General features: G+C 37.5%; 2 protein-coding genes and 1 pseudogene across 3 annotated transcripts in view; 2 read left to right on the forward strand and 1 right to left on the reverse strand.

Moving 5' to 3' along the window:
• Positions 1-28,425, forward strand: part of ANO5 (anoctamin 5) — a gene marked incomplete at its 3' end in the record, with an annotated part of 64,054 nt that extends 35,629 nt beyond the window's left edge. The window contains exons 7-16 of the mRNA XM_082845004.1: positions 4,558-4,709; positions 6,849-6,923; positions 8,525-8,747; positions 11,088-11,257; positions 11,914-12,011; positions 18,814-18,944; positions 21,775-21,980; positions 23,618-23,796; positions 25,159-25,264; positions 28,204-28,425. Coding sequence (XP_082701130.1) covers positions 4,558-4,709; positions 6,849-6,923; positions 8,525-8,747; positions 11,088-11,257; positions 11,914-12,011; positions 18,814-18,944; positions 21,775-21,980; positions 23,618-23,796; positions 25,159-25,264; positions 28,204-28,425 — 1,562 coding nt within the window. The remainder of the gene's footprint in view (positions 1-4,557; positions 4,710-6,848; positions 6,924-8,524; positions 8,748-11,087; positions 11,258-11,913; positions 12,012-18,813; positions 18,945-21,774; positions 21,981-23,617; positions 23,797-25,158; positions 25,265-28,203) is intronic.
• On the reverse strand, positions 8,888-9,416 carry LOC309965114 (glycine cleavage system H protein, mitochondrial-like; annotated as a pseudogene). Its single transcript has one exon. The product of its transcript is annotated as a glycine cleavage system H protein, mitochondrial-like (transcript).
• A 25,955-nt stretch (positions 28,426-54,380) lies between the features above and the next one.
• SLC17A6 (solute carrier family 17 member 6) lies at positions 54,381-90,415 on the forward strand (the record flags this gene model as incomplete). The annotated part of the gene is made up of 12 exons (XM_082844134.1): positions 54,381-54,466; positions 57,194-57,446; positions 59,037-59,155; positions 75,830-75,944; positions 77,044-77,131; positions 77,665-77,751; positions 80,739-80,881; positions 84,599-84,748; positions 87,881-88,013; positions 88,434-88,544; positions 89,232-89,359; positions 90,080-90,415. The coding sequence occupies 12 exons, from the start codon at positions 54,381-54,383 to the stop codon at positions 90,413-90,415; spliced, it is 1,749 nt and encodes a 582-aa protein (XP_082700260.1).
• Between the last annotated feature and the right edge of the window lie 53,764 nt (positions 90,416-144,179).

Genomic DNA, 144,179 nt, shown 5'->3' on the forward strand with positions numbered 1-144,179 from the left:
ACCATTGTGGTCAGAAAAGATGCTTGATATGATTTCAAACTTTTGAAATCTATTGACTTGTTTTGTGGTGCTAATATATGACCTTTCCTGGAGAACATTCCATGTGCACTTAGAAGAATGTGTATTCTGCTGCTGTTAGATGGAAAGTGCTGTCAATGCCCCTTAAGTCCCTCTGGTCTAACATGTAGTTTAAGTCCAATGATTCCTTATTGATTTTCTGTCAGGATGATCTATCCATTGTTGAAATGGGGTGTTGAAGTTCCCTACTATTATTATGTTGCTGACAATTTCTGTCTTCAGGTCTGTTAACATTTGCTGTATATATTTTAGGTGCTCCTCTGTTGAGTGCATAAGTATTTATAAGTGTTATATCTTCTTCTTTGATGGATCTCTCTATCATTATAGAAAGATCTTCTTTTCCCCTTATTGTGATCTTTGTCTTAAAGTCTATTTTGTCTTATATAAGTATAGTTAATATTGCTTTCTTTTGGTTTCAGTTTGTATGGAATATCTTTTTCCATCCTTTCACTTTTAGTATATATGTGTCCTTACAGCTGAAGTGAGTTTCTTGTAGGCAGCACATAGTTGAGTCTTGTTTTTTTATCCATTCAACCACTCTGTGACTTTTGATTGGAGAATTTAGTTAATTACATTAAAGTAATTATTGACAGATATGGACTTACTATTGCCATTTTGTTAATTGTTTTGTAATTCATTTGTTCCTTTCTTCCTCTCTTGCCTTGTTCTTTTGGGATATGATAATTTTCTGTAATGGTATGCTTAGATTCCTTTTTCTTTATCTTTTGCATGTCTTTTATAGGTTTTTGCTCTGTGATTATAGTGAGGCTTTTATAAAACATCTTATAGTTATAACATTCTATTGCAAGCAAAACAAATTAATTCCAAATGCATACTAACGCTCTACATTTTTACTTTCCTTCCCATGTTTTATGTTTTTGATGTCACAGTTTATATCTTCTTAGCTTGTGTATCCTTTAACCAATTATTATAGTTATACAATTTTATTGTAGTTACAGTTATTTTTACTACTTTTGTCTTTTAACCTTCATAATAGATTTAGAAGTGAGTTACCTACCCCCATTATAACATGAGTATTTTAAATTTAACTATACATTTACCTATACTAATGAGATTTGTACTTTTATATGTTTTCATTTCAGTTTAAAGAGGTCCCTTTAACATTTCTTGAAAAGCCATTCTAGTTGTGATAAACCCTTTCCACTTTTACTTGTCTGGAAAACTTTCCAGGTAGAGTATTCTTGGTCCTCAAATTTTTTTCAGTACTTTGACTATATGCTACTCCCTTCTGGCCTGCAGTTTCTGCTGAAAAATCTGCTGATAGTCTTATGAGGGTTCCCTTATACATAAGTTGTTTTTCTCTTCTTGCTTATAAGATTCTCTCTTTGTCTTTAACTCTTGACCTTTTAAATATAATGTGTCTCAGTGTAGTTCTCTTTGTTTTCATCTTTTTTGGAACTCAGTGGGTTTCCTAGATATGATATTTGTTTTTTTCCCCATGTTAGAGAAGTTTTTACCCATTATTTGAATATGCTGTCTCTGTCTCTCTCTCTTCTCCTTCTGGGACCCCCTATAATGCAAATGTTGGTCTGCTTGATATTGTCCCATAACTCCCTTAAGCTGACTTCACTTTTTTTCACTCATTTTTCATTTTCATTTCATTCATTTTTTCTCCTCTGACTGAATGAATTCCACTTCCCTTTCTTGGGGTTTACTGATCCTTTCTTCATTTTATGTAGTATGTGCTGAACCCTTCTATTGAATTTTACAATAAAATTATTGTATTCTTCAGCTCTATGATCTCTGTTTATTACTTTCTTATATTTTCTGTCTCTTTGTTCAAATTCTCACTTTATTCATGAATTGTTCTCCAGACCTCAGTAAGCATCTTTATGACCATTATTTCGAACTCTTTATCAGGTAAATTGCTTGTTTTCATTTCATTAAGGTCTTTTTCTGCAGTTTATCTTGTTCTTTTATTTGGAACATATTTTCCTTTGTTTCTTCATTTACCTTGCCTCCCTGTGTTGATTTCTGTTCATTAGGTAAAACAGCTACCTCTCCCAGCCTTGAAAGTGTGGCCTGTGATTGTTCAAGTTGCCTTCTTTGTTCTTAGTGGTTCCCAGTATTTGGGGGGTGTGCCAAAACCCATCAGTATCCCAAATGGGAAGATCTCAGTCAGCACCTAAATGCAGGCTGTTTGGAAGCTGGACCCTCAGGCAGCAGCTTTTAAAGTCTGCAAGTAGACCTCTTTCAAAGAAAGATTGGAAGATGGGCATTTGTGTCTGCTGCCTCTACTTTTAGCCCTGGGGAGAAAACCAGTTAGGAACTGTTTGTTTGCTGCAGCAATCAAAACAGTATGGTACTGGCATTAAGATAGACATGCAGACCGATGGAACAGAATGGAGCCTAGAAATAAATCCACATGTATATGGTAAATTAATCTTCAACAGGATTTCCAAGAAAACAAAATGGGGAAAGGATAGTCTCTTCAACAAATGGTGCTGCGGAAATCTGGACGGCGACATGCAAAAGAATGAAATTGGATCCTTATCTTTGTCAACTGAAAAAAAATCCACAACCTGAAAGTTGAGAATTATGTTTTATTTGGCAGACTTTCTGAGGACTTCAAGCCCAGGAGGCAGCCTCTCAGATAGCTCTGAGGAACTGCTCTGAAGAGGTAAGGGAGGAGCCAGGATACATAGGAGTTTTGCAACAAAGACCAGGTAGTCAGACATCAAAAGATTACTGTTAATTAAAGAAAACCAGATACCTTAAGTTAATGAATTAGCGCTTTTCTTTGTATGGGAAGATGCAAGAATCTGGGCTAATTGAAATCATTCCTTTGATATGCACCTTAGCTATCTGGGGCCAGTATCCTGTTCTTTCCCATCTTGAGTTCCCTCAGGGCTCACCATCTGGGCTGTAGTGGCTTGATGGCTGCAACATCCTTTGTTTACCGATATGGCAGGCAACATTTTTCATTCACATCTTACACCATCACAAAAATCAATTCAAAATGGATTAAAGGCTTAAACACAAGACCTGAAACTGTAAAAATCCTAGAAGAGAGTATAAGGAAAATCTTTATGACATTGGTCTTGGCAATGATTTCATGCAGATGGCACCAAAGCCCAGGCAACAAAAACAAACAAAATAAGCTAGACTACCTCAAACTAAAATGCTCTGCACAGCAGAGACAACAATGAACAGAGTGCAAAGGCAACCAATTGAAAGGCAGAAAATATTTGCAAACCATCTATCTGATAAAGGGTTAATCTCCGAAATATATATAAGGAACACCTGTAGCTCAATAGTTTTTAAAAAATAACAAAACCTAACCTGATTAAAAATGGACAAAGGACTTGAATAGACATTTCCCCGAAGAAGTTATACAAATGGCCAACAGATATATGAAAAAATACTTAATGTCATTAGTTATCAGAGAAATGCAAATCAGACCACAATGAGATGTTATCTCACACCTGTCAGGATGGCTATTACCAAAATGATGAGGATGTGAAGAATTATAATGAACTCTTGCATACTATTGGTGGGAATGCTAAATGGTACAACCGGAAAACAGTGTGGAAGTGCCTCAAAAAATTAAAATAGAACTGTCATAATCTAGCAATCCCACTTCTGGATATTTACCCAAAATAATTGAAATCAGGATCTCAAAAAGATGTTAGCACCTTGTGTTCATTGTAACTCTCTCCACATTAACCAAGATGTGGAAACAATCTAAATGTCCATTGACAGATGAATGGGTAAAGAAACTGGTATGTGTGTGTGTGTGTTTATATATATATATATGTATATATGTGTGTGTGTGTGTGTGTGTAAACTAGTTACATCTATGCCTTAGAAGGGTTATAAGGGAAGGTTTTTCTGGGGGTGTTGGTAATGTTTTATATACTTTTCTGTAAATATGTTATTCTTTAAGGGAAAGTTTGTTTAAAAATTATATATATTGTATATTATACTATATAATATTATATATTATACGTATATATATATAGAGAGAGAGAGAGAGAGACAGAGACAGGGAGAGAGACAAAGAGAGACAGAGAGAGAGAGAGAGAGAGACATACTGTGTTATGAAATGGCTCCTATGTTTTCCTTAAATTTCCCTAAGCCTGAGAATGTGGTACAATTGCTTGAATGATTTCAGTAAAAGACATGCAAACAAAATCTAGGTGTTAGTAAAAAGTCAAGTTTAAATATTATTTCAAATTATCTGAATGAAGAGAGAGAGCATAGCGTGCCTAAAAAAAATTTTTCTTGCATGTACTGCTGTCTAAGAAACGAATTTGTATTTCTATATATGAGTTATTTCAAGACTATTACATAGTATTATGCCAAAATTTATAATTTTATCATCAAACAATGACAGAAGAACCATCATACAACCAAAATGATTTTTTAAAGTAAAGAAAAATCTAGTTATTATCTCCTTATTCACTTATTCCTCCATCTCTTTATTATATTTGTTCTTATGCATTTCTTTGCCCATAGTCACATTGTTTTTGGAGTTTTGGAAACAGCGACAAGCCAGACTGGAATATGAGTGGGACCTGGTGGACTTTGAGGAGGAGCAGCAGCAGCTCCAGCTGAGACCTGAATTTGAAGCTATGTGTACACATAGGAAAGTGAATGCAGTGACTAAGGTATATTAGGAGACTGAAATAGGCAGTATATTCCAATGGACACCAAGCTGTGGGTGGCCTCTCAAGTAATGATGTGTATTTCAATTTGCCTTTAAAATACTCTACAACATATAAATCATACAAACTTGTTTACTCGCTTCTAATATACATCTTGAACGCATGCACAAGTAGGTAGTAAAGTATAATGAGCCCCAGGATGGAATCATCACCCAGCTTCAATTATTATTATTTCATGGGCAATCTTCTTTCATTTATACACCTACCCCTCCCTGCCACTAGATTATTTTGAAGCAAATCCAAGTCATCATATCATGAAATACATAGTTTTAATACTAAGTGAAATAAAAGGAAATGGAAAATAGTGTGCATGCTGTGGGCTTTGTATATAAATATATAGACATGGAAATGATACTAAGTTAATGCGTGAAAATTAAAATAGTATTGTATTAAGGTAGTGGGCTTACGAGTGATTGCTTTATTCGACCAAAGTTTATTCCCCTAGTCCATTCTAATTAATTATAATGGGAAGATCATTGCACTGGTGTCTGGAAAGGAGAGTCTAGATTTGGGGATAACTGGCAAACTGGCTGTATGTTGTTGACTGAGTTATTTGACTTCTTGGTACCTCATTTGTGTTTCACTTGAAAATGGAAGATACTTTGCAGACTCTTGGCTGCATATTCTTAGAGTCCCCACCTTTCCATAATCTATAATCACCATGTTACCTGATGCTATTAAAGAGAGAATAGAATATGTCCCTAAAAATCTCTTCAGTAGAATTCCCTACTCTGTTCAGGACACTGTTCTTGTGTATAATACTCAACATTCTTCTCATAGTACAGGCATTCACTAAACGTTTATTAAATTGCCTTGAAACATTACAAAATATTCAGTAAATGAATGAAGAGAAAAATCACCTCAGAAAATACATTAACAATTTGGGTGGCTATTTGAAATTAATAAAAAATATATTAAAAGAGATATTTTCATAATAATGACATGATGTGTATTTGTTCATACTTAATGGGATAAAGAAGAAAATAAAAGCAGGCCTATTGGCTTTGCCAAACACCGTTGACCAAAAGCAAGATGTACTGAATGTTTACATTTGAAACAAGTTGAAAAACAATATGTATTGATTCACTGTGAATCGTCTACTTCACTTAGCTTTAATGGCTTTGGAAATGAGAGTTTTTTTTTTTTTTTTTTTTTTTTACTTCATTGCAGTGCTTCTTCAGTGGTTAAGCACAACCAGAATTCTTACATTTGAGTCTGTTGGGAACACATACATGCAGGAATGGACACACACACATGCACACACAAATATGCACACGAACACACTGACACATTGGATACACACATGCATACACATGTACATAATCAGATGTGTCCACACACATCCTGGGGTTCAATAGAGCTCTTGGGCAGCCTACCCTGACTGCTATGTTCTGTTTGCATTCAGTCCTTTCTGAAAAATCCTTGAGACTGTACAGATGTAAAATCTTATATGTTAAATAGAATTACATGATTTAGATTTCTGCTGACAACTATTTTTTACTGTATGACAGTATTTTGGCCGTAAGATCTAACTGCCTCTCGATATAGCTAAAAATATCAGCTGGTATAATTAATATCTTCCATTAATGACTTAAAAACCCATAATTGTAGAAAAGTCTGGGCCCCTGAACTGTGTGGAAGAAGACAATTAATCCTATAAATATAAAGAAGGCACCCTACTTAATATCATACAGAGCAATTACAGAGCAGTGCATTCAACTCAATTCAATTTAACTCAATTAGAAAATTTTAACATCATTAAGGCATGTCCACTTAAGCAGCAGCCCTCAGGTTTTGACTTTGTTTTTCCTGTCTCCCTCTCCCTAAATACAACTCTAATTCAACACTCAGGAAATAATGTGTATCCTTTATATCTCATATCATTTGTAAAATATTTCATCTGAGAGCCCTAAAGGTTTCTACCTAAACATAAGGAACCACTACTAGAATGTAGCATTCCATGATCTGTGGTGAACCCATTGAGGAGGTTTCTACTTTAACATGGCTTTGTGATTTTGACTACTGCTTGGATTCCCAACTTTGTAGATTTTGAATTTTGCTGTGATTTCTTCAAAATTACAGGAGGTGGAACCTTACTTGCCTTTGTGTAGTCGTATTCCATGGTACTTTTTATCGGGAGCCACAGTGACTTTATGGGTGAGCATTGTTTAAAAACTATTATCATCTATTGATGTAAGATCATACTGGGATTACCTCAATAGTTTTGTCTGCAATGGCTTGAGTCCCTCTCTTCCCTCCCACTCCACAGTATTTTTTTTTTATCTTGAATGGAGCTCTTATATAGAATAAACTGTAATTTGCATGGATGTGCCATGATTAAACCTTGCATAAAGAGTTGGGGGGAGAGAGAGGTGCTTTATCTTAAAGCCCGTCCCTCTCCCTCCCCCAGCTCTTTGTTAATTTGGTGATAACTTGAAACCAGAACAGTGAAATAAGTAATTTGATTACAGACTATTTGTTTAGTTCTTTTAAAAAAATTATTAATTTATCTTTTATCCATTTAAAATACTTATACAAAATGAAAAACTTTATACCATTAAGGTTCGTTCTCTTGCCAAGATAAATGGAAGAAAATGTTACATCTTCTACATGAAGAATTTAATTAGCATATCCCATTGTTAGGGAGTCAGATTTTTTCCATGCCTTTTACCTGATAGATTTCTCCATCATCATAATCTATTTCCTGCCCTCCCCTTTCAAAATGTATGTCCTCTTACAGTTGACCTTTAGTTTTAGGAAAACAGGCAAGGTTACCCTCTGAGAAGTTAGCCTGTTGAAGTATAAATAATTAGCAGTTGTAGACTGTATTTTAACCTCACCATTCCATATTGTCCTATAATATTTTATCTCTAACCTTTTTTGATAAAGGTATTGGTTTTTCTATTTTAAATGTGTGTTTTCCTATATGATGTAACAATCATTTTAGGAGAGATGATAGAATAAAAGGGGGTGATAATCAATTTGGGACACTCCTTGAAAAATATTCTGGAGTGTGGTTCCAGAAAGATCACTGTCATTTATTTCTAGTACTCATTCAATTTGATTCAGTTCCTCAACTTTCACAATAAAATTCTCCAATCATTGATATAAAGATCTTTGTGATTTTGTAATATGTAAAGGTATAAAATTTATACAAATATCTAAACTACCAGGCATATCAGACTACTAATGGCAGTATTCTGAGGGGAAATGAAATCGAATCTTTAAACGTATTTTTCTTGAGAAAGTAAGTGATCTTCACACTATGCATTTAACTACAACCTAGAGCAGAGGTTACCAAACATTTGCTGTAAAAGATATATTATAGGCTTTGTAGGCCACAAATCGTCTCTGACACATAATTGTCTTTATTTTTCTTTACAACCTTTAAAAATGCAAACAAACAAACAAAACATATTCTTACCTTAAGGGCCACGCAAGAACAGGTAAGGCCACAAGCAGACTCTGGCTTGCTGGTAGTTTTCCAACTCATTCTAAAGAATAGACCTAGAGGATGGTCAATGAATACTTTTCTATTTTCGATTGACTCAGCTGCTACCATACACTTATCGCTAACCCTTTTACGTTCCTAGTTTTCATTTCCTGCCATCTATGGTGAGAGGGACTGACTTGTCTTGCTTTCCATGTCAGATCTGCTAAACTTAATATATGAGTTGAAGAGAAGAGTATGTTTCAGATATATATGCATCACAGGGATTCAGAGACCAGAGTGACCAGTTTTTGTTTCCCTTCCCCAGATGTCTCTGGTCATCGCGTGTATGGTAGCTGTGATTGTATACCGCCTGTCAGTCTTTGCTACATTTGCTAGCTTCATGGAAACTGAAGCATCCTTAAAGCATGTCAGAAGTTTCCTCACTCCCCACATAACCACATCTCTCACTGGATCGTGCTTGAACTTTATTGTCATCTTGATCTTGAATTTCTTTTATGAAAGGATATCTGCCTGGATTACAAAAATGGGTAAGCCGGCCAAATCATTAGTATGACTCTGAAAAAGGGTTCCTATCAATGCTATACCTCCATTCTGGATAATCCCCAAGGGAGTTCTTTTTTTGTTTGTTTGTTTTTGTTTCAAACTAGTTTATTTAGGGGTTCCATTTTCAGTCCTCAATAGATTTTATGTATTTCTCATATGCGTCTTCACTCATTAAGTTCATCTAGTTCTGAAGGGTTACTGAGTGTCGTCTTGATCAGCCAACCATCTTCATAACAAGATTTGTTTACAAGTCCTGCATTTTCTGTTAGAGCTTCATTAATTTCAGTTACTTCTCCTGATAGAGGAGAATAGAGTTCACTAGCAGCTTTCACACTTTACAAAGCACCAAATTCCTCTTGTTTGTTCAATTTTTTCCCAACTTCAGGCAGACTACAGTAAACAACACCTCCCAAAACTTCCTGTGCAAAATTGCTGATTCCCACTGTTCCAGCACCGTTTTCTGATGTTGCCCATTCATGTTTGTGAATTTACGACCCGACAGCAGAGTGGGGCCGGTGCGCAGCGCCGGACAGCGCCCGGACGGCGCCCGCCCGCAGTCCCCAGGGCTGCAGCGGGCAGGGCACGTTGGGCGCAGAGATGGCACGCAGGCTGCAGACCGCGGCCCGCACGCTCCGCGCCACTCGCAGCGCCATGTTCGCAGGGGTGCAGAGGGTCTCCGCACGCCGGGAGTTCATTTTTTAAAGGCACACTTTAAGGCAGTTTTGCTCTACAGGTAGACCCATAGCCTGGTACTTCAGAATCCCCTAACAGCTACATTCAGGCCTATTATAGTGGAAGCAGGAAAAATAACTAAAAAGAATTAGGACTCTGTAGATCTTTCTGAGTATTCTTACCTTAATCCTTCCTTGATGGGGTTAGTTGAAGCCTAAATAAAATCCTCACACGTTTCTAAAGTCACAGATAATTTTTATTTCATGTGTATGGTATTTAGAATGTATTGGATTTTGAAAACTATTGTGAGGAAAACAGAACAATCAGGTCCTCCTGAATAAATCTAAAAGTTAGTGCTTCTCTTTTCAGTTGTCATGTGTTAGAACCTGGATTATGTTCTTTTAAAAATTTCTCCTAAAGCCATGAGGGAAGGTGAAGGGGTCACAGGTGGAGTGGTAGGTTCAGTCAGGAAGACTAGCACAGAGCACAGTTGCTCCTGGCCTTGCCCCCAGCAAGTTGGAGATGAGATCAGAGACTCAACTCCAGGCCTCAGCTTCTTCTGGGACTGCTCTCTCCAGGAGCTCATGCCCTCCTCCCCTAAATCTGTACACTGACAGTGTGCCCAGTGGTAACCAAAAAGGCAGCACAGTATTTACTCAGCACTAGAGTAAGCACTGGGAAGCAGCTGTCATTAAATCTATTTTCAAATTTGGAGTTCTTCTCTCTCAGTTTTACTTATTTTTTCTGCTTAGCAACAGCCAAAAACTAAAAAATTATAGCAATTAGCACCTACAAACAAAGCACCTAAAAAATATCTCAGCTTTCATCAATGAGAAAAATCTCTTGTATTCACATTAGAGATTTTGTAGAAATGCAGCTAAATTTCAGTAAAATGGAAGCGTTATCTGTGTCTTTAGAATATGTGCTACTGTTTCAGTGTTGCTGAAAATGTCATGGATTTGGCTGGATCAGCTTGTGCTCTTGGGAGATCATCAGTTCAGAAAAGCATGGCCCCTTACTCTTTCATGCCTCATGTTTTTTTTACTGTGGTGTGAAGAGACTCTAACATTTTCTTATCTTTGGAATTCATAAAATGATAGATCATGATCATGCATTTTAAGGAAAGGAGAGGGAAAATATGTACTATTACGGCCACCGTTTGCATGACATTGTTTTCAAAACTGATAAAGCCGTTTAATTCATGAGAGGAAAGCACAATTCAGTTTGAAATCATCCTCTGCCCTTCATAAGATTCACCTTGTTTACACCTGATTGAAAACAGAGGAGCGAGATCTGATGTGTTTACAGGGTATCATATAGTGTTACGGGGATAAGCATGAGGCTCTTCAGTCTAATAGGCACTTGAATTCCATATTTTGACTGTGTGACCCCAGGCAAGTACTTCATCCCTCTAAATGTACTAATGACGGTTTCTCAGCCTTCTCTGTTGATTAGATTAATACACAGTCTCTAATTGAAAGCCTAGTGCACATCCATAGCTACTTAATATTGGTCAGTTATGACCAGAGTGGGGAAGATTTCAACAGACTCTCAGAATAATATGACTAGATATCCACTTATCCCAGGGATTAAAAAAAATAAGGAGAAGCAGGAAGGTGCATTATTAAACCTTGGTGTTTTTTATTTACCAGAAATTCCTCGGACTCACCAGGAGTATGAGAGCAGTCTTACCTTGAAAATGTTCCTGTTTCAGTTTGTAAATTTTTACTCGTCCTGCTTCTATGTAGCTTTCTTTAAAGGGAAGTTCGTGGGCTATCCTGGAAAATACACATATTTGTTTAATGTGTGGAGAAGTGAAGAGGTAAGAATTCTCTAGAGAGGTGAGGTTTGTGGCTTCAGTAACTCAATGTTAACTAAATACCTTTAGGTGTGCCCCGCACTAACTCAGATTTTATCAAGCTGCAGGAAAAGTCAAAGACACTGACTGTCCACAGAGCATATTGGTCTTAGAATCCTGCTGTCTGATAGACTTTCCAGTTCGTTCTGGGCAAGAAGTTATATTGTACCTATTGTTTGGTATAAAATATGAACTATGAACTGGAATAAGTAAGTTCTGTATTCCTGAAGACTTCCATCAAAGGACGAATAACTTTCTAGAGGTACAGCAAAAAGGGCTCTACCACGGACAGAGTTAGAACAGTTCAGTGCTTTCCAAACCTGGCTGTGCATCCAGATCACATGGAGAAAATAACAACTTCCAGCCCTAACCCAGATATAATAAAGATTCAGAATTTTCTAAGGCCCAGAAATCTGTTTTTAACATGTTTCACAGCTGAATCTAATGTAGCTAGACTGGTGATCAAGCTTGGAACTTGGAACTAAATATCCATTTATATTTCTTTAATATCTGTTCCAATGCAAATCTTCAGATTCTCACCCTCTGGTTTGGGATTTCTTTTGTTGCAGAAGTCCATCTTTCATCCTTTACTTTATTTTTCTCCTTTTTCTTCTTACTAGTGTGATCCTGGAGGCTGTCTAGTAGAATTGACAACCCAGTTGACCATCATAATGACTGGGAAACAGATCTTCGGAAACATTAAAGAAGCCATTTATCCGTATGTATGACTTACAAGTTTTTGCTTTTTTTTAAGCAAGCATGAGAGATTTCCTCTGGAAAAAATGGAATTCTTTGATTATCATTGTGCCTTTGTTAGCTAATGTTTAAGTCAACAGCAACAAAAAAACTTCACTTTTAATCAGCAGTCAAGAATATATTGGGACTTCCCTGGTGGCACAGTGGTTAAGAATCTGCTTGCCAATGCAGGGGATACAGTTTCGATCCCTGGTCCGGGAAGATCCCACATGCCATGGAGCAACTAAGCCCATGCACCAAAACTACTGAGCTTGTGCTCTAGAGCCCACGAGCCACAACTACTGAGCCCATGTGCTGCAACTACTGAAGCCCGTGTGCCTAGAAGCCCGTGCTCCGCAATGAGAAGTCACCACAATGAGAAGTCACTGCAATGAGAAGCCCGTGCACCACAACAAAGAGTAGCTCCCACTTGCCACAACTAGAGAAAGCCCGCATGCAGCAATGAAGACCCAGTGTAGCTAAAAATAAATTAATTAGTTAATTTAAAAAGAATATATTAAGGTAATACAGACTTTTAAATATACATCTGTTGCTTGAGAAAGTTTAGGGAAAGGTAGTTATCTCTGTCTCCTGTGAAGTTTCCACTGGGAAATCTGTTATATGCTCTGTAGGTTATTCTTCGTGTTCCATTTTATTTCTCAAAATTACTAAAAGTTGAATTCTTTAAAAATATCTGTGTGTCATGGACACATCTGTTACTGAACCAAACTCGGGTCCACTCACCTGCCTGCAGTAAATCCAATCTACTGACACCGGGTTATGGTGAAGGAAATTGCAGTGTTTATTGTAACTCACCATACAAATAGTCTGGGACAGCTAGTGCCTGATGGGTTTCAGAAAAGCATTTTCAAAGTCCAGGTGAGGGAGTGGGGGGTACAGGGTATGTGATCAGCTCATGCACAAATATCTGATTGGTTGATGATGAGGTAACAGGGCTGTGTCACAGGGGTTAACATTAGGCTCTAGTAGGTCTGGGGGCTATGTGCTCATGGTCATCAAGTAGTTAACATCTTCCATTTGGTGGGGGTTTTCACATCTGTAAAACAACTCAGGAAATGTGCATCAGATAGTATTCTCTATTACTTCCTAGAGGAGCTAAAGCAGAAGATATGCGGAAGAGTCTGTCCCAGGAAGGCCCCATAGGGTCCTTCTCAGTTACACATCTAGGCACAGAAACCGTTTATGAATGAAATTCTGGCACGTGAAGGAATCACTCTCTGTCCCCAAAGCATAGCAATAATGAATACATTATGAAAAAAGAAAACCAAAATGACAGTAGATCTGAAATATAAGGTGAAAATTCCCATGTATAAAAAGAGGAAGAATTAGGGGCTTCCCTGGTGGTGCAGTGGTTGAGAGTCTGCCTGCCAATGCAGGGGACACGGGTTTGTGCCCCGGGAGGATCCCACATGCCGCGGAGCGGCTGGGCCCGTGAGCCATGGCTGCTGAGCCTGCGTGTCCGGAGCCTGTGCTCCTCAACGGAGGGGCCACAACAGTGAGAGGCCCGCGTACCGGGAAAAAAAAAAAAAAAGAGGAAGAATTATAAGCCTGTAATCTTGTGGGGCTCTGAGTTAGGAAATTATAGTGTCAGGGTGTAACACCTATAGGATGAAGTGGACCAAAAGTGCACCACTTAAGACAGGGGACTACCAGTTTAACTGTACTTAAAGCCAGGGACTGGGTGTATTCTTACTTACTCATGAAAGATGGTTGAAAACACCCTCCCCCTCTCTCACCCACTGCCACAGTTTCATAGTACTCCTGGGGTGCTATTTCATGTGCTGACAAAGGAAGAACATAGATGTATACTTTCAAATGGTATTTGATACACCACATCCCTAATATTGCCACAGAGAAATAATACCAAACTGTTATTTTAAATCCTAGCTCTAGATTGAGAACCTGGAGGCAGAATGGAGGTAACCCCTAAACCAAACACAAGAGGGAAAATAAATAAATATGCACAGAGAGGAAAAGAGACAGGACAGTAAAAGAAAAAAGAAACACGTAAATTTAAGACTACAGACCAAGATTCAAAAACTTACAAGATTTAATGCTACAAAGGCCACTAACAAAATCAATTCTTAGAAAGTGAACTTACTCTAGGTAGGAGATTCTGGCAAAGCCTAAAAACATAAAAGGAGGTGATACTGTCAATAAAAAGGATAAGGAAATAATTTAAATTAAAACAGATATAAATGAAACAAGAACAAATGAATATGGGCTTCCCTGATGGTGCAGTTGTTAAGAATCCGCCTGCCAATTCAGGGGACGCAGGTTCAAACCCTGGTCCGGGAAGATGCCACATGCTGCGAAGCAACTTAGCCCATGCACCACAACTACTGAGCCTGCGCTCTAGAGCCCATGAGCCACGACTACTGAGCCCATGTGCCACGACTACTGAAGTCAGCATGCCTAGAGCCCATGCTCCGCGACAAGAGAAGCCACCGCAATGGGAAGCCCACGCACCACAATGAAGAGTAACCCCTGCTCACCGCAACCAGAGAAAAAGCCCACGTGCAGCAACGAAGACCCAACATGGCCAAAAAAAATAAATAGAATAAAATAATAAATAAATTTTAAAAAGAGAACAAATGAATTTGAAAAAGAATTAATTATTAAATGTAAAATCATACTTTAAATAAACAGAACAATAGATGGTATCAATTACAGATCAGACACAATTGAAAAATGAATTAGTTAATTGGAAAATAGTACTGAGAAATTCCCACATTGTACAGTGCAACAGAGAGACAATGAGGTTAAAAATATTAAAGTGACAGGAGGCTATATAGTGGCTTCTACATTAATCTGCTAGTAGTTTCAGAAAAAGAAAATTGAGTAAACAGTGGAAAATTCCTTTGAATAGGTAATTGCTGAAAATTTTCCAGAAATGAAGAAAAACATGAGTTCCAGAAATGAAAATGGATCCTGAATATGAAGCAAAATAAATAAAATTAAATTCACACCCAGATATGTTATGGTCAATCTACAGAACATCAGAGATAATCTTAAAATCTTTCAGAAGAAAAAGGAATGCCATCTACATTCAATAGATTTCTCACTAATAATATTAGATGTGAAAGTATTTTCAAGATTCTTAGTGAAATAAAATGTTCACCTTAGATTTCTAGAAGCATTTTAACTATTATATAAAGTACAGGTGAAATAAAGGCATTTTTAGACCTGAAAAAACTAAGAGTTTACATTCATAGACCCTCATTGGAAGAACTACTGAAAAAAGAAATGAAAGTGTGCAATGCAAGAAACATTGGTTAGTACAGCAATTGGTAGCTCAAAGAAGAATGTAGTACTTTGGTATAAATCTTTAAAATATATGAGATTTGTATGCTGAAAACTACAAGCCCTGTTGAAAAAAAAATTACATCTATGTGAGTGGAGAGAAACGTGTTGATGGATTGGTAGACTCAACTTAATAAAGATGCCAATTATCCCCCAAATTGATAAATAGATTTGTTATTCCAATCAAAATATCAGTAGGATTTTAGTAGATATAGATAAGTAGATGCTAAAATTTATATTGAAGGCAAATGAACTAGAATAGTCAAAACAAATTTGATAAAGAAGAATAAATTTGGAGGAATTACACTATTCAATTTTACGACTTACTATAAAAACATTTAAATCAACGTGGGATTGTTGAAGGGATAGACATATAGGTCAAATGGAACAGAGATTGAAGAAGTAAATCCACACAAATATGGCCATTTTATTTTTGACAGAGGTGCAGAAATAATTCATTGAAGAAACAACAGTCTTTTCAATAGCTGGTGCTGGAACAACTGGACATCCATATGCAAAATAACAAAACTCCATGAGTTAGTTCAAAAGTTAATTCAAAATGGATCATAGATGATAAAACTGTTTTTTTTTTGCGAAAGCAAGGAAGTGATTACAAAATTCAAGATGAGGGTTACTATGTGGGGATCAAGGGGTTTGTAATTGGAATGGAACACATAGAAGTGCTTCTGTGATTCCTAGCAAAGTTCTCTTTCTTGAACTGGGTGGTCTCTTTTCCTTTGTGATTCCAGTTACATGCATGCCCATCTTTCTGATATTGTCTCAAAAATCTCAGGTGTTCTTTTCCCTTTTTAGCATTCCTTTTTTCTTTCTATTTTGGTTTTGATATAAGCAGAATATGTTTTCCTTTTAATTCACACATTTGCTGCAGTATTTCATATTGTCTTATTTGTTAATTTTTGCCAATTTGGAGAGTGTAAATGATATCTCATTTTGATCTTATTTTTCATTTCCCTGATTAAGAACATGAATGAGTCTCTTTTGACCATATGTGTTTTCTCTTCAATGAAGTGCTTATTTGTGTTGTTTAATCATCCTTCTATTTGTATGTTTATCTTTTTCTAATTGATTTGTAGAAATACTGTATAACTCTGGTTACTGTGTTTTTGTTTGTTTGCTTTTTGGTTATATGTGTTGCAAATATTTTATCCCAGCACAATTTTTGTTTTTTTATTTCTTAATAGTATCTTTTTTTTTTTTTTTTTGCGGTACGTGGTCTCACTGCTGTGGCCTCTCCCATTGCGGAGCACAGGCCCCGGACGTGCAGGCTCATCGGCCATGGCCTGCAAACCTAGCCGCTCCGCGGTATGTGGGATCCTCCCGGACCGGGGCACAAACCCGTGTCCCCTGCATCGGCAGGCGGACTCTCAACCACTGTGCCACCAGGGAAGCCCATTAATAGTATCTTTTTGGACCAGATAATTGTTTGGTGTGAGGTGCTGTCCTTTGTGTTGTAAGATGTTTTGCAGCATCCTTGAACTCTACCTGCTATATGCCAGTAGCCCACCTTCTCCCCAGTTGTGACAGCCAAAAATGCCTCCAGATACTGCAAAAGTCCCCTTGTGGGCTAAATCACTTCCATTTGGGAACCACTGCTGTAGATGGACAAAAGTAGATACTTTTAATATAGCAAAATTTTTATCAATCTTTTCTTTTATGGTTTAGTATTTTTAAAGTCTCGTTTAATACACCCTTTCCTACCTTAAAATCAAAAACCTATTCTCATATAATTACATCTAAATATTTTTAGCATTTTAACATTATTGTTGCCTTTCTCTTTTAAATTCTTAATATACATGGAAAAGCTTTTTGTGTTTGATATGAAGGTCAAATTTAATTTCTTACACACACACACACACATATATATATATACATATATATTACATATATATAATATATGTCATGTTACCATTTATTGAGAAGTCCCTCTTCCCCACTCTCCATGATCTGCAATACCATGTATGCCAAATGGCAAGTACAAGGCTATTACTAGGCCTCCATTCTGTTCCAGGATTTGTCTATCCCTACACCAATACTACACTCTCTTAATACAGCTTTATAATAACTCTTCATATCTTCTGGGACAGGTTTTACCAACTTATTCCTCATCTGTAGAATATCTTGGCTATCCTTTGTCTTTTGTCTTTCTGTGTAAATTTTAGAAACATCTTGTCAGATTTCACATGGGAAAGTATTTTGGTTTTTTGATTGAAATTACATTCCAGTTGTTTCAATAAGACAACTGACATTTTATTATGCCAGGTCTTTTTATTCATGAACATTTAGTTTGGACTTTAATGACTTCAAATAAATATTTAAACTTCAGCATACAAGTCTTATAAATCTTTGGTCAAATCCATTTCTAGGTACTTTTCATTTTAATTGTTATTGTAAATGGTATCTTTCTAAAAATTATATTTTCTACCTGTGTTTTGTGGGTATATAGGAGTGCAATATATTGATAAATCTATTATTATTTCTAATAATTTTTATCTAACTTCATTGGGGTTTTCTATGCAGATAATCCATTCACATTACTGTTAGTAATTATAGATGTCTCTCCTATTTCCAATTCTTTTGCCTTTTTCTTTTTCATTTTATTGTTCTGGCTAAGATCTCCAATAAAGTCTTGAATGTGATCATACACACCCTTATTTTGTTCTTGATTGTAAAGGGAATGCTTCTCACTTTTCCCTATTAAGAGTGATGTTAACCCCAGGATTTTGGTAGATGCTTTTGGTCAGATTGAGGTAATTATCTTCTTTTCCTACTTTTCAGTCATAAATAGGTTTTAGTAGGTGATTGAAATACATCAAATGCATTTTTCTTCATCAATCAACATGATTTTACATTTTTCTCCTTAAATTTGTTAATATGGTCTCTTACATTGATTGTGTTTCTGATAAAAATAATCTTTTTGTTCCTTAAGTAATCCAATATTATCATGATATATTTTATATAGTATAGAATTTAGTTAGGTAATATTTTATTTAGCATTATTGCATTTATTTTCATGTGTTAGATAACCTCTTCGTTCCCTAGTCATACATTTTCTATTGTAACCCACTCATTTCCCCAAGTGGCCTTCAGAGTATCATGACAACATAAAGAATAGTGAATTAAATAGATAAAAACCATCCTGTAGTGATCCTCTCCTCCACATGCTCTTTAACAGAACTGTCTCTGAGTAAATACACTTCCCTGCAGAGAGTCAGGGTTGTCTTACTTTCTCAATCACCCAAGTAAAGATCTTTTGCCTCATCAAGTACTGTGAACAGAACATAAGGTTCTGACTTGGACTTTAGCTGTAGTCTTACCTCTACATGTTCTGTGATCTAAACTTACTTACCCTCCCTTACCGCCATTTTTTAGATCTAAGACTGATTCTCTGACCCCTTTCTTTTAAACCCTATTTCATTTATTTACTTTATCACTTCCAACAGCTTGGTTCTGAATTGGTGGAGACGCCGAAAAGCTCGAACCAACTCTGAAAAGCTATACAGTCGATGGGAGCAGGACCATGACCTTGAAACTTTTGGTTCTCTCGGACTATTCTATGAGTACTTGGAAACAGGTAATTTTCAACCACTGCCTTGAAACATGGAATAGGCTGAGTAAAATAAGTATTTTTCAGCTCTTAATATTTCTTCCTACCTTGCACATAGTAGGTGTTCAGTAAATCATTGGCTAGTGGATGAAAAGATAGATGGGTGGGTATGGAAAAGATTGGTTCAGTATTTCTATTTCCCACCAAATATGAATGAAATTAATTTCAAAACACCAATCTCAGAGATATTTTTCCTATCAATTTAATGTTAATGCTGTTGAACCAAATAAAGTAAGGATCACTTTTTTTTGTGGAAACAATCAAAATATTTATTGACAGATGAATGGATAAAAAAATGTGGTATAAATATACATATAATGGATTTTTATTTTATTCAGTCTTAAAAAAACCAAATCCTGCTCTACATGACAACATGGATGAACCTTGAGGACACTATGCTAAATCAAATAAGCCAGTCAACTGTGTGATTCCACTCCTACTCACATGAAGTACTTAAAATGGCCAAACACATAGAAGCAGAGATAGAATGGAGGTTGCCAGGGGCGGGGGGGAGGGGGAAATGGAAACCCTCCCCCCCCTTCAAATAACACTTAACAAGGGCAGCTTTGTTTTAACCTAAAACAGAAGAAATGAGTGCCAGTTACAAACATTCATACAAATCTCCAATATCAATTCTTGATAAAGATCTTAATTTAATACCTTGTCCAACTAGATTATTTGGCTTAGGTTTTTGTTTTGTTTTGTTTTGTTTTGTTTTGTTTTGTGGCAGAGTCCTAACCACTGGACCACCAGGGAATTCCCCTTGGCTTCGTTTTATAAGGCAGAACACTGTCTCTCCCTCCATGTCCACAGGAGAAAGGGAATGTTGCCAAATCTTTTCTGAGTCTCTTTTTGTTAACTATGAAGACTTGCATTTTGTAAGGCTAATCTCTGGAATTCTGTTAAGTAAGGATCAGCTTTTAATACCTGTCTCAAATTAGTTTAAGTAGCTTTCTCCTTTCATTTGCCTCAGTGACTGCTCATAGAAAGAATATGTTGAAAAACATTTACAAAGCCTGACATACATTTAGTGTATGTCCCTTGTTTCAAGCTGAAAAGAAGAAGGCAAAAAGCAGTTATGCAAGGGAAACCCAGATTGAACGCAAGAAATGCATAAAATATTCTAAGGATTGAAAAGAGAAGAGAACTTGAGATGAAATTTTAGGAGAAATAATAATGGGGACTGCTTGTGGAGTTTATCCAGGGTGTTTCCTCTCAGATGTCCTTCTCTGCTTCTTTGGTGGAATTAAAGAGGACTGTTTTCCCAACTTATTCTCATGGCCCATAAAAGTCATGATAGAATAACGGAGATGACCTGAATTTGTTACCAATTCTCCACTGTAACACATACATATGATACCTGGATTAAAATAGGTACATCAGGACAAATAGGAAGAAGTCTCCAGTTATAAAATTAGGTAGTCCTTGCTTTATGGAGTGATAAGGCTATAATTTTTAATTAATTGCTTATGTTTCAAGTGAATTTGTACATAAATGTATCAGAGATTATAACTAAAATTAAAAGATGAAATCAGGGTTTCATAACAAGATTAACTACCATTTATTGAGACACCACTAAGAGTTAATTTATTCTAGATATTTTACATACTATCTCTAATCTTGAAACATTCTACAGAAATAGTCATTTTATCTTAGAGGGTACTGAAACTTGGATAGATTAAGTAATTTGCCATGGGCCACAGAGATTATAGGTAAAGATCTGGGATTTGAACCTAGAAATTCAAGCTGTTTCTACGTAATACTTTGTCTTAACTTTCTATTTCTTGGTTCAGTAGAGAAGTCAGGAAGGAGGCAGTTTGTTCCCTTGGTTTAGTAGATGACAAGACTGATTCTAATGAGAAATCTTATGAGAAGAGCTGAAATCCAGAAACACTCAAGATCTAACTAAAAATAGAGGACTAGTGGAAGATTCTTTTCTTCCTTTTTCCTTCAATGGAAAGCCATTTTTTGTATCTCTTCTTATTTTTTCTTCACTCATGTGGGAAGCCCAGTTTGCCAGCTGCGTGGATTCTTTCACCCCAAGCACTGATGGAAACAAAAGAAGAAAAGTGGAGAGAGAAGCCAGCTTACACAGGTGTTAAGCCTCAATGAGGAAAGAGAGTAAAACTTATTTAGAAAGATGTGAAGTTAGTACAGAGGATCAGGACCTTAACAAATACCTCATTCCAGGATATGTATATTTCCTTTGCCCACATATATTTCTGATGCTTTATATGATTCATTTCCTGATTTGTTGTCAGATATCTTGTTTGTTCTGCCTTTTCCTCTGTTAACATCTTCAAATCTTAAATAATGCATTCGTTCATAAGGCTTATAGTTGAGTGTCTTTATATACCCCAAACATACAAATGAGTCGGTCATTATCCCTGATCTTAAAAAGTACATAGATTAGCAAAATAGAAAACTTGATTACCCCACTGATGTGCCAATACCCATGTAAATGCTGGGGTAGCATAGACCTAAACATAGACCATAGTAAAAGACTGTGTTTTATGAATAATAACAATATCTTATCTAACAAGAATAAATGCTTTCTTCAGACAAGCAGGTCTCAAAAGAAACAGCAGGGATGAAGCTGAGCTGTACATGACCAGCTCAACAAATAAGTCACTGTGCTTCCTATAGGGAAGAGGATGTGGACAGCTGGAAAGAGACCTGGAGTGTTTTGCTGATGTAGATCCCTCCAAAATGAGGGAAGTTGCAGGAGTTAGGCAGAGTGTTCCCCGTTTTCCCCTCCACAATAATGAATTTGTGAATTTTTCTCTTATCCCTGCAGTTATCCAGTTTGGATTTGTTACATTATTTGTGGCCTCTTTTCCTTTGGCTCCTCTTCTTGCTCTCTTGAATAATATAATAGAGATTCGAGTGGATGCCTGGAAGCTTACTACTCAGTACAGGAGACCTGTAGCTGCTAAGGCTCATAGCATAGGTGTTTGGCAAGACATTCTTTATGGAATGGCTGTCCTTTCTGTTGCAACTAATGTAAGTAGACCTATTTCAGTGGAATAACTGTACTTTTTTCTTTTCTTGAGGATGGGGAGATGTGAATGATGTTTAACTCAATCTTTATTTACATTGATTTCATCATGGCCCTTAAAGGTAAAACATCCCTAAACTTTTATGTGCTAAACAACATAGGCAACTCTATGACATGCAAACTCTTAGATATACAAGGAAAATTGTAAAAACATGTTTATTAAAATACCATGATATAGTTTCATAGCATGTGACAAAGTAGACAGAAAATAAGTAATGGCATAAAGGATTTAATAATACAATTAAAGCTTGATTATACATAAAGTTGTATACTACAAACAGAATACACAACATTTACCTGTCATTTTTATGGAGCACTTATTAAAAATGATAATAAAACTGAATTCCCAAAAGCAGAAATTTTACAATGAATATTCATCTATAATGTATAAAAAATGAAGTTGATAATAAGATAGCCAAAAAAGAAAATTTAACCACTTAACATTCATGCTTCCAAGGAAGGTTATTGTACAAAGATGAAATAAAATTGAAGTTATAAGGAAAGCTTAATTAAAATGAAAGCCTATCAAAATTTTCCTAGCTGATTTTAGGAATCAGCCAGAACCATATTTATGAAAACTATATACCAATAAATGCTTTTATTATTGAAAAAGAAGAAGGCAACCATGAGCTGATCATGTAACTTGTGAAACTAAGAAAAAATGTAAAACTAATCAATAGAAAGTAGTAAGAAAGAATTAATGAAGATATAAACAGAAATAAATTAGAAAACAAACAAAAAGCAATATAATTGCTAAATAAGTCAAGTTGGTTCATTGAAAAGATAAATAAAACTGAAAATCTCAAAAAAAAAAGAATTACAGGGTACAAGTGAGAAAATTATAAGAATGGTATGTATGCATTTATTCTAATAATTTTTAAATCTATTTGAAATTGTCACTTTTTAGAAATAAAACTGCCAAAATATATTCAGTAAGTGATAATAAAACATGAAATGGACCAGTAACTATAGAAGCAATATTAAAAGATTTTAAAAATCTACCACTAAAAATGTAGATGGCAGGGCCAAATGCTTTTAAATTGACTTATCTTACCTAAAGGAAACATGACATTTATAGTATTCCAGAGCTTAGGAAAGGATGGGAAAATACCATTCCTGTGGCATCAAATACTGAAATTAATTGCACTGAACTGTGGGAAATTTACCAGTATGGTCTTCTATTTCTTCATTCTCCATTCCCTACACACACACACACACACACACACACACACACACATACACACACACAAATGTCCAGGCCAGTAAATTTGGTTAAGAAATGTAAGAAATAGCAAGCCATGATGGAAGGAGATAGACACAGGCATGGTGTTTTTGGAGACAGATACATTTAGGTTAAATTTTCAATATAGCACTTTCTAGCTATGAAATCTTGGAATACTGATTATACACTGTAAATGAGCTATTTTATGTTCTAGGTCAAAGACTCATATATTAATTTGATTAATAATAGCATTCTAATCATTTTGTATCCATAAGGCATATGGAACTGAAAGATATACAAATCAGACGTTTGTAAAACTGCATTGTTAGCTCACGATCTCCCTCTTGTTTTGTCCTTTAGGCTTTTATTGTTGCATTTACATCGGACATGATTCCCCGTTTAGTTTACTACTATGCCTACTCAAAAAATGCCATTCAGCCTATGAAAGGGTATGTCAATAACAGCCTGTCAATATTCCTGATAGCCGATTTTCCAAACCACACTGTGCCTTCGGAAAAACGAGACTTCACCACTTGCAGGTTTTCTCTTATTTTCATTTTGTTTTTAAATGTATTTCTTAAGTTCTCCATTTCCTTCATGTCTTACAAAACAAAATTTACTTGGGGCAGTAAAAATCCTGGATAAAGTGCATGAATTCTAGAATTCACACATTGTATGGTTCTGATTTGAAAAAGTAGAATGCCCAAAAGTAAGACAATATTATGGGTAAAGATAATGTCAATTTTGAATTGTTTCTTATTTTCTAAGTTTATTGGAAAAATTTTCTTCAACAAATACCTCCTTGGTCCCAAGTTGCAATATCTATAATCATACAGCATGGTCATATTTTACGTGCATTTAACCTACTTGAATTTAACTATGTGTCCTCAAAAAGAGGCAGAGTAAGGAAGAGAGAAATAATACGATTAGTTCACCAGCCATCACATTTAAAAGGTTTCTTCATGTAGGGAGTGTGAACTTGGATTTGTAAACCTGCTGCTTTCACACTCAGTGTCTCACGTACTGTGAGGATCTTTTTACTCTAGGATTTAAAGTTATGTATATTTATTTATGTATGTGTGTGTATGTATATATGTGTGTGTGTGTATATATATATATATGGTACGTCAAGTCTTTTAAACTTAAACCTTAAACCAAGTGCTTCATCTGGGATTACAACAACAACAACAAAAAAACCCAGCAAAATGTTGCAACACAGGTAGACAAAAGCATTGTTATATTCTATATTTATATAGAGAGGAATCATAACATGGGCAACTGTCAGATTTCTTGATGTCATCACTTCCTACCTGAACTAAATCTTTGAACATTAATATCTAGACACTTGCAGAAAAAAATGAACTCACAAATTGAACACCAAGAAAACCCCAGAAGGCTAATAAGGAAAACAAAAATAATGCAGTGTCATATAAGCTGAGAAAATAGAGTTTCAAGAAAATAGGAATGGTCAACAATGTCAAGTTCTGTTCTTCACAGGTCAAATAAGATCTGGATGAAAATGTTCCTTCAGTTTAATGATAGGAGACAGTTGGTGTCAGTGGAGTGATGATAGAACTAAGTGTGTTAAGGAGTAGGAAGAGAGGGAATGGAATGGAAAGAGCAAATTTTGCTATAACTCTCCAGAGAAATTTGTCTCTGAAGAACAGGAGAGCAGTTTCACTTGTGTCTCTTGCTACATATATACTATACAAAAGTAACATATGGCTCTTCTTTTTATCTGTATAGGAAAGATAAATGTTTCATAATAGCAATTATTTTCCTTTGACTTGACTTTTGTTGTCAACTGAAAGGGTCTCTTACAAGAAATAATATGAATTTATACTAGGTCTCTTTGTTTGAAGTTATAGCTTATATTTTGCATTTACTTCCATTTTTTTCAGGTACAGAGATTACAGAAATCCTCCTGATCATGAGGAGAAATATTTTCATAGTATGCAGTACTGGCACGTCCTTGCTGCTAAGATGACCTTCATCATAATTATGGAGGTGAGCCTTTATTAACTTTCATGCCAGTTACTGTCTTTTCTCCCTTTAGGCATATATTTCTAAGCATATTTGTTCCGCAGAAAATTAGCATTATCCCAATAGACTATTTTGAAGGAAGTATTTGTTCTCATAAAAAGTAAATTAGGAATATTTTAAGTACAGTGGATTGCCTATTACTCACTTACTCTTGTTGAAGATACCAAGGTAACAGAAAAGAAAAAATGAGACCTCTGTCTTTGAGGTCAGTCAGAGGGCAGAGGACCCACTTATTTTACTGAATACCTATTATTAATAAATAGTGGTTGCAGAGGCTATAATAATAACTTTGTAAGTTTGGCTTTATTATTCACCCTTGACAAATGAATCCAACAGTCAGCAAAATTAGTTAGCTGGTTTAAAGATAATCGGCTAATATTAGAGCTGGGTTTCAATGCCAGATGTCTCACTGCCAAGCCTCTGCTCTGTCCACTATATTATGTTTCCTACCTTGTGGGAAATCTAGGGTAATTATGGATATAAGACATGCAATACAAAAGAACCAATACAGAGGGGGTATTTGAGTAAGTTACAAATTGAGTGCTACACATCATAAGACATGAAGGCCGATAAGGGAGAGATAAATGTTAGGCATTTTTTCACTCGACAGTAAAGGCCAATAATAGACTAGATAAGTCTAATGCAAGAAAACACAAATTCCTGTCAGTTTTTGTTTAATTTGTTTTATTTTTATCAAGGTTATACATGTAAGTAATCTAAATCCTCACCCCTCTCAGTTCCTTATGAATTTATCACTTTCATTCCCACATTTTCCATCAGCGGTTTAGATCATCTTTCAGCCTGGTAAATTACAAAAGGAATTCTTTGGAATTTTTGTTTCTGTTTATTTTTTTTGATCATCCCAGGCTCCGACTCACCATTATTCTGGAACTTCTCTTCAACTTCTCTTATACTGAATACTATATTTTCTTCCATCTATTTTTCTCCCATTCTTGAATTACTAGCTTATTTTGATAAAGCACATCTTTCATTAATTTTCTGAGGAAAATAATGGACAATTTTTGAGAACTTGAATATTAAAATTTCTTCTTTTTCCACATAGATAATTAATTGGTATAGAATTTGATTAAAAGTCATTTTCCCTGAAAATTTTTGAACCAACTTTTTTTAGGTATTCCTGAAATTTTCCAAGACATTGCTCTATTTTCTGTCAGCTTCTACTGTTGCTATGAAGTACAATACCATTCTAATTTCCCATTCTTTGTTTATGATTTTTTTATGTATCAATAAGCTTTGAGGATTCTCTCACTAGTCCTTTTATGAAACTTCACAAGACAGTCATGTGATGTTGGACTATTAATATTAATTGTTCTGGACACTCACTAAGCCCCTTTGACCTGCAAATATAATTACCCTTTAAGTTGAGAAAATTTGCTTGTACTATTTTTTTTTTTTTTTTGCGGTATGCGGGCCTCTCACTGCTGTGGTCTCTCCCGTTGTGGAGCACAGGCTCCGGATGCGCAGGCTCGGCGGCCGTGGCTCACAGGCCCAGCCGCTCCGTGGCATGTGGGATCTTCCCGGACTGGGGCACAAACCCGTGTCCCCTGCATCGGCAGGTGGACTCTCAACCACTGTGCCACCAGGGAAGCCCTGCTTGTACTATTTCTTTGATAATTTCCTTCTTTTCTCTGTTCTATCTTTCTGGGACTTCTGTTATTCAGGTGTTACAACTGTTTTGAAATTCTGTTATATTTATCGTTTATTTTCTCTCCTATAAATAGTCAGATTCATATCTTTGTTTTTTTTATTCTACTCTTCTCTTGCTCTCATCATTATCTAGGTATCCTCTTAGTTCCCATTTGTGTGCTTCAGTCTTACCCTTTCATATTAGAGACTTTCTTACGTATCTGGTTGTTCTTGGCAATCTGCTCATATTTAAGAGCGAAGCAAGGAAAGCCGATTATAAGCTTTGTGTGCATACAGGAAGAACGTCACTTGGGTGGGCTTCACTGTAGGGTGATAAAGGGGCCTTTTCATTTGAGACCTACAAAATTTTGATATCTATAATTCTAACTTCTCTGATTAGTTATTTTTCCCAGAGAGAAATCCTCCAACCTCCTGTTTGTTGAGCTATTTCATGACTGTGTTGAGAGCCAAGAAAGGCAGGAGGGACTAGAGATCTCATGGTTCAGAATGCTGAATTGCATTGAGTTGCCTTGTTTCCAGTATGGTGCCACACCTCCATCTTTCGCCATCTCTGCTGCCTGTGAGTTCACAGCTCTCTGTCTTAATTTCTGCAGAAAATATAATTTCTGCAGAAAATAAGGTACTCAGTTGCTGCCAGGGTGGGATTGGAGAGAAGTAGTTCCTGAACATGGTTGAGAGAGAGGCTCTGAAAATTCATCTGCCCCTTATACAAATTTTTAAATAAGCCTCTTATTTTTAACTCCACCCACACTACACCTTCAAAGTCCTTAGTTGAACTTTTCTGAACTTTTCTGATGATTTGAAACAAAATTGGCTTTTGTCTTGATTTCTACCATCACTGTATCACCAACTGCAAATTTAAGTGCCAGCTTTCTTCACTGTCTCAAGTCTGTTATCACTGTTTCCTCCCTTTTTTGTGTGTCTTTGTGAACAATACAATTTTTAAATTTCTTTACAAATATTTTATTAGGTTTTCAGGAGGAAGCATAGATGAAGAGTATATTCAATAACCACGTTCAACTGGAATCTCTGTAATCACGTATTTTAGTATATATTTGTTTGCTTAATGTTGGTCTTTGTAGGAAAGTTCCAGGACAGGGACTATATCTCTTTGTTTTTCCTTCTAGCTACTGTATCGAGCACAGTTTGTTGAACGAATGAAACAATTTGTATGAACATCTGCTGAACATTTGACAACTCTAGCAGTGTGTCTGTTTTTCTTTTGTTTCCTCTAGCATGTTGTGTTTCTAATGAAATTTTTGTTGGCGTGGATGATCCCTGATGTTCCAAAAGATGTTGCGGAAAGAATCAAGCGAGAAAAGTTAATGACTGTCAAGATTCTCCATGACTTTGAGCTTAACAAACTGAAAGAGAACTTGAGAATGAATTCTAGTGATTTTGCCAAGCATCTCATTATTCAGGAAAACAAAGTACAGCTGGCTAAATCAGCAACCTAATCAACATAACAAGTAAGCGGCTGGTTGCCTGCCTGACTTCACAGTTTTCCCTGGGTTTGGGGCCAGAAGCCAGAAGCCATGTGTCAATTTTACCCTTTCTTCTTTTTTGCTTAACTCAAAGTTTTTGTACACTCATATAGAGGCCAACTTAGTGGAGACTGGAAGAATACCACTTGTCTGCTTCATTGGCTGGGCCCACCCCAGATATTGTTTTCTGGGATTCTATAAATGATTGTTAAATGGATGTGTGAAATCAGAATATTGGAAGATCATGGGATGTTGCAGTTTAGGATTAAACACTGGACGTGAGCTGTCCCATCACCTTCCAGTGCAGCCGCACATTTTCATGGTCTTCATTCTATTGGGTTGTGTTATATCTCTGTCCCATGAAGAAAAGTATTGGGACAAAAAAGAAGTGAAGAGGTCTACTGAGTCATAAATATATCCTGCCATTTTAGACTATGCAGATGAAAAACCAATATCAGATGACATAAGAAAACTTACATATTAAAAATATTGGGTAAATCTCATGGCAGGGGTTTGTTCCCAAAATCATCCTGAATAAGGTAAACTTCCATCAGAATTCCAGATAGTCCTTCCAGGTAAATACAAAATTGATTTTTCAAGAAACTGAACATTTGGGTTTAAGCAAAAGACTAACAACTAATTTCTTTAAATATAACATTTCAGAAACCGTTTTAAGACTGGATTGTGGATTGTCTTATCTGGGAAACAGCATTAAGAAAGTATTAGATTGTTTCAGGTCTTTAAGTAAATGAAAGATATAGAGAAGTGAGTGTGTCTTCTTAGTAGTTAATGAATGCAAGATAGTATATATTAATTAATTTATTGACTTCAATCTAAAAAATCATTGAATTATTTTTAAAAATAATTTTTCTTCCACAACTCCTATTTTGCATCATGAAGCCTGTTTGAGCATTAACTATTTGTATAAGTTAGGTGCAAGTTGTTTATGAAATTCTATCTCGTTTAAAGCAGTCTCAAATCTTGTAATGAGTTTACAATTTTTTCTATTGGTGCACTGCTGTACAATGCTCAGTGCCTTGCTCCTATGCCTTTGCCCCACAAGATGTGGTTGTACTGTTGATTTAATGTGATGTAACATCTCAGGTGTGAGCTTCTTTTAGAGAAATTGTTAGTTTAACATCAATCACAGAGTTTAACACCAAATGTGGATCACCCAAGTAAGAATGAGGTGATGGATTTGATAGCTAAGTAAAAAAAATATATTCATTGAATTATTTCTCTCATACTTAAGCCTATAGCACATGTACCCCAATTCTTGTTCTTCTTTCCCTTAAAAAGTACTTAATATATATTTTAAACACTATAGAGAGATGTAGTTTAATTTTATAACATTTGAATCTCTAGTTTCAAATTACAGTTCATTTTCAAAAGAATAGTGTTTTTTAATTGCACACAAAAGAAGAAACTTTATTACAAGATTTTTTAAAAAGTAGTGTTTCATTATTTGATCCTAATACGATTTTATAGAATTGCCAGTATTAAGTGTATGGCAGGTAGTATTAACTAATGATCAATATTAAGCATTTAGAACTGAGGATTATGAATTTATAAAACCATGAGACAGTTACCCCAGTATTGGCAGTAATTTATCATCCACTGGGTAGATTTTATGAACACTTTTGCATAATTTGAAATGATCTCATTATTGAAGAATGATTTCACATGTGGAGGAGTTTATTTTCTTTGAGAACCAGTTAGTGTTACTATGAAATTAGCCGCAGATGCAGTATTTTTGCTTGTCAAAGCAAACTCTGTTACTATGATGTTGTACAGCTCATACTGCTTCCTTCCTGGGAGCTAATAAAAATAAGGAAGAGCATGGAAAACGGTTTCTCAGATATAAGGTTTACTTTTTATGGCTTAACAGTGTTTATAGAGCTAGACTGTAAGATAAATAAAGACAAATTTAATTCACATGGTTATCTGTACACTGCAATCTTAAAACGAAACAACTCAAGTGTTGGGTTTCTAGGATGTACGGAGAAACTAGCAAGGGAAGAAATAGTTTTTAAGATAAGTCAATAGTTCCTATGATGGGTAGATATTTTCCTTTTAAAATGCTGACAAATACTTTATATTCACATTTCAGTTTTCTACCAAGAAGTTTCTCACATTTTAAAAGGAAATACAAGTATCTCTCACTTTCCTAAAAGCTTGATGAACCAAATCCGAAAGCCCAGTCGCTTCAGATAGATTTGTCTTGTCTAGTTAAACCCATTAGTTGTTGTAAGAGGGCTGAATTGAGCACCTGACTACCAGATGTAAGTTGATATTTATTAGCATGGCAGATGTTTTTATAATTCAATCAAATCCATAGTTATTTTTTTCAGAAATGTTCCAGAAATCATTTGAGACTTTCTTTGAAATAATATGAAGTACAAAATCCAAAGAAAAAAAAAACCTCTTTTCAAATGTCATCTCAAATTTTCACCTTCATCAGTTTTTCTTTGCACAAAAGAAGCAGAATCCACTTCAAAAGGAACCCATCAAGAAGAGGGGGGTGTCTTAATTAAATGGAATGCTATATTATTTTTGCTGCCTCTCGTGACTCCTCTTGACTCCAGCAGTCTTCTTTTAACTAAGCCATCAAGCAAATTATCAAGGAAAAGAAAAAGGAAAGAAGAAGATAAAGAAGAGGAGGGACAGAGGAAGGAGATAAGAGTTCCCTCCTTATGAACCTGTGTGTGCTCCTATGGGGAGAGAGGTGTCGTGAGGTGCATTGTGCAGCTGTGGATGCTAAGAAGAATGTCTCTTTCCTAAAACATCTAATGAGGGTGAGAGAAAAGCCAAAGAAATTTCAAGTTGAACACTATTATATGTCAAAAGTAAAACTTTGATTTCCAAGTGACTTTGTAGTGTCAGCTGCCATGTGTAGCCCTGGGTCTCTGTTGATTACAAGAGTTGAGGCTGAGGAATTTGTGCTGCTGATTCAAAAGGTGAATATATTGTTGTGAAAGAACAATATATTCTCTTTTGTTTTTAATCAGTACCAGTTATTATGTTATCAAAGAATGTTATTAAGGAAAATAGCATTGCAAGAAGTACCATTGGCCAGGCTTGGATGTCTGCTCACATGAATCCCTATTACTGTTATGTTATTTTTTTTTCTAGACAGTATTTTACTCCACTACTTTATGTGTAATAATTCAAGTATGTCAGTTATTCCAGGATTATGTAAAAATTCAGGAGAATATTAAAACGTGGTTCAATGTGTGTTAAATACATTCTTCCCTCTCCTAAAACTGTTCGACTAGGTGTGTCTTTCCTATGAAAGATTATGTGCCATGGTGTTAACCAAGAAAACAAGTGCTTTCTTTTCTTCTCTTTCTTTCTTTCTTCCATTTTTTTTTTGCAAGGAGGGTGGTATGCAGGTACACAAGAAAAGTATCTCTTAAGTTACATATACATAAATTTTATAAATCTCAAGAGATTCAAATATGCACAATGAATAAAGTAATACTTAATTTTAAACTACATTTTGACATGAGCTCAACTTATTCTTACAGTAAAATATTGATATGCTTTTTCTGAATTTGAGTGCTCTAAGAGGTTTTGAGGTCATTTTTTGTTGTCTAGAAATATTAAAATGCATTACGTATAACATGTTTAATTCACAAAATTACATGTTTGTCACATTTAGAGATGCACATTCCTTGAAGAAGGAGTCTAGATGGTCCAGAAAAAATGGAGAAGGTGGTAATTTTTTGTTGTTTTGCCTTTTTATCTTTTCTACTTTGAAAGGTGATTAAAATGAACAAAAAGGCCCAAGGAGAAAAATAGTGTGTTGAGATATTTTCCAAAATTTTTTCTAGGTCCGCCTTTCCCCAAAAGAAATCCACAACCAGCTTCTTTGGAATTGTCTGGGCCGCTTGTGAGATATGCATATCCCTTGGTTCTATCCCATATCCCTAGGAACAGAGTCTCTTGGAGAGGAGCTTTTAAAAATCTTCAGGGTTACTTTGGGGGGTGGGATATAAGACTGATGAGAATTTCATAAAAATGCCAAATTCCCTAGCCAGAAGTATTTTTTGGAATAACTCTCAAACATTTATTTATCATTCCAACCTATCAGAGAAATATGTAGACTCAGGATTTCCAAATTTGTCAAACTGTTCTAATCCTGCAGTGTGTAGAAGTAATTGAAATCTTACACCCTCAGAACCCTAAGCCTGTGTAGTTAAGAAAATAATTACATAAAATAACTATAGAAAATACTTTTTAAAAGAGAGGAGATAAGATTAAATATATTTTATTTAAAATATATTTACCAATATATTTTTATTTTAAATATATTTTACCAATATATTCAGGAAAATAAAACTGCGTACTGGTGAGAAATTAAATGCATCACATTGTAAGTTTTAAAAATGCAAATAGATTCTCAGGCAGGGTGTAATCAGGACAGCAAAAGTACTGTGAATATTGTAGAATAGAAGATTTGTTACAGAGATAGGCCTTTTGAAATTGTGGAAGGAACTGGGAAGTAATGGTCTGGGAGGGAGATTTTGGAGGGTCAGAAGAAAGGTACCATTTAGCTCTCCTGAAACACCACCATGTGTGGACACATTGGAGTGTGCACAAACATCCAGGTGCTGTAGTGAGACTAGGGAGGAAAGCTCAGGAAGGAGTCTGTGGAAAGCTGTGGCTCCTGTGTAGCTACTGCTCTGAGGTTTCAGCCAAGCTTCACTCGGGGGCCTGGCCAGAAAGATCTGGATGTGGAGTGGAAGAGAGTATGGACAAGTAGAGCCCACTGGACCCCCTTCTGTGTGTCCCTCCCCAAAACTGGCTTCAAAGACACTCAGAAAGAAATAGCTGTGGCTTCCCTTCTGTCTGCCTCTTTTGTAACTCTAACCTGATGCCATATAAGGAAGAGACTTGATGGTCTTTTGGCAAATGGTGGTAAATGCAGCTTCACCAAGTTGACAGAGTACAAACTACCATGTGGACAAAAAAATTTTAAATAAAAATAAATAAAATAAACTATTGGTCATTTGAACAACGTGATTAAAAAATAACCTTAATTTAACTTCATGAAATGTTGTACTCAATAACTGAAGAATAGGAATTTCTTTTCATGCAAATTCTAAACATTTACAAAACCTGACCAAATACCAGGCCATTAAAAACAAACAAACAAACCAAAAACCCCAGCAATTTCAGTGGGGAAAAATTGATCAGATAATTTTCTCTGTTCACAATAAAAATGAAACTAGAAAACAATAATGAAAAGATAACTAGGAAAATTATATTACAAATTTTGAAATAACTCATAGATCATAAAATGGAATTTAGAAAATAATTTCAGTTACATAGTATTGAAAATACCGTGTAGCTGAAATTTTATGGGTGCTCTAAATACTTCTTGTGGGTGGTTTTCAGGGAAAATGTATAGCTTTTAATTGGGCTACTTAAAAAGAACAAAGACAGAAAAACAGTAAGCATCAAAAGAAGAGAATAGCAATATAATTTTTTTAAGAAAAGGAAAAGGAAGAAAAAAATCAATTTAAGAGGAAAAATTAATGAAAAGCATACAGAAAACATTATTCTTAATGGGAACATGTAAGATTCATCCTGTTTTTAATCAGCAACAAGAAATTACACTTCCATAATAAAATTCTGGGTTTTATTCAGACCCCTGAACCCTGAGAACAGCTAGAAAAGCTGGATAAAATGTTTTAAAAATTAATTGAAAACTTCAGAAAATATCAAGGCAAAGGGGGACTTGCCTTACAGAACCAGTATCTAGGAAAGAAAAAAACAGCCTGAGGGAGTTAAGGCGTTTATGGTGATTATTTCCTCTTGAGGAAATTGGAGATTCCAAAAGCAAAAATAATAGCTGAAAAGAAGAGAAGTTTGAGGATATGGGGAGGGGGAAGGGTGAGCTGTGACAGGGCGAGAGAGAGTCATGGACATATATACACTAACAAATGTAAGGTAGATAGCTATTGGGAAGCAGCCGCATGGCCCAGGGATATCGGCTAGTGCTTTGTGACCGCCTGGAGGGGTGGGATAGGGAGGGTGGGAGGGAGGGAGACGCAACAGGGAAGAGATATGGGAACATATGTATATGTATAACTGATTCACTTTGTTATAAAGCAGAAACTAACACACCATTGTAAAGCAATTATACCGCAATAAACATGTTTAAAAAAAAAAAAGAGAAGTTAAGCTGAACATTCAACAGACTTTGGGCTTAGGAAAAATAGTTAAGTTAAGATTCTGCCAAGAATGAGTAGCCCTGGTAAAGTCCCAGAGCTTTCTTTTAAAACATTCCATATAAGGACACAGAAAGGCTGAAAGTAACAGAATGGACAAAAGATATGCCAGGGAAACACTAAAGTAAATGAAATAAAATAAAACAGATTTATACATATATCAGAAAAAGACTGTGAGGCAAGATGTAGCATTAGAGATTGATATATTTTACAATGAGAAAATGGTAATTTAATCCAAAAATGGGTGGAAGACCTAAATAGACATTTCTCCAAAGAAAATATACAGATTGCCAACAAACACATGAAAGGATGCTCAACATCATTAATCATTAGAGAAATGCAAATCAAAACCACAATGAGGTATCACCTCATACCCGTCAGAATGGCCATCATCAAAAAATCTAGAAACAATAAATGCTGGAGAGGGTGTGGAGAAAAGGGAACCCTCTTGCACTGTTGGTGGGAATGTAAATTGATACAGCCACTATGGAGAACAGTATGGAGGTTCCTTAAAAAACTAAAAATAGAACTACCATATGACCCAGCAATCCCACTACTGGGCATATATCCTGAGAAAACCATAATTCACAAAGAGACATGTACCACAATGTTCATTGCAGCACTATTTACAATAGCCAGGACATGGAAGCAACCTAAGTGTCCATCGACAGATGAATGGATAAAGAAGATGTGGCACCTGTATACAATGGAATATTACTCATCCATAAATAGAAATGAAATTGAGTTATTTGTAGAGAGGTGGATGGACCTAGAGTCGTGGAGTGGAGTCAGAGTGGAGTCATACAGAATGGAGTTAAGTCAGAAAGAGAAAAACAAATACCATAAGCTATGGTAACAATCTTATCTTATGGTTACCAGCGGGGAAAGGGGGGGAGGGATTAAACTGGAGGATTGGGATTGACATATACACACTACTATATATAAAATAGATAACTAATAAGGGCCTACTGTATAGCACAGGGAACTCTACTCAATACTCTGTAATGACCTTTATGGTAAAAGAATCTAAAAAAAGTGGAAAAAGGGAAAGGGAATTCTACACAATGATGGATGCAGCTCAAACACCATCTCCTCCTGAAACTTACGTCAGTGTCTAGATGGGACAGATCTTTCTCTCTTCGGTTTCCCGCTGCCTCTTCTACAGTCCTCTGCCTCAGTTCCCATAACTCATCATTGCAGAAGTTTATTTTTATGTCTCTTTCCTCTACCAGCTGGATGTTTCTTGATGGTAAAGACAGTCTTATTCCTCTTTATATTTCTAGTCATTAGCATAGCACCCAAGACACTATGATTGATTAATAATATTGGTAAATAAAGGGATGAAAAACATAGGTACAAATAAGTGTACCTTTGTTCAGATGAATCTGAGTTTAGATTCTACCTCAAACACTTCAGCACGGTGGGACCTTGGGTATTTTTACTTTTCTATCTGCAATATATTGCATTATTCTGCTATGAAATATTATATTGTATCATATGACATCACATACCTACTTCACAGGGTTGCAATAAGGATGAAATGAAATACAATTTATGAAGCATTTCAAACAATGTCTGGAGCTTGATAAATGGTCAATGGTATGTAATGCTTTTAGAAAGTAGGATGGCATATCAATGTGTTTTTATCTTTCTAACTAGAATCAAAACTCCGTTAGGATGGAAAATTGTCTTGTTCATCCCTTTATCCCCAGAGTCTGAAATAGTCTGATACATAGCATATGCTTATTAAATATTTTTTGAGCAGATGAATGAGTTGAATTTTGATGGAAATATATGGAAGGATCCAAAAATGCCTAATTTTGCCTTAACAATCATGATTTTCCTCATCTGTGAGTTCACTAAGGGGTTTTATATGTAAGGATTCCAGAGAGGAACCAAAAGACTCCTTTATGATAAGTTTTATTGTGTTTTATCATTCTTATAAGTTTTATGACAAGTATACCCCTGCAGACCTCTGAGATGGGACATGCAGCTGGAACTTGTGAACTAAGTGAGAAATTATCCTTTCCTCTCAATCTAGTTATTGGAATTGTACCAACTTTTTTTTTTTTTTTTTTGCGGTACGCGGACCTCTCACTGCTGTGGCCTCTCCCGTTGCGGAGCACAGTCTCCGGACGCGCAGGCTCAGCGGCCATGGCTCACGGGCCTAGCCGCTCCGCGGCATGCGGGATCTTCCCGGACCGGGGCACGAACCCGCGTCCCCTGCATCGGCAGGCGGACTCTCAACCACTGCGCCACCAGGGAAGCCCTGTACCAACGTTTGTACAAACACATGAAGAAAGAAAAACAGAAGAGACAAGAAGGCCAAACCTTAATATCCTCCCTCAGTTGCATTAATGAAAGAGGTATAAAAGGGACAACACAAAGAGGTGCTTGATGCTTTAACCTAGTCACCTGGCCCATTAGTACATGTGGACTAACTGATGTTTTACATTTCATCTGGGGAATCAAGTCTCTTTTGAGGGAGGAGCAAGAAGGGAGGTGGAGCAAAGGAAGTCAGGGGCGTCCTTTAAAAATAAAAAATAATTTAAAAATATATAGTGTATATTTATAAATGAAACCGTTTTTATCTATATTCACATATCCTTCCCAGTTATTAAGCACAGTTTGTTACTGAAAGAGAGAGAGAGAATCCATCTTTCCTGGGTCACCATATAAACAAAATCCAAGGTTGCACTCTTTCCTGTGGAGGATAATAGAACTGTGGACTTGAAATTCAGTGAGCAGAGGAAATAAATCTTCAACGCCCTTCTAGTCCAGGACTTGCATGATGCTGCATCTTATCCTTCAATGGAACAGCTGCCTCTAGTAGGTGAGCCAAGCATGGGGGAAAGAGATCTGATAACCTGTGGCATCAGGTATCAGTTTGAATCTAGTTTTGAATCAGGATTTAGTTTTGAATTCTGAATCCAAAATACCAAATTGCTGTGTGACCCTAGTCAAGTCACCTAATCTCTCTGCTCCTCAGTTTTATCATTTGTGAATTAAGATCTTTGAACTAAATAATCTTTAATTTCTAAAATTATGTCTCAACCAAAAAAAAAGTCATTGTTTCAGTTCCTCTATTTAAGGAAATATAAATGACTTCAGCGATCAAACTGCCAGGTCCCCCCACCCCAAAGTAAAGTTAAAACCTGTGTGATTCATGACTCATTTTCAAAAGAAAGTGGCATTTGCACCAGAGTTTCAAACCAGTTCATTCTCATTGCAAAGCTGTGTCTCTTCTGCTGTGTAGACAATGCAGAAATAAATATTGCTTGCTTTCCAATGGACATATTTATTCCAGAACACCAATTTATTCTTAGGGTAGTGAATAATTTTCTTTTAAATATTGAAGCTGCTTTTCTTAATGTCCATATAGCATTGGTTTTTTTCCCCTAGACTGTAGAGAAGCCATTAAAAGCTGCAAAGTCCTGATGACTTTCTATCCCTCCTCATACTAAAGCATTGTTGCCTCCAGACACACTTCACCTGCTAAGGACCCACACTTGCCTTAGCTGATCTTTTTCGCTGCCCTCCCAGAAGTATTTGTCCATCTCTAAAAGACCACCCTAGGGCTAGAAACAAATTGGATTCTATGGACCTTTTATGTTTTAAATTCTGGTTTTAATGGGATTGTAAAAGTTATAATAGAGGAAATTATTTGGGTCAGAGGTGTTAGGCACCTCTTCCATTGGGCTCTCTAGCTCCTTTGGTTAGAGAAAATCTCTAATGAGGACAAGGTCATAGGAGCATATTAAATTGCCACACTATTCTGCTGCACAGGTTGTATTCCTAGATTTGGCCAAAAACTTGGCTCATTCATTCAGTATTAATTCACTCACTTCCTCAACTAGATGCCAGAAACTGAAAAAAAATATTAATACTAAATAGCCATTTTTAAGCACTTGGATGTACCAGGCACTGTGAGCTCTATGTTTTACATACAGGATCTCATTTGATTCGTACAATTGCTTGATGTAAGTAATGTTATTACAGCCATTTCATATGAGGAAACTGAGACTTGAGCAGATTAAGGAACTCACCCAAGGAGGAAGAGGGAAGGAGCCAGGATTCAATCCCAGGCAATCTGAGTCCTTATCAAACTAAAGAGAGTTCTCCACGGGGAGTCAGACACTAAAGGTTAATTAGCTAAAGTGTATTCAATTACTATTTGATCATAATCATTAACCAGCCATTACACAATTGTGATGAGGAATGAGAAAAGGGGTTGAGGACTGTTAGATTCTATTGAGACGTCAGAGAATGCCTCCCTGAAGAAATGACACTTAAGCCGAGACACGAATATTTCGAAGGAGTTAGTCAAGTAAAAAGTGGGAGGGGAAGTGAGCTTTCCAGGTGGACAGACCTACCCAATAAAAATAAATAAATAAATAAAAGAAGAAACCAAGACTTATTGACTGATTAATAACAACCGGGCTATACTAAGTCCTTTATAAGGCTTATCTCTTTTAATCTACATAGAAACTCTTTAAGGTAGATATTATTATTTATCCTTATTTCACTCATGCAGAAACTGAAACTGGGTATAGTTAAGTAATGTAACCAAAGCCACAATCCAGTAACGGTGGGACAGGGCCTGGACTTAGGCAGTCAGGCTAGAATTTATGTTCTTGGTTACAATTTGTTGTAAATGGGAAGGAGCCTTGTACATACTTGTCGTGTGTTGAACAGTGTTTCCACAAAACCCGTCTACCCAAACTTTGGAAGGTGACCTGATTTGGGCCTTGAGATGAAATCATTCTGGATTTGGGGTGAACCCTAAATCCAATGACTGAATTTTTTGTAATAAGAGAGGACACGGAGACACAGAGAAGAAAGCAATGTAAAGATGCAGGCAGAGATTTGAGGGACACATCTACACACTAAGGAACTATAAAAATTGCCACCAAACACTAGAAACTAGGAGAGATATGGGACAGTTTCCCCCTCACAGAAGGAAGCAATCCTGCTGACACCTTGAGTTTGGACTGCTAGCCTCCTCCACTGTGAGAGGGTCAGTTGCTGTTACTTTAAGCCACCCAATACGTGGTAACCTGTTATGGCAGCCCTAGGGAAATAATACAGTATACTTTGACACAGGGGAGCCTAGTAATAAAGTTTAGGAGGATTTATTTACTTATTCAACCTTATTCACTGTTTATACTGTTTGTCAGATATTTTGACAAGAGTTATGAAAAATGCACATGATGCAAATATGGAATCCGCCTTCAAAGACTGCAAGGCAGAAACTGATAAGTGTCATATAAAAGTATAGATTAATAATAATAATCACTCTCTCGTATTAAATACTTATATGACAGGCACTGCGAGTGATGGCTTACACACACTAATTTAATATGCAAAAGGTAGATATAACTTATTACATTTAACAGATAAAGAAACTGAAGCATGATGAAGTCTAATTACCTTCTTCAAGGTTGTACATTTCTGCCAGTGTCAAGGCTGGATCTCAAGTTCCAGTGAGATGATAAAGGAAGGAACTCAGTTAAAGAGAATACGTTTGATCTGGGTCTTGAATGATGAATAATGTTGGGCATTGATGAGCGAAAGGCAAGGAAAAAGGATGTTATGGGTGAGAGTAACAGTGAACATAAAGGCAGAAAAACAGAGAATGGGGCTTTTGTTAGCGATAGAGCGCTCCAATTTGTTGAAATGTGTAGTACACTAAAAAACATGGGAAACTGATTTGGAATGGTAGATTCAGACCAGTTGTTGACCCTTGAACAACTGTCAGGAAGAACTGGGAAATTATTCTTTGAAGAGATTGAAGTTCAGAAAGATTGTGCTAAAGCAAGTAGAACAATCCGATTGTTGCTTCAGGGAGATGAATCCCACCAGAGTGTGAAAAATGGACTGGAGACTGGCACAGACTGGTAAGCAAAGGTCCATTTAGGAGCCAAATGTCATAAGAGACAGGGGCAAAAGCCATTCACATTCCTCGGAAAACAAATCGTAGTCCAAACCCCACCTGCTCGGTGCTTTGTGACCACCTAGAGGGGTGGGATAGGGAGCGTGGGAGGGAGACGCAAGAGTGAGGAGATATGGGGATATATGTTTATGTATAGCTGATTCACTTTGTTATAAAACAGAAACTAACCATTGTAAAGCAATTATACTCCAATAAAGATGTTAAAACAAAACAAAACAAAACCTGTTGAGCCTTTCTGTGCTACCCAAGCAGGGATTCATATGAAAATGTCTTGGTTTTACATCATAACTTAAAGGAAAACTTTCACAATGTCTGGAGCCCTTGCTATCCTGCAAATGAAGGAGGAGGATGTCCTCAAATTTCTTGCATCAGGAATGTACTTAGGTGGCACCAGTGTTGACTTCCATATAAATATACATCTACAAAGGAAATAGGTGATGACATCTACATCATAAATCTGAAGAGGACCTGGGGGAAGCTTTTTCTGATGGCTTGTACCATTGTTGCCATTGAAAATCTGGCTGATACCAGTGTCATATCCTCCAGGAACACTAGCCACAGGGCTGGGCTGAAGTTTGCTGCTGCTACCAGAGCCATTTTTATTGCTGGCCACTTTGCTTCTGGAACCTTCTTTAATCAGATCCAAGGAGCCTTCCAGGAACCACGTCTTCTGGTGGTTATTGACCCCAGGGCTGATCACTAGCCTCTTACAGGACTGTCTTATGCTAACCTGTCTGCCATGGCTCTGTGTAACATATTCTCTGCACTATGTGGACATGCCATCCTCTGCAACGACAGTGGGTTGGACGTGGTGGACACTGGCGCAGGAAGTTCTGTGCATGTGTGGTACCACGTGAGCACCCATGAGAGGTCATGCCTTACCTCTATTTGTACAGAATGCTGAAGAGATTGAAAAGGAAGTGTAGGCTGCTGCTGGAAAGGATGTGACCCAGGAGGAATTTCAGGGTGAGAGTAACAGTGAAAGTAAAGGCAGAAAAACAGAGAATGGGGCTTTTGTTAGCAATAGAGTGCTCCAATTTGTTGGAATGTGTAGTACACTAAAAAAGAAACACTCTGTTTATAAGCGTGTTTATAACACTCCAGCCCCTGAATTTACTGCCACTCCATCTGAGGTTACAGACCCTGCATCTGAAGGCACAGGCGCCCTCTGTGCGTATTCACCAGTTCCCTAGGGAAGACTGCAGGGCTCAGCCTGCCACTGGGGACTGGTCTGCAGCTCCCACTGGTCAGGACACTGAATTGGTAGGAGGAATGACCACTAAGTGGTCTTAAGCTGTTCATCCACGGGCTCCTCCACAGAAAAATGGAATACGATTGACTGAAAATAAACATCAGTTTCTTTAAAATAAACATACAACAACAAAAAACTAGGACCAGATTCTCCCCTAGAGCATCTAGAAGAATGCAGCCCTGCTGGCATCTTGATTTTAGCTTCATGAGAACTGTGTCCAACTTCTAACCTACAGAACTCAAAGAAAATATATTTGTGTTGTTTTAAGCCACTAAGCTTGTGTTCATTTGTTACCACAGCAACAGGAAACTAAAACAGATAAGCAGGAGAAAAGATATTTTTAGGTAGTATTAAGATCTAGAACAAAGAAAAAAATTTTAAAGGATAGTATGATAGTGAGCCAGTGAAAAGTCCCTCACACTTGGCCTGTGTTCTTGGTGTGTATAGAGCAAGAATGAGAACCATTAAGATGGAGATGGAGGGCTTCCCTGGTGGCGCAGTGGTTGAGAGTCTGCCTGCCAATGCAGGGACACAGGTTCGTGCCCTGGTCCGGGAAGATCCCACATGCCGCGGAGCGGCTGGGCCCATGAGCCATGGCCGCTGAGCCTGCGCGTCTGGAGCCTGTGCTCCGCAACGGGAGAGGCCACAGCAGTGAGAGGCCCGCGTACAGCACAAAAAAAAAAAAAAAAAAAAGATGGAGATGGAGAAATAGGCTTCATTAGAGAGGAGATACTTTAACATTCTGCGTGAGGTCATCTAACTCTGATCTCAATGAGGAAATTTAAAACTGGTGTAGGCTCAGACATTAGAATTTTTTCGTGATGAATGTTATGTTTTATCTATGCCTAAAAGAGAGAAACATGGGCCCTCTTTCGAGTTTTACACAGTAAAGTTAGGGATTTCTTTTTTTAAAAAATTAAGGCATTTTGTAAGAGTTTAAGGTTCACAGCAAAATTGAGGAGAATTATATAGATTTCCCATGTACCCCCTGCCTCCACACATGCACAGCCTCCTCCATCATCCACATCCCCCGCCAGAGTGGTACATTTGTTACAATTGATGAACCTACATTGGCACATCATAATCACCCAAAGTCTGTGGTCTACTTTAGGGTTCATTCTTGGTCTTATATATTCTATAGGTTTGGACAAATATATAATTATATGTATCCAACAATATGATATATTTTCACTGTCCTAAAAATCCTCTGTGCTTTAGTTATTCATCCCTCCCCCACAAACCCACCCCTACCCATAACCCATGGCAACCACTGATGTTTTCACTGTCTCATAATTTTGCCTGTTCCAGAATGTCATATAGTTTCACATAATTGGAATCATACAGTATGTAGCCTTTTCAGACTGACTTCTTTCACTTAGTAAGATTCATTTAATATTCCTCCATGTCTTTACATGGCTTGATAGATCATGTTTTTTTAGCGCTAAATAATATTCCATTGTATGTAAATAATATTCCACAGTTTATTCATTCACCTACTGAAGGACATCTTGATCACTTCCAAGTTTTGGTAATTATGAATAAAGCTGCTAAAAACATTCAAGTGTAGGTTTTTGTGTGGACATAAGTTTTCAGCTGAGTTTTGTTTTAAATATAAAATGGACACAGATTTCCAGTTAAATTTGGATAATTGAACATACAGTTTGTGTTCATTTTCTCCAAATGTTTTCACTAAAATGATGGTGAAAAAGTTTTTTAAAAAGCTATAAACCCCCAAGAAAAAAAAAAGTGGAACACCAGGCAACAATATTTAGAAGATGTTACCCAGCTTTTAGACGATGGAAAGCTGATAGAAAAATGAAAAGTGACCTAGAGAGTGGGGAAGGGTGATTTCTAAACGCCTTTCAGTGGAAACCAAAAGGAACTCATCTAATTCATGCATTAACTGTAGAAAAGCTTGGAAATTAAAATGACCAGGTAACTCTGAAAGCAGGATGGTTGACTGAGGGTTAAAAAATGATGATTTGCTGCAATTGTATATGAAGAGGAGTTAGACCCATCCCAGCCTACACAGACCAGCAGACAAGCAAATGGACCTCACCTATCATGGAAGAATATGGAAATATATCTCTGCAGGGTGATCATATAGTCCCAGACCTCAAGGACAGAGGTGTAGCTGAGGTCTGGGGTGAGATGAGATGCCTTACTGAAGTCAGGAGGAAAAATGAAAGTTTTCATACTGAATAGTAAGACTCTACCCCCAGCTCCTTTCTCAGTTCAGCTCCTAGAATGCTGGTTACCAGATGTTTAATCTTCTTCAGGAAAAAGCTTGGAGAACTCCTGTAGACAGGAAGAGGGGAAATTATCAGGAAGATTAAATAAGAATGTTTCTTGATTTGAAGGACTTACAAGGCTCTGCCTCTTAGTGACAAGCACAAAGACAACAAAAAGTCCCTTATTAAATTTTCAGAACACTAGAGATAGAGTACCATAATGATTCCAGAGAAGGATTTTTAAAAAAAAACATACACAATGCTTCAGGAATCAGAATGGTATTAGTCTTCCCAATAGCAACATTAGAAGATGGAAAACATGAGATAATACCATCAAAAAATATTGTATCAATACTTAGAATTCATAGAAGCAAACTATCAATCAAGTGTGAAGGTAGAAAAAATCAGTCTTCACATTTGCAGGGTTTCAAATAACAAGATTTGTTATAAATAAATAAATAGCAGGCCCCTGTTTATATACATAAACAGGCTCCTGGTTTAGGAAACTGTGGGAGTATGTAATCCAGGAAGGATATAGGATCCAGAAAGCAAGGAGGTGACACAGAAGAGAGATGGAAAGCCCCCCAGAGGGATGGTGACTGAGAACTCCAGGTTGGCATGTATATGACAGAACTAGAAAGCATCTAGTGTAGACTGAAGGGCAGAAAGCTCCAGGAGAAGTGTTTCCAGGGGAAAAAAAGAAACTAATAGATTACCTGATGAGCTTGATTATATCAAGAGGAATTAGTTCTCTTGGTATGTTTTGAGACGGATTAATGACAGGAATATAGAAACATAATAAAACAACATCAACACATAGCAGGATACAGTTATGGACTCTAGGGAAAAGAAAATGGTATATAAGAAAGGAAATGAGGGGCTTCCCTGGTGGCGCAGTGGTTGAGAGTTCGCCTGCCGATGCTAGGGGACGCGGGTTCGTGCCCTGGTCCAGGAGGATCCCACATGCCACGGAGTGGCTGGGCCCGTGAGCCATGGCCGCTGGGCCTGGGTGTCCGGAGCCTGTGCTCCGCAACGGGAGAGGCCACAACAGTGAGAGGCACGCGTATCGCAAAAAAAAAAAAAAAGAAGAAAGGAAATGAAAGCAAAGTAGCCCTATAGTTTGGCTGTGAGCAGGGAGAGGTGGATGGCTTGAGGTGGAATTCTAACTCTGCCACTAAACTGTGTGATCCTGTGAGAGTTGCTTGTCATTATTATTTTGATTGGTATATTAACATTACAGTTTTATTTAAATAAAATTAGTGAGAGAATGGGGGATAGCAAGTGTGTGTGTGTGTGTGTGTGTGAGAGAGAGAGAGAGAGAGAGAAAGAGAGAGAAGTGTAAAGCAGAATTAAAATTAATTCCTCATCTTTCAAAGGAGGATGTCAATAGATGTCAAAAATTGAACATCAGACAAGAGCAGTGTAATGATTATAATAGCTGACACATACAGTGCTTACTTATTCTATGCCAGGAACTCCCTTATCCTTTAACACACACATGCACATACACACACACACACACACACACACACACACTCATTTAATCTTCTCCACAAAAGTGGTACCTCTTAGTAGCAAGAATTGTCAGTAGGTTAAATGAGTCAAAGGACTGCTGCTGTTAAAAAAAAAGTTTGACTTCTAAATCTAGTTTCATATATCACTTTGATAAAATATAAGTTAAACTAAATGTAAAATGTATAATGCATTAGAGATATGTTTGTATTGTCTTACTTGCTATGGTAGAAAAGTTCTTTAATTTCTGTTATTACCAAAATTTTGCCTCCCTAGAATATGAAGTCATGAACTATTGAAAATTACTCTCCTCTCCCCATCTACCCTCTTCTGATCTTATAGCCTCCGGGATAGGAAGCACTATAAGAAAGCTGAGATCCATGCAAATATTGGGGTTGATTTGCACACAATTTGCACGTCCTGATATTGTTTCAAGACTCATTTCAACCTTGAGGACTATCCCTAGAAGGAAAATACAAGTGGCCAAAGAGTGGGGGTTTCATTTGCTCCTGAGTCATCTCAGTCTAAAAGGAGTCAGTTCCATCAGATCCATTGTTTGCTGCATCTGTCCCGAGGAGGAATTTTTAGATTGTGAAGGGCCCAAGGGTAGAAGAGTAAGGGCTGTTGATTGATGCCATTTGCCATTGACATTTTCCTTTTCTCCACTCACTAAATAAATGTGCTAATTTTTCTCTTTGGATGTCTGGGGTCATGCCAGTGATGAAACAGGAGAGTGGGCTAGGGAGAAATAAAATACACTTATTAGAAATTAAGTTATCTCACAGAAGCAATCTCCCAATGTCATTTGAGTCCATAATTTTCAAACTGATCTAAACAAGTGTTCTAGTGATGGCTCTTTTGTGCTATCTACATGTCTGTGGATAATTTTTCCCCAATTCCTGAATGACTTAAAAGTCTGATGATCATAGGGGAAAGGAGACTATTTTTTTTTTAGGAGACTATTTTTTTAAAATATTTTATTGGCTCACACACAGACTGTTACAGTAACTAGTTTCTGAATTGAGACCCCTTTGCCTTCATCTTCTCTCCACACAGTTTATCATACTGCTGCCTGATAAACTTCTAAGAACATTACTGTGCTTTGATAAAATCATTTCTTTGCTCATGATTAAATTTTTTTTCCAATTATCCATAAGAAAAAAATCTAAATTTCTTAATTAAAATCTGAGGCCTCTAAGAACAAGATACGTGTCTTATTTATTTCTTCTTCCCTGGTATCCAGTAAAAGCATGTAATTATGACTTAGCAATGTTAATAAACATTTAATTGAATTAACTTGAAATTTAAGGCTACCTTTTGTCTTACCCTGTTCTGCCTTTCTAATATTTTGATCTATAATTATTCTTACATGACCCTTCCCTCTTTCCAGTACTTTTAATTTATATTCTAAACCTTGGATTTGTCTATCCATCCTTTTTCCATTCATCCATTTATCCATTCATAAAATACTTTTAAGGTGATAAATCAAAATACTCTGAGTCGTAAGTAATGGAAACTCCAACTCCAATTGGCTTAAGTGTTAATTAAATGGGGTTCATTGACTCAAAAATTTGGAAGATCAGTCTAGTTAGAGGGCAGGTTTCAGGTATGGTTTGATAAGAGCTCTGACTCTGCTTCTCCACAATGAATGACCGAACATATTGGCACTCTGTATCCAGAGTCTCAGTGAATGACCACAGCCTCTCCATTTTACACAATAAAACCTACCCACTGTGGTTCTCACCACGGTATAATGGTGTATTTACTGTTATTATAATCCCACCGACAGGCACAAAAAATTGTGTAAATTGCACAGTTATTCAATCCTGATTTATCAGTGCCCCTTTATTCTTTGTATTAGGAAAAAAGCCATACATATAATATAAATGTTATTTGAAGCATGTTTTCCTGCTGACTTTCAAAAAATTAAAATCAACTAGCTGTAGATTAGCCTTTTTAGGTCAAAGAAAATTTTCTATTTGATCACTAGAGGGCAGCAGTTCAAAAACATTTATAGCTGCCATTGCATTTCATTACATTTTTGTTGTTCCTTCTCCAAAATTTTGATTAGAGTATGCTTATAGCAGTTAAATATTCTGTATTTTAAATATTCTATCCTATTATCAAACCATGTATTCAGATATTTACTCTGGAAAGGGTAACTTTAAATATTCTAGAAATGAAATCTTTTTACCTTCTGCCTCTCACAGTATGACTTAGAAAACAGTGTGAAGAAGTTAAACAGACAATCTCTAGGTGTTTGCAGCCAAGTGGGTGATTTCAATAATGTTATATGCTTTCTTCCAAGGAATACCATATTCCACAATCTGGAATGATAAGCATAATGGTACCCAAAGGGAATCAGTAACCCAGGATGATGAAAGCAAAATAGCATCCCTATAGGACTCAAAGAGAGAGAGAGAGAGAGAGAGAGAGAGAGAGAGAGAGAGAGAGAGAGAGAGAGAGAGAGAGAGAAAGAGATTTCAATTAGGTAATATTTCATCAGACCCGAAGAACATTACATATTACTTGTCATTTAATCTATTTATTAGTCTGTAAAATACCTTAAGTCAGGGTGATCTCTGTTTTAGACTCCTTCATGTTGAAGTATGTATTTCTTTAATTCTCTTTACAAGTTGCATCTCTTTTCTATTAATTGTTTTCCAATATTCTCTTATACAATCACAGCTTTTACTTTAAGAAAAAAATTTTTTGAGAGTTTAAAGAGGCTAATACTTTCAAAGTCCTTTTGTAATTTATCACATTGCTCTATGTATATAGTGTGGGATTCAAAACTAGGAATACTTTTCTGGCATTAGAAGAGAAATAGTTGGTCTTCATTCACTTTCACACTTGGGTTTTTCCAAGGGACAATGTTGTGTAAGTGAATGAGAATTTTTTCCCCTTGGGTACACAAAGAAAGAAATGGAATAAAATGTATACATCTTTCTAATGGTAAATTATAAAGAGTAAGATGCACACAAAAAGGACACATTACGTATATGACTATATACATGTATTTTGGTAATTAATTATATATATTTAAGATTACAGTTTATTTAGAACTCCCTACTTCCAAATTTTAAATCAGACAGATCACAGGTAAATCAAAAGATAATTTATATTAGGCCATTAAATATAGCAGTGCAAAGTACTGAGTTATGTACACAGATGTGGGTAAGACAAACTAAATTTTTTCTTCTATCTCTGTTTCTCTAGAAATTGTATAATCATAATTTCTTGGAAATGTCTCTGAAGCTAACACTGCAAAGTCAAATAAAGCTGAACTAAAATCCATCCACTTAAAAACCCTTGGTAAGAAAAAAGTCACAGATGAATCCTAGAGCTTATTTGTATAGCCTCAACCTGAAAGAAGGGTGTAATTAGAATGAACATTGGTTTAAGTATTCAAAGTCAAATAAAGCCATACTATAAAAAAACTTTCCAAAGCAGTTTTCTCTTTAGGAATGTGCACGCTGTACAACTGCTATGAAAAGCTATAAAACTGTGCTGAGTCAACTGGTTTACTACATCCTAGAGAGAACCTAGCCCACAGTGAGTGCAAATATCTGTTGAGTGAATATTTGTTGATAAATATTTTTTGAAATAAATTTGCCTTAAAAACACCTTACCAGTGATTTATAAATAGCCCTAATTATAATGCCTTTAAGTATATATAGTATATATATATATATATATATATATGCATATTTGGTGATGAGAAAGGAAGCTTATCAAACTTATATAACTATTTCAAAATACTTATAAAATTATCACAATTTATTCTGTTGGGACTGAAAACATTAACCCATTTTTACCCCATGATTACCATGTCATTTCTAAATCTTAACAGAGTGAAGTTTCTTTATAATGACTCTTTCATTAACTGAGGGACTCCCAGACAACCAAGTTATTTCTAAGGACATTTAGTATTTTGTCAGGTAATTGCAAACATATTGCCCACAGAGGATGTTCATATTTTTAGGTGTAGATTTTAATTTAACAAGTGCCAAGAAAGAAGGAGAAGGAGGAGGGAGAGGAAGAGAAGAAAAGAAGAAGAGGAGGAAGAGGAAGAGGAAGAAGAAGGAGGAGGAGAAGGAGAGAAAGAAGGAAGGAAGGAAGGAAGATAGGAAGGAAGGAAGGAAGGAAGGAAGGGAAGGGCAAGGAAGAAAGAAAGAAAAAGAAAGAAAGAAAGGAAAGAAAGAAAGGAAGGAAGGAAGGGGGAAGAAAGAAAGGAAGGGAAGGGAAGGGAAAGGAAGAAAGAAAGAAAAGAAAGAAAGAAAGAAAAGAAAGAAAGGAAAGAAAGAGGGGGAAGGAAGGAAGGAAGGGAAGGGAAGAGAAAGGAAGAAAGAAAGAAAAGAAAGAAAGAAAGAAAAGAGAGAAAGAGAAAGAAAGAAAGGAAGGAAGGGAGGAAGGAAGGAAGGAAGGAAGGAAAACAGTTTTAATTACATAATTCAAGACAATTGCTTCTAAAATAATAACATATCCTTCCACCAGAGGGCAACATTTGCAAGACATTTAAATGATCTCTCAAAGGTATTTCCTACCACAAAGATATAAACAAATGCAAACGTAACATTGCTATTGGGTAATATCGTATGTAAATTTCAAAGACTACTATGATGACAATTATTTAAACAATTGCTTATAAAACTTAAAAATACTCAGTAAAACACAAACAATAAATTGACTTCTTTAAATATGTAAGAAAATAGAACTTTCAGAAAGGAACATATTTCTCTATATCATTGGCATTTTTTTTTCAGTTCATTATTAGCTGTTTAGTTCAAATACAATAAAAAAAATCTTAGGGTGGAAGAAATGAAGAAAATATTGTTCTACATCGATGAATAAATTAATGAAAAAGTCAGAGACTTTTATAAGTGGAAGGGTTGATAGAGATCACTTACTGCAAGCCTTCATTTGTACAAATAAGGAAACCAAAGTTTATTAAAGTTAAGTAATTGATTCAAAGTTGCAGGGATGCTAATCAGCAGAGCCAGGACCCAAACTCAGGTTAGCTGATTTCACATTTCATAATCTACACCACTGATATTCAAATCGTGATCCACAGGTGCAGCCCTGAACTTGTTAGAATTGCTGAATCTTGGGCTCCACTGTAGAGCTATTGAATCAGAATCTGTATTTTAACAAAATCTTAAATGGTGAAAAACTACTCTAACCCATACTGCTTCTTCATCACTGGTTGCATGACTTCAGGCAATTCATTAAATCTCATTTCCCTCCTCAATAAACTGGGAATAAAAAAAAACTGGGAATGAAATTAGTTATTTTGAAGAATCATTCCAAAGAATAAATGAGATAATGTAAATGAAAGTCATTCATAAATTGTAACACTACACACGTTAGTTATAGTCAATGAAACCTTCTCCTTTTATTGCTAAGAGTGCTTGGATAAAGGGGACAACTCTACCAGAGAAAGAATTGCCTAATAATGTAATTTAAGGCTAAAATTGCACGGAAAATATTAACAGGGAAGGTGTCCAGAGAATGAAAGACTTTTTCAATGTCCCTAAATGAATGCCATATGTATAACTACTAATATTTCCTTGCATAAAGATAAATCTGGTGAAAGTAAGGTCACAAAAGTACATGTTCAGTGTTTGGATTTGGGGACCATGCATGAAGAATATATGTTGGATTAGTAAGTAATATGTAAGTATGTGTCTCTAATATTGGGTGTAGCTGTTAAGAATAGCCTAAATTGTAGCCTAGCAACAATTCTTGTAATTTTTCACATACAACATTTTCCCCTTGTTTATGACTTTGCTCAAGATGTCTCTCCTCTGGCTGGGATCTCCCCAAGTGCCACCATTATTCCCCACCCAATTTCCTGGGCTGTCATCATTTTTACAGGACTAAGTTTCTCTTCAAGTCTTAAGACAGACAAGGAAACATCACTTCCTGAAATCTTTTCTGTACACTTTATACTCCCAGGCTGGGTTACTTAACTTGTCCAATTTCACCCAGAAGTATCTGTCATTGTATTTATGTGTCTATTTCCCATGCAGCTTGTGAGATCTTTCGGGGAACAGCCTCAGAACCTAGTGAAATTTTTAGCACTAAATAAATATTTTTAGTATGAATAGATTAATATTAGCAGTAATTCTGATTTAAACACTCACACTTTTATCAGGAGAATGGAGGAGAGAGCCAAATGACATTGATTTCAATAAGATGAATGTAATTATTTTACTCTACAAACAATGCTTTTGTGTTGGATTTGTATCATTCATATATATGGTATATATGAATATATATACACACACACACACACATGACTTAGCAATCAAGTTTGCCAGTGGTTTAGATCTCTAATCATTTCGGGTGAAACTTAGGCAGGAATGCTTGGAAAAATCATTTTTATGTCACCATCATAGCTTCACAGATATTTCTTTGACTTCTATTTTTTATATAACTTTCTGGAATTTCAAAATAATGGATATCCCAAATGAATTAAATTTAATGAACTTGGTCACTAAAGATTTGAAAAATTTAGATATTTTGAAAAACACTTGATGAGTCAAGTCCTGACAAGCTTGAATCTTTCGTTTGGAGGAAGGTAGTTTAATGAGTTTTCTTTTTTCCCTTTTTACAGTTGATCACCTTGGGGGTAGATACTATTTCGAGGCATTCCAGAGTTTTAGAAAAATCTTGTTCAGTATTGTAATAGGAAATATATATTTTAATGCACAACAAAATAAGAGAAAGATGCTTCCGGTATCCTTTTATTATAATTCATAGAAAATATAATTTGATAAATATTAAATTTAATAATGGTAGTTTTAGCTACTTTTGAAATTTTTTTCAGCTATCCATTCAGTGTATGCATATTCATTGTATTATTTGGCCTATTTGGGTAATATTCTTACATGATTCTGTACTTAGATCCATACTTCTGAGATACGGTAACAGAATCCCTAAGAAAAATCTACTCCCCCTGTTGGCTTAAAGGAAATTGAAGGATTTTGACTTTGCGAATGTGTTTCAAGGACAATCTGTTTTGTAACTATTTGCCTGAATTTCATCTAAGAAGTTCGTGATTCATGTCAAATGCATTAATAATTAACATTAAGCTTGCATTGTTTTCTTGCTTTGCTTAATGAAATAGATTCATTGATGCTATTCCTATATATGTGAAAGCAAATATCTTACATGAATTTCTCTCTGTAGTTCTGCTTTAGGAGAAGATGGTACAAAATAAAAATTACATTTTAAACGATTATAAATAATTTTAAATAAATCTTGAAAATATAATCAATGATAATTTGTTAACAAGCACAAGGTATAGCCACAAATTTCATCAGTATATTGGTATTTCAGTAGTGTGCTGAAAATTAGTTAAGTGAAGAAGCATACAATTCCAAGGAATTTATATTAAACTGCTTCTCTTTTATTTAACCAAGAACACAGGAAAACTATTCTTTTTTAAATTATTTCTCTATTCCCTCCCCCACCTCCCTCCTTCCCTCTATCCCTTTTTCTTGCTTCCTCCTTCTCTTTCCTCCTTTCTTCCTTCCTTTTTTTTCTTACCTATCAGGGGTTAAAACAAAACACAGGAACAATATAATTATGCACTTTGTATACATATATTTTATATTCAAGGGAGCCCCGGTGCCCCAAATAACACAAACATAAGTAAAATGTGCTGTAATCTTCCTTCCCTGCAACACTGTCAGAGCTGGCATCAGCGTGCTGGGCAAAACATAGGAAACTAGAAGTAACTTGTCAATTTTTAATAAAGTCTTTCTCTTTTGCAGAGCTCAATGCACCATGCTCCCTGCAAACCCTGGCGATGATGACATCTTCTCACTTGGTTTCCATAGCATCCATTCCTGAAGATCCCCAGTATAGTCTTTGGTCAGGGCCATCCTCCCAGTTCCCCTAGAAAGTTGGCAACCTGGCCAGCCAAAAGAAACCTCCCCTTTTCCTGAAACTTACTCTGTCCTTGGTGCTGAACAATTTTTCCGAGAAGCGCCCAGACGGGCTCTGTCAGCGGTGCTGAAAACAAAATCTTCCCTGACGCTGCCCAAATCAGAACCGTGTATCTGTTATTTACTCACGTCCTCAAAGAGCAGCAAGCTTTCTCCATCTTAATTCGACACTACCGCAGAGCGGAGTTTGCGCCGGCGTGATGGGAGGAGGTCGTGGGCAAGGAGGAAAAACTATAGCAGTATCACTCACTTGAGACCTAAGATGCTCCCATGAGTTTTGGAATTGCTCTGCTCCTTACCGCAAAGGCACCATTTTTAAAAGTACTATTCTTTTGACTTTGTCCTTACACAAGGGTTCTGTGGTATTTCCGCCCACGTTTAAAAGGCAGAAGATTTGACAGCAACAAGGCTTTCAAAACCGGGAATTTACATTGTTTTCCAGTGGACTGACTTCCAGGACAAGGACTCATCTGCACCCGCCCAAATACCATGGCACTGCGTGCGCCCTTTGCCACCGGATCCTCCCCTTCCAATGAGACTTTCTGATTGTGTCTACCAACTCTCCTATTAGGAAACCCGTGGGTTGCATGCAGCTATTCTGTTGTATTCTCATTCTCACTCTCCCTCTCCTCTCTCACTCGCACTCTTGCAAGAGGCACACCGATACCGTTCTGCTGAGAAGAAAAAACCTACAACTACCTTAAGCGATTAAGACAATATGCGCAACTCTCCCCTTTCCTAGCGATTTCTATTTAAATCTGGCAAGAGCCGACACCACGCTTTGCAGGAATGGAGTCGGTAAAACAAAGGATTTTGACCCCAGGAAAAGAGGGACTAAAGAATTTTGCTGGAAAATCCCTCGGCCAGATCTACAGGTAAGGAAAAGCAAACCTCTGTTTGCCTGAGACTCAGCATGAAAAAAAATCTGCAGAGCTATTTCCTTAAGTCCTGGTTGCTTAGAGAGATTGTAATATGTTTGGAAAATCTTTTTTGTTGCTCATTGCTGAAGCGGGGCTGCTCTGGAAACCTACTTAGTAATTCAGGAATGTTGCACTAAATTAACCTGTCTGGTGTGTGTGTGTGTGTGTGTGTGTGTGTGTGTGTGTGTGTGTGTGTGTGTGTGTGTGTGTGTGTGTGATTTTTGTTTTGGTACCTGCAGATTTTTATCCTTTCCTACCGAGGATTTATCCCCTTTACAATTAAGAAATGACCTGCACCTGTTCAAAGAGCCTTTCTTTTGTTGCTTATAGTGACACCAAATTAAATTCCTTTAATGCAGAAAAATGAATAAAAAACACAACCACCTAAAAAATTAAACAATAAAATTCCAAAGAGTAGTGGTGAAAAGAAAGCTGGGTCTCAGCTTTAAAACCACTTGAGTAGAGAATCCCCCAGTGGAATCTTCCTTCTGTACTGAAGGAAGAAGAATCAAAATATATCAATAATTGATAGCTGAAATAGTTCCTCTCTTTAAATCTGAAATGTATATGCATTTTTAATTATTTGACCTCTCCTAGAAGTCTATTTCTTGCATGGGAAATGTCACAGTGCTTTTAAGAAAAGCCATAATAATAACCAGCAAAATGACTTTGGAAGTACTAGAAATGATTTAAAATTTTAATCCTCCCTGTAGTCACTATACTAATTATTCTGTAAATTTTACAACTTTAAATTTTTTCAAGAATATTAAATGAATACACATTTTCTTAATAATGTGAAAATCAAGAAGGGCAGAAACAAAAGGATAAATGATTCTAAGAGAGCGCTAATTTTTGCATTTGAGAAATTGAAGCCTTTGGAAATGTACAGGATATGTAAAGAAAATGACCAAGGCACCTCCCAATTTTCCAAATCTCTCTGGTCCTGGTGGGCTTCTTGTAGGCACCATCATGCACCTATGCGGCAATAGATACTGCAAAGGCCCTGCAGTCCCGCAGCTGCCCTGGAAAGAGCTGTTCTTTCCCAGCTCAACTGCCATCAGGTGGGGAGTTCAGGTGCGGAGTTTAACTTTGCATATATGAGCACATGAAGCCAATATGAAAAAAGATCACATTAGTTGAATTTTTCTCTCTTAGAATAAATTGCTCTGTACGCTAACATTGGAATTGGGCTTTAGGAATAAGTATTAACATAGCCGCAAATACAGTTATGATGTTTCCCCAGTTGGTATTTTGTAGAATTTGGAAGTTTGACATTTTTTTTCTGGTAGTTCTCAAATTGCTTGACAGCCGTCTCCCAAGCTATGCATTCTTGAAATTGATCTAAAATTTTCATTCGCTTTACCTGCGGGTATGAAAACAATTGTGTGTGGATATAATCATTTAAAGGGGCACACATAGAAAAAAGATATATGGTGGATTGGAAAACATCTGCAAATCGTAAACAGAGAGGTTCTTTGTTTAAATATCCATCTCAAGGGTCCACGATGTGTTACCCTTCACATTCCTCTTCTTTTAAACAGAAATTTCGCTGATATATTGTGGACCAAAACAACACTATCAGCTTTTAGTAAAACCATTCTATCACTCTGCTTTCCCCTTTCCCCTCCCCACAAGGACGAAAGCCTAAAAGCAACTGAATCAGTGGCGTGAAATCTTAGGAAATACTATGCAAGTTAAAAAACACAAAACGAAACATAAATGTCAGATCTTCTACCTTGGTGTGGAACATCTTACCAGAGTTGATTTGCGGGTGCATTGGTATAATCTGGGAGTCTCATTTTACTTCTTTGGAAATGGGTCCATGACATTTTTCGGTGTTTGTAACTGAGATAGTAGTGACACAAGATTGTGAATAATTAATTATTCATGTTCTGGCAGTAGGAATCTTAGGTGTCGGCCATATGTTGTGGAGGCCTTTGTTTCAAACTCAAGTAACAAGGGATAAAAGAGTAAGCTGTGTAACAGGAGAGTAAATGTTGAACTGGCATCCTAGGAGCTGGAGGAAGGGGAAGGAGAGTGCGTGACACTGAAAGAGCGTTCACAGACCTTCTCCGCTTGGGCACCGGACGGGACAGGCCTTGGTGCCAGGGCCTCCCGGGCTTAGCTGGCGGGGAGGGGGTTGGATCCCGGTGTCCTCAACCCGGAAAGCTTCAACTTGGCTGGGAAGGAAGGAGTAGCGTGGGTGCAGGACTGTGCCTGGGCCCGCCCACCAGGGAGCAGCCCTCGGGAGGCTGGGTGGCTGGATGAAAGCGGCTGTCGCCTGGGCAGAGCACTGCACGCGGGAGGTGTCTACACAGGCGCTGAGAAGGCGCCTTTCGGGTCACCCTTACAAACTGCAGACCCCGCAAGAAAGTTAAGCTCAGGCGGTGTACGTGAATCAAGGCGCTGTGGGGTGGATCCCGAGGGAATGGGCACTGGTTGCCATAGGACAGAAGATATTAAAGTTGAAGAGATGTTGCCGCGGGGAGGGAGCCTGGAAGAAGGCTGGAGAGCCCGGGAGGTCCTGAAGCCTGGTGGCGCCCCAGCCCCCTAACCCCTGAGGGAGGGGAAGCGGGTCAGGGCCCATCCCCCGAGTCCTGACCGGTCCTGGGAACTGGTAACGGGCCGGCGTCGGGGTGCCTAACCCGTGGCGTCCTTGCCTCCCCACGGTGTGCCGCGCAGGGTGCTGGAGAAGAAGCAGGAGACCGGGGAGACCATCGAGCTGACGGAGGATGGGAAGCCCCTGGAGGTGCCTGAGAAGAAGGCGCCGCTGTGCGACTGCAGGTGCTTCGGTCTGCCACGTCGCTATATCATCGCCATCATGAGCGGCCTGGGCTTCTGCATCTCCTTCGGCATCCGCTGCAACCTGGGCGTGGCCATCGTGGACATGGTCAACAACAGCACCATCCACCGCGGGGGCAAGGTCATCAAGGAGGTGGGCAACAGCTGGCCCTGTGGTTTCGCAAAGCCACTTCACCTGTTTGAGCCCCACTATCCCCATTGAATGAGGAAGGCTTGTCCGGCCCCTCGAGCACTGCCCTTCTAGATTGGGACGCGACAGTATAATCAAGCCCTTTTCAGGCTGGAGCAAGCCTCTTCTGTTCTCCGGGCCTTCCTCTTCTCCCCTGCAAAGTGTAAAATAAAACATCTGGCTCACTAGGTTTTTGAGGAGAGTGACTTTATACAAGGAATTGGTCCTTAATACTGTCCGCTAAATCTAAATCGAACTATTTTCTTTTACTCGGAAGAATAGAGCAGCAGGTTAGTTATAATTTTCCCCGGCTTCCGATTCTCGCCAACATTCTCCATAACCAAAATGAAACGAAACCGAAAAACACATCAAACAACTGTGCACACATATCGGCAGTTTTAGCCGAGGGGTCTTTAGGAGCGTCCCACCTGACTGTCGGAGAGGAGCCGATGCAGCGCAGGACAGTCTCGGGGTCACGGGGAAGCCAGTCCCGTAATCTTAGGATGTGCGTTGGGTGACGCTTAGGGAGAGGAGGGTCAACGTCAAGGTCACAGAAACCCGTGGGCCCTGACTTCCTGTTTAGTGATCTGAGCTAACGTAAGCCAAAGCAGAGCAAGGGTTGGGGGTTGGGATGCAAAATTTGGGACGGGCTGTGTATGGGAAGCTGTGAGCGCTGATGGGCCCTGGGTATTCCGGGAAACAGTGCAAAGTGCGTTTGGTTTCATAATTTTATTCAAAGGGGGGAAAAATAAGGGTCCCCAGTTCCCCAGGCCGGATAAGGGCTCTTTCATCTTTCCTGCGCAGAGAGTTCTCCCCAGTGTACTGTAAGGTTCACCTTGTGCAGCGGACCAGGCTGGTGAGGGCGGAGTTAGGCCCCGACCTTCAGACACACCCTCTCCCGCTCTTCTGACCACCTCTGAACAACCCCTTCCCCTCCACTGAGTCCCCCAGTTTCCCCGGGCTTTTCCAAATCTTTCTGGCCTATGCCCATCCCCATTGTGCTGGGACCATCCTTCCTACTAGGTCCTCCGACTTCAGCACCTTGCATCCCAAGCTCCCCACCTCTCTTCCCCAGAATTTCTCCAGCTGGGTTCCATTCTCCAAGCGATTCCACTACTGCGTGGTCGGCGTCGGCTAAGTGGACCCGCGTCAGGTGTCTCTTTCCCCAGCCAGCGAACAGAATCCCTTCGTGGGGAGTCCTCATTTCCCAAACTCAAGCCCTGATGACTCCTCGCTCGCAGAGGCGATCCGACCTTCCTGGCAGTCATCGGGGAGCAAAGCCAGGGCGCCCAACTTCGCTATTAATCACAATCCATTTCAAACGAGCACGGTTTTTCAGTTAAAAGAGGCATTTCTTCTCCGTAAGAAGATACAGCTTCAATTTTGTTAGGAAACGAAAATTCAGCCACCCCCATGCTCAGAATGCTGGGAGTACCCCGGGCGGTGAGGGCTGTTCGACCGAGAATTACTGAACATGAATTTTCCGCCCAAGCACTGACTCTACTCTCTCCCTCCACCTGTTTTTTGTCTTGTTTTGTTTTCCTACTCCCCTAGAAAGCCAAATTCAACTGGGACCCGGAAACCGTGGGGATGATCCACGGTTCTTTCTTTTGGGGCTACATCATCACCCAGATTCCGGGCGGCTACATCGCTTCTCGGCTGGCCGCCAACAGGTAAAGCATCGGGCCCGGCGGGGGCTCGGGGAGGTGGGACTTATACCCTCCGAGGGGCAGCGGAGGCCGCGGGCAGGGGCGACGGCCCCGCGGGGTTGGGGAACTCCTGGGCGAGGTCTCCTAGTACCCTGGAACCCACTCGCGGGGCTCGAACACTGTGCCTCGTTCCAGAATAAGGCGCCCCAAAGGATTTGGGTTTTCCACGGCGGGCGCACTTTGTCGCCGCCGCCTCCCTGCCCTGGCGTAACCTGCTTCTCGAGAAATGGTCGACGTGCCTCCGTGGCTGCTAGGAGCTGAGGCCAGGCGGGGAGCCGGGGAGCAGAGACGGCGCCGCCGAGCGCACAAAGGGATGGGGGGCGTCACTGCGCTCTGGTGTGCACGTCCTTCGGGTGCCCCTGCTCCGTGTGATGCTGACCTCCCCGTAGAGCGCAAAAAACAGCCCGCCCAGATGGTGCTCTGGGTCTGCAGGATTTGTTTCTATGGAGCCAGGCGGGATTTCAGGCGCCCCGGGTGCGACTCCACCTGTTAATGAGCTCTGCTGAGTAGGGGCGGGGGTGGGGAAGGCGCTCAGCTGCTGCCAGAGGCCTCCAGCCTGGCCGCGGTGGTGGCTGCAGCCGAGGTCCTAGCGCCAGCCCTCAGCAGTGCCCCCAGCGCCACCTGCAGAGGCACCCCGAAATACGAGGCGAAAGGACTGAGGGATGGGGGTGTCAAGGAGCACAGCCTGGCACGCCGACTGTGAGAGACAGCTTCATTTGCTTCATTGTGTGTATTTTGATAAATAAAACTAAAGGCTTCTTGAACCTAAGTGTTAAGCTGAGAAAGAAAAGATGCACTCCGCCCTTTCAGTTACTGCTACATAGAGACCCCAAATAAAGACTTTGGGCCTTCTTTCAGACCCTGTACCTATGACTTCACCCCTCTCGCTCCCCGCAAAAGGTCAAGTTTTCCTGGGAAGTAATCTAGAACTGGGCACCTCTCTAGTCTTGATCTCCTCTTTGCTTTCCTAAACTGGTCTCTCCCTATCCCTCAGTGAAATCTCCAGGGCCTCTTCCCTGGCTTTTGTCACCTACAATCCATTCACCAGAGGTGTTTTCCTGCACAAGATTTCTCAGTCATCTCCAAGGCCTAGGGAGAGATTCTTGGAAATTTATTTTAGGCTTAATGCCCCTAGGGTGAGGATTTTTGGACTGGCCTTCAAAATGTCGAGAGGAGAGTGCAATAGATTAGGAATAGTGCCTTTTGAATATCATCTTTACCTTGACATGATTATGGTTAATACTCAGACCCAACAGGAGAAAAAAATATTCTTTGAAAAATTGAATCAGTTTAAACTGAAAATTATTAACTGTGTAGAGAACCCAATTTTCTGGATGGGATAAATTTTAAAAATTGATATAAGGCAGAAAAATGTAAAGGAATATTACTGGTAATGAACATGTTAGAGTTTTGACTTTTATATCCAAAATGCAGTGTCTCGAATCTCTCTTTTTCCTAAAAATATTTTCTAAAGCAAAACAAACTTCCCAGAAAGATACTCCAAACATACATATGTAAAATATTTTCACTTCATTGGGAAAACATCCAACAAGTCACCAAAAAAGAAAAAAGGAAACTCAATAAAATGTGAAATAAAAATATAATGGCTATGCCTTTAAGTTTTTTTTCAGAGTCAAAACCTTCAGCTTGCCAAATGTTAAAATGCTAACATTTTCCTGCCAGGAAAAAACACCAGGGATGCTCCAGCATTCCCTCTTTCTAACACTGGGAGGTCAGTAAACAGGTTTTCTTAGTTAAAAAAAAAAAAAAATCAAGTTCATTGCTAGCATTTGTGTCATGTTTAGTAAAGAAAAGACTGATGTTGACTCAGGTTCTAATTTGTTTGGTAGATTTTCCTCAAGGGAAAAATTTTCTGAATTTTAGAATTATTATTTGAATCCAAAATCACCTTACCTTTAAGTGGATATTTAGGGAAGAGAAACAATATTTTCATACACAATGCTTTGTATTCTCCAAGTCTGAGAAAATAAAGTCAAAATTTATTGTAAAATCTTGTGAACAGATAGAAGAGTATAGATTCACTTCCTTATCACATTTTAAGATTTTTACATACTTGCTTTATTTTGAAAATAATATTACAAAACATACAGTGAGAAATATACAGCCTCCTGTGAAAACAGGTTTAAAATGTATAACATTCCCTTTTCTGATTATAAAAGTATTACATATCAAATAAAAATATATTAAAAAGAGGATAATAAAAAAATCATAAATAACGTAATCACCCAGAAACACGTTTATTGACAAGTTGGTGAATGTCCAATTAGTCCTATACATGCTACATAGAATTTTATCTTGGAAGACTTTTTTAACACAAAATTTTAAAGGTTTTTAGAATTTGCTTGAAAGATGTATATTTCCTTTTTCAAAAACAGTAAAAACAACACAGCAAGACCAGTTTTCCACCTACAGGCATTGTATACCCATTCTCCCTTCCCTATAGATCATTTAATAATAGAACAAGATCTCCCTTGGGTGAGATACTGGGGACAGAGTCCTTTCCCTCTAGGTGTAAAAGAAGCTCATTTTGGAAAGTGTTTGCCATCAGCATTGTGGGTGGAACTAGAGCAGAGGAACTGAAGTGTGTGGAGACAGTTCCTCTAGAGAGAAGGGCTTCTGGTTACACTTCCTGGCAGATTTCTCAATGAAAAACAGATGATAATTTGGCTTCTCCATTTCATGGATTAAGCAAAAGCAGCCCTACTCTTGGTCAGAATACAGATTCTTGGTTCTTTTTCTTGTCCTATTCTAAGTATGCTTGCTGTCCTGCTCAATGAGGAGAGAAGGTGGGAGAGTAGTGGCGAAAGGAAACTGGGTCTCAGGGAGACCTCTTGCATCATTTTTTTCTTTTGCCTTTCCTTAAAGGGCTAATGCACATCCTGGGCCGGAGAATTTAGTCAAATCCATGGAGGGCTTTAGAGTGGGGAATCAAAGGAAGATTCCTCACAAAATCTGTAATGTTTAAGATGAGAACATTTAATACAGTGATAAGAAGGTATTGGAGGCAAATTAATTTTGTCTTTAAACAATAAAGAGCATAGGGCTTACAGTAACTCAAAAATTTATGAACGTGAAATTGCTAAAAAAACTATCTTTATCTTGCATTTAGAGAGTGATGAGGAACCTGGTCAAGTATTTAGTGGGAGAAACAACACAATTTTTACAAAGGCATAACCAAAGAGGTTCAGATTTACCAAAGGAAGTTTGGTCAACACTATATTTTTAATGGATGATATTGTATTCACAAAGACTATTCTTGCCTCTGTCTAGGTGGCAATATTATTTAAGCCCTATTTAAAAAATTTCCCTGTTCTGCTCCTGTCCTCCTGACTTCCCAACTCTGTTTTAATTATTTATGTAACACTATTGCCAGCTATCATACCACTATTTTTCTTTCTGATCTATAACTAAGAAATAACTGCCTTCCTACAATAAAATGTAAGCTCCATGAGTGCAAGCAGTTTTGTCCTTGTTATTTACACTGCTCTATCCAAAGAGACCCTGACCCATAATAGATACTTGTGGAATAAATGAAATAAACATCACAACAAGGTGTTTTGCACCTTTTACAAAAGGCAATATTACATAGTGGTTAAGATATAGGATCTAAAGCCAAATGGCATGGGTTCAGACTTCTGAATGTATTACTTAATAACTGAATGACTTAAAACATTATTTAACATCTCTGAGCCTCAGTTTGCATTTCTGTAAAAGGGAGCTAATCAAACTATCTACCTGATATGAGTATCATGACAGCTAATTAAGAGAATATGTGTAAAGTTCTTAGATATGCCTGGCACTCAGTAATTGTTGGCTGTTATCATTTATTTTCAATCACATCTTAATTCAGAAAAAATTGAAAGAAAAAACCTCTTGTGATCACTCGATATCACTTGTGTTTAAATTTGCTGTAAGTATTAGTAATGCAAAAAGATTATTTCTATTGTGATAAAAATACCTCTTTTCACATGTCAGATTTCTGCCTTTAAAATTATTTTCCCATACACACTTCACAATTAAAATTATTGTTCACTGAAAATGTCATAAGTCTCATTTGAAGGCTTGTAAAGGGCTGTCTTAAAAAATTACTTATAGCCAAGAGTGTAGAGAGTGCTAGTATTTCAGTGCACGCAATCTTTGAATTCTGGCCAGGCATTATAAATGTGCTTAGAGAAATCCATTTAAGTTTGAGGTTAGTCTTCTCTGATGAAAATTAAAGATTATTTCCCCCACCCCTATCCTTTATTCAAAGAGGGTTCAGTTCCAAGTGCAACATTTTACCTTTTCAGGTATTTCTTGAGTTTCTAACTTGGCTTTTGTTAAAGAGAAAACAGTTCTTTATTCAGATAAGAGAGTGAGGATCACATGTATGTGTAGCATATAGTGAACTCCCTATAACAGAAAGAACCCATATTAGACCTGGACAGGGCTCATCTAATCCAATCCTCTCACTTTATCCACCGGGAAAGGAAATAGAGAATCAGGGAGGCAGTGACTGGCTCAAAGTCACAAAGAGATTGTGACTAAAACTCAGGTGTCCAGTAATACATGACCACAGGCTCTCTCTATGTTGAAATGTATCATCCCTGCCTCATATTATTTGCTTTATGGCAAAGTTCACTTTCAGTAGCAAGCTGAGCCCTCTGCTCTCTGAATGAGTGCCTGCAATCTATCATGTCCCAAATCCAAGACAGAAATCCACGAATTAGAGAGAGAAGCCTTTAGCAGGCCCAAGGGATTCTTAGATTTTTGTGGCAGGAGAAACATACTGTATTTTTGTGTGTGTACTGGCTCCCAAATGATTTGGCCATAACATGAGTGCTTCTGTTCTTTTCCCTGCAAAAGGCAAAATCCAAACTTGATAAATACTTAGACAAATAGTGTGATTTTTCTGGAGGAAAAAACGTGGTATTTGGAACTTTTTCTCCTGATGCAGCCCTTTGGGAGTTTGAGCTTCTAGAAGATTGCAGAGGTTTGAGCGTGACTGGGATAGCTTAAAACTTTTGTCTGCAAGAAAGAAGAGGTTCTTCCTTGCAATTTTGATTGATACAGCTCAGTTTGTACTACTGATATAAAAAAGAGAAGATTTATACTTAAAAATGAACAAATTTTAATACATGGATTATAGAACTGTTTATTAATGTGCATTTGCATTTATGTAAGTGGAGTTTGATATACTTTAGGTAAATATATGGCTTGCCTGATTATGAAAATGTGAGAATGATCTTTAGGAAGATGAACAAAGATATTTTAAACACATCTTCATATTTTAAGTCCAGAAAGAAATAATTTTACTGGTGTTATTCTGTCATTTTTCTTTCACAGAAATAAAATAATGAAGATGTGCTTTATATATAGTAATAAGCATTGGAAATAGATTCTTAAGTCTCATCACCAAACACTGTCTCCCTCTCCCTCTCTCCCTCTCTCCCTCTCTCCCTCTCTCCCTCTCTCCCTCTCTCCCTCTCTCCCTCTCTCCCTCTCTCCCTCTCTCCCTCTGTCTCCTATCATCTTTTTTCCTCTACACTTACTTATCCATTGTAACGTGGATTGCAAGCAGGGGTTTCTTAACATTTCCAGTGAGAAATATTTGCAAATTCCTTTTGGTGAGAAAATAATTCAGATTATTTTCATAAAGCCTGCTGCAAGAGACCACCATCCTGCTATGATGGAATTGGTTTATAGTCCTCCAGTCTTTCAGGGCCAGAGGTGACTATCTCTATTTCACTCATCTAGCTGCCTATCAAACATCTAGCCATCTTCCCATTGTGGGCTCTATAGGTTAGGTATCTGGGGCAATGCAGAAGAGGCCTTCTTTTCTTCTGACAAAAGAAAATACCCTTTCCAGGAGATGAATAGATGTATCTGGGAGGAGGGGTCCCTAAGGGCTTGCACGTGGTTTGCTGACACACGCTTCTCTCTCCTTCCATTCTCCTCTCCTCCCACCCTTACTAGGTCTGCCTTCCCCTGTGGCTGCCACAGCCTACTACTGCAGTGCAGAAGCAGCCTCTGGGGGGAGGGACGTGATTTTGAGGGAGGAGAGAGTCAGGTGGGCAGCTGGTAGAATGATTCTCCCGCTGCCATATGCCACTGTTGGGGCTGTCTAATTTCTCTGTCATGAGTGATGAAGTCATTTTTACAACATAATGAGGTACCAAGGGACCCAGAGGGCTGGCTTGTGCTTGTGTATTCCTTTTTTAATTTGGGAATGGGGGCATCAGATGTGACAAAGGGAGGCACTGGAGTCCTGATTTGATTAGATTAAATCCATTAAACAGCCTGAATCAGTCTATTCCTGCAGACCCTCTAGAAGAGGATTAGTGCCACACCTGGGGTGAGGAACACTAGATCCCTGTTAAGTGACAAGCCCCTACGCAAATGGAAACTGATTGATTGATTCCAGGAAAATAGATATCATCTGTAGAAATGACAAGTCACCAGTGTTCCTGTCACATCTTCCGGGCAAATCCTTGTCGGGTGGGCTTGATATGCGAGGTTGTTTGTGGCTATGGGTCATAGAAAGAGAAGATGACTGGGAATTTCACAGCTAACTCACTCTGGGTCACAATGAATGTTAATCATCAGGTAGGGCGTGATGCCGGTTCTCAGCAACTGCATTTGCTTTTCCAAACATTTCTGTATCAGGGATACTATATGCCTCTCAATTCTGGCAATCCGTTTGGTAATATAGAACCTCCTCTCCCTCTCTCTATCTTCTCTCTCTCTCTCTCTCTCTCTCTCACACACACACACACACACACACTTCTTTTCCCTTTTTTGTCTTACAGTGTGAAATGATTATATTATCTTACATATAATCACTTTAAGAACACTGGAGTGTACGTATGTGTGTGTGTGTGTGTGTATATAACAAGCAGAAAAGAAACAAGTAAAATGAGGTTTTAACTTGAAAATAAGCAAATTGAATTCATCTTAGTATGTCATTTGCTGCAAGAGAAATCATGAGGAAAACAATTTTAAGTAGCTTTCAAGTGGTTTATCATTTTGAAAATCAATCTTAATAAGCAAATGGCTCTTATTTCATTTCACAGAAATTGTAACGATGTTCTTTGAGACATTTAGAGCACCCATCAGTTTCTAATCCTGTTCTTCAGGCACAGAAAAGTTAAGATTTTTCATATTTAGTTTGCACATTTCTTTGCTTTTCTTTCTCAACCCAGTTACTTACTTATGTTTGCACCAGGAGTGGGTTTTTAAGGTAGCACTTTAGCTGCCAATTATAAGGAGAAGGGCTTTAAACAGAATAAAATATCATTTTAGTTGAGATTCATCTTATTACTTGGAACTTCAAGTTCAGCAATATTTATCTAATTACTAATTAGATAGTTTGACTATTTGTTCAGCAAAAGCAATATATTAGTTTCATTTATTGCTAAAAAATTCGTGTAATTTGCTAGAATTTTCACTGATGGTTTATTTTTATATATGGTATTAACATAAATATAAGTACACTGATATATATATACTGCCTGATATTACATATACTGATATAAATACTGCCTGATATTATAGATAACCTAGATTTACAAGCCAGAAAATCAAAAATTTATTTAAAAATGGAAAAATATTTATTGGGGGGAATTTATTTCTAAAAAAGTTTTTTAATATAAAATACAATATTTCTTTATTTTTCTTCACATTATTCACCTTTATTTGGAAGAAGCAGTGATCAGACCTTATGTGAGTTTCTTAACTGAAATGGATTATAAAGCAAAAAACAAAACAAATGGAAAACCCAGGCTATAAATCAGAAATTGGATTAATTTTACAAATGTGTAATTGGTTAATTATACTGAATAGAGTCTTAAATGTCTATTCTATAATCACCAATTCATTAAAACATTCTCAGATAAACTACATTATTATTTGATATGTTTTAAAGTTTAACATTTAACCTATGGTGAGGCATTGAAAAATGCACCTGAAAAAATCCACAGTGGAATTTCAAAAGACACAAAGATTGTAAAAATGAATCTGAAAAAGAGCACAAATTTTCTCTTTGAGCCTCCTGACGTCAAGCAGTAGCATGGCTGTTTAATTTATATGATGGAGTAGAGGACAGCCTTCTCCTAATCCATAGTTAAAAAGAGTCCAGAAATCTAGCTTTTAGATTAAAGTGGGGAAAAATAGAAAGCCAGCTCCATTGCATGGAAACACAGAAGAGACACTCTAATTATGTGAAATGGAAAGGGATGAGTGAATATCAGAAGAGCTTTTCAATCAATGTGAAGTAGATCATTCAGGTATAAAATTTCTACCTCACCCTAAACAGTACATTTGTATTGGGGGTGGGAAGAGAGAGGATATGAAATATAAATTGTCTTCATAATTGCCTTAGTTTTCCATTTCAGGAGGCAAATGCAATTAGAATTAAATAGAATAATAAATATATGTATCACTAAACTTTTTATACATATCATCATTCTTCCTTATAGCAACTCTATAAGGCAGACATCATTATACTTGTTTTACTGATGAGAGAACTGAACACAGAATAGCAGAGTTATTTTCCCAAAGATCACTATCTGGTAAGAGGAAGATCTGGCATATGAACCCCAGTATGTCTGATTTCAAATGATGTGCTTCTTTACTAAATATATTTTTCCTATTGGATAGATTTGTGTGTATGTTCTTTAAAAAAATCTATTTTATAGTCTCTTTTAAAAAATTACTATATTACTTAGTGCTGGGCTAGATCCATAGGAAAGAGCAGCACAGCTGTGGAATAATTTAAAATATCTATTTATTTGCATGGTTTTGATTTTTAGACAAGTCTTTTGATAAACTTGAAAAACAGGTAATCCTGGGTAATATTTTCAGGGTAATATTGCCGTGAAATGTAACTGTGTGTCAGAGACTGGTGCTAGGGAAAATAAAACTCACATGAATATTAAATGTTTCTTAGTATGTAATCTATTTCCTTCTGTTGAGTTATCAAAAATATATTCAATGCTTATATTTGTTTCTGTAACATCAAGCCAAACAAAAATCATGACTATCAAGCATAATACAACATATACAACTATGTTAAATATTGATAAATGGGGAGATTCTTTAAGAGAACAATATATCACCTCTGAAGCATTACCACCTAGTTTAATTTTGAAAGCAGAGCTTCAAAGACAGTGGTTTCAAAAGCTAATGAGGATGTTGTGCTGAACAGAAAGTGTAATGGCAGTTGGTTTCAGGAGATTCCACAATGTTGTCTGGAAGACTTAAGGATGAGGCCAGACTGGGTCATGTACTTGAACTCAGCAGCTATTTCAAGTGAGGATTTATCCACAGAAGTACTCTAAATTCTATAGTCCATAGCTACCATCCTACAGTTATTCTATGAGAGTAACTCAGCTTCCTAGAATTGTTAGGATACCCAGAACAGCAGTTTGTCCCCATTAAAAACTCGAGAACAAATAAATGGTCAATTGATTTTAAGGCTATTGGGATAAAGAAAGCTCAAAGAAAAAAATACCTGTTATCATCTACGTATATCTCAGGAAGGGAAGATTTCATTTCCCTCGATTTAAAATCTTTATAAAAAAGTAACTGGTGATCATTTCTTAAGAGCATGCCACAAGCAAAGTATTCTGCTACCATCAAGGAGTTTGAAGAAATGAAAGACCTAGACTGTGTCCTCCAAGAGACACAGATAACGTGGGGGATGGAGGAACACATGATATCTTGGGTTAAGTCTTATAAAAATGATCTACAGTGCTTTAGGAATATCTGAGAGAGTCAATTAGCTGGAAAAGAAAGGCATGCGTGCGTGTATGGTGGGTAGGTATTGGGGGCAAGTCTGTGGGGATTCCAAGACAAGTAAAATTGATCTGAAGAAGGCTGTCAATTTTTGTTTGTTTGTTTCCTGTCAGGTATTTTAGATGGACTGTTGAGGCACAGATTGAGAGGCTGACGCATTTTAATCGATTCTATATGCCCTCAGAATGGGAGCTAGAATTCATGCACTTTAAGCTTCTAGAATTTCAGGATAATACAGAATGACTTTGAATCCATGGTCACAGAAATAGCATTATTAATTAGGGCAAAAACATTCTGGAAGAAAAAGAGAATAAAACTTCTCTGAAAACTCTGTTGAATGTTAGGGAAGTTCTATATCATGATAACTGATACTATAAACTACTTACTGTTAACCAGATACTGTCTCCTTTCATAACTGATTTATTTAATCTTCATGATAATCCCTTGAATTATGAAGACATATTATCTCCATTTTACAAATGGAGAAGGTAAGGCTTAGAGAACTCAAGTATTAACAACTTGCACAAGGTCAGACATAGTAAGAAATTAGAGTTGGAAATTGAATTCATACAGTGTAACCATAGAACATGTATTCTTAACTAATGTTATGTCATGCTGTTCATATGTCCCCAAGAAAAATATGGCAGCTGCTCGGTCAATTTGGTTAATGAAGACAATCAAAACCAGGTCAAAGAACTTCACTTTGGGTCTTGATCAAATGATCTAATTATGATTTGTGTTTTATAAGGGACATTGTCCTTTTCAGCAGGTGTTTCCATTCCACCCATGCTGCTCCCCTCTATAATAAAAGGGAAGGCTCTTACTTCAGCTGTGGTGACAAGCTCTGTTCTCTCTGGGCCTGTCCCTTGCCCCAGATCTGTCTCTTCTGTGATGGCTGGGGGAATATCTAGCATAGTACTGCTAAATCAGTGATTCTAATACCAGGAAAAGCGACATCAGCCTCACCAGGGAACTTGTTAGAAATGCAGATTCTCAGGCACCGTGCAAACCTAGGGAATCAGAAGCTCTGGCACCCAGCACTCCGTGTTTGAACAAGCTTCCTAAGGTGCTGATCATACGTGAGGAACTCTGGAAATCATAGTGCTGAACTAGGTTATATCCTAGAATTTCTTTTCCATACTCAGTTTTACTATTTCTTCCACTTCTTTTGTGAAGCTTAGATTTTGTTCATAAAAAGACAACCCTCCTGAAATGGGCCTCTCCATTTAACTACTTACTTCAAATCCAACTACTAGGTATAAATTAAATAAGTTACAAGCATGTAAGTACAGCACAGAGACTATAGGCATTATTTTATAATAACTTTGTATGGAGTTTAATCTATAAAAATATTGAATCACTATGTTGTACACCTGAAACTAATATAATGTTGTAAGTCAACTATACTAAATAAATAAACAAACAAACAAACCATAGGAAAGATAGAGTAGAATTCTGCTCTCACTCCCCACTGCTTTGACAATCCATCTTTCAATAATGTTTTGGTCTTTCAGAGTTTTTGTTCTTTTATCTGTTGCTGCTGGCACTATTAGTGCTAGTATTAGTTCTGCCCCTATTAAAGTGCAATAGAGCTTAGTGGTTAAATACCTAGGATCTACAATCAGACTGAGTCATTACAAATCATAGTTCCCCACTTAATGTCTATGTGACCTTAGCAACGTATTTAACTCACTGGGACTTGGTTATTTTACCTGTGAAATAAGAATAGTAGTGGTGGCCCTCTAATATAGTTGTTAGATTAAAATGAGAATTTAGAATGGTGTCTGGCACACACTAGCATAACACCATTGGCTATGATTATTTCTACTTGACTGACTCACATTTATGGATTTATTTTTATGTGCCAGGCACCAGACTAAGCCTTTTAGGTATATTATTTCATTTAGCCTCACAGCAATCCTATGAAATATAATAGATTAATATAATCGTTGAACAACTAATACCTCTTAAATGATTAGGATATGCCAGACATTCTTCTGGGTGCTTAATTTGTAATAACGCATAGGTTCTGTAAATATCCATGTTTTGTAGATGAGGAATGAAGCATAGATAGTAAAATAAACTGTTCAAGATCACTCAACTAATAAGTAACAGAAATGGGCTTTGAATCCCAGATGTCTGGCCTAGTAACCATGCTCTAGACCATTACACAGCACTGCACTTTTTATAGACAAGGAATCAGAAGCCTAGAGAGATTAAGTAGCTTTCCAGTCACATAGTTATTAAGCAATAAAGCTAAAGTTTTACAAAAATTTCTGTACAATATTTATGTCATCTTCTTTTTCTTTACCAACTTTATTGACCTTGGCCCCTTTACTCCCCTGCAAGCCTTCATCTTACTTGAACTTGCATGCATGCTGGTCACCTTCTGTCTCCCTGACTTCATAGTTTCCTCTCTTCTCAATTTCAGTAAGCTTCATATTTACTTGACTTTAGGGGCATAATTGATTTCCCTCTATGATCACCCTAAACTCCAACATCTCCAAGATGTCATGGACTTATGGTCTCTTCTCTTGCCTTCCTTATCCTATCTACATTTCATCAAACCCTCTTCACAACTTCCCTTTTCATCACCTCACTCCTGACGTTCTTACTTCTACTCACGTGTACTACTGTGTCCAGCCATTTCCAATACTGCCCGAGTTTTTGGTATGTAATTTAATCTCTTCTATGTTTCAAAACTTTGCTGATCCATTTCCTCTTTGGAATTTCTTCATTCATTTTTAGATTAATCTTCCAAAGCCCAACTTTAAAGTTTCCTCCTGATGGACTTGTTTCCTGGTCACCCCAGCTGGAATGGACTTTTCTCTCCTTTGCTTTCCATTTGTACTCTTGTTTTGGCCTTTGGCGTATGTTGTCTCTTGGCCACTTGTCTTTCTCTTTTTTTTCTATTACACCAAGGACATCCTTGCCTTTTTCTAGCTGCCTAGTTGCATCATGTAGATGAAAGAGCGCAGATTTACAGATTTCCGTGTCTGACAGTTCTGGATTCAAATATCAGCTCTATTGCTTACTTTTTTCTTACACAGTCTGTCTCTATTCTCTGATTTATAAAATGAAAAGAAAGTGTAACTCAGAGAGTTGTTGTGAGGATTAAGTGAATTAATGTAGGTGGAGAAAGTATAGTAAGTGCTCTGTAAATTGTAGCTCCCTTCTCCTCCACACAGTACCTTAAATATAGTCTCACAGAGGTTTGGAGTGTGAATGCATAAATGAGTGTTGAATGAAGTGGCTGCTTCAGTTTGGGCTGTATGTAGTACATCAAGAAAAAGTATAAAGTCTTCCCATATTGGCCAAGAATTTTGATAACCATAATTTTAATAACTTGGCTGTTGATTTGGATATCATTTTCATGAAATTAGAAAAGAAGACTAGGTTCTGAAAATTTCGATGGATTGTATTCTTAAATAGTTAGAAAAAAGTCAATCCATTTATTTATTTATTTATTTATTTATTTATTTATTTATGGCTGTGTTGGGTCTTCGTTTCTGTGCGAGGGCTTTCTCTAGTTGCGGCGAGCTGGGGCCACTCTTCATCGCGGTGCGCGGGCCTCTCACTATCGCGGCCTCTTTTATTGCAGAGCACGGACTCCAGACGCGCAGGCTCAGTAGTTGTGACTCATGGGCCTAGTTGCTCTGTGGCATGTGGGATCTTCCCAGACCAGGGTTCGAACCCGTATCCCCTGCATTGGCAGGCAGATTCTCAACCACTGCGCCACCAGGGAAGCCCAGTCAATCCATTTTTATGATGCAACGGCCACTAATAATGAAAATGGATTGTTAAACAGATTAAGAAAGTTAAAAGTAGGAAGCATTTAGAAATGTCACAGATTATATAATTGGAAACTATATTCAGGGTAAGAGTGGAAAATAAACATCTAAAGTGATCTATTGACATTTTATCTCAGGAATAGTAGTGTGATTTCAAGTAGCTTTGTGAAGATGATTATTTAAATTTATGGTTAGAATACTGTGAAACACATTACTAACTACATATTATGTGCATAATTAGGTATAAATCCCAGTGGCAAAACCCACTGACTTTGGAATCAGACTAGATTTGAAACAAGGCTCCTCTACCTAGAGCTGGTTAACAACTTGGGCAAGTGATTTCACTTATCTCAGGTTTAGTTTCTTCATCTATAAGATGGGTGTATTAATAATGCCCATGTCATTAGGTTGTTAGATGGTTGTGGGTTTTATGGCATGTGAAATGTTCGTGTCCTGTCTAGCAAGTTAAATAAACACTTATTAAATTTAGCTCTGACTATAGTATGAGTTGAGTAACAAATAGTTCATAATTGATTCAGCTCTACTAGCAAGTGATTTTATCCCCCAAGGGATATTTTGCAATTGCTGGAGACATTTTTGGTTGTCACAACTTGGAGGCATGTGCTACCGGTATATAGTGCATAAAGGTCAGGGGTGCTGTTAACATGATACAATGCACAGGACTACATCCCACAGCAAAGAATTAACCATCCTAAAATATCAATGTGTGGAGGTTGAGAAACCTTGAGCTAAAGAATGGATAAAATTCATCTCTCTCTAGTTTATCTAGAGATAGCAGTATTTTAAACTCTTTCAAATAGGGAGAAAGAAACTGATGATTAAAAGCTATATTCATAGAAAATAAACATCATGCATCATTCTTTCAAAATAAGTACAGTATTAGAAAAGACACATGTTAGATAAACCTGGATTTTAAAAAGTACAGTGTTTTTTTTGTTGTTTTTATTTTTTTTGTAAAACTTAGCATGCAAAATTAGCACCTGGACTACTTATTAGAACAGATTTCCAGGTTTCACTCCTAGCACATTCTGGTTTGGAAAGTCTGGAGTGAGAAATCTGCATTTTTAATAGCACTCCAGGGAATTCTAATGCAGCTGGTTCATAGATGATAGTTTGAAGGAATTCTTCCAAAGGGCTGAATGGGGTGGATGCATAACTCATATAGACAATTTTGAAAATCCTTTAGCACCATGTAGCTCTGGTTCTCTTTATCCTTGATGTCTTAAGCAGCCCCAGTCTCATTATTATCAAGCATAATAAGCAAAATGGGATGGATCTACAGAAAGATACTCTCAACACTGGTTTTTCAGTATCAAGACAGCCTACCCATATGCCCAAAACTCCTGTGTCATCTGCACTTTCTGCCTTCATCCTCTCTGTTGTACATGTTCAACATTCAAACTCCCAGAACAGGGGGAATATATGTTTTCCTCATTGGGCTTTGGGATCAGGTACCAGTTACCACTAGGTCCAGGAAACTTGCTACATACATTTCCTTCTATCTAGTTCCTCTCAGCCCTAAAGGAAACCTCCAAAGTGTTCTGGGGTTTGCACACAAGAACATGCGTATTTCAGTCTTAAAAGAGGTGAAAATTCCTTTAACTTGAAAGTAATCAAGCATGAAAATACATTTTAAATCAATTTAAATAACAATTTTGGATTTTTATTTTATAAAGACAGGTTATGGGATTTTTGCATTTATTTTCTAAAAAATAAATCCATATTTGGCAGAAGTTTAATATCACTGCATGTGTGGCATTTTAATGGGAATAATCATTTCTAGGAATAGAAAGTTTCTATTTTGTGCTCAACATTTAGGAAATAAGTTCTTCTTTGACTCAAACTCAAAGATACCTATTCAGCAAACAGCACAGAGGAAGAATGGAACAGAATATTCACCTCCTGAGTGACTAGTTACCTCTGAAGAGAAGCCATTGAGGACAGGTACATATTAGGCTACATCAAGTAAATAAATGTATTTGGCCCAGTCTATGATTCATAGAAAAAGAGCTGATCCACTTCAGCCCTTCATAAAGCCATTTCTCAAATTTCAGGAGCCAATTAATAATGATCAAGACCCCTTTCAGAAACTCATGTCTTTAACAGTTACATTTCAATGTGCCCTTGGAAAAATGAGAGCTTCTATGAGGCAACCAATCTTGACTGAATCCAAGGCTCAAAGTTTGACTTGAAAAAACTTGCACAGAACACACAGCTTAGCTCATTAGATATAATGTGTCCCCAAATTTCTTTGCCAGAAAATATTTCTAAATTTACCCAGTTAAGGGGATGTTTTTCTTGCTTGGTATTAGCATTATGGAAGATTTTTCGGTTGATGATGGAATGGAATTTTTACTTGCAGATGGATAAAAGTGTTAGCAATTTTGAATTGTTGTTTATATGTATGCAAGGACAGGTGTGCCTCAGACAGAATCCCACCACCTACCCATCTACACAAAAAGACAGACAAACCTGAGATAGATATATTAAGTGATCATGATTTCTATTATAAACATGTCCTGAGGGAGCTGATCATGAGGTTTGTTTCATAAAATTTTATGAATAGAATCATATTTACCATACTTCATGGTATCACATGAGTTACAATTCCATTTAGGCATTTATTATTTCTTCAACAACTCTTCAGTGAGTATCTACTATGTATCAGGCACTGTGCTATGCATTAGAGATACAAAAGTGTATCTAAAAAACAAGCTCTTGCCCTTAAGCACCTTTCATTGTAGACTGATATATAGACCAAAAACATATACAATGATTAATTATCTATTTGCAATTTATAATTAGGTCTGTGAAAAAATTATGTATAACCAGATTTATTGGGTCCTTCTTTTATTTCTTGTGCTTCAAATGATGTAGCAATGCAAGGTAGTCCAAGTATCTATTTGCAGTGGCTAGCCAATCAAGTTCAGAACATTCTTATTCTTTTAGAATAAAACAGTCTACCTTAAAATTGCTTGCAATTAACCTTGATCTGAGAAATGTAGATCTATTAATTCCTTTTATTTTTCAGGGTTTTTGGAGCTGCCATACTTCTTACCTCTACCCTGAATATGCTAATCCCATCAGCAGCCAGAGTGCATTATGGGTGTGTCATCTTTGTTAGGATACTGCAGGGACTTGTTGAGGTATGCAACTACAGGATGACATCATTTTAAGGTTGGCATGCTAGTAAGAATCAGAAGATTATCTTTGTTTTGATCTACAAATAAATATATTTTATTAGGTTGTGTCTACAGAGTGCTAAAAAAAATTGGAAAATTAGAAATCAGATGTCTTTAAATGATGACAAACTACAACTGTGACAGCTTACCCGCACTTCTCTAGAATTTAGTGGTGTTAAAGAAATGTCTAGTGACTATTTGACTTAAAAAAAACAACAGGCACTTTTGTTAATGTGCTGTGATAAAAATTTTGAGTCCATCCTCTGCTAGTGATAACCTTGAATTAATACCTTTGGAGAGTTTTATAACAAGTCCCTGTTGGCTTTAAATCACGATCTGAGTTTTCACTAAAACATTTCATTGAATGTATACTTTTGGCATCTAACTCTAATGATTGACTTTTGCTCCATCAGCCTGTAGCCTTTGAAAGAACATCATTTAAAAACTTGAGAATGGCGTACCTGTTGCCCCTTCTCTTTCCATGAAATATGGTGGGAGTAGACAAGCCAGATAAAGTGTTAAGGCACTGAAAACAATTTCCTGTCTCTCCATAAAGAAAGAAGAAATGATAGGATCAAGATAACAGAAAAAGAATATTTTTAAGGTTTTAAGTTCAAGACAAAAATTTCAGGAAGTATGACCTTCAAGGATCTAAGCGTCACCATCCTCTGTAGGGATTCCTTATAGTTAGGAATAACTGAGTTTAACGCCTCACAAAAATGTGTCTCAAATTACTCAAACTGTTCAGAATTGCAGATGAACTGAGTAATAGAGGATCTTTTCTTTGGCCTTAATCAGAAGAAACTTGAGGTAACAGGAAGTCTTGAAGGGTGGGAAGAATTTGAACAGTTGACTAAAAAAGAGGCCATGTCTTACCTGGTCTGGGCTGAAAGTCTTTAAAATGGAATTTCATGGAATGAGCAAAGAAAGGCCCATGAGTGGCAGCTTTCCCTAAGACCTTGCACCCATTCTAAGGAAACAGCATTGCATCAGAGAAGTGAATGTACTTATTTTCCAATGATCCTTCATCCTAAATGGTGATGGATATCTTCTCCCATCATAGGGCGTCACCTACCCAGCATGTCATGGGATATGGAGCAAATGGGCCCCTCCTCTAGAGAGGAGTAGACTGGCAACCACCTCCTTTTGTGGTGAGTATTATGTGCAGATATAGTTATGGCCGGCAAAAGCTTAGGAACAACTTTGATAAGAGTTGGAAGTTGGTAAAGCTCACCTGTAAAACCATTTGTGGTGTGTCTGTATGTATACGTGAGGAAAGGTTTTTGACCCACCATTTCAATTTCTGTAATTATTATTGGTCTCCTCAAATCCTCTATTCCTTCTTACATTTTGTATTTTATAGTAGTTTGTTCATTTCATCTGGTTTTCAAATATATTCATGAATAATTTTTATTATAGTCTTTTAAATGTTTTTTTTAATTATAGTATTGTATTGTTTTTATATATCTGACTTGGGTATGTAGGTAATATTCACTTGTGTAGTCTTGTACTCCTAAGGCTAAGTACATAGACATATGTATGTGTTTGGATGTGCATGGGTGTGAGTGCACATGCAACCAAGTGTGCAAGGGTGTGTTTGTGTGATCCAACCAAGAAACATGAAATGAAGTCAAGAATTTTATTGATTTCACTTACCTTCCTCCCATTTTCTCTTCTACTTTAGGTTCCTATGCTGGAGCTGTGATTGCAATGCCTTTAGCTGGCATTCTTGTACAGTATACTGGCTGGTCTTCAGTATTCTATGTCTATGGTATGTTGCATTTCTATACAATACGGTTAAAAGAAATGTGCATAAACTAAAACAGTAAGATAGATCAGTGACTATACTGTGTTTGCTAATTATTATTTTTTCATTAAGATTCCTTTCCTTTTATCTGAGAAGATCAAGGAAAATGTTTTATCTCTGTGATTTTCTCTACACTGTTATTTTTTGTTTTTCAAAGCAACCACATTGCTGATGGAAACTTTGTAATGTATGGTATGTGTTGTCCTTGATTATGAAATAATTAAATTAGCTCTTGATTCAAAGCTGATTAGGAGGAAGAAGCTGGGCAGCACCCACTTCTCTTTTTCGGCTACTGCTTTTTTGGTCATTTCCCTAATCCTGCTTCCTCAAGACTCAATAGGGGTAGAAAGCTGAAAGGTGATATTAGCGCTAATGCAAAAATTCAGTTTTGTGATGAACTATTAGCAGTCAGCTGCAGCAGCAGCACATTTTAGTCCATATTTCCCCAGAATTAAAGAAGATTAAGTGGAAAAAAAATGACACGAAACCCAAAGTCCAAACTCCCTTTCTGTTCACTTTCTAACCAGAACCTGGAAGCTTACTACTTGAAAGTATCCCTGTAGTCTCTCTCTAAGAGATTCTTTTTTAATAAAAAGGAAAGAAGAAATATAAGATCTGGATTCCAACTGATGTTGTCACTGATTAATACCATTTTTGAACATGGGCAGGAGAATCTGAAAGATTAATGAAGTCATGGTGAGCAGAACAGGACCTGGCTGCTTCCAAATTTGCTATGATCCATTCTAATTTTGAAATGTTCTCATTAAAGCAAGTTCTTGTATTTGCAGAATGTTGTTAAATGTACTTTATGGTAGGGTCTCTTATCCTGGTTCAAAAGCCATGGTTGGTTCCCACTAGCTATCTATTTTACATTTGGTAGTGTATATGAGTCAGTGCTACTCTCTCACTTCGGGAAGCAACTGCATAGCACAGGGACATCAGCTCGGTGCTTTGTGACCACCTAGAGGGGTGGGATAGGGAGGGTGGGAGGGAGACTCAAGAGGGAGGGGGTATGGGGATGTATGTATACATATAGCTGATTCACTTTGTTATACAGCAGAAACGAACACAACATTGTAAAGCAATTATACTCCAATAAAGATGTTAAAAAAAAAAAGCCGTGGTTGGGTTTTGGATTCATGAATGCCCTAAATGGTAAGCCATACATGTACTTGTACATATTTTTGTGTTCTAGGGAGATCTTTTTATCAGATTTTAATCCATACCTTTTGTTTGATTTTTTTAAAAGCCCATAATTCAAAGAGATTTAAAGCACTTACTTATAGGGTATATATTACAAGTTGGTATTGCCATCCATTAAATTCTCTGATTTGTGCCTTAGTCCATTACTTAATTGAAGATGTGATGTGACCTTAAAGTAAGAATATTAATTTCCACAGAGGACTCATGACAACCAACCTCATTATTTCAAGTTATATCTCAATATTTATCATTGAATGCTACAAAGTTTAAATATCAATCTGAAAATGTCATATAATTGTACTTGTTTACTTGCTGTGTGTAACAAAAATTTGGTCTTTGAGCCACACATTCAATATTCATATTTTAAAAATTAATGAGATAAGACCCATATGGCAGCTTAAGTTAAAAAAATATAATGCATATATAGCAATTAGCAGAGTGTCTGGCATTTTAGATGTATTCAGTTAGTGGAAATGATAATTATTACTAAATTACAAGAGTTCTCATTTATTGAGTGCTTATTTTGTGCCATCCTCTGTGCTAGTTGCTTTATGTATTACCTCCTTTAACTTCTGTTTGCAACAATCTTATAAAAAAAAGGAATTATTTCATAGCGGAGATTTTCAGGGATTTAGTTACTGATTAGAAGATGTAGCTAATGAGTGACACAGCCAGGATTCTCATCTGGGAAGAGCCATACTCCATAACTGCTACACTATACCAAATTTTCATATACCATCTGATTCCAAATAGTGTTTGCTGTCATGTTCAGTAATTAAAAGGGCACAGCACATCAGAAGATATGGTATTCAGGAACACTTGGAGATTGAACAGTCAAAAAAAAACCCAAAACAGTATTATAGAGGTCAGGGGCATTTATTTTGTTACCCAGGGGGGAAATAGAACAGCATGAGGCAGAAATGAAATGGCCAGTTGCTGGGAAACCAGAATAAATTATGTGAAAGTTTTCTATTATTAATGCTTCAGATTTATATTGCACAATAAGGGTATATTTTAATGGTGAGAGTGCTATATAAAGGGATGAAAAAGAACTTGCAGTAGTATATTTATTATATTGGAATTCATAACTTTCATCTGCCCAAACAATGATCAATAGACAATAGTATGTGCTGTGGTATACAGTCACATAAACTGCTGAGTGTTATCACACTAATTACAGAAGCCCATTTTTCATGTATAATAGTTATTCAGGCTAAAATATTCTTCTAGATTTTATTTAATAGTCTGTTTACTAGATCTGGAAGTGCTAACAGGAGAGGGAAACAAGCATTTCTTTTCCCTGGAAATGCAGACCACTGGAACGTATTAAAGACAGACAAAAATAAAAGGATTCACTCCAAGAGAAATTTTTTGAGGACAGGAGTTTTGTCTTGTTTATCATATTTCTCTCACTCAGCAGAGTGCCTGGAAGAGTAGCTTCTCAGTAAATCTTTGTTGGTTGTATGAACATGTTCCAAATTACACCATTCAATAATTGTTTATTGTGAATTTCCTGTGTATCCACATTATTTAATAGTGACAAAGAGATAAAACTACAGGACTAATCTTCAGGATGCTTGAAGTCTGGTGGCAAAAGATAAGCAAAGATGGCTAGATTCATTTGGAGAAACATAAGCTTGAATTCATATTCTATGGAATATCACAAGATTATTGTAGTTTTATTCCAGTAAATGACTGTTAAATGGAAGTATTTATGATGGCTTTTCCTTTTGAACTTTTGCTTTCAGGAAGCTTTGGAATGATCTGGTACATGTTTTGGCTTTTGGTGTCTTATGAGAGTCCTGCAAAGCATCCTACTATTACAGATGAAGAACGTAGGTACATAGAAGAAAGCATTGGAGAGAGTGCAAATCTTTTAGGTGCAATGGAAGTAAGAACTTTATTATGGTGTATATTCCTATTCTTGTTCTCCATCTCACCTCCCTTCGACCAACAAGATTATTTTATGAGTCCCTATTCAACAAAACTAATTTGGTATCAATCATGATTGTTTTCTTTACTCCATGCATATTCCCTGATTTAGAAATTATTGCTACTTCCTCCATCTATGATTTATTTTCTTTTCCTTATCTTTTCTTATGCATCTTCAAATTTCAACTGAATTATAGCTATGATTGTAAACCTCAGCAAGTTTTTAAAAACAGGTCAACATAGCTCATAATTGAAACAAATTCAACCAATATTTGTTAAATTTAGATTATAGGAAATGTCAAATCACCTAACACAGTCATGAAAAGGGCTAGTTTTGTTCATTGAATATTCTAAATCTAAGTTTTATACATGTGTATTTCTATGTGATTTAGTAAGCATTAGTAAGCATTAGCATGCTAACCATAGGTAGCTAACCTGAAAAGTATTCTTAATATAATATAACCTTTTTATTGATAAAATGTTACCAAGTTTTTAGGACTACTATATGGAGATCAAGTATTATAAAGATAATGTTGTGAAGCCTTTTTCTGATTATGATTTAGCTTCTTGGGCAGGATTTGCTGATGTAGAGAGAAATGCAGTTGTATATCAATAAGTAAATATTTTAGCACACATATTAATACATCATAAATAGTAATTCATGAATAGCCATCTGATGCTACAAAAAAGAAAAGAAAAGAAAACTGTTAAGCAAAAGTAATGTATTTACACAGGTTCAGTAATTCAGCATCTAATCAGTAGCTCAATTTCTTTATGCTAAGAGTTGGAAGTTACTCTGGCTGAGGAAGTTACATTGGCTGAGGAACCAATGCCCCTCATGCATTATGCTTCTCCTCTTTCTTTTAAAGGCTTCTCTCCAATTTCAACTCTATTTTATTTCAGCTCTGATTCTCTACTTCATTTATTAGGGAAGGCCTGTCTTTGACATCTCATCCTAGGTAAAAAAAAAGGTCTGTCACCCATTGTTGCTGAGGGTATCTTGGCCTTTAATGAATAAGAAAAATGCCATATTGGATATCATTCAGAAGTCAAACCAGTACTTAAAAAAGAATCTTACATTATAATTGTTCCATTAGCTAAATAGAGTGGCATTAGAACGTGCCCCTCCTGTTTCTTTCTGTAAAGAGACTGGTCATTTCTTTCTAATGGTAGCTACTCAAGAAGCAAGTGGTGATGTGCGGGGGGGTGTGGATGTTGGCAGTAAGCTCTGGTGCCCACCAGCTCCAGTTGCTCTGAATGGAATCTAAACATAGACTAATCTATGGTGAGTTCAGTGCTTTGCTTCAATTTCTAGTCAAAAATAGTCTGATTGGCCCATATCTTTAGTGATCAAATATACTTCTTTTATTTACCAGTTCTCGAGAGGTTGTGTGTCCAGGTCAGGCATAAATTTTTTAAAACAATAAGAAATTTAGTCTAATTGAAAACCAATTTCTGGAAATGAGCCAAAAAGGAATAATTGGTAGATTGATAAAACAGTATAGATAAGCTCAAACTCCCCATTTTCTAGACCTTACTGTGTTTCTAGACACAATATTTTACTTCTTACTGATGTTTTTTACTTTCCTGAAGTAAATTTAAAAATGAGATCAAGTGGGAATAGGACTTGTACTTTAGTTATTTTGAGCTTTTTGTGATCAATTTCAATAACAATTGAAAGAATAAGTAACAGGAACATCCATATATCCACTGTATAGAAACAAGTTTTTAACATCTTGCCTTATTTATTTCACTTTTCTTTTTGCTGAACGATTTTAAAGTAAATGAGGTATCATAACTCTTTACCCAAAACTACATACATCTCTAGAAAAATAAGAATATTCTCCTTCACAGACTAAGTACTATCATCATACCTAACACAACTGAAAATAATTCTCTAACATTATCTAATAACTAGATCATTTTCAAGTTCTGATACCCGATTCAAATCCTAATACCTAGTCAATATTCATGTCTTTTGTAGCCATTTGTTTTGAGTCTAGATCCAATTAAGGATCACATATTGCAGTTGACTCTAATGTCTTTTAAATCTCTATTTTTTTCTTTACAAGATAATTAAATATAAATACATACAGAAAAGTGCACAAATCGTAAGCAAATAGCTTGCTAATTTTTTATAAACTAAACACACCTGTGAAGCAAACAGCAGTTCAGTAAATAGAATGTTATCAGAATACCATAAGCCCTCCTACAGCTACCAACAATTTTTTAAGATATATGGTTAGACACTTTTCTCTTATATTTGTTGAAATGTTTTGCAGCCTGAAGAAAAAGTACTTAATAGAGATGATCCTGGTATGAATTAAAAACAGCACCTTCTCAGCAGGAAAAAAATATTTTCTTATAATGTTCTGAAGTTATTACTTATTCAACTATAATGCTATAATAGACATTCCTGCATTTGGCCATCTTTCAAATAAGTAGATTCATCTAGCACCACTTTTCCAGAACACATCAGAAAAAATTCTTTTAACTCTGCACTTTTTGAATCTATCTATGATGGTGTCACTAGAACTTTTATCTAAAGCCACAATACTCACTGTTTATTATTAGGACAGGTTTTTGTGTTTTGATTTGTTCCTTGTGAGCACCACAATATATCTTCCTACTATATTGCTTTAAAGTGATCTGTAAGAAGGTTCATTAGATTCACAATTAATACTAGCAATTATAAGGTTCTACATCCAGGAATAATTACTAAATCTGTGTAAAATATGTATGCCACCTCTTTTACTAATTTTGTCAGGTTAATAATCGAAAGCTAGCATTAAACACAGTTAGAGTAGGCTATTGTTTCTTCACCAAACAGTATTTCAGTGCTCAAAATAAAGAATTGAGAAAGTGTTTGGAACTGTGAGAGATATGTTAAGGTCTAAAAATATTAGTCTTGGGGAAAGATACTTGTTTTATATTTGGGCATACACAGGATCTTTAAGTATACTAGGTATAATTTTTTGAGTGTCATAAGCAAAGCCAATCATATTTAAGTTAATTTTGAATGTCTTGAATATCATAAATAACTAGTTATGATGTATCCATGGTGTACTGGGTGGCCACATGCTTTAACCCAGATGTATACCATGTGAATTTTACCGAATCTTGCACTCCAGTGTCACAGAGTTTATACTGATATGCACTGGCTATCAAGAGAATTTGTAGTTAGGTAGTGTTATCATTGACTTTTGATAGGGCCTAGGATATTGCACTCTTAATTCTTCTTATTTTTCTCCTCCTAACTATTGATACATTGAATTTTCAACATTTTAAATAAAATATGTCAGATACCAACAAGGTCACTGATTTGGCAGTGAGTTTTAGCTGAGACCTGATCTATCACTGCCAAAACAAAACAAAGATCTTGGAAACTAGGATCTCTGCTTTTGGAATTACTTTTCTATAAATATAGAATCTTGTATATTTCTAAAACTAAATCAATTTAATCAGAAGGAGAGACTGATATCCTTTTCTCTTCTTTCAACAATTATTCATGCAGCTAAGGTTGACTGGACTGTTGCAATTAATGATTCACTACCTCCTGCCTACCTCCTACTCATGCCCCAACGTACATATCCTAAAAATGCGAAGTATCTATTATTCCCATTTAAGTTAGAAAATATTTATAATGGTCAGAATGGCTCTCTTTTTGGGATTTCAGAAATTCAGGACTCCATGGAGGAAATTTTTTACATCTATGCCAGTCTATGCAATAATTGTTGCAAACTTCTGCAGAAGCTGGACTTTTTATTTATTGCTTATTAGTCAGCCAGCATATTTTGAGGAAGTCTTTGGATTTGAAATCAGCAAGGTATGTAAAAATTATCCTTCTTTAACTAGAGCATTATTTTTTTACTTAAGTGACCATTAAGTTCCTTTGCCAAGATTTTATCTTCTAAATTTCATGAGTTATTCATTTATTTATTCAACAAATAACTTCTAATAAACAAAGACTAAGTAAGGTGTTTGAGTGCCTACTACAATCAAGTGCCTGATAGAAATGGCTCTTTGTTGCTGGGAGCACAGACAAAACAGACCTATTCTCTGCCCTCAGAGAGCTTACATCCTGGTTGAGGTGGGTAGCAATATAGCCTTTTCCCTGTAAATAAACATAATTCCCTTTAAGTTTCAGGTCAAAGACAATACAACAGTGACCAAAAATTCTTTTATTACAATAGAATTGTATTTATATAATTATCAATCTAACTCTTCTTCAGTGCTCTCAGAAATCTGTCTGGCTAAAAGATTTGAGGATAGCAAAAATATCTGAAAACATTCTTATATGTTATTTATCCAGTTTAATCATTTAGCAAGCATTTGTGGAACATGATATGTGAAGATTTATGTGTTAGATTCAGAAATAAAAATGTGGTTCCTTTCCTCAAGAGTTCACAGCTTGGTGGTGTATACAAAAATAATACATTTCCAATTATAGCACAGCATTCTCAATGCTACAGACATTTATTTGTCGCTATGAAAATATAATCATTTTGAGATTTTTAGAAGGATAAAATGAACATAAAAATACTACTTTACATGAAATTTACAAAGTCCTTTCATAGTCATGAACAACCTTGTTTGGTCTACCAGCTAGATAACTTTCGTCATTTCTATGGAAATGACGGAGAAACAGAGACTAGGGAAGGTATTTAAATTGCCTAAGGCCAAGCTAACAATAAGTGACAGAATCAAGTATAAGCCCATATCCTTTGATTTATGTTTCAATTCCCTTTACTATGCCATTCAAATTCAGGTAAACTGTAATTCATTTAAGCATTTCACAAGTATTTGTTCAATGCCATCTCTGTGCCAAGCCCTTTGCTGAACCCATTTGTCTATACTGGCCATGGACTTGCTATTTCTCTTCATGTCATTACGTAAGTCCAGCTGGGCTCGCTATTGATATTATGTCTCTGCTTGAAAGACTATCTAAGGCCTGGAACTGAAGAAAACCTGAATTTAGGAGTCTCTATTCTAAGAGCTCTTTTGTAATCCCTGTTTCTAAGGAAACTGTTTCCTCCATTCTTGAGAAGAATGACTGCTTTAGACAGGGCTCCTCTCTCTGGAGCTGATCAAACATTGCAGGGTAGCCTTTGGGAGCTCTGAGAGGTGTTATACTTCTCAACAAAGGCTGCTGGAGGTGTGAGTCCATTTTCACAATCTAGGACAAATATGACACTGAGAGGCTATTAATAAAGTCAGGTCTCGTCGGGGAGAGTGAAGGAGCCAATTGATGTTAATGAAACTGTGTGGTCATTCTGGCCTTGTAGCTCCAATTAATTGAAAATGCCTGAGTAAAAGCAACAATCTCTTGCAAAAACTAAATATAATCAGATATGTTGCTCTGATTCACTTACCATATTTTTAACTAAAATTTTGGATAAATTCTACACACACACATTGGCCTGAAGATTTTAATTATACTGGTTAAAAAAAATTACTGACTTAACCTGAAAAATGTGAAAAGGAGGTGATTGAGGAAATAAAGCATGGGCTTTGGAACCAGGCTGACATGGTCCCAAATCCAAGCTCTGCAAGAGACTGTTGATACATAACATAATCTTGGGCCTGCTCTTGAATAATTGTCATCCTCAGTTTTCTTACCTGTAAATAATGGTATTAAGACCATCTTTCAGAAGTGCAACAAAATTTAAGTGAACTAAAATATTTACATGGAGAATGGTTCTAACCAACCTTAGTTAAATTGAGTATCCTGTAGACAAAACCACAAGTGCAATGGCTTTTTCATACACACACACACACAGAGTCTCAGCCTGTACTCATATATAAAACTTCTCAACCCCCTGAGAATGGCATAACCCTCCTCTAAGTCACAGTTTCTTTGTCAATGCACTGAGAATAATAATATTAAAAATTTTCCATCTGGAGTGAAAGAGAGAATTAAAGTGCTTGGATATTTAAGGTATTTTAGAGTCTTTTACTACCTTAATTACTAACCATACCAAGTCAATGGTCGTGACACCACAGTATACAGCATTATAAAATAGAATCTTTTCTCAAACCTTCAGTAATCTAGTTCGGAAGGACATGTTTATACAAATAATAAACATTTATCTAGTACTTAACATTTTCCAGGAATTGCGCTTCAAAGTATACTTAGTAAAAATCTTCCTTGTATCTTTATACATACAAAATGTACTAAGTCCATATATGTGGTAATATACAATTAACATGTATTTTGTTCATAATTTCTGCCCCCGTGATGTCCAGAGGACAATGTCTTACATATAATTATTGATCAGAACGTGTGTTTAATTGATGCTGGCAGGTTAGGCTTTAGATTGGGCCATTTAGTATGAAATTAGTACAGAAACTATATACCGATCTATGACAATGTGACCAAGTATTGGTATTTGACAAGGAAATGCCTAAAACTGAGAATTGATTTGCATTTTTCTGGGCTCTTAATCTTTAGAAACTAAATATAAAACTCATAAGAGATATATATTTAAAATGGAATTAGGGTTTTAGCCTTATTATAAATTAAAATGAATTTTAAAATAGTCTCTTCAAGGTTTGTCTAATGTATTTCTCTTCTCTCTGACTCTGTCTCTGTCTCTCTTTCTCTCCCGCTCTCATGCTAATGATGAGATTTTGCAAACATATTTAAGACTATAAAAAGGATACATAAATGTGAATCACTCTGTGATAAAATTCAGGATAGTTTACTCATAAACTCAAAATTTACTGACTCAGAAAAAAAGTATTATCTTCTAGAAGATAAAAAAGGATCAAAGTAAATTTGCTTAGCTTTTCTCATTTATTCTGTGGAAGTTATTGCTTATTCTGGGACTAAGTAAGTAAGTGGTCATTTAGAGACAGTATTTTTTTTCTTCCTTGTCCATAAAGAGCTTATGAGACTATTAAATTGCCCATATTACTTATGGTCACGTATATTTCTCCCCTTTCTGTTTTTCATCAGGTTGGCATGCTATCTGCTGTTCCACACTTAGTAATGACAATTATTGTGCCTATTGGAGGGCAGATTGCAGATTTTCTAAGAAGCAAGCAAATTCTTTCAACTACTACAGTAAGAAAGATCATGAATTGTGGTGGTAAGTACATAAATGATGTTATGAACTTGTGTTTATTTCATGAAGTTCCAACTGACGTGAGTGAGTCAACTTTTTCCATGCGTATCAAATATGCTGTTAAATTTGCACCCTCGCTGTTCATTCATAATCATTCTCCCATCTTCAAATTTTCATAACTCCTAGTTTTACATAATTGCATGACTAACTTTACTTTTCCCACCATTGAAACTTAAGGTTGTTTTTGATGTTTTTATTAAAACACAAAGAAGGCTTCAGTAACCTCTGTGCATAAATTATTACTGTTATTATTATTTTTTAAGATAGACTCCCTGAAGTGGTTTGCTAGGTCAAGTATTGATGTGTGATCATTTTTTACAGTTTTGACTCATCAGAAGAATTTACATAAATTTCTGAAATATTTTCATGTGTCTGTTTCTGAAGGTTTTGGCATGGAAGCAACGCTGCTTCTGGTTGTTGGTTATTCTCATACTAGAGGGGTAGCAATCTCATTCTTGGTACTTGCAGTGGGATTCAGTGGATTTGCTATCTCTGGTAAGATACTTTTAAAAAAAATATGTACTTGTAACACTTTGATTTTTGTTAGTGATAAAAAGTCTATACATTCTACTTTCCCCTTTAACATTTTGAGTGAGAAGGTTTACTCAACATATTTCCACTAGAAAATAAAAATAATAAAACATTTAGAAATTATTATTTGGATATGTTACGACACACTACTCACTTTTCCCCTGCTTACCCTTACTCTTTTTTTTAAGTGAATATCTCCTCCTCTCTGTGGAGTGACTATCACATATTAAGTATTGGATAACAAATCATACCTCCTTTCATTCTCATTATATCCCTGAGCTAAATTATCAAAAAGTAGTTATTAAGCACATGCTACGAACCTGGTATCTTTTTTTTTTTTTTTTTTTTTTTGCGGTACGCGGGCCTCTCACTGCTGTGGCCTCTCCCGTTGCGGAGCACAGGCTCCGGACGCACAGGCTCAGCGGCCATGGCTCACGGGCCCAGCCGCTCCGTGGCATGTGGGATCTTCCCGGACCGGGGCACGAACCCGTGTCCCCCGAATCGGCAGGCGGACTCTCAACCACTGCGCCACCAGGGAAGCCCGCTGGTATCTTTTAAGGAGGGTGGTGAATGTGGTAGAGGATACTCTATAGTCACCCACTTCTTAGAAGTTTGGAATTCTCTGAGCCACATCTTCTGTGTGTATTTCAGGTTTCAACGTTAACCACTTGGATATTGCTCCAAGATATGCCAGTATCTTAATGGGCATTTCAAATGGTGTTGGTACATTGTCAGGAATGGTTTGCCCTATTATTGTTGGTGCAATGACAAAGAATAAGGTAAGATAGAGCAAAAGAGATGTTCACTTGTAGAATATCTCTCTCATGGTTGGGGAAAAGCATTAAAATATTCTCTTTGGCATTCTCTTTGTGACCCAGTCACCACACCTCTGAGTAGGGGAGATAACTGAGGTTCAGAAGAGAATTTATCTCTAAGAGCTCTGAGGGAACCCTCTTCCTCAACCAATAAATGTATGCTTTTCAACACCTTTTAATATTTCTGATATCCCTGGTGAGGCAAAACAACAACAACCTAGCTCATTATTAAAAACAAGTGGAAGTCTTCTGAGCTTTATTTGTAAACATCAATTCAGACTTCTCTGCAGTAATTGATGGAAGAATATTGTTATCAGCTATTTGTCTTTATAGGTAGAGCTTCTAAATTATGGTTTACCAAAAGGAAATAAAAGAAGTGGGAGAAAAAATATGTAACTCAATGGAAATTAAAAGATAGGTTATGAATATTTTAAAAATTAGCAGACCTTAGATATATTTGGAGTTCTATTTCAGAACTTTAGATTAAAAATTTTTTTAATTTTTTGAATGAAAGTCATAGTATTATAGAGCATTTCTATCACATTATTTGCATTGTGTGATCAGAACAGGTGTTTCGCCTGAAGATAGCATTTTATGAAAAGCTTGATGGTGGAACATTCAGAGATGTTAGGCTTTTCAAACATGGGGAGTTTGTTCTCACACTGCCACTTTTTGTCACTGCAGTCACGTGAAGAGTGGCAGTATGTCTTCCTGATCGCTGCCCTAGTCCACTATGGTGGAGTTATATTTTATGCAATATTCGCCTCAGGGGAGAAGCAACCCTGGGCAGACCCTGAGGAAACAAGTGAAGAAAAATGTGGATTTATCCATGAAGATGAGCTTGATGAAGAAACAGGGGACATTACTCAAAATTATATAAATTATGGTACCACCAAGTCTTACGGTGCCACAACACAAGCCAACGGAGGTTGGCCTAATGATTGGGAAAAGAAAGAGGAATTTGTACAAGAAGACGTACAAGACTCATACACTTACAAGGACCGAGGTGATTATTCATAACAAAGCTAATTGCTGGATTTATTTTTAGTGTTTGTGATTAAATTAATTGTGATTGCACAAAATTTTTTTTAAAAATGTGGTGTAAACATGTAAACATATCAGCCAGGCAAGTCTTGCTGTAAAAATGAAATCAAAACAAACTCATGAAGTTACCACCAAGTGCAATCTATAGAAGTTGTGAAATTCCATCATTTCCATTCAAGTCATCCATTCTTGCATTTGTGATTTAAAGGTTGACTGGTCAAAACTGTAGAAGCAAGTAGTTAATCATTGGATTCATATGAGCGAAAACTCATCACCATTTAATAAAGCACAACTAAAACAGTTGGCACATCCCATCCTACAAAGGTTAGGAAGCCAAAGCTACTTGATCATGCAAAATGCACTTATGTATTTGTTACACTGTAGGGCAAGATATCGTGCAGAAATCCTGCTAAAAAAAAGTGAAATTGTCATGTTGGCTGCATTAGATGTTGGCGACATTTACTGACTTAAATCATGGAGTTGAGATATCTGTCATGCAGAGAAGAATGTTGTGGGCTAGCAACTAGCAAGGTGTACTAAATAATTATTGTTATTACATAATGTAGAATATTTTGTTGATTCTCAAGAGGAATATCTTGCAGTGTTTTATATGAAATGCTTTGGCACAAACATTTATATCTGTGAAAAGGAACTTGTAAAGTGAGGGGTATGCTTCATGTTCTTCCATTCATTTACCTAACAGTATAAAACACTTCACACTTCAATAAAATCTGACTTTTCATGTAGCATATCACTTTTTTGCAAAAAATATTAAAAATAAATAAACTCCAATGTATTTTTTATTACAACTTTGTACTGGTTGTAACTGGCATTAGAAAAAAAAAGATACATACACCATAAAAAATCTAATAAGACATTTACTATGGAGATATAGCCCTTAAAATGCAATATTAACAACAAAAGAAATAGAAATGATATAGATATCCTTCTTCCTTAGTAATTAAATATAGATAAAACGTGTGCCACAGAGCTATATATAATATGAAAAGATAAACTTAATAGAGATATTGTAAGTAGACAATTTTATTACTTAAATTCCCATTAAAATATTTGTCTTAAATATATAGGACAATAAATTATATGAAAATTATATCTATCTATATATCTGTATATCTTATACATATCCATACACAGATACATAATAAACAATCTTCAGAAAAAACCAAAAATAGCATACACCTAATGTTGGGTTAGGGGACTGCAATTTCTACTTTCATAGAGTCATAGAATTTTAGATGGGGCAGAGGCATTTTGCTTGTCATTTCTTAATATAACTCAACAGGAATTGTAACATTTGTGTACCGAGCAATAAGTGCAATGAATAAAATTTCCTGTCTGTATATTATCTTCATTTTGCTTGTGGTAGCTGTTTGGGTGGTTGGAATGATTTTTTTCCTTTAAAAAGTTAACATCAGACCTCTTTATAATGTTCTAAAATGACAGTGATGCATTTCCCAATTCAACTTAAAATACTATTGGTGTGTTTAATTGTCTATTCTGGATATTTGATCTGTTCATTGTATTGTGCTAGTGACTGGAGGCCCTGCTAATGCAAATATAAAACATAAAGTTTGTTTTAAAAATGCAAACGATTCTTGACCTTAAGATAATAAAAATATCTTTTGCTTTGCGTCTCAAAGTGATGTAATGTGATCATCGCTTCTGTTGTGTTGAATGAAAAGATGTGGACTATCATTTTGCTGCAGCAAAAAAAAAAGTATTAATAAAATGTTCTATTTATCCTTTTGCAAAAAAACAGTACATTAATTTGGGTTTATTTTATGTTGTTGTAGCTTGGCTTTGTATAGTTTAGCTTGTGTACGTCCCAACAAAATCAAATGCAGGCTCAAGAACATCAGCCTTTTTAGCCACTTGAGGTTTAATGGAAGAACATGGCATTCTTTAGATTGTGTGGGATGTGGTTCCACAAAGACAGTTTTACTTCAAGAAATAGGAGGTCTCAGAGTCAAACTCTTATCTTTCAATGCCTGTCTTCTCACAACTTGTGCTAAGCTTTAAAAAAATTAGGAAAAAACTCAACACTTGTCAGGTCAATGATACTACCCAATTTTATTTATTTATTTATGGCTGTGTTGGGTCTTCATTCCTGTGCGAGGGCTTTCTCTAGTTGCGGCAAGCGGAGGCCACTCTTCATCGCGGTGCGCGGGCCTCTCACCATCGTGGTCTCTCTTGTTGCGGAGCACAGGCTCCAGACGCGCAGGCTCAGTAATTGTGGCTCACAGGCCTAGATGCTCCGCGGCATGTGGGATCTTCCCAGACCAGGGCTCAAACCCATATCCTCTGCATTGGCAGGTAGATTCTCAACCACTGCGCCACCAGGGAAGCCCCAATACTGCCTAATTTTGACTGTACATATACCTTGTGCGGGAACTGCCCTAACCATTTTGTGTGGAGTATCTTATGGAACACCACAAGGACCCTCCAAAGTAGGTACTCTTTTTGTTCCCAGATTACAAATGAAGGAATTGAAGCTCACAAAGTTTCAATAATTTTCCCAAGGTAAAATTGAGTCATGATATTTTAGTATAACGTGTCAGCCAAACCAGCAAATAGTGAGCAAGATTTCTCAGGGAAGCCAATGGAATGTCTATGTCACTGGAAAGGTGATCATTTGCCCTGATATCCAATTTTACAGATGTGTAGAAAGGGAAGACCATCATTATATAACATTGGTAACTGAGATTCATAGAACTTATTACTTAACGGGACTCACAGGATGATTTAGTTGACACTCCTTATTTAACAAATGAGAACACTGAAGGTCAATAAGGGAAACTGACTTGATCAAGAGGACACAGAGGATATTATGGATTTGGAAAGAAGTTGTTATAATTAGCTGTGTTTTTGCTTTTACTTTGAGTTTTTTAAACTGGTTTTTACTTAAGGAATTAAATAAGAATATTTATTGGTTCAACCACTACCCCATATCCACCACTCACATAACCTCAGAGTGGGAGGTGAGGGAATATATTTTCTCTTCCCGTAATCCTCTGCATAAAGAAACAACAGCCAGAGGCCTAGCCTAATTTTTAAGGAGGCCCACAAGCCATCTCTGCATAACTTGAGGGCAGGAATGAAAATGTCTTAATCTAACACTCTGGAATTTTTCCAGTTCCATAATACAAAAGTTTACAGTTCCTTTAAGAAAATTGTTCTAATGATGTCTCTAAATTTTACCACTGGCCACACTCATTTACTCTGATCTCAATCATGCAAAGTCACTTTCCCTTTCATTTTCCCCCTTATCCCAATGCCCACCCCCATCTGTACTGTTGTATGCATCTAGTATTTTGCAATTTACAAAATGCTTTCCCATGCATTCCCTCATTCCATCCACACATCTGCCTTGTAAAATTGAAAGGCCCCATATCAATATTAGTATTTCTATTCTCCAAGTAAGGGAACGGTCTAAGCAGTATAGTTAACTTCCTAGTTTCCACAGGCAGGATTAGAACAAGAATACAGGCTATCTGGCTGCAGCAAGAGAGTAATTTATTTTTTACTTTTAAATCACTTTATTAATCTTCTGATTATAAATGTAGGATGGGGGAGGGGATCTTCATTAAGGAAAGAACAGTATTAAGAACAGTGAAAATAAGGGTAATCAAAAATCTTACTATCCAGAGATAAACACTGTTAAAATTTTTAGGTTATTTTCTATGAAAAATACACAGAAAACTCTCATATACTTTGTGATTTACAAATTTGAAGTCATACTTGATCTACTGTTGCCAACTACTTTTTTCGTTTAACAGTGTGGCATGCATATTTTCCTATTTGATTATTGGAGTTCTATAGTCTAATATATTACATAACATAGGCTATATTTAATCTATTTATGCAATACCTTAGTTATGAACATTTCATTTTTGCACCCTTTTCCCTTTATCTTTCTGCTTGCGTGGTGTTTTGGGGAAATCTGACGTCACATATACATATACCTTTAACTTCTATAACCATAATGGATATTTAAGTTACTATTTGTAGTTTATTGTTCCTGTGTTTGTCTACAGAGAGTACTACTGGCAATTGGCTTTTCTGGGATTCATTTACTAGTTATTCACTCAATAAATGTCTACTAAGCAGCTACACTGTGCAATCAGGGGGGATACACGGGGGAGAAAACAGCCCCTGTTCTCTTGGACCCTAAAGTCCAGTCCCCTTCTTGAGATGTTGGCGACACCCCCAGCTGCCCAGTCAGGCCACACAGATGTGACGGAGAGACGAAGCTCCTGTCTAGACACCAGAAACTTGCTAACTTTCCTGAGAAGGGATTTTTCTTAATCCCCCAAAGACCTAAAGTGGGCTGCATTCAATGTACTCCCTACATCATTTTTTAAAAGTTTCAGGTGAGGAAACTTTTCTCAGCCTCAGAGGTGCCTGTGCTGCAAGGAGCCTAGGCTGTGGGGTTGGGCTGGGGTGGGAATCAGTGTCAACCATCTCCAGTGCCTGACTCTCTGCAGGAGGGGAGAGGGATGGACTGAACTTCTAAGTGCATTTTTTTCTTTTCTAAATTTCTTTCTGTTTGTGCTCCTCCCCTGGGTTTTTAAGGACCTATATATTTTCTCTTTTCATTTTTTTCCCCTTTATCTACATGCTGCCTCCCTAAGTTTTAACCTCAAATAGGGGCTATTGACATTTAATTCTACTCTAGTGATGTAATCAGTGGGTTTTTCTTTTCTTTCCATCTTCATCTCATGCAAGACCTCAAACCTGAATTTTCATTCAGCAGCTGTCAAAAGCACTTTATTTGTGAAGGTTATCGGTCTATGCTATACAGTCCCTTCAAATGCTCAATCTTCTCCAAGCTTTCCCCTGAATGCAGCAGGCACCTGAAAGCTGCATAATCTGGACTCTTATCCTGTCTCTTGTCCAAATTCAGTAGCTTTTATGAAATGAAACCCTTGGCTTTCACCAAGAGCAAACAAATGAAGAAACCCCTCCAGTTTTGTTAAATCACATTTGAGAACATGTTTTATTACTTTACTTAATATGCGTTAGATAAATATCAAAGAGTTTGAGGAATGCTTTTCCTGATGCATTAGAGCACTGTCAACGATTAGATAGGAAAGGACCTGGGATCCACCATGGCTCCTTTGTCTGCTTCTCAAGGAGCTTAGAGACATTCTTTTTGGCTCAATTGCTGCTTTTATCTCCCTTTCTCATTTTCATTTCGTTTTCGTCTTTTACAGTTTGTTGGTTTGTTTAGGTGTTATTTACCTTTGATTTTATTTTGAAGGAGGATGTGAATGAAGGATCAAGTATAAAAATTATGATAATAGGAATTATTTATAGCTTATGAAATGCCAGATACTATTCTCAGGGTTTTATTTGTATTAATTCACATAATGTTCACAATAACACTTGATGGTAGATACTACTATCAACCACATTTATAAATGAGGGAACTTTGGCACAGAGAAGTTAAGTAACTTATCTGAGGTCATACAACTAATGGAGTAAAGTTAGAAAGTGAACACAAGCCATCTGGCTCCAGACCCTGTACTCTTCATCACTACCGTACACTGCCTCTAAATAGGTGTGTGACTTTGGGAAGTTACTTAAGTCTACTGACGCTCAATTGTTTAATTTGTAAAATGACAATCTAACACCTCATTAGTAGCTGGTTTTGTAACTAAATCAAATAACAGAGAACTTGTTAGCACAGCAAGCTGCACGTAGTGTTTAACAAATGTCCTTTCCCTTTCCCCTTCCTCATTACACTAAGTAAACACTAGGCATTAACTCTTCCAGTATAACTTCGTCAGATTCATCAAAATGGACCATTTTGGAAACTATCTTTAGAGAAATTTTTATTTTTACCATAACTAAATTACTCAGATTTGTTCTCTAAATTATTTTTTTTGAATTTGTATGTTATCAGTTATGTGACACAAGTGCAGAACATTAAACACTGTTGGATGCGACTTATGTAAAATATAATATATACTTATACAAATTTAAGAAAGTATATACTGCATAATGAAAGGATAAAAACATAGGTTGGAAGGATACACACAAAAGTATTCATAGCAAAGGACAGCCTCTTCAATAAGTGGTGCTGGGAAAACTGGACAGGTACATGTAAAAGTATGAGATTAGATCACTCCCTAACACCATACACAAAAATAAGCTCAAAATGGATTAAAGACATAAATGTAAGGCCAGAAACTATCAAACTCTTAGAGGAAAACATAGGCAGAACATTCTATGACATAAATCACAGCAAGATCCTTTTTGACCCACCTCCTAGAGAAATGGAAATAAAAACAAAAATAAACAAATGGGACCTAATGAAACTTCAAAGCTTTTGCACAGCAAAGGAAACCATAACAAGACCAAAAGACAACCGTCAGAATGGGAGAAAATATTTGCAAATGAAGCAACTGACAAAGGATTAATCTCCAAAATTTATAAGCAGCTCATGCAGCTCAATAACAAAAAACCAAAAACCCCAATCCAAAAATGGGCAGAAGACCTAAATAGACATTTCTCCAAAGAAGATATACAGACTGCCAACAAACACATGAAAGAATGCTCAACATCATTAATCATTAGAGAAATGCAAATCAAAACTACAATGAGATATCATCTCACACCAGTCAGAATGGTCATCATCAAAAAATCTAGAAACAATAAATGCTGGAAAGGGTGTGGAGGAAAGGGAACCCTCTTGCACTGCTGGTGGGAATGTGAATTGGTACAGCCACTATGGAGAATGGTATGGAGGTTCCTTAAAAAACTACAAATAGAACAACCATATGACCCAGCAATCCCACTACTGGGCATATACCCTGAGAAAACCATAATTCAAAAAGAGTCATGTACCAAAATGTTCATTGCAGCTCTATTTACAATAGCCCGGAGATGGAAACAACCTAAGTGTCCATCATCGGATGAATGGATAAAGAAGATGTGGCACATATATACAATGGAATATTACTCAGCCATAAAAAGAAATGAAATTGAGCTACTTGTAATGAGGTGGATAGACCTAGAGTCTGTCATACAGAGTGAAGTAAGTCAGAAAGAGAAAGACAAATACCATAATGCTAACACATATATATGGAATTTTAGAAAAAAAATGTCATGAAGAACCTAGGGGTAAGATAGGAATAAAGACACAGACCTACTAGAGAATGGACTTGAGGATATGGGGAGGGGGAAGGGTAAGCTGTGACAAAGTGAGAGAGAGGCATGGACATATATACACTACCAAACATAAGGTAGATAGCTAGTGGGAAGCAGCCATATAGCACAAGGAGATCAGCTCGGTGCTTTGTGACCGCCTGGAGGGGTGGGATGGAGCAGGTGGGAGGGAGGGAGATGCAAGAGGAAAGAGATATGGGAACATATGTATATGTATAACTGATTCACTTTGTTATAAAGCAGAAACTAACACACCATTGTAAAGCAATTATACTCCAATAAAGATGTTAAAAAAAAGTATTCATAGCAATTGCATCTGGAAAGGAAGGAAGGGAATGGACCTGGGAAAAGCATAAAATAAATTTCAAAATTGTCATCTTTTAATTTCAAAGAAGATCTGAAGCAAATATGAGAAAATATCAATATTAGTTTATTCTCAGAATTCACATGTGGCTTTTAATTATATTTTTCATGGTACTTTTCTATATTTTAAAGTGGAAAAACAAGCAAACCAGATAAGATATATTTCCCAGAGAACACAAGTCTTATCTCTCTCCAGTTTTTTTTTTTTGTTTTTTTTTTAATCTCTGGGCTGCCAATGGAGATATTGTCATGATCTTCAAGAGCATTTGACAGTTTTCTGAAGCCACAGAACTTAATACAACAGTTTTGGGAGAATGTTTTTATTTTATAAAGTCAAGGTAAAGGTAGAATTATATGTGTTCATGAACAGATTTATGAATCCAAATGAAGATCTTCTGTACAAAGCTAACAAAAGTGTGCATGAGAATAAATGTCACAGATGAAAGCCATCGGTCTTGACAGATCTCATCATAGTCTATTGGACTGCTTCTCAAAGATTAAAAAAAAGGAGTGTTGGTGGGTGGAAGGGCATATCTATCACTATGAATTCATGGTGGTAATTAGTATATTGCCATTAGTCTAAAGGCACATTAGCTTTCAATTCCAGTTGCAATAAGATCACAGATAAAACGAAATTATTGGGGTTCATGCCCTAGACCTGCCACTGCCCCTTTATATAATCCAAGACAAGTCATGTTGGCTCCCTGGGCTTGGGCTTTCCCATCTGGAGAATAAAGGGATTGGTTATCCTGAGTGGTTTTTGAACATCCTCCCAGCTCTGAAGCTCTGAAATTTTCTGACTTTATTCTTGCTGACAAATAGCTGAGTTCCTCAAGTTAACTTGATGAAATATAACTGTTCTCAGAATTCTGCTGAATAGAAGACTAAATATTTTCTGCTTACATTCTTATTGACTTTTTAAAAAAATTAGCCACCCATCTCAATAGCTAACAGGTTGGACACTATTGAAGGCTCCCTTCATCCTAGTGGGCTTCTTACTGAGACGCTCCTTTCATTCTGACTTGAGATTTGGGAATTTCATGAAACCATTTATTAACTAAACACCCTGCAGTGAGTTGAAATACTTGTATGACAAAAATGAGTCAAAGTTTCCATAACAGGTCACACTCAGCTTTTACTGGTGTAATGGAATGTGTTATGGAGTCCTGGCACTGGAAAGGATGGAAATACATGCTCAAACCCCTTCTTTCTATAGACGGGGAAGCTGTAGGTAGAAAAATGAAAAGACAGGCTTAAGTCTACACAACTAGTTAGTGACGGAGGGGTAACTTGGACTTATATCTTGGGATTCAAAACAGTGCTCTTGAGATAAAAACCACTCTTTCATTAAGTTAGTTTTTCAAACAATAAATATTTATTGATAACGTATTATATGGCTGGTCCTAGGAATACAGTGGGGAAAATGACTAAATGGGTCCTGCCTTCATAGAACCCTTAATACAGTGGGGTGACAGATGGTAAAAATAATGAACAAAAAAAATCTATTACAATTGTGATACATGCTATAAAATAGAAGTATAGGTGCTCTGAGGATTTCAAATGGGGACTTGATCTAGTCAATGTGTTGAGGAAAATTTCTTCAGAGATGTGACATACAATGTGAGACCTCAGAAGTGAGAAGGAGTTAGCCTGACAGAGTACTATGTGCAAAGACCCCAATGTGGAAAGATCTTGGCAAATATTTTAGTATTTAGTGTTAGCATTCCCCAAACGTTAATGAGGATATATGGGATTTAACTAATACATAGAAATGCTAATCAGCTAATGCTTAAATCTAGCATGCTAGAACATTTTTTTCAAGAGCTACAATGTTTGCCTATTCATTACCTCATTCAACATCTATTAAGCTATGTGCAAGTATATATTGCACTATGAGGATACAAGAAGGAATTAAACATGGTCTCTGCTCTGAGAAACGCTTCATTTAGAGGAGAAGAATGATACACATAGAAATAGATATAGAATGTCTTCAGAGCAAATGAAAGATAACTTCATGTATATAGAATCTGTCATTTGGGCAGCGAATCCTGCATATCAACAGATTTCACAATTATTCCTTACATAAGTATACCACTTAAAGTTTTCAGGGTACTCTTAAATATGATTTATCACAATTTTCACTTAGACATTTGTTTGTTTATAACTTTATCATATATTTCTCCCACTAAACCATAAACACTATGAAGTATATCTTTTGTTCTCTATACTATATCCAAGGTCTAACATAGATTAAGAACTCAACTAATACTTAATGAATGGAAAAATGCATGGTCATATTTGATATGCACAGAAAATTATACAGGTAGGCAGAAGGATATTATCCTCATTAAATTAATTCTTCTTTCCAGAAAGGAAGACAGAGAAAGAAAGAAGACATAGAACTAGAATTTGAAAGTGAAATAGATATTTGTCTACCTTATAAATGGAGAACAGGCATAGAGGCAGAGGTCCCATCATTAGCAGATCATGCAGGTGCATCTACCATAATGTGTCTGGAGGAGTGAGTGTGGTTGGACTATCAAGTGTGCTTAGGAGCAGATATGAGGCTAGGTAGGACGATTAAGCTAGTTGTGCAGTGCCATAGATGCCAGGCTAAGGTGTTCAGATGTTTTCTTATAGTTGAAGGAATTTTAAGTGGGGACTGAGTGATAAGATCTGTCTGGTAGAATGTTGCACAGGAGTGGGAAGAGACTGGAAGCAGGTTCTGGACAAGAGTGTCAAGGAAGACATGGTGGGGTGGGGGGGGTGGCACACCCTGGGGACCATGGTGTATTTACAGATGTCAAGACAAAAGCTTGGTATATTTATTTCCATATCTACCCACTCACAACTCAAACCCAAGAGCAAGATGTGGATAATGCAAATATATTAACGAATACACAATTCATGCTTTCCGCACCTTGAATAATAATTCCAAGGCAGTGTGATCCACTTGTTCCTGGCTTCTACAACTCTAGACAGATAGAACCATGCACAATATTTATGAGATAATACTTTCTTCATTTTCAAAATTCAGTATGAAACTCGAGGTTTATACACAAGAAGAAGAAAAAGTATCTCAATTTTGACTTTGTTTTCTCTCTCATATCAAGGGACATATTTATTCCAGAAGTATCCCCAGGTTAATCTCTTTCCTCAAAGAAATTGATGCATTCAACCAAGGGAACAATAGCCTTAATGGTAGATTCACATTAAACTTTGGCCATATCCCCATCATTTTTTGTGCTTTATTTCCCCCTTGTATTTCTTCCTTTTTCCTTGACAGAGCATAATTATTCGTGATGTGTCTAGAAACCTATATGAAAACTTAATGTATCACGAGGGCTTTCAAGGTCAAAATCACACCTTTTCATCAGTAACGATGGACATTATGGTTGCCTGTATTGGGATTTATTTTTAAAAAAACATAGAAAGGGCTGGGTGATCCAAAATATCCCCCTCACTAGGTGCTGCCAAGTGCAATGATACGAGCATTGGACTTGCCTCCACTTAACACCTCTAATCATATATAAGCAAACCACTTCATTTCTCTGAGCTCAGTATGCTCATTTGCAAATGGGAATAACAATACATATTTCACCCAACTATGGTAAAAATTGAGTGAGATGATTTGATTTGCATGTTTTGTAAATCTTTATAAGGTGTCAAACAAATACAGTGTTTTCAAGTTCTTCCATTTAGTTGAAGGTAATACTCTCCCAGAGGCTCCCAGTAAAGGTGAAATATAAACTGGATGCCAATGTATTAGGCCACTAATAACTATGAATATTTTATGGTCTATTATATGTTTTCAAAGTTCCTCTAGACATTGTCTCTTATTTGATCCTCACTCCAATGCTCTGAGGCAGAATGGAGAAGGATCATTATTCCCCCTTTTTTTTCCAAATAATAAAAAAAAAAATCAAGACTCAGAGAGAATATTTGATTTGTCCAATGTGGGGTTAAAACCCAGGACTAGTGCTAATTCAGATACACCAGAGTACTCATTCTTAGATCAGAGACCCAAGTGAAATAACTCACAAGAGGGGTGGTGGTTGGGAAGAGCTGCTCTCTAGGAAGGGTAGGTTTGGTAGGGAGACCTCAGGCAAGGGTAGGCAGGAGAAGCCATGTGACTACATGGGAGCCCTGTGTGGGGTGAGGAGAAAGGGAGCACTGAGAAGGAAGGGAATCGGTCTGGTACATCATGCATTCCTCTGCTCACTGACAGCAAGTTACTTTTATTTCCATGTAGCCCTTATTTATCATTGTCTCATTATTTGTGCCTAAATTAGTGTTCCCCAGAGAACTCACTGAAAGTAGGAATCATGTCTTATTTTCTTTTCATATATTCCCATGTTACCAAAAACTATGCCTCCCACCTAATAAATACAGAATTGAGAGGAGGGAAGCTCAGAATACTTCTGTACAAGTTTCTTCAGGCTGTTGTAATGAAGTACCACAAACTGGATGGCTCAGAACAACAGAAGTTTATTGTCTCAGTGTTCTGGAGGTCAGTAGTCTGAAATCAAGGTGTTCCTGAAATCAACAGGCCCATGTTCTTCCTGAAGGCACTATGGAATGATGGCTGTTCCAGGCCTCTCTCCTAGTTTTGGGTATTTCCTTAGCTTATTGGCAGCATAACTCCAATCTTCACATGGCATTCTTCTCCCTGTGTGCATGTGTGTCTCTTCACGTGGAATTCGTTTTCTAAAGGTACTGGTCACATTGGATTGGGGACCCACCCTAACCCAGTATGACCTCATCTTAACTCAACTAGTTACCTCAGCAATGGCTCTATTTCCAAATAAGGTCACATTCTGAGGTACTGGAGGTCAGGAATTCTACATATGAATTCAACCTATCACAACCTCCCTCTGGTCTTAAGAGAGCCTACCAGGCTCTCCATTTTTCAGAGCTTGTTCAGTTAGTGATAACGAAGCAGCTATTTTTTATACTCTCTCTCCATTACTCCTCTTTACTGTGGGTAATAAGACTCTTGCAAAATGTTGCTACACTTGGTTTATTGTGGGCATTGGTTTCCCAGCATTTTCTCTAAGACATGCAGGAATGTGACCATCTCATCTTACCGCTAACATGTCCAGAAATGGGAGAGTGAACACGCATTCTGGACGGCAAGGAAAACATCACAGAGACACTGCACGGCCATTCTGCTGACAAGGATTCCATCTGACAAGACATGTTGTCGATCCCCTCAAGGATCAGATGGTAGAAGTCCTAGATCAAAGGGCAAGAAAGAAAATGAGCGCTGAAGACAAGGGCATGAAACAAGTGTACCTGGGTGTGTGACTGGTTTCCCAATCACTCAAGAGGCTGATTTCTTCCATTTGGCAGTTTGTGTCTTACACTATGCTTAATGTCACTCAGAAAATTCAGCAAAGCCATTCAATATAATGGCAACAGCAGTCACTGCACGAGGTAGAGCATTTATTTCGTGTAAGTATTTCTTTAAGAATCAACAACTGTGTATATCTCAATGTGAGATATGCAGAGTATATGAAACTGAATAGTTGCCTGAAAATCAAATAAAACCTAGAAGTATTCTTCTAGGTCATTCTGCTTCTGGGGTCTAATGAGGTCACATAACAGTTAAACCTGAAGTTCCCTTCTGTCTCAATGTCCAACTTTCTTTTGGGGGAGCTTCCCTTGGGCTGGCATAAGCATCTGAGTGGCTGACGGGGCCTCTGCTGTATTTGGTACCAGGGTGCTGATTCACCCACTGGTCACTGACAGTGCTACTGCTGGAAGTTTCATCAGGGACTCTTCCTGCTACCACCATGCTGACCTGAGGGGGTATGGTTCTCCCAGAGACATAGCTTCTACATATGGCCTGTCTGTGACTAATGAATTACAAAAGGGCAGATAAGATTTGAAAGGGACATTGTTCCTCCCAGTTCAGGTGGACTGATGTCAGGGTATATTGCCTGGCACACAGGATTCTAGCTGGGTTTCAGCTCTCGATGGCTCCCTCAGCCTGGCCCCTTTGTGCAGGCTATGCCTTGCACCAAGTTATGAGATGGTTCTACAAGCTCCTTTTTACCACTCCGATCTTCCCTATAGTCATTCACAGCACACATCAAGACAAACTGAAGATTTTACAAAGAATTATTAAAGAAAGGATCCAGGATTATAGACGAAGTTTTCAATACAGAGATTTTCAACTGATCACTACCGGGATTAGAAACTCAGTAGGTACAAAGCATATTATGCAAAAGAAAGAGGAAGGCTAGTGTGGATATGATGGTAGGGAAAACTCATGCCCAGCCGAAAGGGGGCAGCAACTCCTCAGTTCCAGTAGACTGTGGCCATGTAGGAACAATGCCACTTTTTTTCCAAGAGACTGAAAATCTATGTGACATCTCACAATTTTTTTTTTAATGTTGGCACACATATCGGCAGCTTAACAATCTATGTTACCTTACAAAATTTCTCCAGGACAATTTGGCCCGTAGGTTCCAACTTGGAAATTTCTGGGCTAACAATTTTGGAGGCTTGGAAATTCCTCAGGCATCTCTTAGGATACCCCACACTCATTACAGGCCTGATTTGCTGGCAATATCTAGGGATATCTCCCTGCCTTCCTCTTAGCCTATCTTCCTGTGGCAGAGACCACATTTTTCCTTTACCTGCAACTGTGCTCAAAAACATCTACCCACATCAGAGGCCAGGCTCGAGAGATCAAAGTCCAGAGAGAGAAAGCATTTCCCTCCTTATCTAAGTCTAAAGCCTGAATTCCATTTATCCAACAAATATAGACTACGTGGCCACACATCGATCGGCAGGTATTGTTCCAAAGATATGTATGTATGTCATGGAGTTTATTACATGTCTAGGAGACAGATTTTTCTAGGTAAATAAATTAAAAAGATAATTTCAGAATGGTATGTGTTAGGGCAAAAATTAAACAGGGTAGTGAGTTAGAGAAGAATGGTTGGAAGGTGGATTTCTACTTTAGATCCAGTTGTCAAGAAAGCCTCTGAGGAGGAATCTTAAGGTTTTTAGAAGTAAAGCCTGCGATGGGGATTCCTGAGTGATTTGTTGAAAGTATACTCTGAGGAGAAGGGGAATTAGGGAAAAAAGAGAGTAGGAAAAGAAAGCAAATCAGGGATGTGGTCTCAGCTGTAGGTCCCGTAATCCTGGTCCCACCAGGAGCTCTAGAACATGAACTGCACCACAACTGGTACCATCTTGAATCAAGAGGGCTGATGTCAGTCAGTCATTGACTTCAGTCTGCCCCTTCGTGAGGGGAGCACAACCTCTTAGGCTAGGGGACTGAGGGCAGTTCTTTGTAAAAGGTGTCGGCTGTGAGCTATTAATGAGCAATATACCCAACAGTTGAGAATGGGTGCACTGGCATAGCAATGGGCAAGTGCCAGCCATGTTCACTATGGGGAATAATATTTGCTCTTGGCCCTGGAAGTAAGAAACAGTCAATCATGCAAATATCTGGAGGAAGAGTACTTCAGGCAGAAGAAAGGGCAAGTGCCCTTTTCATCATAGGAATGAGTTTGACCAATGCTTTTGGGGCCCAGTGAAAATGTGGGCCATGGGATGAAATGTAGCTGGAGAAGTAGATGGGGAAACAATACCTGTATGTATTTTCTTGTGCTATGGGAAACTCACTATAAAGTTTTAAGTGAGTAGTGACATGATTTGACTTAAATTTCAGAATAAGATCTGAGGTTCCCTTGTGGAGGATAACTTGTAGGGGAAGCATGAATGAAAGCAAGAGACCAGTTAGGTTACTTTAGTGTCTAGTTGACAGACAATGGGGCTTGGACTAGGAAGGTAGCCATAGAAAAGGTAAGAAACTGTTAGAGTTGCAAGATATGCTGAAGGGAAAGCTGACAGGTTTCCTGGTGGATTAGATGTTGAGGTGAGGAAAAAAGAGGAGTCAGTAATGACCTCTAGAATTTCTGCCCTTTGGATAGTTGGTGGTGTTATTAGTTAACTCAGGTTAATATGGTAGATAAAAGAAAGTTTAGAGTAGGGAGATGAATAATTCTATATTGGACATCCTAAATATGAGATACCTATTCAACATTCAACTGTAGACGTTGTATAAAAAGTTGGATAAATGAATCTAAAGCTCAAGGTGAAGTCAGGGCTAGAGATATAAATCTGAGAGTCACTAACCAATAGATAATAAAGTTATGGGAGAAAGTGAGATCAGCCAGGGAAACAGTATAGAAAAGAGAAGGAGGTCCAGGACCAAGCTCTGGATTGTGCAATATTTACAGCTTGGGTAGGGTAGGGGAGCCAGTAATGGACAATAAGAAGGAAACGTGTGGAAAAAGAAGAGACTATCTTACCAAAGTTGTATTTGACTAACCTTGACTAATGGTCATCAATTTCATCCCTTCATGGTGTGGCAGCCACGAAATTTGGGGGAGATTGACTCCACCCCATAAAATGTGTTCCAAGTGAATATGTAGGGATAATCTCATCCCCCTTGACTCAGTACCTAATTGGGTTTGTTGCCCTGGTTTAAGTCAAGTAGTGCATGACATTATCTTGACTACAGGATTCCATTCTAGTCTGTTTTAGTCAATATGAAACAGATATCTTAATTTTTTCATAGTTAAAGAAAAGCTGACTTTTCTTCCTGGTTGTAAGTGAGGGAGCTCTTAATCCTAGATGTGTCTGGAAGTATCTATAACCATAAAAACACACCTGTGGATAAAGCTGACTCTTGGAGAGAGGTAGAGGTGAAAGAACTGTGTATAAATGGAGTCAGAGCCTGGACCAAACTCTACCTGAATCTATCCTATGCTATCTCTGAATGTTTTATACTTGTATAAGCCAATAAATCCCTTTTATTTTTTGAGTCAGATTTTATAGCTTTAGTAACTTGCAATACAAGGTCTTCTAGTTGATGCATAATTCAGAAAAGAAGAGTAATTCAAAAAGGAAGGGGTTACCACAGTGTCAAATGCTGCTGAGAGTAATTTAAAGGAGGACAGAAATTAATGCTTAGATTTTGAAACATGGAAATTGTCAGTGATGTTAATAAATGTTCTTCTCTTGTGAAAAAGTAGTCCAAAGGAAGTGCATATAAATCCATGAGATATTTTGGAGTCACACCACTCTAAATCCATACTTGGAAATTAGATCTTCTCTGAATGAAACACAGGAGTCAGAGATGCAACTCTGTCCAACATCAACAAACATTCACAACAAACAGTTCATCGCCTCAATTCCACAGCTTTTGAGACACCTCTATTTCTGATTATAATCTCTAAAAAGTACTTGCATAAGTAAATAACCCATTTGCATGGTTTTCCAAGAACCAAGAAATGGCCTACCACAAAGGTATAGTTATATTATAGTTAAACTCCCACCTCGTGTTATAGGAAGGTAACTGTTGTGACAATTTCTCCATCAAGGTTTAAACAACCTAAGGGATGATATCACCCAGATTTTAACTGTAAACTGTCACATGTTTCCCTTCATCTAACAATCCCTGCAAAAGGAAAACCCTTCCTAAATCCATGACCCAGGAAGACATCTAAGCACTGAGACAATGACAATGGAGAATCCATTTTTCTTTTTCATGTCTTTCTCTGAGGAATCACTGCCTTTTCCCTAGGCATTTGGTAGCTGACCTCTGGCCAAGTCCACACTCAATTTCTGTTCAGGTTGAGCTGGAACACCCTATCAAACAATTTTTTTTGGCAACTTGAGATATGAAGCCTAATCTTACAAAAATAGAGAGATTATGTGGACGTTACACTTTAGGAATATACCTGTGTTTTAACTAGTGAAGCTTACCTAGCTGAGCTTAAAAGGATTCCACAACAGATGCTCGATATTCTTGGAATTAATTACTGAACCAGCTTTGAAACTTTATCTGCTATACGATGGACTTGTTCTAATACTCTCTTCCTCTTTTGCTTTACTCTTTCAGTTTACTGAGTTGCTCAATAAGAATGCTTTTTGGGCTTCCCTGGTGGCACAGTGGTTGAGAGTCCGCCTGCCGATGCAGGGGACACGGGTTCGTGCCCCGGTCCGGGAAGATCCCACATGCCGCGGAGCGGCTGGGCCCGTGGGCCATGGCCGCTGAGCCTGAGCCGGAGCCTGTGCTCCACAATGGGAGAGGCCACAGCAGTGGGAGGCCCACGTACCGCAAAAAAAAAAAAAAAAAGAAAGAATGTTTTTAATTTTTTTCATTTTTTAACGTGTTCTTCTATTTACTAGATGTCCCTTTATTTTCTTTTCCTGGAGTCGTAACTCCTTGAACTGATAAAACCTTAACTACTCCCCATGTCTCCATATTTATTATCAGTTGGGCCTCTTTATTAAAAGAGGCAGACACCCAATCCAAATTGGAATGTGCTGGTTTACAAAAAACTTAAAAATCCATTGGCATACAGATTTCAGAAATCTGAAATCATGTATCCAATAATTAAAATGTTGAAATTAAGAATCTGTCTACTTTCCTCTTGAGTTTCAGACTTTCTTACACACACTCTCCTTTCTCTGAAATAACTACTTTGAAGAAGAGAATATGATGTTCTAATCAACCAGACATGGGTTTGAATTCTATCCCTGGACTTATGGGTAGAGTCAGTTCCATTTGAAGTTCATGATCTGAGAGCAGTGGATGGGGATAGTATCTCCAAATAAAATAAGGAGCTATTCACAAACAAAGAAAGGTGAATGGTTGACAGATTCCAGATATTCCTCCTACTTCCCATTTCTCCAAATGAACATCAACTTTTGGAGCTAATTAGGTTTCTGCAGGCTCAAATTGGGAGTAGAAAATTCTTCATGAACACTGTGATGAGATGCTGAAGCAAGAAGAGAGAACAGAATCAAGAAATGGGTAGAAAGACAACATGGAAATTTAATGGTACTTCTAAAACCAGAAATGGAAGCTGGGATACACAGTCAGCAATACAAGAACCAGGGATATGAGTATCTGAATAAGCAGGAAGCAAACCTATGTAATCATTTAAAGTCACATTTTCAAAGAATATTTAAGTCACATGGGAAAATACTATGTTGTAGAGATAAAAGAGACGCTCATCAAAGCTGTGACCTTTTCTTCCTCAGCACACAGCTAAACTGCATTGCCCAGACTCTTGAATTTAAGTGCTCCTAAATGTCTGAGTTTCAGTCAATAGAATGTAGTCAGAAGTCATGGGTGCCACTTTTAAACCTGACTCCTGAAATCTCCTATGATCCTATGAGATCCTCCATGCATTCAGTTTAACTCTTATCTCCCTGCCAGATCTAAGAGAATTTTGTGTAGGACTTCTGAAGCACCAGAAGATGGCATAGCCACTAGATGGAAGGAGCTGGGTCTCTGAATGACCGAATGGAGTAAATGTCCCAACTGAACCATATTCTGCTATTAGTTACATGAGAAATACATCTTTGTTACATTAAGCACTGCAACTGGAGTTGTTTGTTATAGCAGTTAACATGCTCTAATACACATGATATAGAGTTTAGTTAGTTTTTAAGTATGAAAAATTTATATTGGTATTACATTTATTTTGAAAAATAACAGAAACAAAACAGGAAGATATACACCAAAAATACTATGAATGGTTAATACAAAATACTATGAATGATGCCAGACTTATTGGCAATTTTGTTATTTTTTTTTCTGGGATTTAAGATGATTTTTAATGAAAATGAACTAATGTTATATACTGTAAACAAAGTTTTCAGAAGGGTGTAGGGAAATTGTTTAAACTTTGCACTCTTCTTTATTGGTTTGATTTTGTACGCTATCTGGAATGCAGAGCACGAGCAGAGGGATTGAGTTTAAAAGACCAGGGATGGTACAGATATATACTCCCCAAAGATTCTCCATTTGCACATTCAGGAAACCTCCATACCTGCAAGCTTCTCTTCCAGAATGTCTATGAAAACAAGGAAAGATTATTTCCTGCATATGAAATAGATTACAGTAGGTACATTGGAATGAAGAAACTCTTATTTAAATTTGGTGGTGGCAACTCTAAAACCCAAACTTTGGACAATTACAAACCAAGAGCTTGATTAATAGTAAAAGATCCTGGTACATGGAGTGACCAATCCAATGAAAAATGGTGTGGGGGCTTCCCTGGTGGTGCAGGGGTTGAGAGTCCACCTGCCGATGCAGGGGACACGGGTTCGTGCCCCGGTCCGGGAAGATCCCACATGCCGCGGAGTGGCTGGGCCTGTGAGCCATGGCCGCTGAGCCTGCACGTCCGGAGCCTGTCCTCCACAACAGTGAGAGGCCCGCGTACCGCAAAAAAAAAAAAAAAAAAAAATGGTGTGGGACAAGAACACAATATAGTTGTTAGGATGTAGGCTTGCTTGTTTTAAGAATAAGACTCCAAACATAATGGCTTGAACAGTATGAAAGTTTACTTTGCTCTCATCTCTGAGCAGGAAGTCATGTCCAAGGCTGGTAGGGTGACTTTGACCATATTGAGGACCGAGACCCACTCATTCTGTTGCTCTTCTCTCTTGAGGGTATTGCCTTGTCTGTGCGTTCACAGATGGCTCTCCTTCACTTCCACAGGACAGTCTGCAGGAAAAGGCATGTTCCAGAAGTTAAACATATTGCCTTGACAAATTCCATTGGCCAAACCCTAATCACATGGCCATACATATCTGCAAGGGAGGCTGGAAAATGTAGACTTTATCTGGGTGACCACATACACAACTAAAATTTCTCTTATTAAAAAAATAATAAGGAAGAATGGGTAGTAGGAGTTAACTACCATTATGCAATAAATGCACAGAGAAAGATCCTGGTCAATCAGGGAAGGGAAAGAACAAGACAGAATCAGATAAAACCAGAACTAACAGTAGTGGAGAAGGAAGATGATTTAAAATTAAATCTACACTGTGTATTATTTATAGTTCATTGCATATAGTTGTGTTAAAATTATCTTCCTTGTTTAAAAAAAGTTCTTAGGTGGATTTTATGACTTTCAAAGTCCTAGATAAGTGACGGAAATATTCATAATACATTGATAAATGGAGTTGTCGGACTATATTGACTTTTGTCATGAATTTTAGGCATGTCACTTATTAGGTAAACAGAACTTTGGGGGGACTCAGGAGCTGATGTAACAGTGGTTAAAGAGTCTGAGAGAGAAGTCATTAGCTAGGAAATTCAGAGAAACAAAGAAATACTTTTTGGTATACCCAAAATACCTTTTGGTAGCCAAAACAGGTAAAAGAAGGAAAAGACCTTGATGCCAATACTGCTGCTAACCAGCATTTGCAGCCTTTATACAAAGCCCCTCATCCTGGTAAGATGCAATTCCCCCAAGGCAAGACATTGTCTGGTAAGTGACAGATAGGACTTAGAGAAGGATTCAGACTCTTCTGGCAGGATCTTTCCCTAGACCCTAAGAAAACCTTCCTTGGAGGGACTATGCTTTGGACCTGCCCTTTTCAGTTCTACAAATATGGACAGTAATAAGAATTAGATTACTTTCCTCCTTACATTCATCAACCCGGACTGTCCCCCATTGATCCAAATGTCTTCCCACTGGGTCTGCTATTTCCTTCTGCCACAAATCCCCACTCCTTTCCCTTGCCATTTCTCCCCTCTTCCACTTGTAATTTATCTTGGTGTGACCTTCTGATAAGAACCGCAGCAATATGTGCTCTTTAAATACTAAAGCAGAGCATATATTTAAAAGAAAGTTTTGATTAAGACAGTTTAAATTTCAGCCATTTTTCAAACCCAGTTGATCTGAATGATACTGCCTATAAAATCGTGATCAAGAAAAATTTCACAATTAGTCCTTTGATTTACAAGGTACTTTGTCTCTTTTGTTTGCAAAAACAACTGGAATAAAGAAGAGAAATCCAGGTCCTATTGGAACAGAGATCATTTTCTAGCTAAGAGTTTCCACAAATTTCTCTATGTATTAGAATTTCTCTATGTATTAGAATCTATGTATTAAACAACTGTGCATTGGACACCTTCTTAAGACCACAGGACAACACAGAATTTAAGTGCACTGTCTCTCATGTTAAATAGACCTCCTTTACTATCTCAGGGGCTTAAAAGTTGTGTAGCTTGAGAAGAAAACCTCTTTGGTGTCTCAGAAACCTCATCTATGAAGCAGGGATAGTCAGAGTATCTACATGATAGCAGTTGTGAAGATTAAATGTGAGAGAATGCATGAAGGATTTAGGGCAGAGCCTGGCATATAGTAGGTACTCAATAAACGAGGGTTATTGGTATAAAATGGTGCTATGACTTGGAGATTCAGTGATGCGTCAAGATTCTCAGCTTTGGGAGTCTTTGATGTGCCAGTATTAAGAGGATTCAAGGACATAGGGAAGAATATTGAAATAAATTAAGATGGAATTTCAAGTTTTATCGGTAAATGAAATATGAATGAAAAGCAAAGGATTGAGGATAGGTTTTGAGAGAAAAACAGGATGTTAGGCATGTGATAGGAAGGTGTTTAAATCTGAACTGAGAAGAACTTGTCTAATTCACAATGTTTCTGAGGGCCATATCTGGCCTGGATATGACAGAGATTTTCTTTGTTTTCTTGTCTTTTCCTTTCCCTGTTCGTCTGTAAAATTCTAGGTGTGCAGACAGTGTCAGAAATAATGAAATTCAACAATATGGCTATTTTTTGAATTTTGGGGAAAAGAACTTAATTAAAAAAACAGCAATTCTATAAATCATATATTCTACACATGGCAATATAAATATTTAAGAACTTGAGCATTATTTTTTTTTATTTATTTTTATTTTTTGCGGTACGCGGGCCTCTCACTGCTGCGCCCCCCCGCCCCGACCGCGAAGCACAAGCTCCGGACGCGCAGGCCCAGTGGCCACGGCCCACGGGTCCAGCCGCTCCGTGGCATGTGGGATTCCCCCGGACCGGGGCACGAACCCGCGTCCCCCGCATCGGCAGGCGGACTCCCAACCACTGCGCCACCAGGAAAGCCCGAACTTAAGCATTTTTAATGTTCAGAACAGTCTTTCTGATTAACACAATGATGTGTACATTACAACCTAGCACTTAATCTCTTAAAATGTCAGGACTAACTACAGAGAGACTTACTATTTGACTTCGTTACAAATTGAAAGTATTTCTTGACAGCTGAATAATGTTTTAAATTTTGAGCTTGTTCCTTACAATGTGGAAAGTCAAATTAATGTCTGCATTTATTTAAGCAATAATTTCCAGATTCTTCTATTCATTGCTTTAAATATATGTATACATGCACACCTCGGATATATTGTGGGTTTCGTTCCAAACCATAACAATAAAGTGAATATCACAATAAATTGAGTCACACAAATGTCCTGGTTTCCCAGTATATATGAAAGTTATGTTTACACTATTCTGTAGTCTATTAAGTGTGCAATAGCATTGTCTAAAAAACAAAGTTCATACCTTAATTAAATAATACTTCATTGCTAAAAAATGTTAACCATCACCTGAGCCTTCAGCCAGTTGTTATCTTTTTGCTGGTGAAGGGTGTGAAACATTTCAAGAATTACCAAAATGAGGCACAGAGACACATAGTGAGCAAATGCTGTTGAAAAATGGCGCTGGTATACTTGCTTGATGCAGGTTGCCACAAACCTTCAATTTGTAATAAAAAAAAAGTAATATCTGCCAAGCATAATAAAGCAAAGACTGCATATATAAAATATATATTTATGTGTTTATGTACAAATCCAGGTTTGCATCAGGAAGCAGCACATTCAAGCAAGGTAAATGAAAAGAATTTTATTACAGGGTGTACTTACAAAGCTTGAACTTGGTTAAAGGAAACCACCAAAAGATGGTGAAGCCGTCTTGAGTTAACAGCCTCTGGGAGGCAGGGAGGCATTATCAGCCTTAGACTCAAAGGGGCAAGATGAAGCAGCATTTAACTGACCTGGAGAGAGTTACTGTAGATGCAGCTGTAGGAGAAGACGCAGTGAGAAGTGTTACCCGTCTGCAACTACAGCCTTGGAAGAGGGACATGGCTAATCCACTGTGGCCCTTGCAGAGAGGAAGTGAAGGAGTATAATACCTCATTTACTCCCTTTCCACTCTCTATCCTCCTAGATCTTCCTTGGGCCAAACCCAACCAGACGCCAAAGGACAGGGGAATACAATGAAGTAGTCCATAGAAGTCATATCAAGAAGTTGAATTGTACTTTTGGAAAACAATGGCTTGTTTAATATTTCCCTCTTTGAATTATATTTTTGCATTATATTGCCTGTTCTATTTTCTCTTTGTTAACATTGACTTATATAATTTTTTCTATTCTTTATTTCCAAATTTTGTTTTATTTTGGTTTGATGCCTTTCCTAGATATGTGCCTGGGTTTTTAACACAAGATTTGACTCTTTGAGTTTAATTGTGAGAATCTAACCCATTCAAAATTATTATTCCTGGCTGTGATATCCTGATTTATAATACAAAAACATTTTATTTGGTCTTCATCCACTGTTCTTGGTTCACTTTTGAATTTCCAGAGTGATAAGAGTAAATGGAACATCTTTTGCCATAATATTTGGTCTCTTGTCTTCAGTTCCTGAAATTGATTCAGAGCCATAAAGATAAAATAGGTATGTTGTTATTCATAACAAATGTCTTTCCACCACAATTGGGTTTATGTTTATGAGGTGACTTTTGGAAAGTGCCTAAGGATGGGGCTGCTGGCCATGGGAACCAACCATGAATAGAGGCTTAGAACTTTCAGTTCCAACTTCTGATTTCTGGGGAGGGGGCAAAGCTGGAGTTTGAATCAATTGCCAACTGCCAATGATTTAATCAATCATGCCTATGTAATGAAACCTCCATAAAAACACAAAAAAGGACAAGATTCAGAGAGATTTTGGGTTGGTGAACACATGAAAATTTGGGGAGAATGGCAGGCTTGGAGAGGACATGGAAGCTCCTCACCCCTTTCCATATGGCTTGCTCTATGCATGTTTTCTGTTTGGATGTTCATCTGTATCCTTTATCATACCCTTTTATAATAAGCTGGTAAATGTAGGTAAATTTTCGTGAGTTTTGTGAGCTGCTCTAGCAAAGTAATTGAACCCAAGGAGGAGGACATGGGAAGCTCTGCTTTACACAGCCAATGTGTCAGAAGCACAGGTGACAACCTGGACTTGTGATTGGAATCTGAAGTGGGTGGAGGCAGTCTTATGTGACTGAACCCTTAACCTATAGGATCTGATGCTATCTCCAGGGAGATTGTATTAGAATTGAGTGAATTGTAGGACAGTCACCTGGTGTTGGAGACTGACTTGACTGGTATGTAATGCCCCCACGCACACACACATATTGTAATTTATACTAGAATCAGTTTTCTGGCATTAAAAACAAAATACTAATACTGTATTTTTGTTTTCTACCCATCATGCTTTCATATTGTTTCTTTTCACTTTGTTTCTTTTATTGCCTGCCTTTGTTATGATTAAGTTTAAATGGAAAATTCCTTCATCTATTTTATGTCTATTTTCTAATGAATATTGTTAAAATTTGACAATGATATTTAAACTTAATCGTGCTATCAATATCTAGCATTAATCAGTTCAACCAGAAAGATAGCATATTATATGGACTTTGGGTCAAATACAACTTTGCAAATGTTATGAGCTGAAAGGAGGTTAGTCTGGTTGAAACATAGATCTAAGGAACTATTGATGTAAAAAAAGTGGCCAGGTGAGCAAGGACAATGGCAATAAAAAGAGTGGTTAGGGTGGGTTTAGGTCTCATGTCAATGTCACAGCAATAATTCTGCTTAACAAACAACTATATATTCTCAGTGGGATACAAAAATAAACATTTACATCTGGCTCATGAGTCTATGAATGAACTGAGGCTGATCTGCTCCTGGTGTCTTTTATCCTTCTTCTGGGAACAGCAAGCTCATGGTGCTGGCAGAAGTGCCCACACACATTTAAACCCCATCACATCTGCTAACATCTCACTGGCTAAAGCAAGTCAGGTAGCTGAGGCCAAAGATAAGGAGGGGGGTACTCCAACATCTGAGGTAGGAAATCCACAGTTACATGGCAAAGGACACAAATACAGGACAAGGTGAAGAATGACAGCCAATAATTCAATCTACCGCACCTTACAATCTTCATTAGCTATGTCTTGTTCTTGACATTTTATCAAATCTATGTAAGTCTTATGTAAGCAAATCAAGACAAATTGTGAAACTTACATGAAAGCCCTTCCTCTATAGAATTTCTAGAGCTACTATGGGCCAGGTGAAAAATTAGGTAAAGCCTGTGTTTCAAATTAAAATGTTGGATTTTATCCTAAATTCGATTGGAGCCATTGAAGGATTTTAAGCACAGGGTAAAGTAAGAGATCGACATTTTAAAATTATCAATGTGGCTACTAGATTGGAGGGAGGGACAGGAATTAATTATTATAGAACATCTGCAGTGTTCAAATGGCACTGTGGCTGGAAAGTAGTGGAGATTATATATATATATATATTTTTTTTTCTGAATCATTTAGTCTACTATTGATTCCTTCTAGTGTGTTTTTCATTTCAGTTATTGTATTTTTCATCTGTTTGGTCGTTCTTTATATTTTCTAACTTTTTGTTAAAAACTTCTAACTTCTCACTCTGTGCATCCATTCTCCTCCTGAGAGTTCTTTTACCATCGTTACGATCATTACTCTGAACTCTTTCTCAGGTAGATGGCCCATCTCCACTTCACTTAGTTCTTCTTCTGGGGTTTTATCTTGTTTCTTCATCTGTAACATACTTGTCTGCTGCCTCATTTTGTCTGAGTTGCTATTTGTATATTTTTTAACTTTTTATTTTATATTGGAGTATAGTTGGTTAACAATGTTGTGTTAGTTTCAGGTGTACAGAAAAGTGTTGAAAAAGAATAGATACATGTATATGTATAACTGAATCACTTTGCCACTTGTATTTTTATGTATGTGGTAGGTTAGTTACATTTCTCAACCTTGGAGAAGTGGCCCCCTATAAGAGGCAACCTATGTGTCCCAGCAGTGCATTCCCCTTTTGTCACCTAAGCTACATGCTCTTAGGGGTTCCCCCTGAGAGGGGTGCATGGGTCCTTCTGTTGTGGTGGGCTGACTATGTGGGTGGTCTGGTAGGCCTGGTTGGCCCCTAATCTGTTGGTTGCCAGGTCCTCCTGCCCTGTGTGGATGCTGCTGGCTGTTTAGCAGGGCCTAGTCACAAGGTGGCTGCAGAATCCTAGGGGACCTCAAGGCTAGTGCTGGCTCACTGGTGGACTGAGTCAGGGTCTCAAAGACTCTGGGACTGTTGCCCACCCAGTAGCAGATGAAGCTGGATCCTGGGGTTAGTACTGGACTACTTGCAGGCAGAGCTGACTCTTGGAGTCTGGCTTCAGGGCCCAGAGATCCCAGAGCTTGTTTCAGGTTGTCGGTGGGTGGGCACCAGTTCTTGACACAGTTGAGTATTGGGTATGGGGTCCAGGATGTCCTAAAGATTGTGTTGGCCTGCTAGTGGACAGGGTCAGAGCCCAGCTTGTTCTAAGGTAAGGTCTGGCCTGTGTTGCAGGATTGAAGTTTACTTGCTACTGGTGTCTGTGCCCCCTGGTTGGTGAGGCTGGTCTAGAGGCTGTGCAGGCTTCCTGGCGGGAGGGGCTGATGCCTGCCCACTCCTGGGTGGAGCTGTGTCTTGGTTCTCTGATGGGCTGGCCCATGTCCAGGGGTGTGTCTAGAGGCAACTGTGGGTTCTTTAGTCTTTAGGCAGCCTGTCTGCGGATGGGTGAGGCTGTGTCCACACTCAGTTGTTTGGCCTGCAGTGTCCCGGTGCTGAAGCCTACAGGCTGTTGGTTGGGGCCAGGTCTTGGCATTAATGAGCCAAGATGGTAGCTGCTGTGTTCACATGGTTAAATATTCCCCAGTGTATCTGACATCCATGCCTATGTCCCCAGAGTGAGCCACAACCACCCCTCATCTCTCCAGGAGAGTCTCCAAGATCAGTAGGTAGGTCTGGCCCAGTGTCCTATCAAATTATTGATTTTGCTGTAAGTCCAGGTATATGTGAGTTTTTGTGTGTGCCCTTTAAGAATGAACTCTGTATTTCTCCCAGTTCTGTGGGACTCCTGCGATTAAGCCCCACAGGCCTTCAAAGCCAAATGCTCTGCAGAATCATCTTTCTGTTGCTGGACCCCCAGTCCAGGGAGCCTGACGTCGGGCTCAGAACTCACATTCCTGTGGGAAAATCTCTGCAATATAATTATTCTCCAGTTTGTGTGTCACCCACCTAGGGGTTATGGAATTTGATTATATTGTGAGTCTACCCCTCCTATCTGTCTCATTGTGGTTCCATCTTTATGTCTTTATTTATAGAAGATCTTTTCTGCTAGCTTCCAGCCTTTTACATCGCTAGCTGTTCTGCAGATAGGTGTGATTTTGGCATGCTCCTGAGAGGATGTGAACTCAGGGTCACCATTAGTCATCAGGGAAATGCAAATCTAAACTACAGTGTGATATCACTACTTCCCACCAGGACAGCTAAAAGTAAAATGTCTAGTAATGCCAAATACTGGTGAGTATGTAAAGGAACTGGACCTATTTATTTGATGATTTGAATATAAATCCATACAATCACTTTAGAAAACCACTTAACAGTATCTACTACAGGTAAGCAAGGATATCATATGACCTAGTAATTCTACTCCAGAGTATATACCCAACAGAAATGAGTGCTTTTGTCTACCTGAAGACACTTACAAGAACATTCATAGCAGTATTATTCATAATAGCTAAAAGTAGAAGCAAAAAAATATTCACAAGTAGTAGACTGAATAAGTAAAATATAGTATAACCATTCAGTGGAATACTACAGCAACAAAAAGGATAAATATTACTAAATTCAATAATGTGGATGAATCGTACATAAAAAAGTCAGATACAAATGGATAAATTGATCAGTGGAATAGAGCATATTGCCTAGAAACATAGTCACACATATATAGTCATCTGTTTTACTACAAATTTGCCACTTTCAATTTCTTTTTAATAAATTTATTTATTTATTTTTGGTTGCGTTGGGTCTTCATTGCTGTGTGTGGGCTTTCTCTAGTTGTGGCGAGCAGGGGCTACTCTTCGTTGGGGTGCACATGCTTCTCATTGCGGTGGCTTCTCTTGCTGTGGAGCACGGGCTCTAGGCATGCAGGCTTCAGTAGTTGTGGTGCACGGGCATAGTTGCTCTGCGGCATGTGGGATCTTCTTGGACCAGGGATCGAACCAGTGTCCCCTGCATTGGCAGGCAGATTTTTAACCACTGCACCACCAGGGAAGTCCTGCCACTTTCAATTTAATAAAGAAAAGATTGTGGTTTTTTTTTTTCAGTAAGCAAAATGGGCAAATTGACTATCTGAATGGAAAATATCAAAGTTTAAACAATAAATTTTCTAGAAAAACAATACAGGAGAACTAAGCAAGTATTTTTTAAACAGGATACAAAAAGTACTCATCATAAAAGAAAACATCATTAATTGGACTTTATCAAAATTAGATGTATTTTTGTTGTATAGCTGACAGGGATTTGTAATGATAGAGCTGAGTGTTGAGGAGATATCAAAGATTACTTCCAAGTTTCTGGCGTAAGTAACTAGTTGGAGAGAGGGTTCAGTCACTGAGATGGAAACCCTGGAGAATAGCTGATTTGATCGGAAGATAAGTGTTGCCCTCTGATATCCTGTGTTCCTTGTTTTAGTCTCCTGCTTTAGATTATCATAAATACACAGCATAGGGATTTTAAAAATCTGTTTGCTCTTTGAAACTTGATGTATTTTAGGTAGACATTGTGGGGTACACCCAAAACTCAGCAGTATCCCTGGGGCCAAGGCATCTCAGAAGCTCTAGTCCAAATTAGGGCCTATAAATGATTACCTTGGCCTGGATATCATGGCTTATGAAGGGCTCATGAAAGAAAACAAATGTTACCAGATGATGAAATCCCTGAGGACAAACATCAACATTCGCTTGTATTTTATCTTAATAAATGTGAATGATAATGTGAATGCCTGAATGTGAAGGCCTTAATGTGAAGGCCTGAACTTGGAAAGGACTACAAATCTTATTTTAACTGGAGAAATTATGTTAGACTCACCTCAATGAACTTCACATCTTTCCAAGATCTTGGTATTTCAAATTCTAACAAGAGTGAGCCCTAGCAGCTCACTTTTGCCTTCAAACAAATGTGTTTTTGTATTTTATTTAGTTGTTCTGTGTAGAAAAAAGACAGAAATGGAAGTACTCTCTGTCTTAACACTGTCAGCTCACCAGGTGAGGAATCTGTAAAGAATCATTTATGGGACAGGAAAATTTCTATGGAGCAGGCAATGAAGTTCTGAATGGTATCGTGTGTGTGTTTGCTGGGGGGTCCATGTGATGATGGTCAACCCTACACATTTGTTTAGAGTCCTAAATAAGAAGCCATGTGGTTATAAATCCGTTCCCCCAAATCACAAAGAAATCTGGGTACTTTTAATGAGTCCATCTTTTTCCAATTTAACCGTAATTCATTTACCCAGGTTCAATGATTTTCAGAGTCTCTCTCAAGAAAGAGTGCAAAAAAGGAGATTCTGAGCAACACAGAGTTTGGTTCCCAGTCTGGATTATACCATTTGGCTTTGAAGTTTACTGACTTGAGCCAACAAATTCCCCCACATAGAACTCTGCTGTTTATGTTTCATAAAAATACTCTTATCACTATATGTAATATATCACATTATATTATGAATTATTTATTTATTTGTTTATTAACTATCTCCCTTCCCTGACCACAGCTTCACATTCTGTTTAGATTACTGATATATATCCCTAGTGCTTAGAACAATACTTAAAACATGGTTGGTTCTCAATAAGCATTTATTGAATGATGGATCTACCTGTCTCTCTTTACTAATATGACTGACCTTTTGTTTATTTCTGACCTCATTCAATCAATAATTAATCAGTTACCTCTGTGCCTAATTTGTACAGCATACCATGCTGAGTACTGAATTATCATGTCCTTAGTCGACCATATCTCTTTTTGTTCTCCCATCTTTTGTGATCAATGTGAATATAATGGTCCTCCAATTTTATCTTGCAATGCAATTCTTGGTGTAGACTTAGTGTATTCAAGATGCCATATATTCTTCTTGTCAGCATTCCCTTTATTAAAATTGACCTGAACCACAGTACCTTTAGAAACAGGGCACTTGAGTGGCCATAGTTGGACCACATGACTTGACCTCATTGGACAGAAAGGAATGGGCCAGAGTTGATACCTTGCCCAGGGGAAATCCAAACATAGGATTCATTCTCTATACCTCTGTCTCTTTATTTTCTTGTCTCCCTTTCTTTCTCTTATTCCTGAATTTAGATACAGAGGTTTAGCTATTTACAGTGTGATAGACGCTAACATTTACAGGTCACTGAGAGTTATGGCCACAGTTTTTCCATCGCTAACACAGCCCCCAGAGACACACAGAAAACAAGAGACTTACAGGAGTAGATCCTCAAAGAAGATAAAGGAACATGTGCAGAGACAAGCTGAGATCCCAGAGTACTGGGGCCCAGTGGGAGAGGGAGAGCATAATATAGACTGGGCTCACATTTTTAATGTTTGACTGCTGACAGCTTTTGAGTATCCCCCTCCTTTCTCTTCTGCTCCACATCTAAGCAAGCTGATAAGGAAGACCTGGTGCTCCCTTCTTTGGAACTGGTAGAAAGACCAAACCAGGCAAGGTCCAGTTTGAGAACCCTCACTCCAGCCCCGCCCCCAAGTATAATAAACTCTAAAGGCATTTGCCCATCTTGCTTTCTCAAGCCATTTTTGGAACTTCCTGAAACCCTGCCCTGTTCTCCCCAGATAGCATTATTATGTGAAAGAAAAATCTTTTCATAGTTTCCTGGTGTGTGTATGTGATATTATCATTCTCAACATTAAAACTAAACTGTAAACAGGGGGTCTACGCTGTTTCTGTGACAGGAACTCAAAAGAAAAAGAAAGAGAGCAGTTTCTGACAACATTTTAGCCACCCTAGGACATTTTCTTACCTTTAGGTGTTCATGAGACTGCTTATTGTTTCCTTGTTCTGAACTCTATTCTACCTAGATTAACTTTAATGGGTTTCTGTTCTTGACAATCAAGTGATCTCTGCTTATGCACCTGATGACCCTTCCTTTACCATAGGCCACAGACCTTGTGAAATATTTATTGATGCCTCTCCCTACAGCTCCTAAATGGTCCCGACTGATTCGAGTTTTACTGAATTTTGCTTCTGTTAAACTCAAGGAATGACTGTTTCTTGCAAATGGAAACATTATTTTTGGCTAGGTAAAAATAATAATTGCCCAGACTATAGATAAAGCTAAGTCACAGGAATATCTGACTCATAAGTTCTCAGAGCTAAGAGTATGAAAAATGTAGAGACTATGCCACTGAGACTGAAACGGTGCAACCCTCCTGGGGAAATATGGTAGAGTTATTCCTTTTGGCTGTCAGAGTTGTCATTAATTTTGTCTGCAATTGCCAGCAAAGTACAGGAAGATGTATGAGAATGAATTATTGATTTCCACTTGCATTCTGATTGGAGCAGTTTTGCAGCTTATTTCCAAGTAACTCTTTTCATCTTCATGGCGATAAATACAAACATCAATTTAATTTATCTCTTTGAGTTAGCACCTTTTATGATAAATTGTATTTGTGAAACAACTAACCCTTTACTTATTATAATCAGCAAATGAAGAGTTACAGTTGAACAGATTCTTCCTTCACACCAAAATTTAGAAATAGCAACTTTCAGTAAAAAGAAAGATTAATGTGGAAGTTTTTAAATACAATAAGTCTTATGGACTTGAGAACCAAAAACTTCCTGTGGAAAATAGTTTTGACAGTGATTGAGGAATATGTTTCTTCACTAAAACTCAATTCTCCATGTTATGATAGCTTTGGTTTAATTATGTAGACCCTCTGTGTGTCTGTGGCTTCTTTTTCCCCTATCCCCCCATTCTGCCAGAAGAAAGACAGCATCTCATGTGGTCCGGAGCTAAGCTACCCCACTCTGAAAGCACTCACACTACATATCTCTTTGTTTGCTGTGTCCTCTGTAGTGCTGAAGAGCTCTTGTTACCTTCCTTCCAGTTGCTTGGGAGACAATGCTTTCAAAGAACAGCTTGGACGGCTGTTGGCCACAGAGTATGCCCCTCACTGCTCAGCAGCTGTTTGAAAACTCCTGATCTCAACTTGCATGAGGATTTGATCTTTTAGGATTTTATTTAACGAGGATGGTGACAGACTCAGAGCCTCAGAACAGTTCACCTGTCCAAAATAGGCACATTTTACCAGAAGTCCTAATAATTCAAAATTATTTCAGACTCCCTGTCTTCTCTATCAAGCTGAGAAGTGAGATTTGCCAAGTTAAATAGCACAACAAAAAAAACAAAAAACCCCCTCATATCTGAACACTTATTTTAGCAATCCATTTCAATGCTTTTTCCTTTGCTTGTGAACATTTCTGAGGAGAAAAGTGTAGGTCCAGACCATGCTCATTAAAAATGTATCTTCTTAAATATTGTTCTTTCACCTTTATTATGGTTAATTTTGAAAAATCTTTGATAATATTGTAATTATTTGAAATATACATTCTCTCTTTCTCTGTTCGTGTGTGTGTGTGCGTGTGTGTGTGCATGCGTGTGTGTGTGCGCTATGTTTATGCATATGTTTCCTTGGATGTCAAGGAAAAATATTCAAACCAGGTATTTTCAATATTCTGATATAAAAATGAGAAATAATAGCTCTGTTCTTGAAGATTTCAATGACAGTATGACTAAATTTAAAGCCAGAAATTTTGTAAACATTATTAGCCCAAGACACATTTTTCCAAGCTGTAGAACTGCCGTGAGATGGCTCAGAGTGTTTAAATTGTCTTTATTTGTTATTTTCACTCACATCTCTCAATTAGAGTAGAATTGCAAAGCTGCAGGGAGTTGGACAGGGGGTGGAAGAGCAAAAGGATGACTTTTATTATTTTATTAGACAGGAGCATCCAGCCCAAGAAAAGAAGGTTCTGACTACTGGGCTGATCTTCTGTATGAGAAAATGGGTGGTTTCCTCAGTTGTGTGATTTTGGAGACATGGAAATCTTCCCTTCTTCCACTTCTAAATATATCTTTAATTCATTCAATTCAAAATATATGTATGCTTTTTTCCAGGGCTTGTGCCTGATATGAGATACAAAGATGGAAAAGAGTCCTCTCCTACCTTTAGACAGTTTACAGTACAGTGGAGCATACGGAAAGGAAGAGAGAGAATCAAGGTACAAGGTGATACATGTTATGATGAGGGGAAGCATAGAGGCTATGGATCATAGAATGGAAATATTTACCTTGGAGTTAAGGGAAGCTTCCTGAAGAAATGATAGGTGGGCATCTGAAGGACCAAGAGAAGTTAGATGAAGGAAAAGAAGAGAATAGAAAGAAAGGGCAAGAAATGACGGATGGAAGGGAGAAGCAGGAATAAATAAGGGTTTGAGGCAGAGGGGTCACATCCCACTGAGGTTCCACCATTTATTAGTGGTTTGACCTTGGACAACTGCTTATCTTCTTTGAACCTCAGTTTTCTTATCTGTGAAATGTGGATAATAGCATTTATCTCAGCATTACTGAAAAGTAAATGAGATAATGTATATATAAAATGCTACCATTATTAGCAAGGGATAGAAACTCAGCTTCAACCAATTTAAGTATAATGGGCAACATATTGGAACATTATTGAGATATGCCATAGACCACGAAGACCTTATGTAATGCATGGATGTGGCTATATTTCAGAACCAGCTGCAATCAGAAATTCAAATGTCATTAAGACACTATTTCTTCTCATATTTATTTCCATTTGCATGTGGATGTTATACCTCCGTCCCACTGAACACCAGGTTTTTATTCAGAGTAGATGATCATGGCCTTCCAAGAAGCCAGTTTCTGAGTTTTTTTATCTTTGGCAGAAGTGACACAAAGAGAGTTTGCTTCTCTCAGTTCTAGCTACAAAATTCTTAGAAAAGGACTGATAAGATGCCCACCCCTATATCATCAACAGTGACCAGGGAGCGAGGTCAAAATATATTCACATGGTGGCTCCTGAAGTGACTTTGATGGTAGAATAGTTTCCAGAAGAGGAAGGGAGTTAAAGAGGCTGTGAAGTTCCTGGTTCTTAAAAATACTAATTATATGAACACTCATAATAAACTACCATTGGTGAACATTTGCTATGTGATATGCACAATGCAACAAACTTTAGATGAACTATCTAGTTAACTGTTAACTTAATGAGGTAGTTACTATTATTATCTTCATAGCACAGAAGAAGAAACTAAGTTACAGTGAAGGAGTCACTTGTTCAGGCTTCATACAGCTAGTAAGGTGAAAAGTCAGGATTCCAAACCAAACTTTCCTGGCTTGGTGTTTGAGCTGTTGACTATTATGGAGACTTAGTTTAATTAAAGTTTCTTTTCAGCTACAGAACAGAATTCTACTTCCCTTCTCTGAGCAGAATTCTGAACCCTGGTGAGGTAGGGAACAGCTCATTTCTCTATCTCTCCAGTGTTCAAGACCAGCCAGAAATTGCAAGGAATTCTTCCATGAACATGAAAGCCGAAGCAGAACTCAAAGACGGGAGTTCTTTAGATGTTGTAGGTCACACAACTTTGATGTGATTTTGTTACCAATGTCTATATCATCTTCTTCTTTCCAACAGAGTATAAAATATCACACCTTTCATGCTAAAAGTGACTTTCACATATGATTGCTGACTTTTCATAAACTTTGGTGGTGTTAATCATCACCTAAACCTATAGATCTCACTAGAAATTAAAGAGATGTCATTCTATGATTCTAAAAATAGATGTGGGGAGATTCAATTGATTGTGATTTTTAAAAGCCAGAGGTATCCAGTGCCTGCAAGTTGATCATAGATTAAGGAATGGACCAAGTGTGAGTTGATTCAAGGTTTTCCAATAGGGTTTTCCAATAACTGAATGTATTTCCCAATGAAGTTCTTTGAAATTCTGGGTGGATCAAAACATCCACCTCAAGTTTCTTCACTTAAATCTGCAGGGTGTGTTCATTTATTGGTGTTTTAGTAGAGCAGAGAATGGAAACACTTATGGTTTTGTTGAGAAGGGAAGGGGGGAAGACATTATTGTAGGTGTAGTCATTCATTTATTCAACAAATAGTTATTGAGGTGGAGAGAAATGTGCTTGCAGAGGGAATACAATAGTGGCTTAACTTTTATTTGTAATATTTTATTGAAAAATTTTGAAGCAAATATGGCAAAATATTAAGATTTGTTCAAAGCTTGTTGAAAGGTACATAGGCATTTGTTTTAAAGCCAAGTATCTTAATTTTAACATAACATTTGGTTGGGAATGAAAAGGAAAGAGAAAAGGAAATACGTTTTCATTCCCATAAATACTAAAACCACTCCATTTTGCTTCAGTATTTTTTAATGTTCAATTATCATTTTGTGCTCATAAACCCTAATGTGCCCACACCATGTGGGTTTCACGCCTTTGGGTACATTGTGCATTGTTTCTCTGTGTTCTGTGTTTGGTCAGGGGTGGTGATGGTACATTTTGACTCTAGAAATTTAAAAAGCACATCAAATTGGAAGGTGCAGACCTCTCAGAATTGCCTCTCTTCAACCAAAAATAGAAACTTCCTGTTGGAAATGTTATCTGGTACACTTACCATAAAGAGCCTTAAGCCTCAAGCATGACGTATAACCTAGATTTTTACATTGCCCCATCCTGAGCTCCAAGACATGGGGCCAGTCACTCTTCTAAATCTCATTTCTCTCATATATCAGTTGGCAAAAAATAATAGTGCTATTTGCATAGGTTGTTATAAAAAGAAGTGGATTTACCATGGCACATGATAAAGTATCAAGTCATCATTTATGCAGATTTTCTCCAAATTGAGTATCTGATGTATTTGTAATTTTGTATTGTTTTTCTTAAGAAGGGCCTCCTAATTTGACTACCTGCAAGCTGCATAATATCTGGATTTTCCTCTGGTTATAAAGATTAAATGAGATATTAAGTAAATAGGAACTTTATAAGAATGTATCTTATATGGAGGAGAGAGAGAGAGAGGTTTTAAGGAATTGGCTTACATGACTGGAGGCTGGTAAATTCAAATTTTGTAGGGTAGAACAGCAAGCTGGAAACTCAGGAAAAAATTGATGCTGTAATCTTCAGTATGAAATCTGGCTGGCACACAGGAAATTCAGGCAGGACTTCCATGTTATGGTCCTGATGCAGAATTCCTTCTTTCCTGGTGAACCTCAGTTTTTGCTCTTAGGGCCTTCAGCTAATTGGATGAGGCCCACTTGCATAATCAAGGGTAATCTCCTTTACTTGAAGTCAACTAATTTTAAATATTAAATTATAGCTATAGCATACCTTCATAGCAACATCCAGACTAGTGTTTGGCCAAGCAACTGGGCACCATAGACTAGCCAAGTTGACACATAAATTGAACTACTACACAGAGTGAGTGTTCAATAAAACAAAGTGTTCTGCAAGTGTTCTGTTCCTAATTAATTTTTCCTCTTCTTCTTACCCTTCCCCTTCCTCTCCTTCTCCTTCTCCTTCTCCTTCTCCTTCTTCTTCTTCCTCTTCTTCTTCTCCTCTTTCTCCTCCTCCTCCTCCTCCTCCACCTCCTCCTCCTCCTCCTCCTCCTCCTCCTCCTCCTCCTTCTTCTTCATCTTCTTTTACCCTAGGTCTCTAGAACACTACCTGGAATTTGAAACGTTCTCAAAAAAACCTTTTGAGAAAACAACTATATCAACAAATACAAGAATGGGCTTCCCTGGTGGCGCAGTGGTTGAGAATCTGCCTGCTAATGCAGGGGACACGGGTTCGAGCCCTGGTCTGGGAGGATCCCACATGCCGCGGAGCAACTAGGTCCGTGAGTCACAACTACTGAGCCTGCGTGTCTGGAGCCTGTGCTCCACAACAAGAGAGGCCGCGATAGTGAGAGGCCCGTGCACTGCGATGAACAGTGGCCCCCGCTTGCCACAACTAGAGAAAGCCCTCGCACAGAAACGAAGACGCAAATAAATAAATTAATTAATAAACTCTTACCCACAGCATCTTCTTTTAAAAAAAATAAAAGAAAGAAATACAAGAATGAATGAATAAAAGAATAAAAATGTTGTTGTTAGCAGACAACTGATATATAGACCCTTCAAAATGGTTAGCATAGTCAAGTCCAATGAGTTTGGCTGGATGGCACAACAGATAATGAGGAATGGAGTCTGGTGCATATCCTGTATTTTTGTGCTTGTTCACAAGCTCGGGTCCTAACACATGGGTATGAAGTAAAGTTTAAAGTCTGAGGAATGAGTGGTAAATGTTATAATCTTTGTATAACTATTTTACTTGCTCAGGCCAGAATAGACTTGACATATCCAACATTTATTCCTTCTTAATCACTGTTCCCTGATTGTTGATAAGTGCAGCTGGACTTAAATATCATAAATATTTTCGTTCCAATCTGAATTGTCCACAGTACAAGGCAGGATTCGGTCACATATCTGTATTTTTTCTTTCTGACTCTTCCCCATGTTCAAAAAAGTCAGTCCAATTTTCACCTTTTCCTCACTCTTGCCTGTTTCTTAATTCAAAAGGGTGCTCATTTTTCACAAGAGAGTCACAGAGTGGGAGGTGGCAAGCCGAAGAATTATGTCCTAAAATTCAATAAACACTTCTCTCTTGTTCAGGGGAAGCCTGTAGGCTTGCCTGTAGAGGGATAAGGCAAAATCGATTAAAACAAATCCACTTTCCTATTCTTCCATAACTCTACTTCAGTGCCTATGCTAACATCAGGAATCAAATCATTCCATTTCCCTACACTCTTAATAAATGAAGTTTCTCTGGAAGTCAAAGATGAAAGTTCATCTTTGCACTTCTATTTGCATCTCAGTTTCAATCTCTACTCAGTAGCTTGCCTCACAATGGTTCTTCCTGGGAACATGTGTATTCTTATCAAAATGCCAATTACGTCTGTTCCCTCAGTATTATCAGACAAGACTTCTCACCCCCATCTTGTGAGTGCTGTGTATCTGACTTGTAATTTGCACAGATCAGACACTGGCTCACCCTGAGTTCTCTGGAGTGTGAAGTCTCACTAGTGACTGAAACTAAGTCAAACTCTTCACACATATTTGGGCCAACCCTCCCCTCTCAACCTCTCAACGTACTTTCCACTATTTGAATGGGATGTGTTTACTATGAGTTGAACTCATCGGTCTTGAGAAGTAGATACATTTTCCCATTTCTTTATTTCCCCACTTTTTCTGAGAACATCAGACTTAACTGAGCATTCATAACGTTTTCTTAGTTGGTATAAATTTTAAAGGTCTTAGTCTAACCTCTCATTTATAAATGAAGTAATACTTATATTTATGTCATTGCATGTTGGCTGAACATTGATTTATTAGACATTTACTGGGCACGCTCTATGGTCCTGACATGTGATGGTCAGTGAGCGATCATGGAGCCGCATGGAATTTTCACTTGTGGCAACAGACCCTAAATCAAACATCATGACAAGCAATTGTATAATTACAAGTTACATTAAGTGCTGTGAAGAAAAATGCAGAAGAATTTGTGAGTATAAAATAGGGGGACCTAATTTTTTGGTGGTGGCAGGAATCAGAGAACATTTCCCCAAGGAGTTACTCTTAGGTTGAGACTGGAGGGATTAGTAATGTTATTAAGAAGTCTCTCTGTGCCTCAATTTCCTCATCTGCAATATGAGGGAATTGGACTAAATTCTCTTCCAGCTCTAAAATAAATTATTCACTAAATTTAGAGATAGGGGATTTAAGTTTGACTGGAAAACAGATGTGGCCACTATTCAGGAAGTTGCTTGTTTTTACAATCATGTGGATTGTTTATTATATAGTTAGGTAAGAAAAGATACTTAAAACTGGCATTTGGGCACCCAATCTTTTTTCAATATGCTCAAATCAAATCCTCTACCTTGGGCTGAGCTCTCATGGGATTTCCATGGTATCTTTTAATCAAAACTTAAGCATAAACTGTATAATAGCTCCAGATTTCTCTTTCAATATACACAGAGGGACTGAGAGTTATTTCCTTTTCCATATAAAATCATCTCTCCAATGGAAAATATGGTTCAAATTAGGCACCGATTCCATGAATGAGTGCAGTTTGAATGTTCTATGTCAACATTTAAAAGACTATTAAAAATGAGAAATGTACCTTTTATGTATTTATGCTAAACTCTGGATTTATTCTCTTTGGAAATATTAGCATCCCAATCCCCACCTGAGTAAAACCATCTTATTTTAACTTGCAGATCATTTAAAGGAAAAAAGTAGGAAGAACGGTTGCTTTAGAGGCTGGTTTTGGGATGTGAGCACAGTGGTTCTGAAATTACGCTGGTATGGAAATTAGGAGCTCAGCGAACCAAGCTAGAGCATTCTGCTTCCAAAGTGAGCAATGATTTTCTGAGGCAAATATTGGCTCAAATTTTAAAATTTCTTCCATATATATATATTTCTCGATATTTGATACTTTCGACACCTTGTCTTTAAAAACAGGAATGATTGAGGAACAAGCATGTGGGAAAACTGAGAAACGGAAATTAACACTTGCTTTGACTGCTTGTCTTCCCCCCTCCCAAACCTAGGACACCCATGGTCATGACTTTATGGCACACATATAATAGAGTCATAATTTTTGCTAAAACTTATGTCTAGTTCATATGACTAACTTACTGTAAAAATATTTCACGGCATTACACACATATGCACATGACACACTAAAATCCCAGCAAGACTTCTTGGTGTTCCCCCAAATGAAATAGGGGTGAACTGTCATTTTAGTATATAGAGGCCTTTTAAATTCTGTTATAACTCTTTATAAACAAGTTAATCTAGGTATTTTTTTTAGGAGATAGTTGTTCATATAATCAATTTTACAGATAGTGACATTAAGACACAAACGATAACTGTCTTGCTTTTGCACACACACAAATATTCAAAGTAAGGATTAGAATTCAGGAAATGCTGAGAACACAGATGTTCCCCATGCAAAGTTCACTGTTAATTGCCTGTCATTCAAAGTTGGCTAAGAGTCAACTGGATTCCTGTGATAAAAGACTGATCCTGTATTTATGATGGCAAAAAGGAATAACAAACTTGTCAGAACTTTGCCTGTCTAATCCATCTATCCTTTCACTCTCCCTGGAAGAAGCTGAGGGGTGGTCTAGGCAAAGAAAGGCTCCCTCAGCTGAAGTACAGTCCCCACCCTAGGCAACAGGGAACGCTAGAAGTTAAGGAGGGACTGCAGCCCAAACCCTTGCTGATTACTGAAGTCCTCAATGCCAGGGACAGATTCTGAAATGTTATAAAATGGGAGGGGGCAAAATATGATATCAAGTCAGGATCTCAAAACAAGAGTTGGGACTTGGTTGGTAAAAATAGAACAAGTAAATTGGGAAAACACAAGCAGGAGATCATTGGTTTAGCCTCCAAGCATGATCTTTGGCCTAGATTAACCTAAATATTGCTGACACATTTGTTAAAGTCAATGCATCACGGTGACAGTATCAAAGATTGATATCCAGAAAATCACTGAATATAATCTCTACAGTTTCTTCTAAAATAAGCATTTTCCCCCCAGGTTGGTTCAGTACTTGGGATAACAGCAGTGACAACACTGTGTAATAAGTTTCCTAGCATTTGACACCCTGCTAACCAGGTCTCTTTATTAAATGATGTTGAAGCATACCTACTCAATGAAAACCAATAGGGACCTACAATGTCCCCAACCATCAAAATATCCAAAATTGGGCTTCCCTGGTGGCGCAGTGGTTGAGAGTCCTCCTGCCAATGCAGGGGACGCGGATTCGTGCAGTCCGGGAAGATCCCACATGCCGCGGGGCGGCTGGGCCCATGAGCCATGGCCGCTGAGCCTGCATGTCCGGAGCCTGTGCTCCGCAACAGGAGAGGCCACAACAGTGAGAGGGCTGCGTACTGCCAAAAAAAAATCTAAAATTATTTCATCAAGGAAAATTATGTTTAGTGGAGTTTTCATGTATTTCATGATATGATAGTTCTTTGCTAACATTTATGGCATAATCTCTTAAACAGATTATTTGTTTAACCAAAACATCCTATCGTACACTGAACTTTTATTACACTTTAGAAAATGAGTTTTAGTTTTCCAGACTGCTAAGTGATTGATTGTTTAATTCATCAACAGGCATTTATTGGGTACTTAATACATTCCAGGCACTGGCCAGGGACTGAAGTTTAAAGACAAATAGATGCAGTTTCTAGACTCAAATAATTTGCCCTTTAGTGGCAGGAAGAAGTGAACCACCAACATAATACAGACTGAAATGTCCAGTGTTAGAGGTGGACACAGGATACTTCGGAAGTCTGTAGAAGGTAGGGAGTGTTGAGTTCATTCACTATGAGAGGCTAGATAAGGGAAGGTTGAACTGAATCATTTCCCTTTAAATGATTAAGCAAAAATGGGGGCAGCTGAGGAAGAGTATTTTGAGTAGGGAGAAAAGTATATGTAAACTTCAATAAACATGGCATGTAAATAATTCATGATGTATGGAGTGTATGGGGTGCAGGGAAGAAGAAATGAAGCCAAGAGGTAAGCAAGGGGCGGATTAAATGAATCTTATATTCCTAGAAAATGTGGTGAGTTTAGGGTGTGTGTGTGTGTGTATGTTTGTGTGTGTGCATGTGTGTGTGAAAAAGTACAAAATATCCCTCACCATGTTGATTTAATTGAAAATTAATATTTTATTGGTCAAGATTTATGTATGTATAATTACCTAGTTCTTCTTGCCCTTAGTTATGACTGAGAGATTTCATCTCAGAAAACTGAGAGAGCAAGCATGACAGGAAACATGAAGAGAAACCATGACCTTCAGATGGTCATGAAGGAACCAGATGGATCTGAGTTTGAATTTCATCTCCTTTACCTCTTGGCTCTGCAACCTTGAGAAAAACTGCTAAATTTTTGTCCGTAGAAGTACAGAGTTGTTATGAATTGTTAATAAAATAAAACACAGGAAGACTTTACCTTAGGGTTTGCAATGTGCGTTAATTGTTAATTATGTGTTTTTTACATGTACATTCTTTATCTTCAGATACTGCGTTTGTTATTAGAATAATGGGGTGGATAATAAATGATTTGCAGGAGAGGAGTAATCAACTTGGCACTAAGTATATGACTTCAGATAAATATGGATTTAGGACTACTGACAGTAAAACTTACCCCCCCTTACAGACTACCACAACGTGTGTCTATACCTGTGACTCCAACATCTCCATCATTCACTGCCCTTGGGCCAGTCTGAACATCTAAAATCTCACCTATGTGGTACCTCCTTGTTGCCTGCCCTCAGAATAGCACTGTATTTGCCAGACTTGTTCAACCCCCATTAAAAACTAGTGCCCTATTACTTTTTCTTGGTGAACTCACTATTAAAGAGACTTGAGAATGTGCAATCCTTTACAGATTAGATATTTTCATCCTCACAGAAAGATTATAACAGTTACATCTTGTTATGTATCAAGCAGTAGAAACCAACTCTGGCTGACTTTTTTATGGGAAGAGCTTTATTGGAATACAAGTCATGTACAAAATAATTTACCCACTGAGAGTGCATGATTCAATGTTTTTTGGTATATTCACAGATCTGTGCAACCATTCACCACAATCAATTTTAGAAACTGGCTTACTGTTTTGTTTTTTGTTTTTTTACTGCTTTGTTTCTTCTAACCATATTAGAAAAATATTGAGAATGCCATGAAACAATGGAACTAGGCTTGGAACTAGCCCAGATCCAAGATAGCTCTCTAGAGTGTGGAGATGGTTTCATAGCTGGAAGAGTATGGTAGGGTAGCACTGCTGCAATGATAATCTCAAGTGGACTTCTTGGGTTCTTAAATACCTAGCTAAAAATCAGTGTCCTGGAGAAACTGTCTAATTGGCTGTGATAACCACCTGACTGTACTGAGCCTTCAAGAGTAGGAACTGGGTGACGAATTTTAGCACCCCACATAGCCTCTACATAACGTGGCAAGAAGCTGTTCCACAAAAGACAAATAGAGTGCTACTGGGCAGAAGGCTAGGTGCTGAGACCCAACTGACAAATGCCTCAACCAATATTGTTAGATATTAATAAAACATCAAAAACATACAGTAATGATGATATTTCAGAGTAAGAGGACTATTTGGGGGGATTTTGGGGTGGAGGATTTTAGAGAAACCTCATTGTGCTTGGAACATTTATTACTGGACCACCAACTAGAACCAACTATCTTGAGGATCTAGTTCCCCCACAGAATCACAGTGGACATCCTAGATTTTGCCAATATGAAATTCCCTTCTCTCTCTCTCTTTTTTTTTTTTTGCTTTCATTCTGATCCCTGTTGAAATGGTTACTTCTGTGTAACATAGTTTATGAATCTATTTCAACACTAGTGAAGGAGAGAGGAGGTAGTAATCCAAAAGACGCCCATTTGTCACCAGATATATTCAAACTTCTTTCACAGTTATTGCAATAGATTCCCAATTGGGTGGAAGTTAGCATTAAATATTTGTATGGCCCCTTCAATTCTGAGATTCTATGATTTCCTAATTTTTTAGTGAATTGTTACACATAGAAAGAAAACTCCACAAGGAGTCACTAGATATCTATGAGAACTTTGCAAAACTTCAAAACAGAACCCTTAGTTAAAAATGCAAGAACCCTTAACACAAGCTAGAGTTTTCCTTGATGGTCAAATGAGCCTCTAAGTAGCCAAACCTCAATATGTACAATCAGAATGTAGGAAATATTTAGGGATGAAATTAATTTTATTTCACTCCTGGGATTTTGATTCTTTCAAAGAATTTCTTCTGTGTTCCATGAGGATAGCTGTGAGGATACGCTACATTCTCTGAGAAATGTGGTCACAAGTAAACCTAAAAGTCCAAAGCAAAGTTCAAACCAGAAACCTCAAAGTGAATCAAACGTATGTTTATTTTCATCTTTTGTATTTATTTATTCCCAGGTTTGTTCCAAAAGAGATTTGGGATTGCTTAATAAAAATGCAGGCACAACAGAAAGATGAAGGAAATGGTAATGATGCAAACAGAAACATGTTAAATTTTCATTATGTATCAAGTTTTTTAAGCATTTTATTTTTTTAATTAATTTTTTAACATCTTTATTGGAGTATAATTGCTTTATGATGGTGTGTTGGTTTCTGCTGTATGAAAAAGTGAATCAGCTATACATACACATATATCCCCATATCTTTTCCCTCTTGCATCTCCTTCCCACCCTCCCTATCCCACCCCTCTAGGTAGTCACAAAGCACCGAGCTGATCTCCCTGTGCTATGTGGCTGCTTCCCACTAGCTATCTATTTTACGTTTGGTACTGTATATATGTCCATGCCACTCTTTCACTTTGTCGCAGTTTACCCTTCCCCCTCCCCGTATCCTCAAGTCCATTCTCTATGTCTGGGTCTTTATTCCTGTCCAATATATCAATTTTAATGCATAAATATTAGTTACCTTCTACTGCTTCAAGCAGTCCCACTAGTGGTCTCACTGCAATTGGCAAGAATAATCTTTCCATGTTCAAGAACACTGACACCAACAGACCATGAGTCTCATGCCTGTCTTGGTGCAGCTTGTGAGGAAGGGAAATGTGAACTTCCCAAAGGAGAAAGATCCGGTAATGTTTACAGACTACCAGCTACAGAGCCTCATCACAGTGAACTCCTTTTTGGCCACTTGCTGAAGACTAAACTCTTTATCACTTAGTCATCCTCTGTCCCACCCTTTTGGGGCCCTTTTCCCTAACAGACTAGCTGAAAATTGTCAAAATAAATATCTGATAATATCTTAATAAGTCTTTTCCCTTCCCTCCCTAAGGATAGGTCCACAATGAACATTTAAGAGCCCAGCAAGGCAAAGATTGTATTTTAGGAGCAAAACTGACATTGCACTGGACTTTTGGCTGCTAGTACAGTGTTCATCTACACAGCCCCTGCTCTAACAGAGCAACAGTGGCTGTCATGGTGGAACATTGAAGACCATATATTTGGGCAAGCAGAACTCTATGGGATTCTTTATAATCATTCATATAGATGAATTATTAAGAATTTTCTATATGTCAGATACTATGGGAGACACTGGCAGTATAAAGAGTAACAGATATTGATTCCTGGCTTTGAAGGGCTCAAAGATTAATTGTGCAAGCAGGTAAATAAATATGCCTTACAGCAATGTGATTAGTACCATAACTGAGGTACATATGGGAGCAGAGAGGAAAACCCTTAAATCTGATTGAGGAAGAGTTTTCAGAGGTGATACATTACATCTGTGTTTTGGAAGAAGAGTTCGAGTTTGGCTAAGTGGAAGGGTCTTCTACACAGTGGGAAGAGCTGAGACTAAGGCAGAGAGTCACTGAAGCTAATGACTTACTTGTCAAGCTGTACACGTTATTTGGGTGGTGGTATAACAGTTAAGAGCTGGAGGCAAGCTCCCTGGGTTTATCTGCTAATGCTTATTAACCGTGGATGATAACATTGGTTACCCTCTTTGTGTTTTAGTTTCTTCATCAGTAAAATGGGAAGAATACTCTTAGAGTAATATTTACCCCATAGGTTTGCTGGGAGAACTAGAACAATGTCCAGGATGTAATGAGACTCAATTTGTGTTAACTGCTGTTGTCTCACTATCGCTGAGCTCAGGAGGTGGGAAAGGCAGGGTCAGGATCTGGTGCTCCACTGGTTGTCAGGGACCAGGCAATAAAGACTTTTCAAGCCTGAAATGCTTGGCCCTGTACCCTGAGGGGGTAAACTTATGGACTGCCAATTAGAGAGTCATATGTGTGTTCTCCGTTTATAAATGAGAGGTTTATGGAAAATCAGACCAGAATCCAGAGAACACATGCACTCGGAGAATGCATAGAATGTGCTTATTAGGCAACCTTTAGCTTGACTTCAATTTTTCAATGTTGTAAACAGATGTCCTTAGTTGAGTGGTGTCTTATCTGTTCTAACAATTAGGTTGGAGAGAAAGACAGGGTCCAAGAACTCTCGTCCAGAGAAATGGATATGTGAGGTGGGTAATGTGACGCGGGCAGTGTATCATCCTCTAATTGCTGAGCTAATAAAATGCATGCTTTGAAAGTATTTCCAGGTGCCTGCAAATGCATATCTGAAAAGTCATCAGAGCCTCTAATACTTTCCCTGGCTTCTAATAAAAACATACTTTCTCCCATAATACCTTATTAATAATTCCTTAACCATGAAAGGCTTATTATTAATGGATTTATTAAAGATGTTAAAATAAAAATAACTGGCAATCCATAATTTTGGAGCTTACATTTTCAGTTATGTATGTAATACATTAAATATTGCATATCGTATGAAATATTTTATAAAAATGTGGTCTCATAGTACATTCTATATTTAACATGCCTTTCTTTTCACATAACACTGCTCTGTGAGCACTTTCCTGCTTCATTGGATATCCTTCTCTATCTTTAGTCTTAATGGCAACATACAGTTTTATCATCCAGCTATAATGTGATTTCTCGGACATTTATGTGGATTCTAAAATTTTACCGTTATAAAACAGTACGAAAACAAACATTCTTGTAGCTATATCTTTGCCCAGGTCTATGATTTATTTTCTTTAGGATAATTCATGAGGAGCAGTTCTCAAACCTTAAAAGGGCCCAGTTTCATTGCAACCATCGGTCAGGCCTGTGTTTTTCCTTAGAAATTTGGTGCCTTGAGTGTACTTCTGCGGGGCTTCTCACAAGTGACTTAACAAACGTCAGATTTACTCTCCCCAGGGTGAGAAGAGAGCAGTTTCCCTAGAAGATCAAGTAGTTGTGTGTGAATGGGATGACAGGCCATTCCCTGCTGTTCTGGGGCCTGGGTACGAGGACCACAGAGAAGGCCGTTTTGAAGGATTCTGCTTTGTGCACTATCTGGCACTGGAGCCAGACCTCTCATCATCACTCATGAATTTCCACTTTAAACCCACAACTGCTTTTCAGTTTGCAATTCTATAGCCGGAGAACAGAACAAAATGAAAGTCTTAATCCTTAATGAAGATGTATGATGCTAAAATGTTTCTGAGTATTCCTTAACATCATTATGCTCTCAATGGAAACTCATTTTTGTTTCCTTTGGTAGAACCTAAAGAATTAAAGAAATATTTCCTTTCCAAACCAAATGCAAGTACTCGGATATCTGATGGGGGAGAAACAAATGATTAGAGTGATCCAGATCTCTTTTCTCTATTAAAATCTTTACTTTCCTTTGAGGAAAACATATTTAATTATGACCTAGGTGTAAATAGATTATAATTATATTATTATAAATGTTTATATTTATTTATTTATAAAACATTGGACACAACATGTTTTGGGGTTTTTTCTTGTTATATATAACAATATAAAATAATGCTTGTCACTGTCAAAGAGTAAGGAACAAGATACAATCATCTGTAATTACACCACACAGAGATAAGCATTGTTTACATTTTCCTTATTAAATACATTTAAGTAAAACAAAAATAAGATCAAATTAATTACTGTTTAAAACCTACTTTTCATTTAGCTATCAATCTTTAAAAAATCTTTCAAGGAATTATGTGTTCTCTCAGTTCATTTTTAAAAGATACACAATATCACACTGTATTGATTTCTTTATCCAATCCTCTGTGTACATTTAGCTGTATGAAAAAGATACATTATAAACATTTGTGCTATGAGCATCTGTAGCTATGTTTTGTTCACAGGTCTAATAATTTCTTGAAAAAATTGCCTCTAGGAAGATTGTGTCAGTTTACTCTATCACTAGCCATATATGAGTTTTGCCACCCCTTGTCAACACTGGCTATTATTAAAATCAGACAAACAAAAAATCCTTACTAAATAGCTATTTTAATGTGCATTTCTTTGATTATTGAGCATACAGTTGTGTCCTCTGGGGTCATTACTTTCAATTACTTACAATTAAAAGAAACACCTGTTTATCAATTTACTTCACTGAGCATTCTGATAGGCCATAGCTAGAAAGAATATTGTACTTTCAAACATTAATTGTAGGTGGGAGAGAGAGAGGTTTTCCCATAATTATCAATAGATAATATACACAATATAATTTATTATAATTATTAATGATTTAGATCTCTTGAAACGGAGGCCGCCAAACGTTAAAATGGTTCCAAGATTAGTGTCAATAAAGTGGGGTTCAAGTTGAATTCTGCTCCTTCTAGTAATTCTGCTGCGCTTCCTTGGAGGAGAATGATGAGATTCACTGACATGTTTGGCCCAGGAGTGGTGGGGAGAACATCTGAAACATACGGGTAGGTTTCTCTAGCTTCAGGAAGCCATCAGTTGCTCAAAGAACAATAGTTAGGAAACTAAGCCCTCGGAGGACTGCATTAACTTGCGCAGTAACAAGTTCAGGGACGCTTGGTGTCTCAGCTGTTCAATAATGAGAGAGGGGGAGAAAAGGAGGTTGCCATGGTAATGCCTTGCCGCACGTGTCGCGCAGAGGAGGGTGGTGAGGGGGTGACCTTCTGCAGAATTAAATGAAGGCGGGGGTCGCCTCACCTTGGCCTTGGGAGGCGCCCCAAATGCGGGGCACCTTGACAGCGTCTCGCCTGCTTCTGGGAGGGGGACGCTCCTGGGCAGCGCGGACCCGGGGCGCTTTGGGCCGCTTTGGGAGGGCAGCCTGCCCTTGGCATTGAGCAGCCGTCTTCCCGGCAGCGGTGATGCCGGCAGCCATTTTAGCGCTGCTTTGATTCCTGGGCCTCTTACGGGCCGGGGCTCAGTGGAGCCCAGGTCCACCCTTGACCCGAGATGCGAGGCGGACGCCCAGCAGAGCTGCTCACCCCCGCGCTCCCTTGACCTTTCTCATCTCCGCGCAGCTTCGCCCCCGCGCAGGCTTGCTTTCTCTGCTTGTTCGTTTGGTGTCGTGAGGGGTTCTGGAAACTGAATTCCCAGAAGACTGAGATGTGATTTCACATCTCGCTCTGGCTGTGGGTGCGCGAGAGGAAAGGAGACGCAGATGTGATATGAAAGTGAAGGCTGCAGTCTTGGCGCACTTGGCAAGGGCCTTTTATTACATACTTCATTTGCATTTTGCCGCAGCGATTTCGGAAGGCAGAGCCGCCGCAGACTTGCCTGGAATTAAGAGGGATAACTCACACACTTTTGAGGATGTCAAACAGATACTAATTTATGGTGCTTGCACAGAAAAGAGAAAATACTCGGGGCATCACATGTCACCCCGCTGCTGTGGGAAATGCAAAGCAGGTCCTGGGTGGTAGTTTGCTTTATTAAATTCGGTCACAGTGCCTGCTTTAGCAATTTCGTTTTCCACCTGATGGATGGAGTGACACTAAACCGTGGCATTTTGTTGGTCTGCACTGCGTTTTTATGGCTGCTATATGACATATAATTTAGTCCAGGACTGGTCTGAGTTTTTGACACTGGAAGTACTGATTTCTGTAATTATAGTGGTGTAATCTAATGTTAAATCCTTTGAGGGGCAGGAGCTTAGGCGGAAAAGATTGTTAAAGATAGTAATGATGTGGGTTAGACGTATAAAAAAGATGACAAAGCAAAAACATTTCCACTGCCTTCAAACTAGGAACAAAGCTCGTTTATAATTCTCCTAGTCACAGAATCTAAGAGCTAAAAAAAGGTTCATTTGAGATCATCTTATCTAGCACTGTCTTTTCGCAAATGGAGAAATAAAGATTTGAAAAGGTCAATAATTAATTTCCCAAGGTCACAAAGACCTAGGAATATAGACCTGCTTTTCTGGTTTGACTACACTAAGTCAAAAAGCACTATATAGGATTTACTACACTATTAAATCAGTGATTCTCCAACTTTTGACGTTAGGCCCCTTCACACTCTTAAAAACATTTTTAAAAAATTCTTGAAGACCCCAAAGAGCTTTTGCTTTTCTGACATATCTGTCAATATTTATCATATCAGAATTTAAAACTAAGTATAAATGAATCCATGTAGTATATAAATGAAAAGATTACATTATTACATTAACTATTAAAAAACAAAAAAGTCAACTGAGCAAATTATAAAGATCTTACTGGCTTTAATCAGTGATTCATGAATCAGTCAGCATCCAGTCTAGCAGATAGGAAGGATCTCTGATGAGCTATACAAGGCAGAGATTTTATAGGTGGAAGTGAGCAGGAATAAGGAGGCTGTAACTAGGCAAAAAAGTAGGTTGATTATTGCAAGGTTACTTCCCCTATAGGAGATGGCAGAGGTTTATCAGGCACATTACCTAACTAATGCTGATCAGGAGATTCCTGATTGGCTGGTTTAAGATTTCATTTTTGGGAGAGCTGAAACTGTATTTAGGTCTTGACTTGCTGAAGTGGAGCTTAGCATAAGCAACTCCATTTTGGGCTTGTTATCTTGTCTTTAACATAACACAAATAACACTTTTTTATGAAAAAAGTGAGAAGAATGGCATAGTTTTACATTTCTTGAAAATTACTTTAATATCTAGCTTACAGTTGGAGTCTTATATCTGTTTCTGCATTCAATCTGTTTTAATCATTGTTTTGGTTCACATGTATGTAGAAAATCTGGTCTCTCACATTAAGAGGGAGGACTTGGTAGACCACCTGAAAGAGTCTTGCGAACTCTCAGGAAGTGGTGTGCTAGTAAATATTATGATAACCAGCTCATCAAGGAGGAAATAAAAGCCCATTTGGTAGCATTTACCAGTTTTTCTGGTGTAAATGTTCCCAACATGGCTGATAATGCAGAATTGGGAAGAAAAGCACAGTAGCCCACAATTCCATATTTCTATATAAAAATACAATAGAACCTAGAAATAGTGAAATGTAGTAAAATATTTAGGAAATGATGGGTTTTGAGTATTACCTTTATTTTTATATAACTTAATTGTAAGTTGTTATAATTTATTTTTTAATAACTGTCATATTTAACAACTGGCTCATAAAATTCTTGAAAATGTGATAGTTGGTGCTTATGAGATGATAGAAGCTGCTCCAGCACACCACAGTCTCCAGGGGTCCTCAGACCATACTTAGAGAACCACTGTATCAAATTAGTTTGACAAAAATTTATTAAGCACTTATTTTGTGCTTGTATCTGGATATAACATACATTGAAATCTAGGGATAAAACAATATCAAGGTTAGGGAAAAATAATTAGCAAATGTATTAATTAGGATCATTTTAAACCTTCTATTATTAACTCAATTAATTTAAATATCTAGTTTCTTTAATATCCTCCCCTACCTCCACCCCAAATGATAGTGTGGTTGAATTTCCTCTAGGAGAGGTAGATGTTACTATTTTATATTTTGTAGTAGGGCTGTAGGCTAAGTCAATATTTTCATCTGACAGCTGTGATCTGGATATAAGATCTCTCTAAAGGTAAAATATTATCATCTTTACCAGCAGAAGTATATAAACCGCTATGATTTACAAATTTAACCTTCTCTGCTACAGACAGCAGGATTTTTCTGGCCTTCAGTATAACCGTAGTGTTTCCAGATTAGAGGAAGCATACTCATGGTGAATGTGTGAAATATCTACTGGCGTTATGGAAAATTAGTCATTTAATGATCATTTATTGATTATCTGCTCTGTGCTAGAAGCTGGTGAGCTTACCATGCTAAGTAGCCACTCAGTGTTTAAGGCCAACATTGATCAAGGGTATTTCCTTGAGCACTGTAAGTGGTGTCCGATAAGTATTGCCCTGGGCATCATGAGAGCAGAGCGTAGGGGCGCATAAGGTCCCTTTTCATTCTATTCTCCAGCTTCCCAGCTATGTTACCTGTGAACACACACATGAAATTTTCTTTAGTGACAGCTGGAGTCACATGTGCTTTGGTCGCTGCCATGCAGCATTTGAAATAATTTAGCAATAAAGTATTTTTGTTGTTGGTTTGTTTTAAGAGTCATCTATAAAGGGAAAGTAATTAAATTTCAAGAGAGACCTGGCAAGAGCCTTTCCAAAGGATCTTGTTCTCTCAAGATTTGCGCTCTATGCTTCTGCCAAGCACTGGAATTGCCAGAATGCGATTCCATTTCAGTGGCTGCAGTCTCTGAATGGTGGGGTCTTTTGGTGTAGCTGGCTGTCATTTATCAAAGCACACCTCTGCAAGATGTGTGACTTAGTTGTCAGCTATGGAAAAATATCTGCTGTGGTTAGAAAGTTAAAGTCCTCAACTTAGCATGCCAGGCCCCATTTCTTCTGTGCCTTTCCTCGTCATCTGGGGTTTTAGAAAAGAAAGAGCTGGGGATAAGGCAGGAGAAATGAAAGCTGCTTCATGTGATTTCCATGGCCTTGGTTCCACACCTACCCACCCCTAATGGGAGTGGATGGAAGCCCGGGCTGTTTTTCAGAAGAACTAACTCTGTGACCCTGGGTCAGTCTATAAGTTGGACTAAAGACCATCTCCAAATCTTCACTGGAGAGGCAATTTTGTTGAGTAACTTAATTAAGAGCATGAGCTTTGAAGCTGGACAGAACTGAATTTGAATTCCTTCTCAGCCACTTAGTAGATCTGTGACCTTGGGTACGTAACATTATGTCTTTAAGACTAAATTTCTTCATCTTTAAAATGAGAATTCATTCATGCAACCAAATATTTATCAAACACCTAGTATGTGCCAGGCACTCTCTTAGGCACAGGAGATATCAATGAATAGGACAGATGTAGACTCTCTTCTTATGGCTAACAATCAATGGATGGAGATAAACAATAACAATAATTACAAATATAGAATAGAATGTAAGCTGGTGATAAAACTTGACAAGTGGTAGCTTCTAAAATGTTAATTGCAAAGTAGAGTCCAAAATCATATCAATAAACTTTTCATATTCTGTTACAATAATAACCTATGGGTCTGTCTTACAGTTTCAATGGCTCTTTTATCCATTCATGTTTTTATAACGTCATGTATTGGTCATTTGGAAAATATCAGTTCACTGAGTTATATACACATATGCAACATAAAAAAATCACATTTGTTAATATTACCACAGTTCTTATCAGAAAAATCTTAAGTATCTGGAAGCTTTCAAGCTCATGGTGGCACATACAAATTTTCAAAATTC

Source organism: Leucopleurus acutus (genome assembly GCF_964270905.1).
Source record: "Leucopleurus acutus genome assembly, chromosome: 8".
Taxonomy (NCBI): domain Eukaryota; kingdom Metazoa; phylum Chordata; class Mammalia; order Artiodactyla; family Delphinidae; genus Leucopleurus; species Leucopleurus acutus.